Genomic DNA, 144,179 nt, shown 5'->3' with positions numbered 1-144,179 from the left:
TGTGAAAAGACTACCAGAAGTGTCTTACCTCAGGAAAAGATGAGAAAGCTATGCAACAGAGGTGTATAGATATGCTTGTCAACTCCCTAAAAACTGAATACATTGTAAAGGCCTCTAAAATGTGTCACAAAGGACCAGCATGCATAGTTGTCAAATTTTGCTCTCCTTCCTTGCATCTATTTAGGTACGCTGCCGGAAAAGTACAAATTTTACTACTCCCTTCCTTGAATAAATGTGCAAGATCTCTAAATTTAGCATTATAAATTATTTTCATATCAACAAAAATAATAACTGTGAAATCTTATATGTACTTGCCACTGCTTAAAAACATAAGAACAGCCCTACTGAGTCAGACCAAAGGTCCATCTAGCCCAGTATCCTGTCTTCCGACAGTGGCCAATGCCATGTGCCCCAGAGGGAATGAACAGAACAGGTAATGATCAAGTTATCAATCCTGTCACCCATTCCCAGCTTCTGTCAAACAGAGGCTAGGGACACCATCCATGCCCAACCTGGCTAATAGCTTCTCCCTGCATGGCTGTTTCCCCTAGTTTCTCCATGGGTTTTTACTTCCACCTCCTCCAGGGAATGAGGAGCCCCATGTGCACTTCTGCCAATGAACGGTAAAAAAGTTATATTCATCACTCTGGAACTGCCTGGCTGGTAATCATGGAGCATCAATATGGGAGTCAAGGGAAAGACTGGTGGAGTACTTTCCGTTTCCTTATCAAAAATGAGGAGCTCTGGTGATGTCTTTATGTGAAAACTGCACTTGGCTGCTGGAAATAAGACGGATCAAATTTTACTGCTGAAAATGAATGTGGGACCAGAGTCAATGTCACCCACTACAGTCTTACTCATAGACTCATAGACTATAAGGTCAGAAGGGACCATTATGATTATCTAGTCTGACCTCCTGCATGATGCAGGCCACAAAGCCGTCCCAACCCCTTTCCTTTGACTCTGCTGTTGAAGTCCCCAAATCCTGTGGTTTAGAGACTTTAAGTAGCAGAGAATCCTCCAGCTAGCGACCCCTGCCCCATGCTGCGGAGGAAGGTGAAAAACCTCCAGGGCCTCTGCCAATCTACCCTGGAGGAAAATTCCTTCCCGACCCCAAATATGGCGATCAGTAGAACCCCGAGCATGTAGGCAAGATTCTCCAGCCAGACCCTCATTGGCCATTGATACTATTTACCAGCGATGGCATGCTATTTATTTGACTAAAATCATGTTATCCCATTAAACCATTCCCTCCATAAACTTATCTAGCTTAATCTTAAAGCCAGACAGGTCCTTTGCCCCCACCGTTTCCCTTGGAAGGCTGTTCCAATATTTCACCCCTCTGACGGTTAGAAACCTTCGTCTAATTTCAAGCCTAAACTTCCCCACGGCCAGTTTATATCCATTCGTTCTCGTGTCCACATTAGTACTGAGCTGAAATAATTCTTCTCCCTCCCTGGTATTTATTCCTCTGATATATTTAAAGAGAGCAATCATATCCCCCCTCAGCCTTCTTTTGGTTAGGCTAAACAAACCGAGCTCCTCGAGTCTCCTTTCATACGACAGGTTTTCCATTCCTCTGATCATCCTAGTGGCCCTTCTCTGTACCTGTTCCAGTTTGAGTTCATCTTTTTTAAACATGGGAGACCAGAACTGCACACAGTACTCCAAATGAGGTCTCACCAGTGCCTTGTACAACGGAAGCAGCACCTCCTTATCCCTACTAGATATACCTTGCCTAATGCATCCCAAGACCGCATTGGCTTTTTTCACTGCCACGTCACATTGTCGACTCATAGTCATCCTGCGGACTACCAGGACTCCGAGGTCTTTCTCCTCCTCCGTTACTTCCAACCGATGCATCCCCAGCTTGTAACTAAAATTCTTGTTAGTCATCCCTAAATGCATCACCTTACACTTTTCACTATTAAATTTCATCTTATTTCTGTTACTCCAATTTACAAGGTCATTCAAGTCTCCCTGCAGAATATCCCGATCCTCCTCCGAATTGGCAATACCTCCCAACTTTGTGTCATCCGCAAACTTTATCAGCCCACTCCTACAATTGGTTCCGAGGTCAGTAATAAATAGATTAAATAAAATCAGACCCAAAACCGAACCTTGAGGAACTCCACTGGTGACCTCCCTCCAACCTGACAGTTCACCTTTCAGTACGACCCGCTGCAGTCTCACCATTAACCAATTCCTTATCCACCTCTGGATTTTCATATCGATCCCCATCTTTTCCAATTTTACCAATAATTGCTCGTGTGGTACCGTATCAAATGCTTTACTGAAATCGAGGTATATTAGGTCCACCGCATTTCCCTTATCTAATAAGTCTGTTACTTTCTCAAAGAAGGAGATCAGATTGGTTTGGCACGATCTGCCTTTGGTAAAACCATGTTGTAATTTGTTGCAATTGCCATTGACCTCAAGGTTCTTAACTACTTTCTCCTTCAAAATTTTCTCCAGGACCTTGCACACTACAGATGTTAAACTGACAGGCCTATAGTTACCCGGGTCACTTTTTTTCCCTTTCTTGAAAATAGGAACCACATTAGCTATTCTCCAGTCCAATGGTACCACCCCCGAGTTTAAAGATTCATTAAAAATTATCGTTAAAGGGCCTGCTATTTCTCGCGCCAGTTCCTTCAATATTCTTGGATGAAGATCATCTGGTCCGCCCGACTTAGTCCTGTTAAGGTGTTCAAGTTTGGTTTCTATCTCGGATACGGTAATCCCCCCTCCTGTATCCCCCTCTGTCACGCTGCCAATATTCCTAAGCCCTTCATTGGCCTCATTGAAGACCGATGCAAAATATTCGTTTAGATATTGTGCCATGCCGAGATTATCCTTAATCTCCACTCCAGCTATAGTCTTCAGCGGTCCCACTTCTTCTTTCTTTGTTTTCTTCCTATTTATATGGCTATAAAACCTCTTACTATTGGTTTTAATTCCCCTCGCAAGGTCCAACTCTACACGGCTTTTGGCCTTTCTCACTCCATCTCTACATGCTCTGACCTCAATAAGGTAAGTTTCCTTACTGATCCCTCCCCTCTTCCACTCTTTGTACACTTTCTGTTTTTTCTTAATTGCCCCTTTGAGACGGTCGCTCATCCAGCTCGGTCTAAATCTCTTGCTTACTAACTGTTTTCCCTTTCTCGGGATACAGGCCTCCGACAGCTCCTGCAACTTTAACTTAAAATAATCCCAGGCATCATCTGCCTTTAGATCCATAAATATGTTAGCCCAATCCACGTCCCTTACCAGTCCTCTTGATTTATTAAAATTAGCCTTTTTAAAATTGTAAACCCTAGTCTTCGATTTAATTCTGTTAATCCTTCCATTTAGTTTAAACCAAATTAGCTCATGATCACTTGAGCCAAGGTTGTCCCCTACAACCATTTCCTCAACGAGGTCCTCACTACTCACCAAAACCAAATCCAAAATGGCCTCCCCCCTCGTCGGTTCAGCTACTACTTGATGAAGGAATTGATCAGCAAGCACATCTAGGAACATCTGAGCTCTATTATTGCTACTAGCATTTGTTCCCCAATCTATATCTAGGAAGTTAAAGTCCCCCATAATTACACAGTTCCTATTAGTATTTACTTCCCTAAACACATTAAATAGTTCTTTGTCCATATCCTGGGTAGATCCCGGCGGATTATAGCACACCCCAAGCACTATCCCAGGGGAGGCTCTAGTAGTTCTTTTACCCAGTGTGATTATCGCCCAGACGGACTCCGTCTTATCCATTCCATCAGCTTACCTCATTATTGACATACAATGCCATCCCCCCCCCACCTTTACCTTTGTTCAGGTCGTTCCTAAACAGCACATACCCTTCCATACCTGTACTCCAGTCATGACTACCGTTCCACCACGCTTCAGTTATTCCTACGATATCCGGTTTCATTTCTCGGACCAGGAGCTCCAATTCCTCCATTTTGTTACCTAGGCTTCTCGCATTGGTGTATAAACATCTTAATGTATGCTGTTTAGCCTGTCTCTCATTAGTTATGCAATTTGTTATGGACCCCTTACTGTTCATCCCCCCTCTCCTTCTTATGTCCAATCCCATCCCCCTGGCTATATCTGTTCTTATCTCATCACTCTCCTTTTCAATTTTGGAATCTGGCGTGGAGATTAACTGTACATCTCCCAACCATCTTCCCCAACTTCCTAGTTTAAAGCTGTTTTGATGAGATGAGCCAGCCTCCCTCCCAGAAGTCTATTTCCTTCCCTACTCAGGTGAAGTCCATCCCGTGAGAACAGCTGTCTGTCCCCGAAAGCCTCCCAGTGGCCATACATCCCAAAGCCCTCCTTATAGCACCACTCCCTTAGCCAACTATTTATCCTCACAATCCTGTCAGCCCTTTGCTGCCCTTCTCTAGGAACAGGCAGAATCCCACTAAAGATGATCTGAGCCTCGATTTCCTTGAGCGTCTTCCCCAGCCTGGCATAATCTCCCTTGATTCTCTCTAACGAGAACCTAGCCGTGTCATTCGTTCCTACATGAAGGATTATCAAGGGGTTCTTACCTGCTCCTTTTAGTATCCTTTTCAACTGCAGGTACACATCCTGTATCTTAGCGCCCGGTAGACAGCACACCCTTCTGTTCTCTGGGTCCGCCCTGGTCACAGGCCTATCTAACCTCCTCAGTAAGGAGTCCCCAATCACCTAAACCTGCCTTCGCCTGGCGACAGTGCAATCTACTAATCTATCCTCTGTTCCGTCTAGTCGTAACCTGTGGTCCGTTCCTATTTTCCCTTATACTCCCCCTTGTGCCATCCTGTATCCTCCCGGGGCCCAGATTTGGTGCTGTCTCCATCAACTCCTCCCCTCTCTCTATTGGACTAGCTGCTCTTCTCTTCTTCCTCACCCTCCCACCTTCAGTTACCACCTGCTGCCCCCCCTCCTCGTTATCCAAACACCCAAACCTATTCCTGAGTTCTATTTCCCCTTCACTAGCCCTCCTTTTCCTTGGCCTGCTTCTCACGGTCACATGCTTCCACTGCCCTTGTTCTCCCCCTAAAATTCCCCCCTCACAGTCCTCAGCCCCTGCTTCCACCTGTACCCGTGAGCATTCCCCTTCAGCCCCTCCTTGCCTTTCCTCCATCAGCTGCTCGAACCCCCTTCTAAACTCCACCAGGGTATCTACCTGCATCTCCAACCCTCGAATCTTTTCTTCCAGTAACTGTATTAGGTGGCACTTCATACAAACATACCTCTGTTCAGGCTCACCCGCTAGAACCATATGCATACCGCAGCTTCCACATGCAATCATCTGCATTCTGTCCACTGCTGCTTGGCTCATGGCTGTTGCAGTCTCTGCCCATAGCACCTGGGGACACAGAGCACACAACACACCGCGCCCTCCTGCCTCCCCTTCCACCTCCCCCTGCAAACTCCCACTCAAACTCCCCTGTTAGCAGCCCTGTTTGCTGCCTCCTGTGCCACTGCAGAACATGAGGGGCACAAAATGTGATCTGCCTCTATTTGCTATAGACGCAAAAAGTTTGGACAAAGATAAAGAACCACAGGAAAAGCTACTTTCTTTTAATACTGTGTGTTGCCTTCTGCTTCACTGTAGACCTTGTATCGAGAACTTACTTCTTCCAGGCGTTTTCTGCCTGGTTACCTGTCACAAATATCAAGAAAGAGTATATCTCCTCCTGCTTGACTTTCCCAGAGTATAGGGCTGTTTGGATCTAGAGATTTAGTTTGGTCTATTACAGAGCTAAGGGCTTAACCACAAAATTGAAATCAAATTAAGTGTGAGTGTGTCTGTGTGTTTTCAAGATCTGGCCTGTAACTTATAGGAGCAAACGAAACAGATGAATGCATACAAGAAGCTAGGAATTCTCATACAGCAATTTTAAGGGAATTTGCATTAGATACAGTACTGTAAAATGTATACAGAAAGTGTGAATCATTCAGATTAAACCAAAGATAAAAGACGAATAAGAATGGACTTCAGCAACTGTGAAATTCTCTTAACCATTCTCATGCAGCACTTCCTTTCTCATAAACAATCAGCTGTCTGGAAAGATGGTGGCTTCTTGTTACTTTGATCATTTTAAATTATTTTCCAAATTAAGAAATTATTGGTGTTCTACACATGTTTGCAACTATATGAAGTGATTCTAACATTTTAAGAAAAAATTGCAGTTTCCCTTTAAGGTCCCAGTGGATCATTCGATCCCACTGGAATGCTGCATAAACACTTATAAATCTGGCCCTACATGGATCTCTACAAGGTGTTAAGGTGAGTCCTGAGTTATTCTTGGAAATGGATACAATTTGGTGGACTCCAAAATGTGCTCACAGAAGGTGATCCCCCCCAAAAAAGTATGTGTTCTAAAGAAATACACACAGCTGGAAAAAAGAACTGCCAATTAATGTTAATTTACAACAGGTTTCAAGAACTTGACTTAGATCATAAGATGAATGTGGGGGGTGGAGGGGTACACAGAAGGGAATCGTGTAGAAGTTCAGGAAAGGATACAATGTGCCGGGAAAAAATGTATAACTAACAACATCTGGAAACTGACTGAAAAGAGGAAACAACTAAAAGTGCAACTCCTAACAGAAAACAGAATCCACATTGCAACCAATTAGGAAAGATAAAAAATACCCCAAGAATGATCTTGTGGTGAAGTGACATGCTACAAGAGACAAATGTGGTATCTTCTAACTTGGAAAGCAGCATCTGTATTTCTCCATCCTAACCCGTGCAATATTTAGCCTACCCAGATGTACTAGCTGCAAAGAAAAGGTGTTAGGATTAATGCAGATGGGTTTTCAAAGATGGTATAAATGAACAAACGCCTTTGCCTCCTTCATGACTCTACTGTCCATGATTGTCTTAAGGCCATTGTAGTTCTTTTACAACCTGAATATGTAGGTGTCATTTCAGAATAACCTACCTCAGTCACTTATGTGCTACTAAAGGAGCATCTTTCGTTGTCTGTACATAATATATCATTGGATAAATACTGCGTCAGCATGACTGCTCATAAATCATTGCTATCATCACTGTTTCCGATCATATGGAGCCAATCATAGCTTTCCCTATCCATTTCAAAAGAATGCAGAATAAACCATTCAAAGCAACCCTAGCACACATGGGTTTAAATGTTACAACTGGTTTTGCTCAACTCCAGGAATATTACTTAATAATGAACTATTCTGCGTCTCAGGCGATATGCATGTATGCATCACGCAAAGCACATGCTGCCAATACGTACTGACTGTGCTACTGGATGCCTGGTTACCTGAGGATATAAGCGTATGGGGAAACCATTAAAAATGTTATGACTAATTTGGCAATTTTCCTCATAATAGACAATTCTTCATGTTACAGCTGAGTTTACCTCCATACTCTCAAAAACCTGTGCATTATACCATTTCTTATGAGATAAGAAACTCATAAATGCTTGGAACCAAAAATAAACATGATGGAAAGACCTCATGGTAAAGAAATCAGGCCCATATATTATTTAAATACTGAAAAATAACTTCAAATGATAAATGACACTGTCTTACTAGTCACCTGATTGCTTATAAAAAAGGAAATGATGCTACATGAGAACAGTTATTGAATTCCACAGTTGCTGAAGCTGTACTGTGCCCTGTGACCCTTATTGTGGTATCTTTGACTACAATTACATCTTATCAAGGAAAGAGCTGTTTGTCCCACCAATCTGCTGTGAAGAATGTGGCGCCCAGTCCAAATATATGCTTTTGAAGACAATGTCGCCCCCCCCCCCCGAGTTTAATTTTAAAAGATAAATGGTAAAAAGAGGCAACTAATTTTTTATCCCCTCAATGTGTTATATCCTTTTGCAGAAACACATTTTGCATAGGGTTTTTTTAGTTAAATGTAAAATATTAAAATGATCCCCTACCTTCATCTGGCCACGTCTTTTAGATTATAAACCCTTTAGAACAGGGATTGTCTCTTCTCTATGTTTGGACAGCCCCCAGCACAATGGGCCCCAGTCCCAATTGCTGTGTTTGGGTACTACCATAATATGAGTTTTAAAAAATGACCATACAGCACACTACTATTCCTCAGCAAATACTCAATATTAGTTACCACAGCTTAACTCTCATGTTGCTATTTTCTGAACTCTTGGCACTTCCCAATCGCTCTCAAGTTTAGCCCCTTTCGTTGGGGTGTAAGCCACTCCTTTTCAAAGTGGAAGCAGTGTGTGCAGCAGAAATTTGCAGCAGCCAATTCAGACCTGAGTTGAAAGCTGGTTCTGTGGAGATGGCACCTCTGTGCTAACCCTCCCTCCAACCCCAAATATCTGAGTGTACATGTACATACTGTACATGCCTCATGGCAGGGCACAATTTCAGCTGTAGTGCGTTAGCCAAACAGTGATCAGTGGAACACTTAAGGATGGTCTGTGGGAGAGCTCACTGGTCCTTCCTCCTTGTTCTTAGTGGCTACATTTAATTAAAAAACAGCTAACAAAATACATTGTTTTTCTCATAGTTGCAACAGGGATGTTGCATGGTGGACAGTGAGCTGATCCACAGTATTAGTTTGAGAATCCCTGTGTACAGATTTGCTTTATATCTTTTTAGCCTTTTATATTTGACTTGAATTTCCCAGGCCTTTTTTTTTTTAAATGTAACAACCTGAGCTCAAAAAAGCTGCTCCTAAAATTGCAGCAAATAAATGTTCAAAATCCAGTAGTCCCAGTTACTTGGCTTATAATGTAACAATGTGATGGGAACGGACTGGTTAAAAATTGTCTTGTTGGGCTGCTGTCTTAAAAAGATGTCACATGCCTGCCTCAGACTTTTCTTATCCTGTAGACAAAGTGACTGAAAATACTTCAGCTTAGCAGTTTGTATAGGAAAAACAGGTGTAATATAGTCAGACAAATTGTCAATTTGAGCCTTAGCCATCATATTCTGAGCACCTTCAATTTCTACTCATCAGTGGGAGTAGAGGGCACTCACGACTTTGGAGGATTGGTCTCTTAATGGGGAAATGTACACTTCAGGCCTGATTCTAGGAGAAATGTATCAATGAAATCTGCATTGATTTTGCTAGACATTGTACATGGCTCCTATTCAGTTTTATGTCTTGCAAAGTATTATGAAATTCACTTCTCATGACTGATCTTCAGTACAATGTGTTCTTTGTTTAATTCTTCCTGTCATATAATAAAACTAATAAAAATGAGGTTTCTATTCTGAAAATCATAAAGTTTGAAAGAATCACAACATTTTGTGGCTAATTTTAAAAAATAATTTAAAAAATACTTGCTGGCTAAATGTCACGCTGCTTGTGTTTGCAACCTACATTTTTAGGAGCAATTCGTTACAATTGCTTAACAGAAATGTGGTGTCTTTCTTTCTCTCATTCTCTCTGAATACACTTTTAAAAAATACTCTGAAATGTAATTTTCTAACAAAAAATACTTTTTTTTGTATTTTTCCAAATCATATTTGGAAATTCCTTTTCCTCTGTTTTAAGTTATTGAGTTGGGAGTTATTCCTCAGTCTTATTGCTTCTCTTCATCCTCCAAACCCATTCAAACAGCTGTTCCTGAAGCTTTGGTGTTATTTGCGGGGGCTTCCCTGTTGTTCATGAGTTGATGGGTCTTTTCTGGTCTTATTGAATATCTCTTTCCTAGGCTAAGGAAGAATGTTCAAGAATATCCATATCTGAATAAGAGCTCATGCAGATTCCACACATAGTTTAATTGGCAGAGAGACTAATACCTGAGCTGCAGTTCATTTTCCCCATTCATATGTTTTCTGTGCTACACAGTTTTTGAGACAATCTACAGTGCACAGGTTGTTTTTCATAAATAACAATATTTTGCTAGGACAGTCTCAATTATTTTCTATTTTTAAGCAGACCTCCTAACTCCTGGAGACAGATGGTTTGCAGAAGCATCCAGAAACAAGGGGGAATACACTGAAAGGCTGTCTGTCAGATAGAAGCCCACATTTTGGTAGACTTGGTCGCAAGCCTACTAAGTGGCACAATCTGTAATGCTACATGCAACACTGGCAGATTATATACGGAAAGTTTATTCATTAGGTCCACTAGGTGGCATATTTTAAAAGAAATATTGAAAATACATCCAAGATGATAAATGTTGCGGAAAAGTTATTTAAAAAAGTCAACATGTTACACATCAAATATTTTAACACGCAAGTATTTTGCTGTTTGGGTTAGTCCTGCTGTTTCCTCCTGTGTAATGCAGGTTACTTCTTCAGGCAAACACTGTATTAGGAATGTGTTGGTGTGTTTTAGGTTGTAGCATAATATCCAAACAGCACCAACTATTTTAATCAATCCTTTGAACTGAAACACCTGTTATTCCCAATCTTCTGTGGCATCACAGAACTTTAACCACTGAAGTTTTCCTTTCCTAACAATTGAAATTGCTTAAGTGGTGTTTGAAGCAAAAAATGTGTGTAATTCAGGATGAAATGACACATCACCATGCCTGGTTTTTATAATATATTATGCTTGCTTTAATTTCCACAGAATGAAAAATTATTCCTTTTCATATATCTACAGCACTGATAATTATTTGAAACAATTGTCCATGTGGGGTGTGTGTGTGTGTGTGTGTGGGGAACCTTTCACTCCTTTGACTAGTAGCAAATACAGCTGTGGTAAAGAAAGGTATATTGATTTTAATTACTTCCTTGAATTAGAAGCTTGAGGAGTACTGATTGCAAAGTTAAATTGTGTAGACCTTTTCAGAAATATGTGTTGCCCTTCTGCCTCATATCTCATCACTAAAATTGCATATTGGTTTCTTAAATGTTAATTGATTGATTTGACTGTATATTAAAAAGACAAAGATCCATGATATAAGAATGTAATCAAATGATTAAAATGAAAAAATGCCAAGCACCTTTTGGTGTAGTTGTGCCTATCTTTAAACATTGATCAGATAACTCAGGATTAAGTTACATTAAATAAATTAGTTGATGGGTGGTCTTAACAAAAATTAATATTTGAGATAAAATCAAAGTGTAAAGGCAAATAGAATGAAATTAATTAACCTCCCACACTGTTTAGAGAAGGATCCAATTTCAGCAGAAACTAATGTTTTGAAAACACGACAGCTTTTGGCTTTCTTAGCAGGCAAATAGTTTGTGGGCATAAGGTATGACAAACTTCCACACATGTTTAGAAAAACCTTTTGGTTCACCTGAGGTTTTATGTAAAGCTTGACATGAAGGGTAGCGAGGTGTGCAAGCATGAATGAGTAAATAACTCAAACTTTTTTTATTTAAACCCATGCAGCTGTGTTCTGAGAAACCTGCAAAAGGTGGTGGGGCAGGTTTCTACTGGTTGGTTAACTGATTCTTTCTAAAGTCACACAGGCCTCCTTAAAAGTCTGTCTGAGTGGTGGAATGAGAGCATCTGGGTGCATAAGAAGATGTAATTGAGTCTGGACTACAGGTTTGAGCATGACAATGGGAGGTAGGATTCTTGAGTTCTTGTTCTCAGCTCCATTGCTGACTTGCTGTGTGACACCCAGCAAGTTATTTAGGTCAGTATTTTCAAAGATAGGTGCCTTAGTTACATATTTACATAATTCGTTGCTGTCAAGGCTCCTTCTCCACTCTGAACTTTAGGGTACAGATGTGGGGGCCTGCATGAAAACTCCTAAGCTTAACTATTCGCTTAGATCTGATCCGCTGCCACCACTCCCAGTGGGCTAACTCCCTTCCCTGGGTAGCCTTGAGAGACTCTTCCACCAACTCCCTGGTGAACACTGATCCAAAACCCCTTGGATCTTAAAACAAGGAGGAATTAATCATTCAGGTTTTTAAAAAGAAGGCTTTTAATCAAAGAAAAAAATAAAAATCATCTCTAAAATCAGGATGGAAAATAACTTTACAGGGTAATCAAACTTAAAGAGCCCAGAGGAACCCCCTCTAGCTGTAGGTTCAAAGTTACAGTAAACAGAGGTAAACACCCTAGCAAAAGGTACATTTACAAGTTGAGAAAACAAAGATAAAACTAACACGCCTTGCCTGGCTGTACTTACAAGTTTGAAATATGAGAGACTTGTTCAGATAGATTTGGAGAGCATGGATTGATGTCTGGTCCCTCTTAGCCCCAAGAGCGAACTCCCCCCAAAACAAAGAGCACAATCAAAAGCCTCCCCCCCACCAAGATTTGAAAGTATTTTGTCCCCTTATTGGTCCTTTGGGTCAGGTGTCAGCCAGGTTACCTGAGCTTCTTAACCCTTTACAGGTAAAAGGATTTTGGAGTCTCTGGCCAGGAGGGATTTTATAGTATTGTACACAGGAGGGCTGTTACCCTTCCCTTTATAGTTATGACAGCTACATTTACATATTCAGTCACATAATTCATATTTAGTCACTTATTTAAGTGGGCTATTTTGGAAGCCATTGGTACTCAGCACCTCTGAAAATCTGGTCAAAATTTGGCCTCCCTCCCACTTTGTTTCTCCTCTGAATAATAGTGATAATATCTGAATAATAGTGATAATATTTACTTCATTTGTGTTAAGAGGATTAATTAATATTTCTAAAATGCTTTGAATTCTTCAGCTAGAAGGAGCTAAATAGATACAAATTATTATTATGAACTGGCATAATATTGATTTTTATAGGATGAAAACTAGCCCTTAACCATAGTCCTCTTCAGTAGATAGAGTGGTGGGTAAGAGAAGGAATGAGAGATACGAATGATTTAATTCAGTCTCAGGATGGACAATATGTCTGTTTGGAATATTATCTACCTTTGACATAGTATTAGACACTTAGAGGTTTTATGTAGGCAGGCTGCACTGTATTTTAAGTGACATCTCATTTGAAGGAAGCCACACTGGCTTGCTATTGATTTACTCGCATAATGAACCTGCATTTATAATTTGACTATTATAGATACTGTTTGAACAGGTCCCAGGGGGTCACTTCAAGTTACATACCACTCCTTTTTAATAAATGTGCATATTTTCTTCAAGAAGTGGAATGCACACATTGTAACTTACTTTTTGGGATGAGTTTCATCCCTTAATGCATTTCTATTGATGGACTAACCACCATCTGCCCAGCATTAAAGAAAACTATCTAGACATGAATACAGTTCTGTGGATGTCAGAATACCTGTTTTGTATAACAGATATGATTACTCAGGGATCATGAGTTTAATAAACAGTATGCAAAGAAGAGTCAAGGCTTTTCAGCTCATCACAAATATTTGGAAACCAGCTGTTGGTGAGGTACATACTCACCAACAGCAGGAGGTTTTTACTAGCACACAAAGTTACAATGCAAGCTCATACTGCAAAAGGACATGTCTAACACTTTAATTGGGGGAGAGCCACTTCATTACAACCTGGCTGAAACATAGCAAATAGCAGAAACTGCAGAATGAATCAGAACAAAAATATGCAATTGAATCACAATTTTTTCTGTCTAATGCATTTTCATTGTGCTTGTTGCCATGATCTCTAGGTTCCATTTCTAAAACTTGTGAGCAATGTTCGTCTGAAAGGGTCAGATTTGCCATATTGTCACAGATTTCACCATTTTCTAAATGGCTTTATTCTTGCTTGCTCATTTCTTATGGCAAAACAATGCTTGGCCAATCCTACCATTGCAGAAAGGACTGTATAAACAGATGAGTCTTATGTTGTGCTTTATGATGGGGTTTATAAACCCCATGTTGAAACAGGGGAAGGGCTGGAACCCTACTGGGGCCACCCCTCAGCACTGCCAAGTGTGCTCCTGGGGAAAGGACCAGTATAAAGAAAGCTCCAGCAGCCCAGATTGGGGGTGAGGGGTGGGGAGGGGGCAGAAGAGAAGCCACTTCCTGGAGGAACACTCCACTGCAACAGTAGAAAAATAAGCCCTTATTGAGGACGTCTGGCCATGAGACTTCCCTCTTCCACTTTAGACATTACCCAAGACGTAGGGAAAACTGTGCAGGGGTACCAGAGAGTTGCTTGCATCAACTCCAAGACTCTGGGATTTGAAGCCAAGGACTATAACCCAATGACACTCATCCCCCAAACTGAGACAGTGGGTGTGGTAAGAAGTAGCCTGGGGAAGGTGAGCAGGAGGTGGGCCAAATCCAGGCCATCCCACACTATCACACTCTCAGGGCCCTGAACCAGGACCCAGGGCAGTGGGAGGGCCCAGGTTCCCCTATGCCTCTCCCTGAGAGGGGCAGGACAAGGGTTACTGGCAAGGAAGCTAACTCAGCTGAATCCCATCCTGGGGGCCCAGGACACACTGAATTTGAAAGAGGGACTGGAGTTGTAGGACCTGGCCATTCGGTCTGTTGACTAAACAAACAACCCTGCTTACATGCTATAAACGTGGTAAGACTTTGGCTCCTTGGTACTTGAGCTGTGGGCTGAGAATGCTGGGCTTCTGGACAACTTCTGTGAGATTTATTCTGAACTCTATCAGCTGTATAATGGCCCTAGAATCCTTGGGCTTTCCAAATTTGCTGTTCCGGCATCATTAAAATTTTTAGATGAGAAAGGAAATTTCTGACCACTCCCAAGACAATCACCAGCACTTGAGGAATAAAGTCCACCTCTGACTACTACTTGTCATTATTATCAGATTTTTTTTTGTACTCTGAGCTACAGTTGTGCATTCTAACATTTACTTAAACTCCAGTTTAATCATATAGACACATTGAGCATCACTTTGTGTCATAGTGAGTCTATAGAATGTGGAAATCAATAAATTAATACTTAGTTATAGAAACTATAACTGTATATTTTTGTTAAGTATTTAAATTAGTGAACCTTTGACCCCAAAGATTTGGGGTTGATTTGGAACAACTTTTGCAATATTCTAACTTTAATTTGTGTCTAAATAAATAGAAATCAATATTTTTGTAAAATATTAACAAGTCTTGTAACAAATTATACCTGATTTCTAAATAAAATAATTGCAATACAATTTGACAATAGAAATTCAAAGTAAATGGAAATGCCATACTATTCTTTCCAGTGAATTGGAACATGGATGGATGAAGGAAAAAAATCTTACTCAATAAATATCAACTGCAAGGTTCTGGAGTCATCCTGCTAGAAAATCAGATTTAATATTAAAAGCCTATAAACAGCATATTAGTTCAAAAATAATCCAGAATAGGTAGGTCAGATATGGTCAACTGACAGATTAGGATATGGAAACAACAGGGGCTTGACCATAGTTAAAGATGCAAAACAGTTTCTCAATAACTCTCTGTTTTCAAAATCTTCCTGCTTTCTGAAATTTTCCATAGTTGGTGTCTCCCTGAAAAGGAATGTAGGTTTGTGTTTTTGGCTCTAAGGATTTGGTCTGTCCAGTTATGGTGATGGGGGTTATTCAAGTCTAGAATTGGAATCAAGCTTCTCCAGAGTGTGGTGTACAGGAATAGTGGTTTTCGGTCTACCCGTATCTGAACGTTGAGTTTAATGGCAAAATATTTACCTCTGCTTTGGTCCATTAAAATAAGTGAACAGTAATACATAGAACACTAATATATATAGAAGTGGATCCATTTCAATGATCTCATGAAGACAGATGATGCTGGTTAGCCAGCTAGCTGGTTTACAGTCGTACCCAGCAACAATGTTAACTTTGGCTAATGCTTTGGCTGCAGACATGATATGCCAAACTATGGTCAATAGCATTTCATTCAGAGGAACACATTTGTTATACAATCACTGTCTTCTCAAATATGTAGCTAGCTAGAAATATTACTGTCTCTGCCAAATTCCTGTTCTACAACAGAAAGCAGTGTAGAAAAAGGCTGTAATGGCCCTGCATAGTGCAAGCATTGTAAGACTACTGTACACCACTATTACAGTTCTAGCAAAAACAAGAGCTACTTACTTCATGCCAAGTCATCTTGACTGTAGTCCCAAGGCAGGAATATATCCAGTCTGTACATGGAAAAATGTAGTGTTAGTTTAGGAAGTTGCAACAGAACCTAGACTAGTGCTGGGTGAATACTTTGTAGTGAATAATTTATTTGATGATTTTCACCTCTGTTTGCAAATAGTCTGTGAACCTCTTAAGATAGCCTTATATGCAATTGTTGGAAATTATTCATTAAATACATACATACATTAAATGAATGACTTTGTCTGAAGATAGTTAGCAAACAGTTAATTGCAATGTTCGTTAGACAGTCAGCATTCAAACTTAGTTTTGACTGGATACACAGATCACATGGCATCTTTCTATTCTCCAATTGGATAAACATGATTAGAAGAATCTGGTTTCCAATGTAAATACTCATGTTATCAAATTCAAAATTCACTTTCCATTAATATTCTTCAATGTTTTCTTTAAAATTTCCTCTGTGAATCATTCCTGCCAGTAAACCCACTTTTGCTAGAATATTTGCAATAGTGAATATGAGGGTCAGGAACACAAGTGTAGTGGATTCAGTTAGAAATTTAAAGTTTTGTGTAAATTATTTTATAGCCCAGTGCTAATGTATTATTTATACAATTATTTTACAGCACTCAAATGTGAACAAAATACTTACCAGTATGAATGAGGAGGCATGGTCTATGTACCAAAGAGTTAACAATCTAATTTCCAACAGGACACAATGAAAAGGATGATGAAATGATAGGGAGAAGTAGTGGGCAATAGGACACAGATCACAGCAACTGCATGGATACAGCAAAGTCTAGGGCACAGCAGGGTAGAGCAAAATATAATTTTTTGCTTATAAATAAAATGAACGTCCTTGACCCATTAGTTGTAGTCATTGTGATTGAGACTTGCAAAGCCATCTAAGGGGTATGAATGCTCAATTTCCATTAGCTTTAATGGGGATTTAATCTTGCTTTAATTGAACATTCTTATCGCCTTTTGTCCTATGGCAGAAATAGAAGGGGATGAAGCCTTGTGGAGAAGCTCAGGAAGGATGTTCCATGGATGGGGGCATGTCTAGAATGTATAGACAGTTGTGAGAGAAGCAAATAAATGAGCTTGAAGAATAATTTTAAAAATTTTAAATATTTTTCAATCTTGAAGATCCCAGTTTGGTTCACAAAGCTGTTCTCTAGTCCAGCAGTTACTAAATTGTTGATGCTTTAACTAAAAATGGGGACTATATTTTATTTTGGAGTACAAAATAATGCCACGAGGGTTTTGAAATATTTCCTTGTTTGATTTCCATTAATTTTGCATTTTTCACCATGTTCATACAATTTTCATTAAAAAAAAACCCTGTCATGATCAAATCGTAACCTAATACTGATCAACGTATATGGAACATGTGAATTTCAGCTCGTGTTTTGTGCTCAGTGCCTGTGATGGTCTTCTCTACTTGTTTAAAATTCACTTCTTAATTTTTTTCATGCACAAAAATCTCACCCCAGCTCTAGTCAGGGCTCAGTATTCTAACCTGGAAGTGAAAATAGAGCATATGTTGAAAGGTTTGAGAAAAATTGGCATAGAAAAAGATTACCCTGTTTCTTTCTCCCCCCCCCGACCAAATGTTTTTGAAATGACGCTCCGGCTTGCAGTCCCCACCCAGGCAGCAGCTCTCCCAGATGAGGTAAGGGAAGTCACCCTCTAGCTGAGCCAGTAAGAGCTGTGTTAAGCTTTCCTTTGTTGGAAGTCTCTTAACTACATCACACCTGGCTATATTTCAAAGATTAATGAACAGCGTCTTGTCAGGTTTAATATATCGTACTGCTTTAGTTTACTTTGACGATGTAATCATACATTCCCCAAGCTGTGAACTACACCTTAAGGACCTGCATGGAGTTCTAAGGAGAAGTAAAGAAACAAGAATGACCATAAAATGTAAAAAGTGCCAGTTTTAAGAAAAACCCGTAAATTTTCTAGGACATTAGGTTTCAAAAGAAGGATTACCCATAGACTAAACAGAGTGAAGTCATAAAAATTTAAAGACACCACAAAACATAACAAAAATAAGATCCCTTTTAGGTATGACAGAATACTAAAGTAAAGGAAATTTAGACTAAATTATGCCACCCAAGCAGAGCCATTAATTAATCTAATGAGAAAATATGTTCCATTTCCATGGCCTAAGCATGTCAGGAAGCATCTGACATTTTTAAAAGAAAAAAAATAGCATGCACTACAGCAGTCCACAAATTTCCAGATTTTAGTTTGTCCATTCACACAGATACGTCTTGAATGCAAGCTAATCCAGGGAGACAAAGAAAACATGTTAAGTGTGCCAAATGAGTGATATAACATGAACAGATTTCTTGTTAGCCATCTTTATGCAATGGCATCTGATGCACAGTCTGCACACTCACCAATAGGTGAAAAAAACCTGTTACATCACAGTAGCAGTGTTACAGGTGTGAAGGTATTTTTCACTCAAGATCTGCTTCTGCAATTATTTACTCATGTGCTTAACTTGAAGTATGTAAGCAGTCCCCATTGAGCTCAATGAAACTACTTATGTGTTTAAAGTTAAGCATGTGTGTAAAAATTAGCAGGATTAAAAACTAGCCCCCGTTTTCAGTGCCATATAATGTTGTTCCCTTTTCAAAAACAAAGCACCCCCACCCCAAACTAAACCCCAAAGCCTACATATTGGGCTGAATGTTCTCATGCTTTTCTTTGCCCAGAAATCAACTCTTTTAGGGTAATTTGAATTAAAAAAAACACAATTATTTCAGTAAGAACTGAGGCCATTTTCTTTTATTTCTCATCAGTAGTATGTTGGCCAGTTGGTCCATTAAACAAGATCCCAAGAACCCCCAAGTTAAAGCTCTTTCATAGGGAATCATTTGTAATTCCTTTCTTTGGAAGGGTGCATGCTCATGGCTGACATCGGGACTGATATGAAGCATATAGACTTGTCCACCTTCTACAGACATGGTATTGCACTTGACAATATATTGGTGAATTTCCAAACCGAATTCAACTGTGGCCCAGAAAAAAAGTCACAAAATGACCTCAAAAGACAATCAAGCCCTGGTACATAGTGACTAATCCATGTCACCCTATATTTAACATTGCTCTGAGTCTTAATTATTTTATTTATTGTTCTATTAAAAATATCACTTGGAGGCCCTGGTCAGTAGTGGGTCACCGTACAAGTAGACATGATCACTGCTCTGAAGAGTTTATAAGGTTGCCAATTTTGGTTGGCCGTATTCCTGGAGGTTTCATTGCATGACATTAGCTTTAATTAAAGATTAATCTTTAATTCCTGGAGACTGAAGGACAATCCTGGAAGGCTGGCAACCTGAAGTGTTTACAATCTAATTTATAACAATGCACAGAAAATGAGTGTAAGAAACTGTAGATAGATGTTAAGGGAGGGTGAGAGTAATGATAATATAATTTAGCCAAAAGAGTATGTGAAAGATTTAATTAGTCACTGAGGCACATCAGAAAGTGTCAGGACCTGTTGTGCCCAGTCCAATACCATCTTAAAGGCAAGGGGCTTGATAATATTGACTAACATTTATGTTGAGTAGAAATTTGCATCACAATATTACAAAGTGCTCTGCAAATTACAGTTTTGTGTGTGTATATATATGTCTCTCTCTCTCTCTCTCTGTATATATTGTGACAAAGTTCTGTCCTTGACTCTGTTATTCAGATTTTTGCAAGGAAGTGTGTAATTCACCGCTGCAGGTGGAAGAAGCTTAAAAACACTAGCATCAGAAGGCTGTTGTTTTAAACTGAAGTCAATTTACTTTGGCAGTGATATGGACAAAACTTGCAGATACATTATTTACAGTAGCATTTTATGTGATCTAGGACAGAGAAATTACTCTGAAAAAGACCACTTGTCCAGTCTTAGATTTCTACTCTTGTCAAATTGTCCAGCAATAACTATTCCAAACAACAATCAAGCCACCTCAATATTTGTTTGCCATTAGCCATTGCAAAAACCAATAGTTAGGGTTCTGTTTCACCAATCTTCTCGTCTCCTGTTAATATGAATTGTATTTTTCTGATCTGAAGAATTTAGTAACATAAAGGTTGACACTGAAGATCTCTTGTTCACTCATTTCTTCTGCCAGATTAAATGTGCGCAAAGCAGTCACTGAATAGTTCTTGATAGATATTCCCAAGCATCATAGGTGGGGTGTTGTGAACAACAAAATTAGCAGTGCTTTCTCTTTCTGTTATCTGTTGAGAAAATGCATGAAAGTACTCATTTAACCATGGCTTTCAATGCATTGGTGATGTTGTCCGAGGCAAATATTTAAACTGTAGATATTGAAGGGGTGTTAATTCATTCAGCAGACAATGTACATGAAGTGCAGAATGTTAGCCCTATTGCACAGGCCTTCTGTTAAAGTCACATTGAGGGGGAGAAGCCCTCTGACCTGAAATATCATTCATAATGCTCCTGTCATACTATCAAGGAATGAGAGACTAACATTCCTGCCTCTAGTATGTGGGGGGGAGGGTCAGCGAAGTTTTTTGTACCATATTTATGCATATTTGAAATGAATCATGTCTCTTGGACACTTCTGGGCCCTTTGGAAAATCTGACCCTTATTTAGGTGCCAAAAAGGGAACTGAATGCATTTGAAAATCTGGCCCCAAGTCCCCCTTATTAGCATTAGCAAGATGTCTTCAGTTTAGCTGCCTAATTACAACTTATTTCGTGGGTCTAGGTTTATTTTTTTTATAGAAGCATTCTCAGCATGGCCCCACTGAAGTCAAGGGCAAAACTCCCATTGAATTCAGTGGAGTCAGGATTTTACCTGGGGTGTACAGGAGCTGAAATATTATAAAATGGGACTGTTCCTCTTCCAGATTGTAATTGTTTTGTCTTGCTTCCCATCACCAGCATGGGCTTGTTCCACCATCCCTTTTTAGAAATTGTCATTCTTTTCAGAATGAAGTGACTTTTAAGCTGCTCTTCAATCTTCTCTTACAGGTACAGTAGGCAGAAATTATAAACTCCTTATAAATTGTCTGCTTCTGCTCCTGGGGCCACATAAAAACAGGCATCCTAGATATGTCTTAGTACACTCAAAATAAAGGTTGAGTTTGTAGGCTTGTCATAAGGGGGGAAAAATCAAGCCTAACCCAATATGTTAATTTGCATCCCAGTAGGAACCTACAGGAACACCTATGTCTAGGGAGATATGCAAAACTCACCCAGTGTGAAGGGACTGCAGTTCTCTAGAAAAAGGGATAAAGGAAAATAACTTGGTGCTTTATATGCCACTGTCTTCTATCTCATCCTGTGTCTTTTTGGACTGTAGGCTCTTTAGGGGCAGGGACTGTCTCTTATAATGTGTGTGTACAGTGCCTAGCATAATGGGGACATGATTTCAGTTGGGGCTATGCTGATGATAATACAAATGATAAAACAAAGACCATTTATTCCACATAAACAAACCATTTTCAGTCCTGATCCTGTAGTTCTTTTTGGCAACATTCCCTTCAGAATTGAAGAGGAGTTCTGCCTGCGTAAGTAGTCTACGATTTGGCCTTTCAACAGCCACAAATATTTTAAAGATAGAAATTACAACACACATGATTACAAACAATGCTTTTAATACTTTGTGCAGAGACATTCCAAACATTTTACCCTATTCTTACAACAATAATCTCTGCAAACATTTAAACGATTCCACATTAAGTGCTACACATAGAGTATATCCATATAAGGATATACACAGTTTTAAATGTACACAGTTTGAAACCCACTGTCTATATATGAATGAGGTGATCCCATGCAAAATGGAAAAAAAAAAAAGTCAAACCCCAAAATACCTCAAATCTGCATATGACACATAGTAATAGATAAGACGTAAAAACTAATCTTATCAGGAATAATTTCAGCTGAGATCAGTAACAGCAAATAATTTTCTAGTCCTACCATTCATTTTATTAGGCATTTCAACCTGTATAATCTGTGATAAATTATAATTCTGGGCTAATAAAGGAACTGAAGGGCCAACAATACTGGGTTCTATGAACTAACATTACAGTGATTTGAATTTTTTTATCTCATAGTAAACACCATATAATTCAAAGTGTCCGCATGCCTAACTTCATAAACAAAAAGCCATACTGTAACAAAATATATAGAATAAATACAAAGAATGCATTTCTTTTAGCATGTTTTGTAGGCACTAATGTATCATACTGTTATGGTACATAAACAGTTACAGCAGCTGAGTATGACTCCTGTACATTGTAAAATTATTTTAATTTCTGACAGGGTAGTGGGTTTATTATTCAAGTCAATTCAATTTTATTAAATCCCCTATGACATATGTCTCTTGCAAATACAAAAGAATCCATACACAACCTAAACCAACATCAGTATCCATATAATACATTAAAATGTCAATCAGAACTGAATAAGGGCAAAAATTGCTACAGATTTGATTACTACTAAAAAAATCCAAAAAATGCTATCTTTTGAGATGGTAATAACATTATTTTTTTATATAAAAGAAGTAAAATCCAGTGTGTTCTCAAAAGCTGGAGAATTCTACAATCCAAAAGATAATGAGGTAGATCTTCCAATGCTTCAATTTTACATGAGCAAAAATGAAGATGTGAAAGAACTTTTCCATAACTATTTTAAAGACAGCAATTCCCATGGGTTGGAATATTAACTGAGTATTTGCCTTCCATAACAGATAATTTGATAACTCATACAAATATGTTTCAAAACATGTCCTGTCTTCAAAGAAGAAAACCAAAAGGCAAATTTAGAATCATGAATCATAGCCAGATCTTCTTGTTAGGTAATATCTGTCACTTCTCTGTTTGAGTAGTTGATTATGTCGGTTAAAAGATATTGACAATAAGTGAGAAATAGAAAAACCCAACCTAGTTATAATAAATTGGAGGGTCTTATACCATGAAAATAAGGAGTATCCTGGTGGTTCCTCCATCTCCTGAAGGCAAAAATGAGGCAATCTATAATCTGGAAAAGTACAGATCTTAGACCAGGGGTCAGCAACTTTTCAGAAGTGGTGTGCCAAGTCTTCATTTATTCCCTCTGATTTAAGATTTTGCGTGCCAGTAATACATTTTAATGTTTTTAGAAGTTTTCTGTAAGTCTATAATCTATAACTAAACTATTGTATGTAAAGTAAACAAGGTTTTTAAAATGTTTAAGAAGCTTTATTTAAAATTACATTAAAATGCAGAAACAACAAGGAGTCTGGTGGCACCTTAAAGACTAACAGATTTATTTGGGCATAAGCTTTCGTGAGTAAAAACCTCACTTCTTCGGATGCATAGAGACCTCCGGACCGGTGGCCAGGACCCAGGCAGTGTGAGAGCCGCTGAAAATCAGCTTGCAATATAAGCTCTACTACTTACAGTAAAAATAGCCATCTTGACATGTAAAAACAAGGTGAGGTAGAATTTAGGAGAATTAAGTGTCCTCAAAAATATATTGAATGATCTTTAAGGCTAAAATTTGGCCCCTAAATCAAACTTCAGCTCCATATGGTCCCTTTATTTTAAGTCTTTATGGTAAGAGACCAGTGGCCAGAATGATAAAACTTTATCCCTAAATAAGTAAAAACAGAGACTTGTTCTACAGGATGGCCTTCTATCATCCGCTCAATTTGCAGAGGGTAGTTTCCAAAAATCATGACCTTGGTCTCCTTATAATTGAGAACCAGGTCTTTAAAGTTATAATAGGAGGAAAAATGAGATGATAACCAGTGGAGGCCTCTTGTCGTTTGTGATAAAACAATCTACATATTGTAGAATTATTTTAATTTCCTACAGGGTAATGGGTTTATTAGATGTACTTCGATACTTTACACCTAGATCCCTGGCCCATTTTAGCCACTTTAGTATCATTTGTCTTCATTAATGTATCCAACTTAAAAACTATCTAATCTACTGTTTGTGCATCTATATGTACATTACTATTTCTCAATCCATGCATTCATAGGGGATATAGATAAACAGTAATGTACATGATGTTTCTTATAGGTGTGTGTATATATATATACATTTACATATATACACACACATAAGAAGCAATAGGTATCTGAACTGTGAAGTTAAAAGGTTGAAAATCACTAGACCGCCAGGGATATGTTTCTGTCACTTTTTTCAGTTTCAAATTTATATTATATTCATAGATGTGAAATAGCCATTTATAGTTAGATTTGTACATTTCCTTTTCTCTCTGCCTCCTTGTACTGGAGTGATCAAGGCCTTCAGTCGCAATTAAAAGCTGCAGCTGCACTAACAGTCTTGTGCTTTATAACAGACATTTTGCCCCAATTCAGATGTCTACACCTTTCATTAGCGCTTTACTGCTCCATAGGCATTCTGGACTTCTGACTTTCATTTTAAATCACTAAACACACACACAGGTTATTATTTCTCTGTAGTTGAAAGTTAAAGCACTTTGAAAGCTATATCTGCACCTGTCATAGTGATGTGACCCTAAAAACACTCTACTGAGTAAGGTTTTGCAAGGTTTGGTTCTTTCTTTTGAAACTATAGGAGGCAAATTCTGCCCTCAGGTGCAAGTATGTCTTTTGGTGCAGTGAAAGTGGCCTATATATCTATCTGAAGGCTGCATTTAGCTATAATCAGTGGTTGTGATACCTCTCCTCTGTGTTACAAATCTTTCTGCCATCACAACATTTCAGTTTTCTTATACTGTATGTCTATAGGTTTGCTCCTGCTCCCATTGACGTCAATAGCACAACTTGCATGATGTCAGAAAGTGCAAGATAAGGCCTTTAGCATTCTGTGCCTAACTGTAGTGAACTCTAGGGGCCTGATTCCACTCTGGGGTAAACTATTGAACTGAATGGACATACACTGAAGTAAAACCAGTGTGAGGGGAGAACCAGGGTACTTAAGGAGGCCTGATTCCTCTCCCACTTATACTGGTGTAAATGAGGAATAGCGCCACTGAAGTGAATAGTGAAGTCTCATACTGGTCTTACATCGATGTAAGATCAATAGGAGAGTGGAATAAGGTCTCGTTACCAAACTGTAATAAGTGTCAACATCATTGCTAAATGATCAATTTAAAATACCAGGAGCTAGTGGCAGATCAAAATCAGAATCATGTATCTAACTGCCTTATCCCAAAGCTTTGGGCATTCAGACATAATGGGACTCAGACTAAATGGAGGAGTGGTACAGATTCTGGAAGACAAAAACCACCCAGGAAGTTTTGCCAAACCAAAACCGTGTCCTACTTTTGTCCAGTTCTATCAGAAATGTACATAGGATGTAGGCATGCCATTAAACATGAAATCAAACCAGCCCTTCCCCCAAAAGAAACCAGCCCAACTCTGCTGGCCCTTTTAAAGGTTCTATCACACAGTTACCTGTGGTATATTTTTACATAAGAGTGAAACCAGGAGCTGATCACCCAGTTAGAATTTTTTTGTTTAAAAAACCAACAACCCCAAGCCCTTTGCCATAATTAATCTGGTTAGAAACCTGCAAATAAATGGCAGATTTAGTGCAGCACAACTTGAAGGAAGTGGCTGTAAAGGAAAGCAAAAGAGAGAGAGAGAGAGCTAAATGTGTTGGTCAAAAGAGAAAAAAAGTAGAGTCAGGAGAGGCTTATTAGGAGGGCAGGGATTGAGAAGATGAGTTAAAATGATGAGGACAAAGTATTCTTGGTAAGCCTGGAATTCCTTTTGGGGGTTCTACTGTCATTGGCAAACCACACAAGCCTCATTCATCTGGGCACATTTATTCCTAACTTAATCCCCCTGAAGTCAGAGATGAATTTGGCCTGTGGTGTTTAAGATGTCATCAGAAGCCCTTGATGGAATTATGGCCTAGCAATATACAGTTGCATGTACATAATTCTCTATGTAAAATTCATGTGTTATATATTGTAAAAGAAATGAAAGGTAGCTGTTAATTCCAAGGCTTATAAATATGTCAGTGGGTTTTCATAACTTCTTAATAAATTACAAGAATTTGTAATTGTAACCACTCAAGTGGTTTATGATGTCACCAGACCCACATGCTGCACTGTACTTATAATTAAGTACTGTACCTTGCACGTTTCTTTGGTTTTCTTTTTAACAGAATAGATACAGCCCATTAAAAATAAAACCACATTTGTTCTTTGCACTGACATCTTCATTGCTTCCTCTCTTCCATATTCTCTTTTAACTTCTTTTTTGTCCCAAGTTTTTCCTCTACTTAAGAACAAAAATTTATATATATCTAAATTAAAAAGAACAATTGCTGCAGCAGCTATTTTTAATCAGAGATGGTGCTGAAGTAAAATCAAATATACAAACTGGCGCAAAGCTGAAATTTGACCTGAATCCTAACTGTGTGGCTGCCCACCCTTCCACATCACTAATGGTAGTGTTGGTTAAAAAAATGGGAAAATTATATAATTCAAAATTTTGTATTTGTTTCCCCTTTGATCTATGCTTTACCATTAGCATCCATATCTATTTTTAATAGTGCTTCAGTGTTTGATCACAAAAACTAGACACAGAGCAGGCTAAACCTTGTAAATGAGATTTAAAAGTAACAAACCGATTTTACAGTGCTATTTAACACCACTGATAGAAGGCAGGGAAAAATGTAAGCTCATACTTCGTAAGTTGCAATTTAGTAATGCCATATCACCTACACAATGCCAAATTCTGATCTCAGATGGTTTATTAATTAGCTCTATTAGTTTGTGGTCAGTTTTGGTATATGTGACAAGTCTAGTGACAAGTGATTTTTGGCTGCCTCAATTTTTGAGTGCCAAAATCAGACACTTTAAAGTGTGGGTGCTCAGAACCTCCTGAAACTCATGCTTCGGTAAGGATTATCAAACTGGGCACTCAAAATCATTGGTCTCTTTAGAAATCATAGGCCATTATATTTGGTTTGCATTTAATTTTCCAAAGAAGAGAGAAGATGTAATAATAGCTATTGATGTCTGGAAACTGACTCCTACCATGTGACTGGGAGGTATATAATTTTATAATCCTGAACCAAGCTATGTAACGGGGGCCAAGAAATACCGACCATTCTCTTACCAGCACTCTGGTGTGTCACACCCTTATTAAGTTATATATAATACATCATCTAGTGGTATATTTAGTAAAATTAGTTAGCTAAAAGTATAGTGTGACACCTCAATATTGAACTTTACTATTAACTAGAGCTGATCCAAAAAAAGGTTAAGTACATTTCATGAAAAACTTGATTTTATGTGATTTAAACAATTTCATAACTTCATTTTTTGACAAAAATAATTTTGAACTAAATCTTTTGAAAAATGTCATTTAATTTTGTGGGAGGGTAGTTATATCAACATTTTTTGCTTTTAAATTTTCATCAAAAATGGCAAATTTCAAATAAACAAACATACTTTTACAAAACATTTTGATTTAGTTGAAACATATTTTAATTATTTTTAGCTCCCAGTTGAAAACTTTCAACCAGATCTTCTACTAACCTTTACTGAGAAGAGGGATAAAACCACTTCTTCTATTGTGATTGTATTTTGTAAGAAGGATCAGGGATATGCATTAACAAAATAAGAATTAGCAGGGGTTCTGCTGTATTGAAATGCATGTATTCTGGGTCTGTTCCTGCTCCCAGGATTGATTTGTTCTGACATTGATTTCAGTGGAAACCGAATCCAACACTTAACGTGAGGAGAGAGAGAGAGAGAGAATTCTAAATTACATTCAATTTTATGACCCCTTAATTTAAAATATGGGGAGTGATGCATCCAGTATTAAATAACATATGTTGTTGCACTAATTTGCTCTTCTGAAGATCTTAAATAAATGAAACAAATTAAAAATAAAACCATTTCCATTAGCCATTGAACTGATCTTCAAACAAATGCATTTGAAGTATCTCCTGTGCCTTTATTCACACATACACACGTATACAGATTTTGTGCAATGAAACAGGTGTCTTGTTCAACAAAATGGTCTTATTTTTACTTTCATATTTATCTGGAAACAAAAAAAGTATAGATACACACAGAGAGTATTAGCAGCGTTCCAAGTCACATTTTACGAAAGCAGATTAGATTTTATACAAATGAAACTGGTGTACATTTCAATGAATATTTTTACTCGGGCATGAATCGACTGTTCTTAACAACAAAGTTTAAAAAGCCAGTCCAAAATTTTAACACTTCAATGCATTTTTAAATTATGCATTTAGTCATAACAATTTAAAAAAATACTGGAACAAAAATAATTTTTAAAGTAGCACATGTACATTAGATCAGAAGATGGTTTCATATATTTTATTAGCTTAAAGGACACAGAATAACACTACCTAACCAGAACTCCAGGCATGCATGTACATAAATATATTAAATTAAAAGTAATTATACACTTAAACATCCTTTTGTCTAAAAAAAAAATTAAATCCACAGATTAACAATAAATCCAACTCTATGCATTTACCACTTCATCAAGACACAGCTGTTCAGTTTTTAAGATATTACACATATATTTGTTAGAATTTATATGCATTATACATATATTATATATTACATAAGTGTGTATACATACATGGTCTTCAATAATAATATAATACTTTGCACTTACATAGCACTTTCCATCTACAGAGCTCAAAGCGCTTTACAAAAGTTGGCATTATCACCAATTTGTAGATCGGAAACTGAGGCACAGAGAGATTAAATCACTTGCTTAAGATCACATAGAGAAGCAGTGGCAGGAAACCCAGTCTTCTGACTCTAATTCCTTTTCTCTAAACATTAGACCATTCTGCCTGCCTAAAGAAATTACACACAGTACATCGTGGTTTGTAACCACATACTTAGACATATAAACCTATGGATTATGGTCCTGATCCAAGAAAACACTTAAGTACCCGCATAACCTTAAGCACATGACTTCAGTGGGATTACTCATGTACTTAATATTACTCGAGCACTCCAGTGCATTGCTGGATAGGTGCTGCCTGTAGGTGTTAAGTAATGTAATAGGCTATAAAGATATTTAAACATAGTTTGAGTGAAGATATTTTCCCACGTTTAAAATGCATGTACCGTATTTGATAGTTATTGTCAAAAAATAACACTACAATATGTGGTCAGAGGAATGACATTATAGTAAGGTCCTCAAATGTCAAATTTTGCTAATTTCCCTTTTTTTGCAGTGGCTACTATTAAAATTGTTACAAATATGCTTTTTGCCTAATTCAAATAAAAACAGTATGATATTTCTGAAAATTTATAAAGAGAATACTGGGAAAATAATGTTAATACTAATAGCTGCAAATGAGGTTCTATTCCTGCATTATTATCCATGTGGGCATAGCAGGCTGACTGGGAGAATTATTGTCTCTGATATTAATGGTGATTACTGCAAATGCATCAGTTGAGTTTCCATCTGTTATGACTGTTTATCTTGGTATGAATGGGGTCTAGCTTGTACTATGCTGGGCGTGCATTATGTTTTGTGACTCCTTCTAGAAATGTCTGGACTAATTGGATTTGTATGTCATATTAACACATCACCTTCTGATGCAAACTACTTCCTACTCTTGTAGCAACACACATCCTCCAGATAAAAAAAAAATAAAAAAACCCCAAGAGGTAAGGCAAACACAGCTGCTACACTCATGTGCACGCACGCACTTTCTCTAACAGTTCAAGATGTCCTGGAGACCTTTGAAATTTTAAAATATTGTTATATCCGGTATTGTTTCAGTTTTATTTTTATTGCAAAACTAAACAAATGGGAAAATATCCTAGACAATGTCAAAGAAACTTAAATATTTAATGCACTGGGCCACATTTGTCACTCGGAATGGGATGGATGTTGGCTTGTAGAATTTAAAACAAAAATCTCATGCAATGTGATACCATCTTGTTGGTTTGAACACATTTCTAGTGATAATTTCCAATATATTTGTTTATAAAAGCCAGTAAATGTACTGTAGGAATTGTAGTACACATGTTCAGTAAAGAGTTTTCTATTAGCATACATGGTTTGAAATGATCACTAGAAATATATGTAGGTCATCCAGAACAATAAAATCTATCCATTGCTCCTTTCAAACCCAACCCTGCAGTCCTTCTGTAAAGAAAACTCCTACTAAAGTCTGTGAGAATTTTGTTTGAGTAAGGACAGCAAGTATGGTGCCTTTATATATACAGCCCATACTAGTAATTAGTAATACCTTGTAAGTGGGCTGGGGATGGATGAGTGATCAGTCTCTTTACTATTTAGTGAAATCTCACATCATATCTAAGCCATTGCATATTTGGTATATGTCACTATTTATGTATGTATATTGGGCCGTAAAGTGGTGACACTGTTCTTTCCCAAGGCAATGTATCAGTAATACCGCCTTGTAAGTCAGAACAGCTTTTGTAAATCCACATGGAATTATTTGCAGTACTCTGATTTCTTGGAAGATCTTACTATGAATATATAGCATGTCTAATTCTACCATTGGATATGTGCATACAACACCCATTGATGTCAATGGATGTGCATATCTACAGGCATAATTTTGTATATTGTGTGCATGTACGCAAACACCCAAGTCCTGATTCTGCAAACACTTATGCACATGCTTAATATTATTAGTCCAATGGGACTGCTCATGGTAGTAAAGTTAACTACTTGTGTGTTTGCAGGATTGGGGCTATCAATTGGATTTGAATGGTGTAGAATTCTTACGCCATATTTGAAAATGTGTCCAAGGTTCTAGTGAATTGTTAAGTTCAATAGATGAAATCCTGGTCCCTTTGAAATCAATAAAAGTTCTGCCATTGATTTCAGTGGATCCAGGATTTTACCTTAAATGTCCAGTTGGGGTCCACTTCAGTATCTTGTTATGGTTGGCTCATAAAATGGGACCATTGGCATTTTTTTAGTTACCTTCTTGCCTGCTCGCATGTATTTAAAAACCTAAGATAAGATCAAATGTGTGAAAGGAGAATAACTTACTGTGGGTCAAGTGCTACACATTTTTAAACAAATAAAAAATAATCTGGCAACAGAATAAAATCCTCACATAACTGATGGAAATACCTGTAACAAAACACAAAAAGGACTAGATATACTCTGTACATAAAAACAGGCCTGGATCTGCTGTCCTTGCTCTAGTAAAACTTCCATCAAGACTAATGGCTGCAGGAACAGGCTTGAAGGGATAATGTATGCAGTGATATCTGCAGTGAAGTCCTGCTGCTGAGTAAGTGGATATCTTCTAAGGACTTAATCCTAAAAATAACGTCAGTGGGAGTCTTTCAGTTGACTAGAGTGGACTTTAGATCAGGCCCTCAGAGAAACGCTATAGTAATTGAAGGCTAAGCATTCAAGTGGTCTCCACTCTTGTTTTCATACTTATATACTCTGAAAAGTAGAGTTAGTCAAAAAATTTTGAATGGAAAGTGTATTGAAATATTCCCCAGTTTTCTCCTGTAAATGATGAAAATTTTATCAAAACCCTATTGACTTTTTCAACATTTTTTTTCAAAACTTTTTATTGAAATGTTTATTAAAGTAGGTTTTTTTTAATCAAAAAGTAGGTTTTTGGTAAAATGGTTATGAAAACCTGGTTTTTGGTAAACGAAGAAAATTGGAAACCATTTTGCCAATGTTTAGGGTAAAAAATTGATTAAAAATACCCCAAATAGGTCAGTTTTGAAACCTACCAAATGGAAACAACTTTGAAATTTCAAAAATTTGTCATGATATTTTTCTCATTTTTGATCAGTTCTTTTAATGAGATTACATTTTGACTAATTCAATAGACTGTTAACTTGGTAGTTAACATTAATGATTATTTTAAATATCTAATACCTTCTTAAATACTTTCACAATCAGCGAAAATTTAGCTGAGCAATATTTCTTTTTAGGCATTATCAATTTTCTCCCTTAGGCTCCAATCCTGCAACAACTTATGCATATGACTAACTTAATACATTTGAATAGTCTTCAACTCAGTGGGACTGCTCACATGTGTAAATTTACTCCTGTGCTTAAGTGTTTGCAGGATTGGGGCCTCAGGCACACACGTGTGCAAGTTAGCTTCATCCTTGTTTGTAATCCAATGCTAGGGAAAGAGAGAATTGTGAGGATCCACATTCCTTCATTCTGGGGAATCCCCTTCTGTTTCTCATTTGAGGGTTCTGATGGCTAGACTAGAAACAATCCCCTTCAAAGCTAATGCCAGTGCTGTTTTTTGAACTACCCGGAAGTTTGACTGTATAATAAACAACTGCCTAGCTCAAGCAGGTTACCTCCTTGACACTACTGAGCTTCATGATCTAAGAGTGAGGGACACAAGACTGCTACTCCTGAACCACAGCACATAGTGAATGACCAATGCCAACCAAGCTACAGTATTAGAAGTGGAAAAAAACCCCAAACCAATCGACCAAAAAAATAACACAGGCAGAATAATCAAAACTATCACTTAAAATACCTGTATTTTGTTTAAATTCTGCATGTAATGTGCCATGGGAAGGCCACTTTAGTGAGGCATCTGTCTATAATATGGATTAAAAAATAGTGAGCAGAAACAGCATGGAAATACTGATCTTTGCTATGAGGAAAGAGCTATCACGCCAAAATTAACAGAAGTGAATGGGAGAAGCAAAAGATGAGGAAGTTATCATGGCTGCCAGTACAGAATAGTTCTCCCTGATACTGATATTTGGATAATTTGGATGCATGGAACACAGTAACCTCTGAGGACTTGTAGACACTGTGGGCCAACATCTGCTCTTTGATGGGCACATGTAGTTCCCTTAAAATCAATGGAAGATGTTTTGTGCCAATCTGAGGGATGATTTTGGGCTAATATTTGCAGTTGGACAAGTCAGAAAAATCAGCATAATGATTTTTTGACTAGAAAGTAGAACAATTTGGGGCTAGTTTTATGGCAAATTCTTAACAGAACAAGTCTTTGCATCTCATACTGTCATATGTGGAGTAGAGAAGATGGTTCAATGGATATGCAAATATTAGACCTTCCACCAGATCAGTGGTGCATGCTATTTTTTTCAGAGAGAGGAAAGAGAGTTAGCCAGTGGTAAAGTGGGAAAATGAGAAATATAAATGGGTTCAATCCAGCTGGAAGCTAGAATAGAGCTATGTTGATATAAATACATTTTTTCCTCTTTGAGGGGAAAGACACCTGAAGGAATGTTTGAAATGTATATTGTGTTGGAAACAAAGGCATGGATGTGTTTCATAATGACCTTATTAAAATAAAAGACAGGAGAGAGAAACTCAAGCACATGCGAAAAACCCTACCTGGTCTCCTTAGCTGTTTGCCCCATTTAGCCAGTTTCATTTGGAAGCTCTGTTTTTCATGCTGGAAAACTCTTACTGAATACATAAGAATAGCAAACTAGCAATAAGAGTGCTACAGAAATAATTTAATTTTTGCATGTCAGTTCTCTGCAGTCAAACTTCTTTAACATTTTAGACTGTCGGGTCCGGAAAAGGTGACCTTAGTTTACTCGCCCCTTTCAATAGTTAGTGTAATTTCTTTTGAAAAATATGCAGTTCAAACTTCTAATGAAAAATATGCAATTCAAACTTCTTTCAAATGGACAGTCCTCATGTTATGTTACACACCCTGAGGGGCTTAAAGGAGAGAAGCCTGCTTCCATGGGATGGAAAAGATGTTTAATAATGCAATGAAACACAAACTCCTCTCTATCTCCCCCTTTCCCCTCACCCCCGATATTTTAGATCGATTCTTAGTAATAAGTATTGCAATCTTTCTGGAATGTGTCAAATGGATTTTATTTTATAAATTGATATGGATGTTTAAATTTTTAGGATGGAATCCTGCCCCACTGATGTCAAACGGGTGTTTTGCCATTGATTTTGATGAGGCCAGGATTTTACCCTCAGTCTTTAATGGAGTGCTGATGTCTCTTTTCACCATTAACAGTAACTAGGGGCCCTCTGGATACTAGACATTTTGTTGTTATAAGCTAACATCCGTGACTCTGGACAACTTCTTACTAGAAGAATTTAGTCTTTTACCAAAATAGATAATGTCACTTAGGGCTCAGTTCTTTTCAAAGAACTTGAAAGTGACTAGTAAAAATGGTATGTCATTCCTCTTCAGTTAGGTACGGAAAATATTTAAGAGTCACTGCTGATATGAACAGGTTTTAGAGGGGTAGCCGTGTTAGTCTGTAAATTACAGCTTGGAATTACTTTTGTTAAAGGAAGTGAAAAAAGTGCTAGTTGTGTTGGATATTTAAATGTTACAAATAATACTGCAGTAACTTTATTCTTATTTTGCTGACTCTATGAATAGTATAATGCATAATAAAACTGCACAATTTGACAGATTTAGACAGCTGGCTCATTCACCAGAAGTTCACATTTTGTTAATGTCGCCCACGTTGAATAAGGGAAGATTAGTTGGTAAGGTCAATTTACAAAAATGGTTGTCAGGACATTTTTTTTAATTGTAAAACTTTTTGTGATGGAATTCAGTAAAAAGACTATAGGCAGAAAGCAGTGGAGACAAAGAGCTGCTATTAACCTACAGATGCAGGCTACTGCAGGGTTCATTGCAAGATTTGTCACACTGCTTAGCCAATGAAGTGTTAGTGTGACTAGAAGGGACCACCCTTTTCTGGGGTAAGAGGGCAATTTGGTCTCCATGCTCATTTAATCCTGAGACTTCTTTGAATAGACTGTCACTTGAATCTACATTGTGCAAAATTATGCATGCACTTTTTAATGCAGACTATTGTTCACTAAGCACTCAACCAAGATTTCTCAACCAATTTCCATTTGGCACGAGGTCAGCTGAAACCCAAGTAATCGTATATGGAAGGCAAGTGTAGCTTTCTGTTCACTTTAGCCAGTCTCTTAACACAGATCGGGACAAATATCAAGCATACTTTCCTTGCAAATTTCAGATGTATTAAAATAAGAGACTGAAAACATCCATTAATGGAAAATTATTTAAAAGTCACTGTCCTATACAGCTCATTTTCTTATTGGTGGGAAATCTTGCTGGACTATGTTAGACTGCATTGCTTAAACTACTATCCACTGTTGATATAGGAACAGCAGTTTATAGGACTATGATGGGAACACTGTGGTTGTTCTGTTCTCTCTTTGTAGGTAAGTTTTTCTGTAAGGCAGTGCAAAGGAAACCTTATATGTGACAGGTATGAACACACAGATCTGGCTACACATCACGGGATCAAGGGGCAGGGGTGGATTGGGGGTGGTCCCCCAGTCTGAAGGTGTCTATAGTTAAAATATTAACTAATGCTTTAAAAAACCTGAATACAGCATGTACACCAAATTTATTGATACATTTACAAAAATTCATTTTTTGTTAACTCTTCAAGGAACATTTACATTTAAAACCATATTTGGCAATAATTGTCATATAATGTTTTGTACAAGTGACACCTTATGTAGCCAAGATTTGCTAAAATGAGCTCTTGTCCAGTGAAGTTCCATTCAGTGTGAAATCTGTAACAGTCTAATCATGTATAATCTGGGCAGTCCTGTTACAGTGAAAAGCACTTTTTATAAACCTTTTTTATGATATGCTGGAATTCTACAAAGATAGATTGGTGGTGGTTTTTTCATCCGTCGTAAAGGAATACATGTTGACACAAGGATACATGTCTAGATTAGATCCACAACATATTTAATAGTGTTTGCTCTCTCATTCCCCGTCATTCCAATTAAGTTGGTGAAAAATGTAACTTTAGTATTTTACAGGACATGGTAAAGCTGTTTCATCTAGGTGATGTCTATATTATAAAAATAAAATAAAATAAAATAAATATGTAACATGAACCCAGTGCCCAATGTTAAATAAAATATATGATAAAAAGCAGACCTTCTAGGATGACTCGTTTTGAGATATGCTGATATAATTTAATTATTAAACACTTGAAACAATCTTGATATTAAGTTGCAATAACCAGATTTCTGCATCTATGCCAGATAAAGAAGTAAGTGCATAACATTCTGTAATAGAGATACATTGATGAAGGTGAAGGTTACAATCTTACAATGAATTGCCTATTTAGGAATGCATTAAGGAGTCTGGAAATATTATCTCATAGTGTAGTTTATTTCACCTTAAAAACTGTTATAACCAAATTTAATTAAATCCAGCAGTTTGTACAGTAATGTTTCAAAACTCCTCTCTTTATTGTTATAATCAGATAGTTACAGATGTAAAATTGCTGGGATGTCAAAGAATCCATTATGACATCATAAGAGTCCTTTGATGAAAATGTGGTTTAAGTGGAAACACTGTGTAAACTATTTCACATGAAGAAATATATTTCAAAAATTCCACTAGTTATGCAACCACACTTATGATGGGGTTTTGCGTGTGTTGTACATCTATACATCTATGCCGATGTATGGATATATATATACACATGGAAAAAAAATTATCTGCACATGTCTGGAAATTATAGTTAAATTAATAAAAGTAAATTGAATCACCGGTGTTTATAGCAGGATAACAGTCTTTTTAAAATGACAGGATTCAAAATAAATGCCCGTTGAAAATGTAGTATCCAAATAGTCCCAGAAACTATACAATGTAGCTGGTTAGATCCAGCAAATAGGATGTCATGTCTATAATCTGATCAAGAATACCTGCCCTTGTCACTCTTCGGATGTTTCTATCCACTTGTTCACACTGGGGGCCAAGATATCCTTTTTTACACAAGCACTTATTGGGTCTTACACAGACACCTCCATGTCGACAGGCTGGATCACATTTTGCTGTGGGGGGGAAAAAGTATTCTAATTCATGTTGAGAATCTTACTAAGAAATAGAAAAATCAAAGGCATGCACATGACATGAGAGCTACTTCGCGCCAGTGACTGTGATGATAAGAAAAAAAAAATAAAAGTATGGAGTATGAAGGAGTTAATGTCCCCAAAGACCAAACTGGTGCTAAAAAAAAGTTGCAGAATGGATACCCAGAACTATAAATACTGTTTTCATGCTTCTAAGAGGACCTCACAAGTAATGGATTGTGAATATAAATAGCTATTTGATTTATGGCAAAATTTTCAAAAGTGTTTAATTGACTTAGGCGCCTTGGTCTCTTTTTAAAAAGTGAGTTAGGCACTTGGAAATCTAGGGTTCAGGTTTATAAAGGTATTTAGGCATTTTTCTCCCTGGATTAGGTACCTAAATCTCATTTTCAAAAGTTACTTGGCACCTAAGTCCCATTGACTTTCAGTGAGACTTAGGCATCTATGTCAGTTAGACATTACAATGCTGAGCAAAGCAACACCTAAATACCTTTAAAAATCTGGCCCAAAGTCACTTTTAAAAATGGGACTTAAATTCCTAAGTCATTAGGTCCACATTTTAAAAGATATTTAGGTTTTGCAGTGCTCCTCATAGCAACACTTAACTGATTTAGGAGCTTAAATCTCTTTCTTAAAAGTGGGGATTTAGTCATTTAGCAGCTTAAATCCCATTGACAGTCAATCCCTAAATATCTTAAAAAATGTGGGCTTTAGGCACTTAGTGTCTCTTTAAAAGATCCCTGAAAATTTACCACTGCAATTCTTTATTACTCAGTTACTCAGAATTTCCAGAGAATTTTTAACTGTAAATATTATGTTGAGTTCTAACTAATTTTAGCCAAACCAACAATAAATAACTGTAATTGTGTAACTTTTTTAGTCCTTTGTTTGGGATGGGCAGTATTATGATGAAAATATTCAGACATTTTTTGTCATGATGATGCCACCCTGATGATATTTAATGATGTCTAAGACAAAATAGATGTATAAAAACTCAAGTCTCTTGGTTTTCATTAATAATTTCTATTTTTCACTATAAGCCCCTCTTAGAACCAGATTATTGACTCACAATTATTTACTTTTATTATTTAGAATACTTTAGTGGCACAAGGTCCCATCCAGGGATCTGAGCACCATTGCTAAGTGTAGTCTGACATGTAGTAAAGAGAGAATCCTTGCTCTTTCCTAAGTTGCAAGTACAGGACTATATCAGATCATCCTACAGCCAACCTGCCAGAAGGGTAGGGATGATTAAGCACTCCATTAGATTCACATCGGAGTGCTTCTTCCTGGAGCTCCCCTTGGGTAGGGAAAGTGGAAGGGGTACTGTCCAGAGTACAGACTTGCAGATTTTAGGGCTTCTGTGCAGAGGGTCTGCCCTTTTGTGCTGCTGTATGGGATTCTTTTCCCAGCTAGTGCTGTGCTGCCATCATCTGTCTTACTTGCTTTTTATTGTATACCCACATCCTTGTCTGAGCCATCATCAGCTCAGACATCAGCTCAGCTCTGGGATTAGGGTTTGTTCATTAACTTTTGCTTCCTTTGATGACACACCCAGAGCAAAGTACTGGGTCCCAGAAAAAAGTTGGAACATAGATTTAAAAAAAAAAAAGAAGGCTTGGCAACAATTTGATGGATCTGAGATATGTAAGTGTTTATAACCCAGAGAATTTTCCCAGTGGATTATAAACATTTTACAATTATCAGTTATATCTTGTGCTGAAATATTTATCAAATTCTCTTTAATCAAATTAACTAGAGTCACAGTATCTTATAGGGAAAAATAAAATAAAAATGCAAAGGCATTTTAAATAAAAGACTACATCAAACTGGCTGACTTTAAAATATGGAAAGGAATAATTGTAGGGACAGATCCTGCAGCCCCTTCTCAGCAGGTAACTCTTATTTTAGTCAGTGGTAATTCTATGTGGGGGGAGACTGCAGATTCAGGGATTTAGGATCAGATTTTTCAAGGTACTGTATTTAGTTGCCTAATTCCCTTTGATTTCAGTGAGAATAAGGCACCTAAATGTCTCTTGAAATCTGATTCTTGATTTATATTACTAGAATTTCCTTTGTATTTTACAACATGGTTGAAAGGTAAAATAGGAGTATATTGTAGTCTATAATGTTATTGCCGTTAATTAATGGAACTCTACATGCTCTACTTAAGGATCTCACATTGTAGCCTTAAATATTACATATTGTAGATCTTTCATCTAGTCTTCTACTTCACCCATCTCCATGGTATCAAAGCGCCTGTTTGTTCTGTGCTTCTAGAAGCTACAGTAAATTTGCTTGATCAAAGATTTTATCTCAGCAAGTCATTAAAGGCAATTTTTGGGGTAGGTAATTGCTATTTTCATTCATTGCCATGAACCTAAATACTAACCAGTTCTGCAGAATTCTCCTTCCCAGCCTTGATTACAGCAGCATTTTCCCGTTGGAGTGCAGTGCCCATTCCGACAATGTCTTGAGCATTCAGATGTCAATATCTGTGCAGACTGAGCTGTTCTTTTGCATTCTTCAGGGACTAAAGGTCTGTAGAAAAATATACGAGCCAATTACTTATTTAAAAATCAGGGCCAAGGGGATAGAATGCTTTCACACGTGAAATAAAAAAAAACTTGCTTTTTTCTCTATTTCCTCTAAAGAAAGCTGTTTAAAATGGCCCATATAGAAAAGCGTTCCGTTTTGTATAGAAAACATGTGAATACTGTAAGTGAAAACAAATCTTTTCACATAAAAGGATTATAAGAATACTGTCAGTTGAAATCTTTTAAAGACCTTATCATGAATCATATAATTCCTTTTCCTGCATTCAGACTGTCATTGTTGACAGTGAACGTGGAATGCAAACTGTACTTTTTTCTTAATAAAGGCATGCTCCTTTTCTCATTGGTAACTGTCACAGTTTCAGGATAAAGTTGCCTGTATTCCCCATCCATGGTCCTTCAAGGGTACCCACTTAGGGTTTGCGGATCCCAGTTATCACCTCTCTTGGGTGATGACTTCTCTCTCTCTCTCTCCTCCCCAGCCGTTTTAAGGCTGCACAGCTCCCTGCCTTTCACTGTGATATTCCCAGCAAGCCAGCCCCTGTGCTTTGCTTTCTTCCCGAGGGCTATGATCACTGTAATGCCAGCAGTTACCACACAGCTCTTTCTAAACAAGCACATTTATTCTTAAGGTAAAAACTTTACATAGAAAGCATATAAAACAATTCAAGTTCCTATGCACATGCTAAAAGCTTGCTAGAGGTCATCCATTAGTCTTACTGGGCCATAATAGGCCAAGTCTTTCCAACCCTTTCATAAGGGTTGGGGGCTCCTGGGACAGAAGGTCCTGTCCATCTGCTGGATCAGAAAGAAGGCCCTGAGTTAGTTGAAACACAGTCTTTTGATACCATAAGCCATTTCTTTGTCTATTGGTTTCTGGAAAAAGCAGTTTGAACTAGGATATGCAAGACTCCTACAGGGTTGGTACCTCGTGGGAGGTGTTTACAATCTGAGTGATTCACTCTAATCACCTCTCCCCTGTTCTGAGTTCCTAGAGGAGCTGTGGCAACTCTCTCTCTAGGAATTGCATACAGTCCCTGGCACGCAGTAATACATAAGCTATTAATACTCTTAACACAATATGGTCTCCAAAGATATTGCATCTGGTTGCAATATCTGTCACATATACCAATACAAGTTTTGCCAGATTGGGAGCAAGATTGGGTTCTAAGGGAATAGTCTTTTTCTCATAACCATCATTCAAAGAAGGATGACACATTTTATGTTCTTAGCAAAACACAGTACATTGCATCTTTGTATGCAGTGTTGATGGAGCCGTGTCAGTCCCAGGATATTAGGGTGAAAAGTTGGGTGAGGTAATATTTTCTATTGGACCAATCTCTCTTCTGTTCTCTCACCAACAAAAGTTGGTCCAATAAATATTACCTCACCCACCTTCTCTCTAATGCATCGTTTCATACAAACTGTCTTCTAAGGTATTATTCAGAATTAAATAATATGTATTGAAACCACATATGAAGGTAGCACAGAACACCAATGCTATGAGAGATGAACTGCCTCCTGATGGAGCTCCCTGGTGGAGCTCAAGAATTTGATTTTATCTTAAAAGGCCCTAAATAATTTTGTAACTGTTTAGCTAAGAGGCTGCCTCTCTCCCTGGGCCTGTACTGCCACTACTGAGATCAGCAGCAGTGCTTAAGTGAGCTAAACATCTTCTGTACTGGAATTCACTTTCCATGCTTAGTCTGTTGAAGCCTGGTATTCTTTCGCATGCACTGCAGAGTTCGTGTCTCAGACTCATTTGGAGAAATTGGAGTCCATAAGAGGAGGAGCTGGAGGCTGAATGATGATTTAACTAGGGTCCCATAATATGGCAGGATTAATGATTTTCATTTTTGTGGGACTGTCTTTGATTTGGAACAATTGTATTTATTTAATATATATTTTACAAAGTATTTTATTGAACACTTTAAGTTTTTAATTATGTGGTTTAAATTTTACGACCTTTCTAGATTTCTGAATAGATACTTGACAAATCAAGACAATTTACACTTTAATAATAATGGGTGAGGAGCAGAGAAAAAGGTATAGGAAAGGGACAAAAGGGATTTTTGGACAGAACTTGAAAGAGATTAAGGGATTTTAGAAGATTCTCACCAACAGTTAGAATAAAATAATAGTTGTGTGGAGGGAAAGAGAAAGCTGCTGCTAGGCAAGTGTATGGAGTTGGAAGGGCAGTAGAGAGAAATAAGGTAGGCTGGAGGGCTAAAAAAAATTAGAACAATTCTGAACTGGATGTTGAAATGAATCAAAAGGCAGTGAAGTTCAAGGAGATTCAAGTAGGGAGAGACACCTAGAGAAAACTCCATAATATGGTGGAAAGAGGGAAGCATGTGGGGGGGAGGGGGCAAGATTCATAGACTCATAGACTCATAGACTCTAAGGTCAGAAGGGACCATTATGATCATCTAGTCTGACCTCCCGCATGATGCGGGCCACAAAAGCTGACCCACCCACTCCTGGAAGAATTCTCTCCCTTAACTCAACTGTTGAAGTCCCCAAATCATGATTTAAAGACTTCAAATCACTGAGAATCCTCCAGCAAGCGACCCCTGCCACATGCTGTGAAGGAAGGCGAAAAACCTCCAGGGCCTCTGCCAATCCACCCTGGAGGAAAATTCCTTCCCGACCCCAAATATGGCGATCAGCTGAACCCTGAGCGTGCGGGCAAGATTCTCTAGCCAGACCCTCTGGAAGAAGTTCTCTGTCGTAACTTTTAATATCCCATCATTGACCATTGTTACTAATTACCAGCGATGGCACGTTATTGACCTATTGACTAAAATCACTTTATCCCATCAAACCATCCCCTCCATAAACTTATCAAGCTTAATCTTAAAGCCAGAGAGGTCTTTCGCCCCCACTGTTTCCCTCGGAAGGCTGTTCCAAAACTTCACCCCTCTGATGGTTAGAAACCTTCGTCTAATTTCAAGCCTAAACTTCCCGATGGCCAGTTTATATCCATTTGTTCTCGTGTCAACATTAGTACCGAGCTGAAATAGTTCCTCTCCCTCCCTGGTATTTATCCCTCTGATATATTTAAAGAGAGCAATCATATCCCCTCTCAGCCTTCTTTTGGTTAAGGTAAACAAACGGAGCTTCTCGAATCTCCTTTTATACGACAGATTTTCCATTCCTCGGATCATCCTAGTGGCCCTTCTCTGTATCCGTTCCAGTCTGATTTCATCCTTTTTAAACATGGGAGACCAGAACTGCACACAGTACTCCAAATGAGGTCTCACCAGTGCCTTGTATAACGGAACCAGCACCTCCTTATCCCTACTAGAAATACCTCGCCTAATGAATCCCAAGACCGCATTAGCTTTTTTCACAGCCACGTCACACTGCCGACTCATAGTCATCCTACGATCAACCAGGACTACGAGGTCCTTCTCCTCTTCCGTTACTTCCAACTGATGCATCCACAGCTTATAACTAAAATTCTTGTTAGTCATCCCTAAATGCATAATCTTACACTTATCACTATTAAATTTCATCCTATTACTATTACTCCAGTTTACAAGGTCATCCAAATCTCCCTGCAGGATATCCCGATCCTTCTCCGAATTTGCAATACCTCCCAACTTTGTGTCATCTGCAAACTTTATCAGCCCACTCCTACATTTGGTTCCGAGGTCAGTAATGAATAGATTAAATAAAATCAGACCCAAAACCGAACCTTGAGGAACTCCACAGGTAACCTCCCTCCAACCTGACATTTGAGTGAGGAACAGCTGGATCTTTAGGAGGTGAGGGAATTGGAGGGAATACAAAGTTAGTGGTGGTTTTGGTAAGGGATGAAGAAGATGGTGGAATCTGGTGAGGAATATCACATATACTACCAACTAAGGCAGAACATTTAAAAAGCAGGTTAGACAACAGCTGTCAGGGATGGTCTAGATAATACTTATTCCTGCCATGAGTGCAGGGGACTGGACTAGATGACCTCTCGAATTCCCTTCCAGTCCTATGATTCTATGATTTTTAAGGGAGCCTCTTATTAAAATTTTGGCATCACATAACTGTCATAGAAGCATAGTAGTTAAAGGCCCATTAGTTCATCATATACATTGCCATGCCAGTCCAAGATTGCACACTTTTAGCTCACTATTACATGTCTAAAGCAATGGGGTTTCTATCACTTGTCCTTTTTTAGATGTTTTAGCTGAGATCCTATAGTACCAGCCTTTACAGGGTGCAAAGGTATATTTTACACAAAAATACTGAATATTTAAAGTTAAAGTGATAACTAAAGGTTATTTTATTACTCAGTAGGAAATTATATATACACAACATATATACAATAATGGGATGTTAATGAATTTAATTAGGGCAGAGGTACCAAAGATATATAACTACAATAGCTGATGGTGTTTCAGCCTTTCTGTGTCTTTACTCTTTTCCTCTTCTTCCTGATTAACAGTATATCTTGTTGAAACCTTAAAATTCCACTGATCCTGCTTTTCTGTGTCTCGTCTGTTCAGGAACTTGGTGTTATTCAATGGAAGTCACCCAGCAGGACTATGTGGACTTTTCTTCTAGGTGCTCAGATACTCCAGGCTAGAATCTCTCTGCCTCCTGTTTCTGTTGGCTTTTCTTTTAGCTAAGTGCCTGGTTTCTGATTTTTACCTGCAGAGAGCACTCTGAATGGTGGTATTTTATGTCATATATTATGACTTGTGCAGCCATTTTGCAACATCTAGCAACATCACTGCCGCATTCTACAACTTCCATTTGACACTCCAGATTTTTTTTGCCTTGTGCATTCATAATGAAATCAAACTTTGCTGTAGTTTTGATACCAGTGTAAATGGAGCGTATACCTTGAGGGATGTCGAGTTCAATTGACAGAAAGAATTTACTGCTGAGCACCAATATTTCTTGCAGGATTCTGTATGTCATAGGTTTTATGTAATGTAATTTTTCTGCCAGCTTCTAGATAGAAGTATTTTAGATGCTCAGTGGCACTCAATATTTACAAAAGCACAGAATATGTTCTGCACTAAAGAAATTACTGTAATGCTTTCTGCAGTAGCCATGGCCACCATATGTTCTTTTAGAAAAATATATTTCTACATGACTTTAATTCAAACAGCATGCAATTCAGGGAATCCATTATTTATTTATCACTCTGGCAACTAATAAGTCTTATAAGAACATAATATTCATCACACAATACATTAAAAAGTCCTACGGGATATAGATTCAGTGGAATCTTTTCCAGAGACAAAGCAAACCAAGCTGCAGAATTTTCTATTAATTATGCAGTTCAAGTATGGTTATTTATTATTTACTATTTATTAAATATGGTTTTAATTTTAATTTGGGAGTAACTGTAACTATAGATCTGCTCACATGTCATATGGTCTCAAACATCCATTTCATTGATATGTTTTGTTTATAAAATTCCATGAACAATCACAGGCATCTTGTGAAACATGTACATCTAAGCCACCACCTGTATAACGAATAGCATAATTTCATAGGAAATGCAGGCGTGACTGTATGCATATAGACCCATATTATTGTCATATCCTTAATTTTTCAGTTGCCTCTGTGTTTTTAGTTTAAGTAATCAGCTTTAACATTGTATTAGTATCAATTTTTGCATTTTATTTCCTAATATTTTTCTTGAGAGAATCACTAAGAAACTTTCACTTGAATGTTTGATCTCTTATCATACATTCATGGTGTACCTTTGTGTTTATTTCAGCTATATTGTGACCCATGCTAAGAAACTTTCAGGTGCCTTAAAAGGAGTATGCACTCAATGGATTGGGACTAAATGAGTGTTTGATAGCTGAGTGAGGTGGATTTGTTAATCAAAATTTGGGCCATAAGGGGAGGAGATCCGAAAGTGGTGCCAGTGGTGGGGAAGGCATTTCCATACATGTCGCTCGCTGGAAACTTGGTGAGTGGGTCTGGTCATCAGGGAAGAATTTAGCAGCTGGGGGTTGGTGGGATTCTCACTGAAAGAGTTTTATTTCTGAGACAACCATAGGCTTGCTACTAAAATGGGTAAATTGATTATTGGAATGGGAGCCTGGATGGGACTGGTTGTATAGCAAAATTACTTAGATTAGTGAAGACTGTAAGGAACTCCCAAAGGATCTAAAAAGCTAGGTAAATGGGTAGCATGATGGCAAATGAAATTCAATGTTGGCAAATATAAGATAATGTACGGTGGAAGAAATAACTTGAGCTCCTCATACACATTCTTGGGTTTTAAATTAGGAAAAAGAACGTGGTAGTTTTTGGACAGCTCAATGAAAACTCTGCTGAATCAAAAACAAGTAATATGCTAGGATGCATAGGGAATGGGATGGAATACAGTACTGAAATGTTAGTGTTCTATAAATCAGTGCTATGTACTTATTCTGAATACTGACTTCTATCTAGTTGCCCTATCTAAAAAAATAAAATAAAAAGTAATAGTGTGGAGCCTGATGCTGAAAACTATTTCAAGGTCTGGAACAATATTCATGTGTGGAGAAAATGAAAAGATGAGGACTGTACGGACAGGGTAAATTGAGCACTCCCGTTGGCTGTTTCTCATAGTGTCAAAAGAAGGGGGATTCAAGGAAAAAAATTAAACTGGTAAAAGTAAATATTTTTTTGTACAATGTACAATTAGCCTAGTGGCAATCATTTCAACAGGGTTATCATTGAAGTCTGAGCTCAGTAGGATTTTAAACAAGGATTAGGTATTTATATGGACAATGGCAATCATAGTAATAAAATATAGTAGGATGCATTGAGTATCAGGTTGCAGTTTAATAAAGTCCCTTTTCTGAGTAGAGGTGCATTTTAAGGACTTAATATTAAACAAAAGCATAATCTGTGGTGGCAAGAAGAGAGGTGATAAAGGAAAATCTGCTAGTACACAGGCAGGGCCTAGGTAGAGAGACTTCCCATAGCCTCTTTATAATGTGCTTAATTTCAGATAGACACAGTGGGCCAAATTTTCCAAAGGTGTCTCAAAATTGTGTGCCTGAATGTCTGGCTTCCATGTATGAATGAATCATGTAAAAATGAAGATGTGCTGAGTTATCTGAAAAATATTTTGAAGTAAAGATTGACCTTACAAACGATAGAAACTGAACCCAGAACTTTTATTTGTGAAAATATTCATGAATTTATTTTTTTTTATTTAATCAAACAGCTTGATCTATGTTAGCACTGGTAGGTAAGTTCTGTCTTCTTAGTATTCTACTAATGTGGTGGAAATCATGTATTTTATATCAGCTTAAGCCTGTTTGATCACTTACGCAATTTCACATATTTCTCTCTGCTGTTGACACTTGTGAATAAAACTCTGATTTTTTATTCTAATATTAATTATCAATAAGCTGTACTTGTAACGCTTCATCAATATTGATTACATCACTAGTTACTTGGGCTGGAGTGGAAGGGAAGATGGCAAAATTCGGGTTGGCAAAGAGCCCAGTGACCAGATTGATTAAAAAAGCAGGTGAAACAAAACCCTCTGATGATTGTTGAATTGTATATGAAAAATCTTACTAATACTCCTTATGTATATTATGGTAGAGCCCAAAAGCATTCCTCAAGATCAGAGCACTGCTAAATGTGTACATAAAGCGAGAGTTCCTGCCCCACAGAACTTACAATTTATGATTCTCAGATCTTTAAGGGCAGAATGTTTTCAGGCACAGAACAATTGTTTTGAACTGGATCCCACAAAGGTAAAATTACTCCTGAATCTGACTGACTGATCATGCCAACACTTAAGCATGTTGTAATTTTGCTCGCATGGATAGTTCTTCTGTGTCTCCTGACATAGAACATGGAGGATGGGGCAGATGTGGAGAATAGATGGGGCTCCATAAAGTTATTGACCTACTGTCCCTTCTTGGACTCAGGACCAGATTAAGGTCAGTGACTTCATGTATGTATCACCTACATCTCCACAATCTCCAAGTTGCAGGACATGGCAGCTTTAGCCATAGAGTTGCTCACTAGCCACATGATGTTCTGTGGGAAAGAGTCTTTCACTCCTCCCATTAATCCCTATAAAACACTCAAGTGCACAGCTCAGTAACCTGATTGTGTGTAGGATTTGGCCCCTAGGAAGTCAACCAAAAAAGCTGCTGCTAATTATTATGTAACTAGAATTGTTCAAACTCTATATCTTAAAGAGCTATTCATATAAACAGTACAATATTAGATATCTTGCTTGTTAAAGTATACATTCATGAATCTGTGTAATCATTGTAGATATATGGAGCATAGAATAAAAGCTGCATTTGGTCTCGGGGTTCTCATTGTGTTATAAAGGTCTGACATACTCAGCAAATTGAGACATCGGGATAGTAAAATAATTTACATATGCATTACTGTACTAGGAATAGAAGAGTAACCTCTGTTATTATTTAATGCAAGTTAAGGAATACAAATATAAGCCATGTTTTAATAAATTAAAATTCACATTAAAATCTTTCATTTCATGGCATCTTTAATAAATCTCTTGATAGTTCCACCACATGCAGAATGTGAGTGACTTAATTGCAATGTGTGTTGCTATTCTATTCAGGCACACATGGAGCAATACAATTTAGGAGGCAAAATTCAGCTTTCATGTAATTCCACTGAAGTGAATGCAGTGCCATCAAAACTGAATTTGGCACAATATTTTTAAAATGCTTGGTGAGTAAAACAAACAAAAGATTCATCTCTGTTTGTTGTAGGAATAGGGCAAATCCTGACTCTGATGTCAAAGGGTTTCACTGCTATGTGGATAGGAGAATATTTCACTTCCCCAAAATATTAGATTTAGTTATTAAAATGATGGACAAACACACATTAATGCAAAAAGTATCCTAACTTTGCTTTTTTTTCTAGGGCAAATTACAAGTGAAAATAAGTTTGTTTCATTATAATTTACTACTTGTCACAGAATAAATATTGCATCTCTTCAGGTACAGTTTCTAAAATAAAAATATACCTTAAGTACTGGGAGACATGCCAGAAGCTCGTTACTTGTCTCTAGATTTACTACATGGGAATAATGTGGAAAAAAACCTCACTGTTCTTAGATTTAAACTCAGCAACCTATAAAATTTATTCTTATATGGTATACTTGTTCATGACCTCTAGTCTTAAGAAATTCTGTCATGTTTGAAAACTAGTCCCTAGTGGAGCCTGTATCAATGTTAATAGCTAAGAGGTCAATGCAACTGCTAAACAGTTTGTATTACTGTCAGGGTGGTCATGAAAACAACACCTGCTGCATGAGCACTTGGCAGCTGGGTCAACAGGCACTGTGGGAATTTATCAATTTAGGGGGCCACTTGCATAACACTTTGACTGATGAATTGGCAAAGACTGGCTTACTGGACTAAAGCTGCTCTATTATGTATGACTTTCTTTGGGATGGCAGAGGAATTGGCTTCCTGCAGGCTTCAGAAAATAGTCAAAAGATAAACTGAACTGTTTTTTCCTTATAAAGTGATAAAAAGTGAAAGCTCCTTAATACCCAATGTTAGAAACAGTAAGAAAATGAAAACAAAACCGTTACAGTCAGTGGATTGTGCTGTGATTAAAAAAAAACCCTCAGTTTTTCCATAGTAGTTACAAAGGACTTTTTGTGGTGTACTTCTGTAAAGTGAAACTCTCTAGGCTGGTATTTACTAAGAGCTTTAATTTCTCTTTAGCGTCTCTTATGGGAATAGTAACTGCATGTGGCTAGGTAAATGAGATAAGAATTTTGCATTCTAAGACTAAACTAAATATAATTAGACATTAATTCTGACTTTCCATTCTCTTAAATGACTTAGAGGGATAGTAACTTTTTGGATAGAAGGAGATTGTATGGCCCACCTGGTTGGGTTCACCAATAAAATGGCTCATTTTGTTGACAGCTTTAATAAGTGCTTTCAGAGTATATGTCTGAACTATCAAACATGGACTTTTTGTTTGGACAATGGGTCTAATACTGTATTTCTCTTCTCATCTCTCATTAACCAAAATCTTCATGAATGCTACATTTAAATATTATTTTTACATTTTTCTGAAAATGGCAAATGCCTGACATATGTGACAGTTGTATTAAAAGATATAACACTAAAGTTCTTTGGAACAGCTAAGGAAAAGCTCTTAGCTTCAAATCACCCGAATGACATAAAGCGCCCCAGACACAAGCCTTTGTTTGCAATAAATTCATTTGTAAATATTCTTTTGATATCATAAATCCCAGAAGAGTGTCAGAAAAGAATGCTAAACTGAATGGAACATGTTTGTAGGGTTAAGCAAGTTTGGAGCTCAGTCCAACTCAAAACAACTCCTGCTTGGCCCAAAAATGCTTTGCAGACATGTTGTAGTCCAGGACTGTGAAGCCTAATCATAATGTATGGGGAAGTGTTCTTCCTTGAAAGTCCATGAAGCACCTGATTAGGTATTAGATATTGCCCTCTTTTTCAAAAATAAACAGGGACTAAGGAATTGCTATACTAGATCAGAACAGTTGTCTGTCTAGTTGAATCATGTATCAGACTGTGGCGAATACTGGATGATTCAGAGGAAGGAATGGATTTCCTTAAATGGATTTCCATACCTATGTCTGGCGAGTTTCTTTCTAACCCAAGGCAATGTTTGATTTAGGTCCTGAAGCATAAGAACTTAAGGTTTTGTCGGCACTAGCACTTTTGTCGGCAAAACTTTTGTCAGTCAGGGATGTGAAAAAAATAGTCCCCTGACCAATATAAGTTTCACCAGCAAAAGTACCGGTGTGGACAGCACTATATTGGCGGGAGACTTTGACTGATGAATTGGCAAAGACTGGCTTTCTACGCAGGAGACCTTATAGCAGCTCAGCTGCAGGGGTACAGCTCTGCCGCTGTAAGGTCCATAGTGTAGACATAGTCTAAGAGTTGTTTTCTCTCTCCCTCTCTTTGTGGGGGGAGGAGGGATGGGCAGGCAGTATCCTTAACTAGCGTAGTGATGATGATGATACCTACAAAAAAATTGACAATGATTGGGGTGAGATCACTGCCATTCTTGCTGACCAATATTGCCTCATAGTTTGTCTCCTTCTGTTGTTGTCACTTGTCTTCTACTTAGATTATAAACTCTTTGGGGCGGAGTGTTTTTTGTTCTGTGTTTGTACAGCGCCTAGCACAACGGGGTCCTGGTCCATGACTATGATAATAAAAATAATGTTATCTCTATACATGTTTGTTTGCTCTTTTGAATCCTGCTCTGTGCCTCAACAATATCTTTGGAAGTGGGTTCTATAGGTTAATTATGCATTGTGTAAAATAAACAAAAGTCCTTTTATCAGTTGTAAATGTATTGCCTTTCAGTTTATTTTAATTGACTGTCTCTTGGTTATTGTAATATGAGGGCAAAGGGCAGTGCCCAAATGACCTACCACAAACCATTCTTTATTTTATATTTCTCAATATTTCACCTTTTATTAATCTTGTATCCACATCAAATAGTGGGTTTTTTACATCCTCTCTTTATATGTGGAAGTCTTTCCATATGTCTGACCATTTTCATTGCCCTTCTATCATAGCCACTCATCACAATGGTTTCAGAGCACTTTCCACAATTTAACGTATTTTTAATTGTTAATTATTATTTTATTATTAGTAGTAGTAGTATTGTGGTAGTGCCTATGAGTCTCTGTGATGGATTAGGACCACATAGTACTAGATGTTGTACAAGCACAGAACATGTTTAAAGATGTTTTAATTCAACTGTCCATAATGATGTCTGCTTCTTCCCTTGAGTTAGTTAATTTGAAACCATCAACATGTGAACATAGTTCAAATGATTCCTTCCAATGTGTTTTATCTAGCACTTGTCATTTGCCATTGTGCTGACCAAGCACTACTTTCTTAGGTCCCTCCGGAATTTCTCCTTATTTTCTCTGTTGTTGATTAACCTAAATAACTTTGTCCTCCAGAAATGTTGCCACTTCGCTGTTGACCCCTTTTCCCAGATAATAAATAAACAATGCAGCTTTACTATGGATCTTTGGGACATCCCACCACTGACTTCTGTTCATACTGAAAATGTATGCATTTATTCCTACGCCTTATTTTTTATCTTTTCATCAAGTCATAATCCATGACAACACTTAACTTCTCATATCATGGCAACATATTTTCCTTAATACCCTCTAATTCTAATAGGTTAGCGAGGCATAGTTTTCTTTTCTAGGAAATTCTGTCTTTAATTACTGTTTTAACTAATATACCTGATGCTGAAGTTTTACTTTTCTGTAAATGCTAGGATCATTCTCCTCTTCCTGTAAGCATGAAGAAAGCACAACATTAGCTATGATACCTTCCGGTTGCTGATATTAGTGACAAGTAAATCTTTGGATTCAATTATCTCTTGACAAGTGCCATTTTAATAAGATTTTTTTAAAATTGCCTGTCTCCTTCCTTTTTGTATGGGTGCAGATATGCCTGACTCTGATATGGTATACATCCATACTGATAAGTAATATTGACTTACTGTCATTTCAAAGCAGAATAGATCACAGTGGACTAGGAACTTTTAGGATACTGTAGTACAAGTCACACAGACAGTTAATGTGCAGCATGCTAGCACTGTAGATTTACACCCAGCGTATCATATGCTAACCGTTCATCTAAACAAGCCTAATTATGATTGTGTGCCTATTTTTATATATCTTCTTTATCTAAAATCCTAATATCTTATTGGATGCCCCAGCCTCAACCCATCCTTCTTCTAGCAGAGCTGGAATTACTGACCTTTTCTTTCCTATTAGATACCTAGTGTATCTTCTGATATTGACATCTTCACCAGAAGATTCTGCCCAACTGGTGTGCAGCTCAGCATCTGTCAGTTTTCTTCTGATTAGAAGTTTAATTTTACCCGTCTTTATTTTCTTTGCCAGCAGTCTGGTTCCATTTTAATGATCTCTTCCATATTAGTCTCTCCCTTCCCTAGTGCCTACAATGTGACCATCTCCTCTGTACACATAATCTCATTTGTACAATGAGCTGCTGTAGTTCCCCCTGTCTAGCACATGGAACCAGAGGCATGCGAGAGAAAGATACCATAGAGACCTGGACTTAAGCCTTCCTAATAATCCAACTTTGACTTCTGGAACTAATCTTGTATACCTCCTTGTGTCATTTATACCAGTATATGCCACTGCCACAGGCTCCTCCTCGTCCTTCTAGAAGTTTGTCTAGATGTGTCAGGAAATCTGCACAACACTATGTGCCTAGCAGGCAACTCTCCAAATGGTTCTCATTGTCTCCGCATACCCAGCTAACAATATTTGACAATAGAATCCTCGATACTCATTGCATGTCTCTTTGCTGTGTTCCCCAGTCTGTGAGGGGTACCTACTCAGTCTTTTCTATCAGAAATAGAGAGTTGACTGTCTATTGCACTTGCAGCCTTTTCCCTTGTGACACTAATTTTGTAAGCTGAAGGATTGTGGCTTCAGGTTCTTTCTGCCTGAAGTGGCCTCTGCCCAGCAAGTTTGCTATGTTGCCATCCCAGCACAAGCTTACGTCTTCTGCACAGACACACAATCACCAAACCTCACTCAGGACTCACTAACTTCAACCAGAATAGACCACTTCAAATAGATCAGATAGAATAACTACACTCTCAGGTCCTGTTACAGTAAGTTGAATTATATGATACCTTAATTCTGAATGAACCATCTCTGATTTCACTCAGCCTGACTGCCATGTAAGACAATCATACTCTAGAAAGTGAGGTCAGAAGACTTCATAGGATATGTTGCTGGATTTTCTCCACACATCCTAATGCGAGGGTGATTTCTTCTGCTGTTGACTAAACAATCAATTGTGGAAGAATTTTAAAGAGACCACATGGCTTGAGGTTTTGAAAAGGGGCTTTGCAATGGTTGATACTGTAAATTTGTTTGTGAGGTCACAGTGGTGGGGAAAAAATTTATTTGCCAGATGGGGTGGTTATATAATGACTTCCAATTATGGTGAGCAGATTTAAAACCTCAAATCTCCTCCATATTCAAACTCTAAGCCTCTACCACTTGGGCTAAAAGAGTAACTTCATTAGTTGGTAGCAGTAGCAGGTAATTTTGTGGATCTGCTGCTAGGAATGGGGAACAGAACATATTCCCCCTGGCAGAGGAAGCTTATTCTGCATGTCTGAGTTACTCCTTTGTAGCCAACACCCAGCATTTGGCTATGTTTGTCCATGTGGAATGTTCTCACTGAGCTGATAAACAAAGCTGCTATTTGCTCCATGTTCACATGTCTCCTGATACCCACTTCTACTAAGGTGCTGACAAGAAACAGCTGATAGATAATTGCAAGATTGAGGGTAACTAGGATAGTTTGTATATCTAACATCTCTTTTACAGCACTGTATTGTGAAACGTATTATTGAGAGGCAACCATCTTGACAACTTTTTTTGTACGGTATGGTCATTTGCCTTACACTTCATCTTTGTTTTCTTTTTTAGACTTAAAACTCTTCCGACATGGATTACATTTTTGTGTGTGTGTGTCTGTAAAGCAGCTAGCACAGAGTGGGCACTATCAGAAACAAATGATAAATGATATTTGTATGGAGATCAGGGCCGGCTCCAGGGTTTTGGCCACCACAAGCAGCCAAAAAAAAAAAAAAGCGATCTGTGGCGGCAATTCGGCGGGAGGTCCTACACTCCGAGCCGGAGTGAGGGACCGTCTGCCGAATTACTGCCGAATAGCTGGACTTGCCACCCCTCTCCCGAGTGGCCACCCCAAGCACCTGCTTGACAAGCTGGTACCTGGAGCCGGCCCTGATGGAGATGAAAATGTATATCCTGAATGATGCATTAGACATTAAATTTTTCAAAGGCTTTGACTTTCTTAAATGCATACCTGATCACCAGTATGCTAGCAATGAATGAAAAACTAATGCTTAAAATGTAATGATGCTGCCATGCCAAGATGCTGGACTGAGTCCAGTTCACCTAAAAAAAATCCTACAATGATAATAGTTAAAAACAAACAACAAACCCTCCTTTGTCCAAAAACTATGTACTTTGCCACAATCCACGTAATTTCAAATGTATGCCAATGTACAAGGACAATGTTTATAGCGCTCAGGTTACTTTCTCCAGTAACCAAACACAAATCTTCCCCCCTGCCCACATATGAATTACCTAACCAGGAGCACTGCAATGGGAGGTCTGGCCTTTCAGGTATGTCATTTTGAGACCACCCTACTAGACAAGGCAACAAGAACACAAAGCCAAGGTCAATCAAGGCAGCCCCTTGTAACCGGATACTAATAATGGATTTAAGGTGAAAAATTCACTTAAACCCATACACCAACAGACTAAACAATCAAAATGAGGCTAGCAAGATTTGTGTTGGGAAAAAAATGTTTTAATTCTAGAAAGCATACATAAAACACACATAATAACCTTGACTGACAGACTGTACTCGCATTTGCTTCCTAAATAATTGCAGTATATCTGGGTGGGATAATAATCACAGACCCTTAGAATTGTACTGTCACTAGTTCTAAATGCAATTAATTTATTACTACATTCACATCATTATCATGTGCTGTACCAGCAACAACATTCAGAATTTCAACTCTTGTTAGAAGACAAATTGTTCACAGGAGCAGTAAAAAGATGATGAATATGTGGACTATCCTCATGTGAACAGGAAAATATGCTGAAGTAGATCTAAGCAGCAGGCAGATCTGAATGATTCTAATAGTTCTCTGAAGGATGGTTGGGTGAAAGTAATTAGTACAACTGGTTCAATGGTTGTTGCCCTGTTTTCTTTTGTGTTACCATTGGGTTCAATCTTGTGGCCTGTGTGCATGTTTTTGCAGGATGGAGGTGTAAGAGGCTTAAGATGACACAGGCCTAGTCTGATGAAGCTGCTGGTGCCAGGGGAAGAAAAGGCCACCTCTCTAACTAAGGTGAGTTCCCTTTAACTGCATTTCTCCTGTTACCCTTGATGATGAGGACGTTGGTGTATGGAAGGGAGGGGTTTTGTGCCAAGTTTTCAGATCCCCTATCATTCTCTTCCAAGTAGCTGCATTGTAGAGAACTTGAAATTGGGGTAAAGGGATTTGCTTCTTCATATGTTGACTGGCGTATAGGGTAGTATAGAAAGAACTTGGGCAATGTTTTTGTTCATTTGAGTCTGACAATTCTCATTTTTGATGTACAACTTTTGGTGCTAATTACACCTCGGAAAACCTTTTTGGGTGATTTTAATTTCATCCCTGTTTTTATCACAAGTCAGAATAATTTTATTGAGTCTATGGATTTTGTTTTATAAATCATTTGGGTAGGATTTGGGGGCCTGTTAGAAATAGTTGCTGGTTTTTAGGTCTTCAGACACAATTTGGAGTATTCATTTGGTGGTGGGGAAACAGAAGGTTCTTGTATGGCCTTTGCTTTTCTGGTCACAGATAAATTCTGGGGTGCACTGTTTATTGTACAAACTTACCTGGAGAAGAGGTGGATGACAGCAAGTTAATCCATGCATATTACTGCCTGGAGGCAGAGATATCTCTAGAAACCATTGGGCAGATCCTCAGCTGGCAAATCAATGAGGATCTGCCCTCATATGTGTCCTTCCTCTGTGTGGGATCTCTCATACAGGAGAAAAAAGGGAATGCTTTGGGGAGAAATGTGTATGTTCCTCATATAGTCATTGTCAGCCAGTTCCATATGTGAACTACTACACCATTTTGCACAGCACACCTGCTGGCCTTGGGCATCAGTCACTAAGACAGGAAGAATTTGTTGTCCTGCCACTAGTGAGTACTGTATAGTCTCAGCTGTAGGGCACTGATGATTCAGAATCCCAGCAGAATCTTCTATGTGGATTGGTTCAAAAGGTTCTACTGTAAATATGGGAGTCTAGGCTGACACAAATTTACCCAAATACTCTGAAAATATGAGCATCAAGGCTACAGTAGGGTAAGATCCAGAGATTGAGGAAGATGAGATATAGGCTGCCCATGGGAGTTTAAAAAATCATGTTATAGCATTTAAATGATACTTCATAGTGGTTACTTTTGGTGAGTGTTTGTGTACCAGCTGGTGGCTCCTACATCTGCTGCTAGAAGCCTCTTGAGACTTTCCCTCAGTTTTTGTTCAAGCATTACATGACCAGAGCTACGCGGAAAAGTGAAGCATAAATAATTTGTTCTGTTTCACAGAGTATTTATTTTATATTTTGCCCCAGTTGTTTTTATTAAACTGCTTAAGAACAGATTGATCTGAGTCTGTGATGTGAATAAAGCAATGCTTACCGTTTGGGGTCAACAATCTTGTAGAGTTTCCCATTGTGAGACTGTGACATGCTTTTGCTGCTTGATAAAATGTACACCTCACCTGTTAAAGAAATAGATCTAGTAAATTAGTGTTCTTTAATAATACGCTGTACCTCTGACTTATCATCTAGCTCTATTTGCAAGATGATGAAAACCTCATGAAATAAATATCTTGCATCATTGGAAAATACAATGTAATTGTACTGTTTGAAAACATGTATGAAACAATTCTTACCAATTAAAACTAGAAATGTGAAACAAACTTTGTCATGCAAATTTAAAACCACATTTTTCACTTTTAACATTTTATAGAGCTAGTTGAAGATTTCTGAATTTCAAAATTTAGACATAACTTCAAAATTGGGGGGTGGGGGGGGGAGAGGAGGGGGAATTTCATCTGCCCACTCAATAACTTTACTATTGAAATATGGAGTTATATACATGTACATTATTTTTTGTGATGTGAATATGTGCAATGTATGACAGGCTCTTTGTTACAAAGATGATTAACTGCCTGTGGGCTGTTCTGACAAATATCCATTATGATTTAAAAACTATATATACTAGAAAGTATCTACCACCAAGTTTTTCCTTTCTAAAGGTGGTGGTGTATGCATTTGTTGTTCATAAAAGCGAAGGAATAGCATCAGCTAGAGCTAGATGCTGTGCAAACATCCTATTGAATTGCAGTCCCATTGCCACGCAAATCCTTAGTATCTATTAAGAAGACATTCCTGCCAATTGTGTCAATGGAGTTAATGATCTTTTGATGTCATGAGTGTGAAATCATCAAACTCATTTTTTCTTTACACCAAATTCAGGATTTGAAGTCAGATTTCTAAAGGTGAAAGGCTAGTGTCCTATCCTACTATGGCACTGAACTTCCATAGTTCATTATTTAAATGAGTGTTGAGAGGCAAAGATAAGTCAATTACTAATTTAAGAAAATCTCTCATTGGTCTTTATGCAAAATCCAGTTAGCATGAATGAGAATTTTAAGTGCTGAAACAGGAGGAATAAATGGCATTTAGATATTTTCATCCAATTCTTGACCTCCTTTTGATGTGTGTCTTATGCTCATGGAACTTAAACTACATTTGTGCCTTTCACTTAAGTTCATACCCTCTGCGTTTGTGCAGAGATTGAAAATAGGGACCTTCACCCATTCTGCTACCTCATGATCACTCTCCCTGTTGCTTCTTACATAGATGCTAAAGAGTAGGAGGGGGGATACTATAGCAATCTTGGTCAAAGAATTGAAAAGAAAAGAAAAGCTATGCTGTAGAGACTGATACAATTAAACACCTACTATAATACTATATGGTGCAGCATGTAATTTTGGTAAGATTTATTTTGTAACTTAATAAGAGGTTTTTCTATTATACCTAATTCATCTTCACCAAATCCCAAAACGTGTCCCGAAAAGAAGCCTCTACATGAGCCACTGTTGCCAAGACATAGAGGTTTCTCTTGCCACTGTTTGGTCACAGGACTCTGTTGCAGCGTTAAAAAATTTCTGTAATCAAATACATACAATGCAAACTGTTATATAGCATTTGAAAAGAGAACTTAAAATGTCCAGATAATAAAAAGGAGTTGCAGTAAGTAGTTCCATGGACATTTCTATAAAATTAATCACAATATAGTTTCCCAGCAGGCATTGTACAAATATAAAAAAAGCATAACATTCATCCTTCTGCCATCCTTACTCAGGTTGCTTAGTATCTATGTGTGGCAGAATTGAGCCCAAAGTATTGTAAATATATATATCCTGAAAATACTTTGTATTATATTTCTCTTGCACATTGGTACTAAGCATTTCTCTTGCTTGGTGAGACAGGACTGCACCCATTCATCCAGAAAGCATTATTTTTTCTCTATCATTGATGTTTCCATGAGACCAAGATTCAAAGCTGCACTGTTAATCAGTTAGACCCCGATCTTGTAAATACTTACACACATGCTTAAATGCTTGATCCATTGAAGTCAATGGGACTACTCGTGTACTTAAAAGTTAAGCATGGGCATAGGTGTTTGGAGGATCAGGGTGGATTAGGGGGTCCCTGAGGAGCATTTGGGATCAATATCTCCATTTCAACCTCCTTTAGAGATCAAGTATGTCACCTCTGCTGCTATTCATTAGAATGCCATGACTCAGAAAGTAGTGGTCCCTATCTTGTTTCCAAACCTGTGGATTTCTCTATGGCATTGCCACACTGCAAGGTTGGCAGAACTACTTTAATATGCAAACATGCAAAATATTATTGTTGCTTTATATGTACCATAAGTGAATATATTTTAAGACTGTGATTTTAAGAAACCTACCCGTTGCGGTCTCCAAACACATAACTTCCATAAAGCCTCTGAGATTGGCAACCTCGGTATACAAATCCACTGACCAATGGTCCACTACTGAATGGTTTGAATTCTAGAAGTGAAGGCTCGCTCTCTAAAAAGGAACTACCATAGCATTAGATCAAATACAATTTCATATATTAAGAACAATTATGCAAATACTATATGAAGAAAAGTTATTGCCATTTAAATTGCACCAATGTTGAGATGTACAGGATGTATAAGACAGGAAATTGAGTATAAGGGAAACCAGAAAACACCATCATAAACATAGAGGGACATAGCCTAACCTAAGGCTGAGAGAAGAATAGAGCCAAAGGGGTCATATCCTAACTATCCTATTGAAGTTGATGGGAGTCTTGCTATTGACTTTTATGTGACTGGAATTTCACCCAGAGAATGGATCTGTTATGCTTCAGCATTATAAATAATAAAGAGGGTGGTTTAGGGATGTAGGAGTACAAGTCCCATTGACTTTCAGCGGGACTTGTGCTTTTGAAAATCTTGCCCAAAGCTACCTTCTTTTAAGGTCAGTTTCTTAATGCAATAAGCCTGTACTGTTCAGTATCATGCATCAGTATTGCTGGCTGCAGTTTCTTATTTAGGCTGAGGCCATTATACTGCTGCTAGGGTTGACAACAGTTACATGCATTTTTTGGCTTACAGAACTGCACTGTTAAATCATATCAGATAATCTTCTCAACGATTTTAATGTGTAAATAATCCTATGTATGCAATTAAACTATATTTAAAGACTACATAAGTTAAAACCAAGCTCAGATTTTGTTACGATTATGTAATTTTAAATCAAAGTCACAGCCAATAGATATTTTTATTTTACATGAATATTGTTGCAGTTGGACTGCCACTTGTAAGTCTTTGTTGACTGAATTTCCCAGGTTAGATTATGAGCATAAGGGATGAAATTATACAAGGGAGAAAGCAAAATTATGATTTTTTTCTTTTATTTAAGCAACTGACCACTGCACAAGCTCTGGCAAGTTCTTCTGGATGGACACAATTCCATACCACAATATTGTTTAGTTTGATCTACGGTAGAGATGCAGTCAAAATTCCATTGGAGCAGTGGTTTACCAAATCCATTTTAAACCACATTTTTCTTTGGCTTGGCATTCATAAAATGACAACACCAAATATGTGAAATAACTAAAACTGAAGTGACTGTATTACATATGTGGACTACTGCATGAGCCAGCTCAGCTGTACTACTTTCAAAGTACAGTACATGAAATTAGGTCAGTCCTTGATACCATACAAGTGTCACTGCTTTGAACTTTACCACACTTTACCACAATGAATTTAGAAGCTGTTAAATGTTCAACATAGGCAGAAGATAGCTCTGGGCTGTGGTCATCTGGCTTTTGTCTGTACCTGCAAGTGTCCTCAGCAAGCATCAGACTTTAACATTAAATATAATTCAAAGACTTATTTAGCAATAATAGCACCAAGTCAATAAATTATGTACAATTCTTTAAAATCTAAGTTTCCTGATGTACTGTGCGCCATGTTATGACTTGTGAAGTAATATTATATCGTACATTTCCAAACTGAACATTTTAACTGAAATTTAAACAGTGTTCAGTAGTTTCCCTATTTGATTGTTGGAACAGGGTCCCACTCACTGCTAGGGCACCTCCTCCTGGCTGCTTTGGAGATTAGCTCTTTCCAGGTCCTACGCCCCCTTCTGCAACTTGTTTGCTTGCTCTGCCACCTCTCTCTGTGTGTGACTCAGGGTGCTCTAGCTTCATGGCTTCCTGCCAGGTCACTAGAGTCCTCCCCTTCCCAGATATCAAAGTCCCTCCATACACACTATCTCCGGCAGTCTTCCCATCCATATCTTCCCATCTTATGACCATCCATCTTCCCATCTGTGCCAGTTCCCAGTGGCTATTAGGGAACTCTGGCTTGCCCTCTAGCTCAGGGATCCTCTACTCAGCCAAGGGCTGCACCATCTTAAACTTTGCTGCCCTTTCCCTGAGTCTTTTCCTACACCCTCTCAATCTAGTTTTCTTTCCTTCCCTCTCTAATGTTCAAAGAGTGGCTACACGTTCCCTCACTGCAGCCCCTTTTTGCTGCCAGATTCCTGGTTTTATACTAGCCCCACCTGTTCCTGCTCCATATTGATTCAGGGGATTTCTTAGGCCACCTAATTCCCCTCAGCTGTGGCCTATCTGGTTAATTGGCCTCTCCTCAGTCCCATTATCGTCTCCTAGTCACCCCATCATAGTTGTGCTCTGTTGTTTTGCCTCTCATTTAGACTCCATTACAAGAGGCACATTGCCTAAGACTTAAATTCTGTGTCTTAAGAGGTTACATGTGAATGAGTAAGCATACATTTTCATCACTTCCTGATCTTTCAGAAAATTTTCTTTATAAGCAGTCACATATGGTGACAAACATGTATAACAACAGACCTCAGTCATTTACATTTTTTTCTTTTCTTTCCTTTATTTGCTTGTACTTTGTCTTTCATTGGTTTCCTATTAAGTTTACAATATTCCTTTTTATCTGTTTTTTTCTATTTTCCTATGGCAATACACGCTAATATGGCAATACTACCATATTCATTATTCTACAGACTTTTTGAAGGCTGTTTGTCATAATAGTTTTGGATAAAACTTACCATAGTCTTTCCCCTTTACTATTTGCAAGATTCTTGCTGAAGATCTATTCTTTCCATTTGAGTCTGAGCAAAGTATTGTTAAATTAATATTTAGATCTGTTGGGTGACGATCCACGGCACACCTGTGCATCAAAAAGCATGTTAGAAAAGTCATAAAAGACATGATCTCACAAGGCGAAAGCTGGTTGTACTTCTTATGGACTCTTATTTCTCTACTAATAGAATAAAAAGTCAAATTTTGGAGGACTATTCTCTTTGTGGTCTGTATATTTTTGTGGAGTATATTATTCACTGTGCCCTGATCACAAAATAAGTTTGTGTGCATAAGAAAGCGTTCATACTTTTGTGACAAAAAAACAAAAACAAAACTACAGCTACAACCCCCCCCATGCCTCATGACATATTCTGTAGAATGGATAGACTTTTTTCCTATTTGTCACCAAGAATTGGGAACTGCTGAATAATGTTTGAAATTATTGGTACTCTAACTGGCTTTATTCTGTAAGGCTCACCAACTTGATTCTTGTTGCATAGCAGTGTTGGACCATAGAAAGGAAGCAAAAAACAACTCCTTTTTTAACCAAATTGAATTTCTTCTGTTTTTCAAAGCATGGCCTTAAATGTTACTGGGCAAGGCATCTGGTGAAGACATGCTATGCCAACAGGAGAGCACTTTCCTGTTGGCATAATTACTGCACCTTGGCAAGAAGTGGAAGCTATGTAGGCGGGAGAACGTCTCCTGCCAACGTAGCGCTGGAGTAGGATGTTTCCCCACTAAGTGACATAAGTTATATCGACTTAGGCTGTAGTGTAGACCTGCCCATTAATATTACCGCCCCTAATTTATGAACTACAAAATATGTGACTCCCTCTGCTCTTTGTTATTGTTGAGATTGCATCAGATATTTCCGTTTGTTTTCTACTTGCCTTTTTTTCTGTTAAGAAAAGGTTTCACTTTTTTAACCTGTCAGCCATTGCTCTGTATTACTCTACACTTAATTTTAAGTTGCAGTGGTTAATTGAGTTCTCTTTTCTTTCCTAAAGCTAACAGATGTATCTCCCATTATTTTAAAAATACTTCTGTTTCTGCCACTTCAAAAGATGATTTATTACTTGAACATTTTGTGCCTTTTTTTCTACCAGATATATTTTTTGAACTATGAAAAATCTGTACAAACCTCTGAGGGTTTTAAGCAGCTTGCTGATGGCTTTATTAGCTGACTTCTGCTGACTCTAGAATTATTGCTATCAAACTGTGTGAAATATTTCTTAATATACCACACTTTAACTCACTCCTTTGTACAAAGGTGTATCAAAAGATTCTTAATATAATACCGAGCATGTATCTAGTGATTTATATCTTCAGATCATTATAAAAACATTAATGTTTACACCCTCTCTTCCCCTCCAAAATTACTATCCCCCTTTTCAGATAGGGAATCTGAGGCATAGCTAATTGGTTTGCCCAAGGCCACAGAATAAGTACCTGGCAGAGCTGGGAATATAATATAAAAGTTCCTGCATTTCATCTTCATATTTAGCCAACTAGACTTTGCTGCCTCTGATTGAGGCATTTTAAACAAATGTTCAGATCAAGATAAAATACTACAGAAAATTTTCAATATCCTGAAAACAGGCATATGGACAAGAATGCATTCCTTCTTTTTCCTTTCTAAAAGTGAATTTAGTGCTCTGAGAAGGGCTTTATTGACAACAATACACTTTCTTTGCTCAGGACGGGTACAGCCTGGGCAGCAGCAGTGCAAACTTCCTTGAACTGTCTTATGAATGTACCTCCATCTTAGTCAGGAAGCAACTATCTCTAAGGGCAAGAAGATATTGTAGTTCAGCTTCTATAACCATGTATTCCTTGGGGTCTCTCAGGGTGTGAAATAATCTCAAATGTTGCTGATATTTTTTCTTATTTAGCCATGCATCTACTAGGCATTGGAGAGACACCACCATTTAAGATGTGCTCTTAAAGATACACTAGCTGGCAACAACTTGTAGTAAAAACAGCCTTGATTTGAAATAGTTCTCTAAAGTTGAAGATCTCCTGTATACCATTACCATATTTCCAATTTCATAATCGAGAAATGATTGGCCTGCTTACAAAGAAACAGTGCATTTTACTGCTCAGTAGGAACAAGGCCGGATTAACTCTCTTGTGGGCCCAGGGCTATTAGATTTTGTGGGGCCCCTGTATACAAGTCTTTTTCCTAATTTAAAACAAAATGATCACAATTATGGATTGAGGCTATTAATGCTATGCTAAACTTGGCTTTTAATTAACATAAAGCCATTCTGTGGTTACATTTCAGTAGAACATGTAGAATATAGTTAAGTTAATTCAAAATAGCCTACTTCTTACCTTAGAACAGCTATTATATTAGTTTCTTTCTGTGAGGGAGTTTGGGTGCAGGAGGGGGCTCCAGGCTGGGGCAGTGTGTTGGGGTGCAGGAAAGGGTGAGGGGGTGCCAGCTCTGGGAGGGAGTTTGGGCGCAGGAGGGGATTCTGACCTGGGGCAGAGGGTTGGGGTGCAGGAGGGGATGTGAAGTGTAGGCTCCAGCTGGGAAGTGCTTACCACAGGTGGCTCTCAGCCGGCAGCACAGCAGGCTGCCTGCATGCTGTGTTCCCACGACGTTCCGGGAGCGACTGTGGCCGGCTGCTGGCACATCTCTGCACGCCCCTGGTGGGGGGGGGGGAGGAGGAGAGCGTGCATTGCCCGCGCCCGTAATTGCCACCCCGCAGCTCCCATTGCCCGGGAACCAGCCAATGGGAGCTGCGGGGACGGTGCTGGGTGCTGTGCACGGCGACACACTCTCCTCCTCCCCACAGGGACACGGAGAGACGTGCCAGCAGCTGGCTGCTTCTGGGAGCGGCCTGGGAACACGGCATGCAGGCAGTCTGCCTGAGCCCTGCTGCGCCACTGGAGATCGTGATCGACTGGCAGAGGCTCCAGGATCGACCTGTTGATTGCGATCGATGGTTGGTGACCACTGAATTGTATAAAATTATGGATTTATTTTTGTGGGCCCCCCCCTTAGCCCGAGGCCCTGGGCTGCAGCCCCTAAAGCCCCTGTGTTAATCCATCCCTGAGTAGGAAACCTACTTACAAAACTATGGTCCCAACCTGGCCTGATGGATGTATTGCAAAGGCCCAGTCTCAAAGGGGTGCTATTCAAGATTCTGTGACATATTCCTTCCAATTCCTTTTTTGGGTGCTAAATCTTAACTCTATGGGTGGATTTCTGTCCTCTGATGTCTGTCACTCCTGTTGGTTTCAATAGAAGCATGTATAAAATATCTGAAAGCAGAATTTGTCCTGGAATTAGCAAGCCTAAGAAGCACCTGGATCGCAACAGTATCTGCTCCTCAACAATGACAAATATAATTTACTTACCTGCCTGGATTGTGGAGTCCATGTGCAAAAATTTCAGGGGGTTGATTGGTGCTGTTAAAGTGTGGGTTGCTCCGTGGTATGGAATAAGGAACATTGCACAAATCAGTATCTACGTCCAGACGTAATACAGAACCTGTAAAATCACTGAGAAAGTTGGAGGATAACATAATTGATATTAAAAAGTATTTCAGCTGATATATTTCATCTATATAGTACCACAATGAAGCAATAAAGGGAACCACTTATTTCATTGAGCCATATGTAGATTACTTTTAAGGAACATAGGAATCATAGGGAGTGCCATCCCTGAACTGATCAATGGGTCATCTACTTCATTATCCTGTCTCTGGCAGGATTATGTTTATAAGGAGGTACTTAGTGCTCCTTTATGAAACAACCTGCCAATAGGGTAAGTTTCTTCAAATCCTGACAACTGGTTTATGCCCTGAAACATGAGGGTTTACATCCCTTTTATGTTTTAACCTATCTAAGGTAACTGTGGCTGTACTCATTATATAGCTATATAATATGTGTGTTTGCATATTTAATATGGTTTTGAATCCTGTTCTTGGATTCAAGAATGATATCTAGTGGCAGTGAACGCCAAAGGTGGTTTATGGCTTATGTAAAAATAAAAGTCCTTTCATACTTTGAATGGAGCTTTGATAGGAAATGTTGATGTTAGTAGTGAACAAGAATTCTTTTGTCACAAGGAATAGAACAAGGCAAAAACATTTTCTCATAACGTTCATGATTGGTGGAAAAAGGATAACTCAACTTTATATTATACTATCAAAACTTCTTTGCAAAAACATGCATCGACTAAATATTTAAATTAATTGCTTTCTGTCCTTTCCCATATCCAATCCTCAATCTGTTTTAGTCTCCCATTATTGTATATACATTTAAAATAAAATGTTGGAATTATTCTTCAGTTTTGCCACTGATAATATGCTTGTTGCAAAAGCTACAGAATATCTGCTTGTCTATCAGCGGTGATGAGGCCTCTGAGTGTAGCACCTCCTGTCAGTTAATGAGGGAAGATCTCTCCATCTGGACTCATACATTACTTATTCTAAATGACAAGCCAGTGTTATTCCAACTGGAGTTTAGCACAATGAGCCAAGTAGATGGACAAAGCTGTAGGGGCAGCATCCGAAATAGGATTGCTTCATTTGCTGTCTGGATGTTTTTCTGGTTGGTGCAGGGCCATGATTTACCTCAGTATGTGTCTGTAACCTTTCTTATAGTACATTTGCTTCTTTAAATTGGCCTGTTTGGAAAAAAATTATTTAGGAGAGGGAGCCTTTGTCATGTTTAAATTAGGGCTGTCAATTGCAGTTAAGACATGTGATTAACTTAAAACAGATTAATGTTATTTTTTTTAATGAGTGTTAATAGCACACCTCTGGAGATGGGAGTTGGTGGGAGCTGGGCGGGGAGTGAGGCACAGGCTGTGGAAGTGAGCAGGAGGTGACCAGGGACAAGAGACTTCGTAATGAGGGCTGGCCTTAGGGATGGGTGAGGGGGGCCATTCCATGTTCAGGGCGAGCCACCCTGCTCCACTGCTGCTCCTCCCCCCCACTCCATGGAGCCATCCCTGGCCAAGCTGCTCTGGACCAGGAGCCTGCCTCCTGTTGGCTGTGCAGTCAGGGGTGCTGGGGGAGAGGTAGGGGGCTGATGTCGGGGTGTCCCCCTCCCTCCACCCATGTACCAAGTTGCTGCAGGGCTGGGGTTAGGGAATGGGGGAGCCTGCCTCGTGCTGCTGCTAGCTCAGGAGTGAGACCTGCTGACTGAAAAAGTGTTCAGGCTCTTGAATGCTCTGCTTAAAGAGAGTGCACTCCCCCAACACACACACACTTCCCCCCCAACACACAGAGTCTCTTTTGTTTATCTTTTTACAGTGCAAATGTTTATAATAAAAATAATATAAAGTTGTAATTGTGTTGTAATTGAAATCAGCATATTTGAAAATGTAGAAAACATCCAAAATATTTTAATAAATGGTATTCTATTAGTGTTTAACAATGCGGTTAAAACTGCAATTAATTTAATCTCGTGGTTAATTGCGATTAATTTTTTTAATCGTTTGACAGCCCTAGTTTAAATCTAATCACAACTGCTGGTGACAGCTAATTAAATGCTTTGATAACACACAAGTATGAAAATATTTATTTCAGCTGCAAGAATGTACTGAGAATATTTGCTTAACTCATGCTCTAAAGTCAATGATGCTTAGTAGCATGAGTAAGGTGAGCAGGGTTTGTCCCTCTGTGTTTGTGGTGACTGGTCACAACACTGGGGGACTCAAATGTCTGACCCTAATTATTGTCAAAAGGCAAAGACAAATAATTAAGAAAAAGAAACCTATCTATTGGCAGGTTTTGTACCTTAAACCATCCATCTCCTCCATATCATCTAGAGTGATCATTCCATCACCAAGGAAAATGTATAAGAAGCCATCTGGGCCAAACAGAAGCTGTCCTCCTAGATGTTTTCGGTGTAGCTCTGCTACTTCTAGAAACACTCTTGCTGTTCTCATATCAACCTGGTGTGGATTTTTCCTGTGGTATAAAGATATAAAAATAGATTCATAGACTCAAAGGTCAGAAGGGACCATCATGATCATCTAGTCTGACCTCCTGCACATTGTAGGCGACAGAACCTCACCCACCTACTCCTGTAACAGACCCCTAACCTCTTGCTGAGTTACTGAAGTCCTCAAATCATGGTTTAAAGACTTCAAGTTACAGAGAATTCACTATTTACATTAGTTTAAACCTGCAATTGACCCATGCCCCATGCTGCAGAGGAAGGCGAACCTCCCTGCCCCCAACTCCCAGAGTCTCTGCCAATCTGACCCAGGGGAATATTCCTTTCTGACCCCCAATATGAAGATCAGTTAGATCCTGAGCATGTGGGCAAGATTCTATCCCATCAGCCAGATGCCTGGGATAGAATTCTCTGTGGTAACTCAGATCCCTCCCAATCTAGTGTCCCATCAAGCCATTGGAGATACTTGCTGCTAGCAGCCACTGATTGGCTACATGCCATTCTTGATTTCCTATTTTTAACAATAAACTTAAATTGAGTCAAATGACAGAAGAGCTATTGTAACTCTATAGTAAAACATCAAACAATTTCATAGAAATCGCTATGTCACAAAAGATATTACACAGGATAATTTGGGAATGACTAATACAAATGATAATTGAAACTGTATTAAAAAAACAGAATGAGGCAATATACTCACTGCTGTTTCAAAACTATTGCTTGAAATTAACCCAGTGGTACTTCCTGAAAGAACCTAAATATATCCATTGTAATGTTACAATTCATTTTAAAAATAAGGAATACCAAAGAAAGAAGAGTGATGAACAGCATAAGGTTTTTGATTTTTTGACTTTTAATGGTACCTGGATACTGTGTATTCTACGACCCTAAGGATGTGGTCATGAGGTCCAATGGCCCACCGTTCTTGGTTGGTGGTATAAGACACATACAGCTTTCCATTTTTCTTATAATTGGGATGGAATGCAAGGCTTAACAGTCCTCTTTCATCTCCTCCCTGCAGTCAAATGAAAAACACAAAGAATTGTGAAGTTAATTATGTTCTTTATTGTGTTTCAGATGGAGCCCCCAAAAAGTCTTTCTTGTGGATAATCTTTGCCCAAACTGTTTTCTTTCTTCCCTGATTACTACACAAAAAGGATTATAAAACATTTCACTTTCAGCTACTCTATAAGAGTTAGTACAAGACCATTGTCTTGTGTAGTTATCTATGCACAAGACTCTTTTTCCACTTTTGTGGAGTGATTTGTGTATGTAATCTTTGGGAAGCCATGAAGACAAGTTTAAGTGCTGTGAAGAATTCTTTGCTGAGTTACTAGTATGCTTGTAGTTCACAGAAGACAAATAAAAAGGTCTGTAATCAGCAGTCACTTCTAATCCAAGTATCCAAAACCTAAAACACAGTGTTGGCTGCCAACTCCCACTGTCTTGGCAATATGTTTAGAAAACAGTTAAATTGCTTGTGTAATATGTAAACCTTTGTTTTACCCTGGAGGCAGCTACATTAGTTGTCACAACTATGGTGGTCTGGTCATCATAGCTAGCATACTGTAGGTAATAAGCAGCCTCGGTCTCTCTACACAGAAACCATAGTTTTACATGTGGCCATTCAATGGAAAGGTTTTTGTTATTCTTAAAAATAAAAATAGAAAATCCCCAAACAACTTTTCTTGTTGTTATGATTACCACCAAGATTAGTACAGTTCTATGTTATGCATCAAATCTATATAATATACTGTGACAATGCAAATACCAGTGTACTTAAATAGAAGGCAATTTAAGCTTCTGGCTTCTAAAAATATATGTAATTTACTACGGCTTAAATTTCATTTTGCTGTATTTAAATAAAAAGAGAGCATATAGATTTGTTTTACCCTTTTAGGTAATATACCGTCATCTGGAGAAGAGCACACAAATAAACAGAATATTCTAATCAATGGTTCAAATTCAATTCATATGTGACTGTTTACATCATGGCTATTTGGTAGCTTAGGTCAGGATTCCTCAGACTCAGGGAGCTGGTAATAAGAAATGTTTTGTGATCTTTTTCCTCCCAAGACTTTAAACCCCATTCAAATGCAGGCAACCACACCTGTGATAACTGAATATAGAATTCTAAATTAAAAGGAGAGTGAAATCTTTTAAATACACTTGCAATTCAGTGACAGAGTCCTGTGGCACTTTATAAACTAACAGATGTATTGGAGCATAAGCTTTCGTGGGTGAATACTCACTTCATCAGACTCGGTTTCAGATCTGACAAAGTGAGTATTCACCCACGAAAGCTTAGGCTCCGATACGTCTGTTAGTCTATAAGGTGCCACAGGACTCTTTGTTGCTTTTTACAGATCCAGACTAACACGGCTACCCCTCTGATACTTGCAGTTCAGTGTTATGGATGAGCCTGTCTTGGCTGTTGGGATATGTTCAACAGGAGGCCTCATTCAGAAAATGCACAGTTTAAATTTATTTTCACTTGAGAGATGATTCCAATACTTTGTTTTTTTCACAATCACTGAAGAGAAACCTAGCTTAGAGAAACAAGGATGAAAATAGGATGAGACCTTTCATAGTTTGTACAACTAAAGCTGGATCCTTCTTTTTCAGAGGCAGCCAAAATCAGCTGAGTTTTTGGCTAGGGAAAGTCAGCTATGAGATGTTGTCAGAGGAGAAGTCTGCCACTTTGTCTTGCAGTGGCCTAGTCAGTACTACTGAGTTATCTGCCTCTTTTTCTCTTTTGTGGTTCATCAAAAACATAGTCCTGCAGCTGGGTCTGAATTTATTTTAGATGCTGATTTGAGTTCCTGAGAGTTTTTACCAGGTTACCTTGATAAAGTCTGAAACAGGAAGCTAATCTGAGTTTCTTTTTTTACAAACTAGAAGGCATATATTTCCAAGTTTTCTGATGCATGATTCTATCCTGTTGTACATAGACAGACACTCCCATTCTTCCTTTGGAGAGAAGAATCAGCTCATTTAGATGCTCAAAGATGGCAACTCAAATTGAAGCCTACCACCCAAGGTGAATTATTGAAGACATCAGCAAGGGGAGATTGTTGATCATTCTTCTCCTAATTTGAAGATTCTGCTTAGCAATTTATTTTATGAGAGCTATCTCCCCTCAGTGTGAAAGAGGAGTTGCTGGTGAAAGATATCACAGGGCTGGTCTACACTGGGAGGGGGATCGATCCAAGATACGCAACTTCAGCTACGCAAATAGCGAAGCTGAAGTCGAAGTATCTTGGATCGAATTACTTGGGGTCCACACGGCGCGGGATCGACGGCTGCGGCTCCCCCATCGACTGCGCTACCGCCGCTCGCTCTGGTGGAGTTCTGGAGTCGACGGTGAGCGCGTTCGGGGATCGATATATCGCGTCTTAACGAGACGCGATATATCGATCCCAGATAAATTGATTGCTACCCGCTGATACGGCGGGTAGTGAAGATGTACCCACAGAATAGGACAAACAAAAAATTGAATGGAGAGCTATTAATTAAGTTCACTACTTCAACAGCTTCATGAAGGATCTGGCACAGATTTCCAGGCATTTTCTTAGCAGCAAGAAATTTGTGGTTTATGAAACACTGAAGCTATGTGGTGTTTTGCATCCATGTGATCAGACTGCTATTCATACTTGTCATTGCTTTGGCACTGTTCTCACAGATGGCAATACATGGCTTTCACTGAATGTGGAAAACTTTTATTATCTCAGATAAGCAGTCTCCTGTTTATCCTGTCCCAACTTTACAAATGAATAAGTCGCCTTCAACAGAACCTCAAGAAACGTCTCTCAAATGCCAGAACCTCTGCAGCACCAGAGACATCAGTTGATTCATCAAGTTGAATTGTTAAGTATTTGCTTTTCCTGGCCTTGGAAAGCAATTGCTCTCAGATGTTCAGCACTGCCACTAATACAGTATGAAACAGCATTATTTGATGAAACTACTGTTTCAGATTTGGTAGCTCTCTAGGTCCTGTATCTTTTGAAACCATACCTACTGTGCAGGTAAGGATACAATTTTCTGCAATGGTATGCACTTTACATTGTTGAACAGGTCGGTAGCGATACCAGATAAAATCTCTATAGGGAGTTCATGTTGACACTGCGAATCAGAATAATCCAGTCTTTCTGATTTTTTTCAAAGCTTCAAGTTTTCTCTCTCTCTCTCTCTCTCTCTCTCTCTCAAAAAAAAATCTGTTTTCTTTTTCATTAATGGATTTTTGGTTTCCAAATTCCACAGCAACCCCTCAGGCTTCATACTCTTGGCAACTGACAACCTGAGAACATACTGCATACTTGTCAAGCCAATTGACACAATGAGAAATGTGTGATGGATAGTTTATTTCCACATTTTACTTTTTCTTTCTTAGTCATCATTGAAATAACTTGCCACCATCCTTTTCATGAAACAGTCTATCTTTCTGAATCACCCCTAGGCTGCAACTGATCTCCAGCGAAGTCTGGAGGACACATACACGTTTATCTGAAGCTCAGCAGTATTTTCAGGCATTAGCCATTGACACCTTTTGTTAGAAGTCTTAGCAGGGAGTCCATGAAATAGGAAACTACTATCTGAACCCTTTGAAGGTGTATCCAAAATAAGGTGAAATGTATTGGCAGAACATAACAAGAAAGCTGGCATTGCCACTTTCTGTGCAGTTCTGGAGACTGATCGACAACTCCTTTTGCTGGCAATTGGTCACTTTTCACCAGCACTACATTTGTTTTAAAAATTGTTGTTTTTTTTTTCTGTCAATTTGAAATATTGGGCTGGCTCCTTAGCTTCAGCCAAGGAGTGCGTAATGACCCTTGTGGGGAGTAGGTTGGATGTAGCGATGCTATAAAGGGGAAAACATGAAAAAAAATCACGTGTAGTTAAAAAATCAGTAACATTTAAACTGGGACCAGACATTAAAATACCTTCATGATAAAGGCATGGTTATTGTATGATGTCACTACATGTCAAAGTATCTGGGTTCCTTATCTTAATATGTTTGGATTTCTTTTAAGTATAACCTTAACTCAAAATTTCATGGATTTGTAATGCTTGATTTTAGATAAATTACAACATCCCTTTAATGTGTTTTATCCCTAATTTACTGATCAATATTGTCAACTAACTCCACCTTAATGTAAATTTGTCTGGAACTTAATAGTTCTCCAATATTTTGAATCATTGGGCCAGATTCTTAATTCATGTTAAACTTGAGTAACTCCACTGTCTTCAGCTGTGTTGCTTCAGCATTACTGAGAGGATTAAAAGAGCAGTAAGAAAGTATTTTTGTCTCAAGTCAATGGCTACAACCTTGAGAACACACACAAGGACCAGAGTTTTTGAGAAAGAATGTTTATCTAATTAACATAGGTAAAATCAATGAGATTTTAAGGGTGACCACTGTAACTCTTAACCCAACATGTTACCTAATCCACTTCCTGACGCATGCAAAATTGGACTCTATTATATATTTTCAAGTGCTTTGTCTAGTGTAATTATAAACAATTCCAGTAATAAAGCTACAAATACTTACTTTGAAAAACTATTTCATAGTCCAGTTGATCTTCCGGGGGTGAAATAGTATCATGTGTTCATTTTTAATAAACTTGTGGTCTGGACTATCCCAATTTAAGTTCGCAATTAACAGCATCTTTTCACTTAAAGAAAAGGGTATGTGTGTGCGTTAAAAATATTTTTTTAAATATTTTGACTCATAGTATTAAATCATTTCTGTGGTAATTTTTTAGAATGTTTGTTGGAATATATTACGGTATGGGCTATTCTGTATAATCTCATCAGGTAGTAGCCTTTCATTTAATCTGTTTCCCATGTAATAAATTTCATTGCAAATCTGCATGACCATATGTTTAATTTTGTGGGTTTTTTGTAAAGTAACTTAAGTATGTTTTTGATAATGTGAAAGCTCTTATTAAAAAATGGCCTTTAATTTCTGCAACAATTCCCATTAGCTATCGGAGTTGTACCACTAAGTAAGGATGAGTGAAGGATTACAGTTAAAACAAGAAAAACCCAGAGCTTCACTCATACCTTCTGCGGCTTGGGAAAATTCACCTAGGAACCCCCAATTTCCCTTGGAAATACCAACAGAGCCTCTTCCTGCTTGAATCGCCTTACCTTATTGGTTCATACTATCGGCTTCAAAATCAGCATTAGACTCTCTGCCTGGTCACAACTAAATCAACATTTCATGCAAATTTTATAGACATGTGGCCCCAGCATGTGAAGGAATTTTAATATTGCAGCAGTGGGACCCAGCAACAAGATTGTTGCATGGGCGCACACTGCCTTCCAAAGCCTTTCTTCCTTCATCATAAAGAGGAAATGAGGAGCCTTCCTGTCAAAGGTCAGGAAAGAGCGGGCAAAAGAAGGGACAGAAAAAGCCAGGAATTGGTAGGGGAAGGGGATTGGGAGATACTACACAGAGGATCAACAATCCAAAATAAAAAACTCTACCCTTTTGTCTAATCATCTGCATTCAAGGGGCCTCTGTAAGTTAAAACATTTACCATAAGGAAAAACAATTACACCTATGGCATGGTTGTGTGTAGTATGTAGATTAGACCTACCAAACTGCTATTTCCATTCTCCTGTTGCACTGCAAACACCTCCAGACACTTGGGTCTGTTTCTGCCTCTATCATTACTGTAAATTCCATTTGCCAAGCCACTGTTGTTTTGGGGTTTTTTATTAAAAAAACTGTGTGTGTCCAATACATGTATTCATTTTTAGAGCCGTGTAAATCCAAATTAGCCAATTCTTGGATTTTGAATTCCTTTAGGCTCTGAATGAGACTTTGCTTGGTCTCACCAAATGTGATCTGTAAGGCTGCAACACTGAGTTGTTTTCATTCACTTACAAAAGTGTCTGTCTCAGAAAAAACACTTCAGAGAAAGATGCTCAAGTCTTGAATTACACCTCTACCCCATATAATGCTGTCCTCGGGAGCTAAAAAATCTTACCGCGTTATAGGTGAAACCGCATTATATCGAACTTGCTTTGATCCATTGGAGTGCGCAGCCCCACCCCCCTCCCCCCGGAGCATTGCCTTACCGCGTTATATCAGAATTCAACTAACCTCGATGCCAACTCTGCCCACATATCTACACCAGCAACACCATCACAGGACCTAACCAGATCAGCTACAACATCACTGGCTCATTCACCTGCACGTCCACCAATGTTATATATGCCATCATATGCCAGCAATGCCCCTCTGCTATGTACATTGGCCAAACTGGACAGTCACTACGCAAGAGGATAAATGGACACAAGTCAGATATCAGGAATGGCAATATACAAAAACCTGTAGGAGAACACTTCAACCTCCCTGGCCACACAATAGCAGATGTAAAGGTAGCCATCTTACAGCAAAAAACTTCAGGACCAGACTCCAAAGAGAAACTGCTGAGCTCCAGTTCATTTGCAAATTTGACACCATCAGATCAGGATTAAACAAAGACTGTGAATGGCTATCCAACTACAGAAACAGTTTCTCCTCCCTTGGTGTTCACACCTCAACTGCTAGCAGAGCACCTCACCCTCCCTGATTGAACTAACCTCATTATCTCCACACTGATTTATACCTGCCTCTGGAGATTTCCATTACTTGCATCTGAAGAAGTGAGGTTCTTACCCACGAAAGCTTATGCTCCCAGTACTTCTGTTAGTCTCAAAGGTGCCACAGGATCCTCTGTTGCTTTTTACAGATTCAGACTAACACGGCTACCCCTCTGATATCAGAATTCATGTTATATCGGGTTGCATTATATCGGGGTAGAGGTGTATTAATATGGCAGGGAATATTTCTTAACCAGCTGCCTGTTTCTTCTCACCTTCTGTGATCCAGATTATGACCCGTCTAAATATGGTGGGGGGAGAGGATGCAGGGGAGCCCTCCACTCTTCTCAGAAGACCTGTACAGCTGCAAACCAGGAAAGAGTGTCCATGTTGGTAGAGCAGCCTGAGATGGTAGGTATCTGGAAGGAGCAAATGTTGTTGCCCTTCCGCATAGGGACAGCTGCTAGCTACACCTGATCAGCAGCAAGGGGCACCTCTCTCAATGCTCTGCCCAGAACCCAAGAGGCATTGTGCTTTAGACAGGCTTGGTGCTTCCGAGCAGTGACACTCAGGCTGCGTGCATCAGCTAGAAAGAGGCGTAGCTTGGAGCCTTCAACATTTAGCTGTCACCAAGATGTTGTTATGCTTTTTCCTTGTTTATAATACAATGTATTTTGTAGGTGTCTGAAGATTTGGTTTGTTATGTTTTGCTTTATAGTTTACTGTTGTTCCAAATAAACCCTTTTACACTTTAGTGAAGAATATTTTCATCTTTAGGGCATACTGGTATCTCTTCAGTTTCATTTAGCAACATCTTCCAACTTCAGTTATTTTTTGACCTCAGATACACATGCAAAAATCCTACTGAAGCCAGTGCGAGTTATTTATGCATTTATATAGGCAGTATTTGGCCCAGAGACATTAATGACCCAAATGAACCTGCCAGAAAGTGGAATTATTAGCGCTGGTGTTGGCTAAAATCCAATGTAGATAATTACAGAATGCTTCTCAAAGGTTTCCCCGGTAGTCACTCAGATACCATTGTGATGAGTGTAGTATGAATATCTGGAGAGAGGAATTCATTGGAATGCTGTAGCTTTTACTTCCTGCTATAAAGTGGGTGTATTGCTATGTGTTATTAAACAGCTACTGGGGTCCACAGCGCATCTGGTGGTTGATGTGATTCCTATCTGTAATTCTATAATTTGTAGAAAGCGTAGAATCATAGGACTGGAAGGGACCTCAAGAGGTCTAGTCCAATCCCCTGCACTCATGGCAGGACTAAGTATTATCTAAGCAGGAGCACCGCCAGCTTTTCTGCCGCCCTAGGCAGCGGAAGGTCCCATTCCAAAATGCCGCCCCCCAGAGGGGCGGCGGAAGGTCCCACCGCTGAAATACCGCCACGGTCGCAGCCCCCCAAATTGTAGCACTGGTCGCCTAATGGGTTGCGCCAGCCCTGTATCTAAGTATTATTTAGACCATTCCCACAGGTTTTTGTCTAATCTGCTCTTTAAAATGTCCAACGATGGAGATTCCACAACCTCCCTAGGCAACTTATTCCAGTGCTTAACCACCCTGACAGTTAGGAAGTTTTTCCTAATGTCCAACCTAAACCTCCTTGCTGCAATTTAAGCCCACTGCTTCTTGTCCTATCCTCAGAAGTTAAAAAGAACCATTCTTCTCCCTCCTAGTTGTAACAACCTTTTATGTACTTGAAAACTGTTATCGTGTCCCCTCTCAGTCTTCTCTTTTCCAGACTAAACAAACCCAATTTTTTCAATCTTCCCTCATAGGTTATGTTTTCTAGAGCTTTAATCATTTTTGTTGCTCTTCTCTGGACTTTCTCCAATTTGTCCACATCTTTCCTGTAATGTGGCGTCCAGAACTGGACACAATACTCCAGTTGAGGCTTAATCAGTGCAGAGTAGAGCAGAAGAATTACTTCTTGTGTCTTGCTTACAATACTCCTGCTAATACATCCCAGAATGATGTTCACTTTTTTTGCAACAGTGTTACACTGTTGACTCATATTTAGCTTATGGTCCACTGTGACCCCTATATCCCTTTCCGCAGTACTCCTTCTTAGGCAGTCATTTCCCAATTTGTATGTGTGCAACTGATTGTTCCTTCCTAAATGGAATACTTTGCATTTGTCCTTATTGAATTTCATCCTATTTACTTCAAACCATTTCTCCAGTTTGTCCAGATAATTTTTAATTTTAATCCTGTCCTCCAAAGCATGTGCAACCCCTCCCAGCTTGATATTATCCACAAACTTTGTAAGTGTACTCTCTATGCCATTATCTAAATCATTGATGAAGATATTGAACAGAACTGGACCCAGAACTGATCCCTGTGGGACCCCACTCATTACGTCCTTCCAACATGATTGTGAACCCCTGATAACTACTCTCTGGGAGCTGTTTTCCAACCAGTTTTTCACTCACCTTATAGTAGCTCCATCTAGGTTGCATTTCCCTAGTTTGTTTATGAGAAGGTCATGCGAGACAGAATCAAAAGCTTTACTAAAGTCAAGATATACCATGTCTACCGTGGATCCTCTGAGATATTTCCCTGCCTTTAGTCTTGTATCTCAGAGTAATACGTTATTTTCTGCTCTCTGACCACATGCAAAACTCTCACTGTCCCTCCAGTGCTGGCCATACCTTTTTTTCTGCTGTCATACCCACACATAAGTATGGAATTGTGGTTCAGGCACCATTTTACAGGTTTCTTATCTAAAATTCATGCAAACAAAAATCAGTGCCTCACTCAGAATCTCATTGGTGACATTTTATTTCTCAATTGTATGAGTCAATATTCTCATTACAGTAATTATTTAGGGGCTAGTTCTGCATGTCATTTGCAAACTGCAAATGAGCCCTTAAAGCCAGAAATTAGGCATATTGAAATGCAATCGATGATAAGATGTTATGTGAGAACAACTGTACAGGAAGTTTGAGGGAGGCTTTTTCTGGAATTGTAGAGGAGTATAAGTATTTATAGGAATATATTTTATTTAGCAGGAGCATACTATATATTTTATACATCATAATTTTGCCAATAAAGAAGGAATTTTTTGTGAGCTTAGAGTGAGCCAGAATGTAGACAAGGGTTTTTAGGATTTTCAGATAACGTTAGTAGGTTAAAAATGACCCCACTAGTTCCCATTTTTCTTCTAATTTTAATTAAAGCAAGAACAAAAACTTTCATATGCCCTTGATTGCTTTATAACTTATTCTTTCTTTTCCTTACCTTCACTCCTTTGAGGAAACCAGTCACTAAATGGAGGACCTCTCACTTCTAGTCCTAGTCCTCTGTATTTTTAAAAAAATTCCTCTAGTCCAGATTTTGCTGTTCTGCTGGGCAAGTCTTTAACTTAATCCAAATGGCAATCCTGGTCCCCTGACAATACAATTCTTTCTTCCAGTCCTCCTAAAGAAAGTATATGAAATTTACAAATCCAGAAACCAAAATAACACAAACCCACAGATTGCCTCCTTCACACTCCCGGAGTAAGACATGGGTCCTGCTTTAGCAAAGCTCCCACTTATTGGTTGGAAGCAGTTAAAAATTTTAAACTTGCCAAAAGCCAGCCAATAATTGAGAGGTTCTGGGCAGAGAGATATCTGACTGGGAGTGTGATTATAGGAGGTGGCGGTGAGCCCATGTTAGGTCTGTGTCTGGACTGGGAAACTTCATGTACTGTTCTACTTTAGGAGAATTGGAATAACAGAAAACAGTGGGAATCAGAACTGGAAGAGGGAGGTTCAAAATAAAGGCCAGATAATTACTGTATTTACTAAAGTTGGCTTAAGAAGATGCGAATTACACATTTTCCTGCACCAGAGTGGCCCCTTGAACCTTAGGCAGTACTCATCCTATGGGAAAAGCAGATGGTGATTCCACCTCTGTCCTCCCTGGGATTTTGTTGCGGGGAATGACAGCTTTAAAAGTCATCAGTGACTCGGAGTGCTTCACCACTAGAAACCATTGAGGGAAGGCAATGAATAAGTATGCTCCCTAATGTCCTGCCCCATCCCACTCCTAGCCACGCTTTTTGGCAATTCTGATGTCCTATATCTCAACTCCCCAGTACTTTACCATCACAAACTGTCTGCTCCTGGTGGTCTTTCTGTAGCCAGAGATTGAGATCCATTCGGCTGTGGAACTGGTCTCCCGAGGAAGGAGGTAGAAGCCCAATGTATTGGGACTTGTAAAACTTGACTGCAGTAAGCACTAAAAAATTTAGGGACAGCCCTACATTGGCAGGGAAAATGGGTCAAATGATCTAATAGGACTTTTCCATCTCTATGTGGTGAATGCATGTCTTGCTTCTCTGTTTATTGCAATGAATATCCCTATAAAATTATTGTGAAGGGTCCAAGAGAGAAAGCTGGCATGGTCTGAGAATCTGGCTCATTATATTAATATTCATTAATGCATGGACACTTTAATGAAAGGCCCATAATGACTTTTCAATCATAACAAACTTTGATTTTACATTTTCAAAAAGTTACCCCTTTCAAACAAAAAAAGGAAACATTTTAATACTATTTCTAGATTCTTTTTCCCCTATAGGGACACAAACAGTACAGTTTTAACCCATTTAGCAATTTAAATTATTCTACCAATGACCCAAGTTGACTGCAGTCCTCATAGAACACAGCCTTGGTCTTCTTAGGCTTTAGCCATTAGCCATATATCCAAGACACATCTCTACCTGTCATTAATGCTATTTTTGAAAAGCATTTCATTTTTTCAAAAAACATTGTTTCCAACAGGAGAAAGATGTCAACGAGTTCTGTAAACGTTGTCATCAATCAGTATAAAATTTTGATTTTAAACAGTATGATATTTCAACGGATCATCACAGCTTCTATCACAGCTACAAAAATAAACGTACACCATTTAAAAAAAAATCTTACTACAGTGCAAAGATCTCCCTGAGCTGTTAAAAACAACAAATTGTCATGTATGTAAACACAGGCCCATAAGACTTTGAAATCAGCTGTATTTTAAAGTCTTTCTCTACTGGGAGAGGAGAAAAGAGAAGTGTGTATGCAGCAACACATGGCAAGTTTGACAGTGCTTATGTAAAATGGACCAAACTACAACAAACTTTGGACTCCAGTAATTGAAAACAAATTCATGCTGTTTTACCATGACCACTCTATATGGAAATTTAGGAGTATAATTCACCACAGAATAACGGCAATTATCATCTGTGAGTAAATTAAAAACAGAATGTTGATTTGTGCAAATGCTAGGTACTGAATAATAATCACTTTTAAGTGAAATGTAGGTGGGGAAGGTGACCGCATAGTTTTCTGGATATTGCACTGCCCTGCCTTATAAGCTCTTCTGCATCTCCTCTTTGGTTACTAGTTGTGAACTGTTGTCTTTTAAAAACAGTTACTTGGCCTTTCCAGCTGCAAGGGAGTGTGGGTTCATGAAATTCATTTAAATGTTCTTTGTGAGGAGCTTATTATGGACAAAACACACATCCAAAAACTAAGGAGAAGGCACAAAGATTTCCATTTGGACAGGTTCTCCTGTCTTGTCTTTAGGCTAGATATTATGAATGAGGCAGGAGTGCAATGAATGAAGAAGGATCTTTGCCAGAGCCACCTCCCTTTAAATGCATTCCATACAAAATGCACACTTTAATAATACACATTTTACAAGAAGTGCAGTGAATAGGGTAGAGAGACTCCTCATTCAACATACACCATTTGTGAATTTTTCAGTGCACAGATGAACTAGGCCATCATGCATGTGCTGCGTGGCCTGATTTAAGCTGCAGACATTATAGGCTTAGCACTGTCATTGTTAAAAATGTGCTGTTTATAGAAAAGCATAATTTCAATGGGTCTTCATTCAGTCAAGCCAATACTAATCTCTGCTAGGACAGAGGCATTCCTCCTCAATTGGGGCTATTTCCATGCCAGATTTCTGCTTTTTACACACACACATTTTGGCATTAAAGCTGTTCAAAAAAAGGTTGTAAATCTTTAATTATAATTAATAAAATTTGGTTGTTTTGTTATATTTTACTTTCTCAGAAGCAGCTTAAACTTTTTTTTTTTAAAGTTGAAAGGTAAAAGCTACTGATGCCTGAAAATGAGGGCTGGAATGGAAAAGAATATGAAACCTTAACTGTAGTTGTTCCGAGTATTCAAGTTATGATCCTGCCTATTCGTGAAGATGAGGGACCCAGACTTAAAGTCTAAGCCCTGCTGCTAACAGACATAGAAATATGGAAAAACTTTACCTTTTCACCAGCTGAGGAAAGTGTGTGCATATTCTAGAAATAAATTGAATGCTAGTTTATTCCTTAACATCCGAAGAACTTTTGGACTGCAGAAAATTGGAGGCATGGAGAAGCATATTTCTGCCTATATTTAGTATCAGATATTCAGCATAGTTTTGATAAGGATGTGACATATATCTCCAAAGCAGATTTCAATTACATATGTTAGTGGTTTTTCAAATACTTGGCATAATCAGAATTTTGACTCCAAAGAGTTCTACAGTATATGTATTCCTCACCATTTTGTCATACCAAATAATGGGGCAGATTTTACTGAGAACTGGACAAATGAGGTTAAAAAAACCTGTTTATTCATACAAATTATTTTATTTTTGTGATTGTGCCTCTTTAGTGATGGCTTTACAAAAATATTAAGTAATCTTATTTGCACAAATGCTTGCAGAAAGCAAACAAAGTTCTGTGCTTGGTGATGAATTTTGAACTTGTACATGGGACAGTTTGCACTGGAAGTTGTATATTTATGAGAGATGCTGTGGAACATCGGGCCATGGTACTCCAAACCTGAACTCTGGCACAAACGCAATTAAACGAGCTAGAAAAGGCTGACTGTACTTTTTGCCCCTAGAACTGTGCATGTACATGAGTTATTTTCTGTGAATATGATGAGACAAAATTAAATTTAAAATCTTCCAACCAATAAATCTTCGGGTATCCCAGTATTTCTAAGAACGATGCCTTGTGCAAGATCTGTGTGGTCCAGAAAGGAAAATGTTTACATGCTAAATCTCCTTAAGTTGTTATTTCCCTTTGAGATTCTAAAGTCCAGTGTGTTCTTCAATCTCATTTTGTGATTGTTGGTCATCCAACAAGAGAACAGAAAGAATATCACATATTTATGCAATTAATGAGCAGCTCAGATTTCAAATACTGCAAATTATTTGTATCCAGCCAATAGATTAAAAATGCACACAATTTGTCCAGTAAAATCAAATGAAGAATAAATCAAAAGAAATTTTGGTTTACTCATGAATATTTTGTGAGCAGAAGAGGAGGCAAAATTCATCAGGTATATTATTTGCTATGAACTATTCACACAGCTCTATTTTACTTATTCTCTCAGTTAAAATAGTGTGAAGAGTGTTGTTAATTTGGAGACCGACATGAGTATTTTTATGAAATATACCAAATGGAAAAAGTAGGATGGTGAAGAATTTACAGTTCGCTCTTCATCACTCAAAATATGTTATACTAGCAGAATGATGGAAATCCACAGCAGTGCTGACAATTGCAGACATGCAGGAAACATCCATCCAGAAAACTAATTCCATTTGGGTTTGGCTTAAAATATGTGAATGAAAAGTATGTTTCTTTCTGAGAATGCAAAGATAGTTTTGCACATTGTGGTGAAGGAATGTATATAGCATGTATCGTTATAAAACAAAAAAGTGTGAGGCATGGGTATGGAATAATTAGAGGAATATTTGAGTGTCTCAGTGAGCTGTTGCAGATGTATAGCACTGGACTGTGCGTTTGTCTTGAGACAATCATCAGTGAATGACCAGGGCAATGCCTCAACTAGAGCTTGTCAGGAATTCTTCAGACATGTTTTTTCATTGAAAACTGCAGTTCATCAAAACTGAAACTTTCCGTGGGAAAGTGTCGATTTCAACGAATTTCCCAGTTCAAAAATGTGTTGAGAAAAACTTTTGAAATTGTCCTGTTTTGACATTTTTGGAATGCAAATTTCTGTTTTTCAATTTGAGACAACTTTTTGTTTTGGAATATAATATAGTAGAAAAGGAAAAATAAAAAGGTGAAATCTAAAGGAAGTGTTTCAGTTAACCCAATTTTGTCAAACCTATGTGTAAGAACGATTGATTGGGGTCAGGCACATCTTGGTGATACATTGGTCAGATCAAAGTTTTCTGTGTCTATTCTTTGCCTGGGATGACTTTCAGTTTTTAACACAAAGCTACAGTTACTCATCTGAGATCCCACTGCTTTTCCACCTACACTCTCATTGACTTGGAAAACCTCAGGAGAGATGGTTCTCCAGTTACTAATGAGAACAATGAATGCCCTAGCATGGAGAAGGAAAGGTTCTAAGCTCTCTGATTAGTGAGTATTCAGCCTTTTCTCAAGAGAACTTTCTTTGAAACTACGGACCTTGCTGGTTATAGACCAGTTGCTAAACATTTCTTTTTGGGGAAGGTTATGGAGAAAGGGGATAGGTTGGGCACTCAAATTATGTTTCAAAACTGCCCAGATCTGAGACTAGTCCCAATCTAGTTTCAAGCCTGCTCATGATACAGATGGCCAGGTTGATCAATGTTCATCTGATTGATACATATTGTCTATTGTTCTAGGTTGGCTATTTTAGATCTGTGAGCAGTTTTTGTCACTCCTGACAATGGTGTACACTTATCATGGCTAAACGCTATTGCATATGTTTCCTTAATTGTTCTCCAGTGCAAGTCATACCTGGAAGACAGGATCCAAGAAGTCAAAATGGCCAATTCAAGTCCATACCTAGGTTCTTGTCTTGCATTATGTTACACAGGGTTCCACCCTTTCTTTCCCCATGTTGTTTAACATGTACAAATGTGAGGTCCTTGAATAGGATCACTGAAAACCACGGGGTAAAACATCACTCGTGCTAATGATATGAAGTTGTACATCTTTTGACTGATGGATTCTATTCAAGCTGTCATCAGCTTGGAAGCCTGCCTGAAGGGGAATGCAGCTTGGATGTGTGAGAACTAGCTTGAGCTGAACTAGCTTGAGCTGAACCCAGTCCAGCTAGAAATTTTGGCAGATGGGCATGGGTGAATTCTGTGCCTGGCAGCATCTACTCTGTGAAAACAGCCAAAGTTGTCCTTGACTGCACTTATGATGGAGAAGCAGGTGTTGGAGATGGTTAGAATGTTGTTTCTACCAAGTTCATCTCTGACTGAATGCACTCCCTGCTCTTTGGCAGTAAATGCCACCCAACCCCTCATCATCACACAGCTTGACTATATTTATTTCCTCTGCTTTAAGCTATCAACAAAAGAGTTCACTCATTTGCAGCTAATGCAAATTGTGAAAGGACATTTGCTTGTCAGGAGAGAATTTTTAAACATAGAGCATTGAATTTTCAATAGTAGGCACATGCAACTTGGCTTGTAAGTTCATGCACACATAACTTATCCATCCCACCACCCCCAAGCAATTAGGTGAGCACAAATGTAAGCATACAACTGTACACCCCTAACTTTGAAAATCTAGTCCACTTTAATTCTGTGTACTGACTGCCAATAGAGGAGCAAGTAAATTACAGATCTGCTTCACTGACATGTAAAGCCTTAAATGGATGGTGTCCCAGCTACTTAAGGAACCAGGTCACAGTTTATTGTCCTTCCCTCCGCACCAGCTCCTCAAATTACCTCTTGATGGTAGTACCAGCTAGCCTCTCTCATTGAGAAACCATGTATTTGCAGGGGCAGACCCCAAGAATATGTAATAGATTATCACTGTTATGTCTTGGGCATTTATTTCCGGTGTTAGGGAAAACAAAGTAATGAAAACAATGGCTTTTGTAGGTGCTGCAGTTCTTAAGGAATTGTCTGAATTATGGTTGTCCTATTTATCTTAGTATTCTATGTTTCTGAATGGTGTTTAATTTTTATTCCATTACATGCTGCAGATTTTTATTTTGCATCCTAGGCATTTTTGTGGAGATTGATAAAATAATTGTTTATTCATGGTCTCCAGAGTAGTTACATCCTACCTGCACCTTTTAACTTAAAGCAATATTTTTCTGTCAACGCAGATGTTTTTCTTTTTACAAAACAAACTCCTTTGAGGGTCAAATTTCCTAAATGACCAATTCCTGAGTACAGGAATATTGTTTGCTATGTTGCAGGGCCGCCTGGGGGGGGGGAAGTGGGGCAATTTGCCCCAGGGCCCGGGCCCCGCAGGGGCCCCCATGAGAGTTTTTCGGGGCCCCTGGAGCAGGGTCCTTCACTCGCTCCAGGGGCCCCGGAGCTTCTTCCGCTCTGGGTCTTCGGCAGCAATTCGGCGGTGGGGGGTCCCTCCGCTCTGGGACCTGCTGCCAAAGTGCCCCGAAGACCCATGGCTGAGGGTCCTTCCGCCCCCGGGACCCACCGCCGAAGACCCCAGGCCCCCGGAATCCTCTGGGCGGCCCTGCCATGTTGTGTGTTGATCCCAAGATATTAGAGAAGAAGAACTCTGTCAGCTTGACAGCTTGTCTCTTTTGCCAACAGAAGTTGGTCCTACAAAAGATATTACCTCATCCATTTTGTCTCTCTGATACACAGATCTTGTTGTTTAAGAACCCAGTTTAGCAAAGCACTTAAGCATATTCTCAAGCTCCATTGATTTCAGTGGTTCTAAAACAAGACACCATACTGCAGCTGATTTGGTTCTATTTTTAGTTGATATATACCTCTCTTTTGATGTCAGTAAAAATGATGTGATACAGAGCTGACGATGGTTTTTACCAATCAAAAAGGCATTGTACTGAAGAAAATTCATGACTAGAGTAAAGAGTACATAATTGTTTTAATTAACCTGACCCCTCCTTTCTATAAAGATTTCTTCATAGAAAGATTTCTCCATAGCTAATATGGTGGTCATGTAGTTAAATGCATTATCTTCACTTCATTAGAATGAAACATAACACTGATATCCCTGACATTGCTAGCAAGGTTTCACTGCTATCTGACATTATATATTTCCTATTATAAATCTAAATAAGAACTTACATTGACCTGCATTAGAGCAAACATTAAACAATTTAGTCAGATTACTACTTTGAAAGGGAACTTAAAAAAAAAAATCTTTCAGACCACCAAGAAACAACCATAAATTTAAGGAAATATGAGGTTTCCACCATGTGACTTCCCCTGCAGAGTTATGCAACAGATTGTTGTGACTTAAAGGTCATACATAAAAAGCACATTTTTGAAGAGATTTATAGAGTTTCTATTTATACAACTTATATGTCAACAATTTAAAGGTATAGTTTACTAAAATAACAAATTCAAATCTAATCCCTGTGAACCCTTGATAAAATAGAGTGCAATGTTAACAATTATTTACATAAAACAAATTGCTAATCAGCTTATCTACATTAATTGATGTGACATATGTTACAATGATTAGTTGTTTACTATCTATTATGGATGTGTGTTCACTTTTACACTGAAAATCATCTTTCTTCATTTCCAAAAGGGGTTTAATATGGTAGCATGATCTAAGTTACTCTGTTCCAATACACACAATGTTGCAACCGTGTTTAGAAAAGTGATAAAAATCAACCTCAGAAATAACTTATTTGTGCTTGTTTTGACTCAGTCTAGTATTATGCAAATAAAGCACCATCAATAAATAAGATTTCTTGGTCACTGTAAATTTCAGACTGTAAATTAATAAGTCATTTGTCAGCATGGGAGAAAATGTCATATTTTAAGTGGTAAGATATGTTTCTGACCACTTAAAATATGACATTTTTGTTAGAGGCCACAAATTTACATGATCTGGCATATGCTTGTAAGAAACTGGCTGTGTGTGTGTGTGGGGGGGGGGTGAAGATGGAAGGACTAAGATCTTAAATATGGTAAAAGATGAAAACCTTAAATGAGAATATTTCCTAGTTTTATTGCAAGTTTTCAGTTGGTTTGATTGTGTTGCTTTGTCTTGTTTTATTAGTCCTGCTATTGGAAAGACGTGTAGATTTTTTTCAAAAAACCAACAAATTCCAGGTAGGATGAATTAAAATAATCTGGGGCCATAGGCACAACCCATGTGGAGCCCAATGGCCCTACCTCAATGCTGTGCCTTTGTCCCTCCATGAGGTGGTTAAGATGAATGGGGCAGTTCACATCTCCTGGAGTGCCTGTTTCAGGCTGGTCACATGTTCAAGCTTGTCTTTGCCTCCATGGGGGCTAGGAACATAATTTTTTAAAATAAAATGACAGTAGAAATTCTGATCTCAACCTCTGACCCAGGAGCTGGGCCCTGAGCACAGGTGTCTGTGGTGTCTATGCTTTAATCCATCCCCTGACTTGAGCGATTTTTACATATTAAAATAATGCATTATGGTGAGATAACACTATTACAGTATTATTTAACAGCCCCAACTTGTATAAGGGTCCAGAGGTATTAGATGTTCAGTTCTTATCAAACTGAATCTTCTTGGGGAAACAGAGGCTCCACTTCAGCAAAGAATGTAAGCATGTTCTTCGCTATAAGCACTTTAGTGGTTCCATTAACTTCAGTGCTTTGCTGAAGTGGGCATTAACATTTAGAGAAACAGACGTGAACGCTAATGAGATAAAGGCAACAACAGAAATACCACAGAGATTTGAACAGTAATGCTATTATGGCCAAATCCTGGCCCCAGTATATAGCCTGAATAAGCAAAGTGTGTGCTGGGGCAGGTTAATGGAGTTGGGGCCTCTATCAAAACTGTGCCCCTTACCACTGGGTCTGCATTGACATGGATAGCCAGTCCAGAGCCCCAATCCACACCCATGGCATGCAGGTGGTCAGCGCCCTGGGTGGACTCCCTATATCTTGCCTGTTGAAAAACAGAGCGGTACTGATTCGGCAGTATTCAGGTATTTTCATGGCTGCGGATGCTGTGGAGAAGGAGGGGAGGAATTTGCCCTCTCCTCCCCTAGTTGAAGAAACACAATCTCCAGTGCAAAGCCTAGTAACTTAAGCGACCACTTAGCAAGCATAATTTATTTCTATAGTAGGAAATCACTATAAAAAAATTTGGCTACAACTGGTCCAAGAGAGTTTATGGGTTCACAAGCCAATCCAAGTAGCAATTAGTTGAGAGAAGATGTGATCATTTCCTATCTTTTATGTGCATTAAATAATATAATTTTATTTTGTGTGCCAAAAAATAGTAAAACTTAAGTTTATGTCAAATTACTGGAATAAAAGTTGATAGTATCCATGGTGTTTTTTAATATCAATGATTTTACCAATAAGAAATAAAATCACTAAGAGTATTGGAAAAGGATAACAGGTACAGAATTTTAAAAGCTGTTTTTCTTTATAACTGTTAGTCTAGAGTTTCAGAGAGAAAACACTAATAAAAGTCAGTCATCATTATGATGTCATTCTCATAATTTCCCTTGAAATAAAGAGCAAGTACAAATAATATTTGTAATGTGTGACATCACCTATGTAGCTTTCCATTGCTCAGACTTTGGGTTAGTGATGTTTCCTGTTTGTTATAAAGAACACCTTCTGGGTGGAATGGATTCCATTAATAAAATCTCTCTGAAGTTAAGCCATCTTTGTAAATTGTTTAAAAAAAAATCAGGCCAGTAATGACAGAAGGACCACAGTAGCAATTTAGTAATAACTTTGTCAACTGGTACAAACCAAGGGATTGGTCCTATTTTGATGGAAGTCCATGGGTGCACAAGGAAATCAGGGTCACACCACAGACTATTTGAATGATTCTCATTTACTAGGAAATACATTCTCATCTCTTTTCTTTATTCAGAAAACATAACTCTCCATGCATTATCTATCAACTTATAACAGCATGGACTGCAATAGCATAACATAACCAACCAAATGTTAACAGAAATGGTCATAGGCTTGTCCTTATTTCTCCTGCTTCAAAATTTTAAAGGGATTTTAACCAAAATTTTCATAAAATGACCAGTGGTGTATCAATTTTTGGGTGCTTAGCATGAGACAGCTTAAAGGGGCCTGAGTGATCAGCTCAAAAAGTCAGGTCCCTTTTTGGTATCTCAAGTTGACAGCCCCAAATCAGTAGTCACTTTTGAAAATCTTGGCCTTAGATTTACATGAATTAGGTGAGAGATTTTTAGGGGATACTTTTCCCCTACAAAATGTCCAGCCATTGCCTTTGGTCTTTTCGCATATTTATTTTAAAGTTTTCTACATTTTGAAAAATTGTATTGTGTTTTATCACTACTCCCTATCCCTACGTAGCATTCCTGTCTTCACAGTGTAGCGATGGCAATATATCATTGGAAGGCCTGACCCTGCACTGCCGATGTCTATTGGAGCTTTGACATTGACTTCAAGGGTTGCAGCATTAAGTCCATAGCCTCTGCCAATGGCACAGAGCTGGTTCTTTATGCTCTTGCACTTTAAATACTCTGATATGCATTAATTATACATCCAGCCACTTGCAAATTGGACCTAATTTTGATCAGCACAGTGAAAATCAACTGAAATAATTGTCATTGCTCCTATTTTATATCAGTTAACTTAGTTTAGAATCAGGCCGATTATCTTTTCCTCTTACATATGCAATGTACAGATGAACTGGACCAGTCTTATCAAAAGGCTACATCTGATAATGGATTTAAGGAATGAATGGCACTATTACTTACTTTTCAAAGTAGTTGAAGCAGTAGTTCATGTCATTATTACTGCATTTTTATATTTTTGCTAGACTTGGGCATTTCATAAATGTTGAATAATGTGATTATCTACACATGGTATTATTTGGATTTATATAGAAATTTGTCAAATGCTGCATTTGCTAAAATTCAAAATAGAAAAAGTGCCTATCTTGAGTCAATATGTTACAATATTTTGGCAGTTATTCTTTGGTTAAATCCATGCTTCCTCCTAAAAAGAGGCTGAACGCTGTAATTTACCACCACAGGCAAAGCATGAGCCCATATGTATTTGAGTTTTCAAATCCCTTTATAGAGAGACAGAATGTTGGGTCTATACTAAATTACAGTCAAATAGAACAATTCCTGAAAGCAAAATGACTAATGTACACAGAATTCATTCTTTAGAAACGCCTGGTACATAAAAATTAAAACTGCATTACCACGCAACAAAAATTATACTACCAAAGCAGAAAGAGCAACAGTACAATAACTACTTTAAAAAAAAAAAAAAGTAGTAGGCCATATACATACACAATTCATCGTAGCCTGGGGAGTACAAATGAAACTGTCTAAAAATATTTAAAAAGTAGTAAAATCACTTCCTCTACAAATTCATAAACTCACAAATGTTCCCTTGCAATTGTTCTTGGAACTGATAGAGGAGAAATCATAAGCACACACAAAATGTATTAAGTATAATGGGAAAACTCCCCATTGCCATATGAAAATTAAAGCAAAACAAATACCCTCTAGAAAACCAGTATGTTCTCTCTTTTCTCTCATGTGATCTGATCCTGCTGTCTTTCTGCATGCATAAGAAGATGTGTGTGGAAAAAAGTAGGATTGGACATAAGAAGACATACCAAAGCACATCAGGGATTCAGCCATTTGTTAAACATTATTAATTTTCTATTATTTCTGGGTGCTACAGTTTTCACCTGTGTGTGTGTGTGTGTGTGTGTGTGATATCTATATATGCAGTGTTTCCAACTCTCATTATTTTATTACAAGTTTCTCAATATTTAGAATTTTTCCTATAGTCCCAGAATCAAAAATTTTAGTATAATGTCAGCTTTCAATTTGTAAAAAAGTAATTTTCTTGCCTTCAGGGTTGCAGAGGAAAGCTTGAAAATGTGAAATAAGTGTATCTCAAAGGCTCAGAAGACAAAGAAAAAAAGAACTCAATATGTATTATTTTTTTAAAAATCTCATGATATTTGAATGCATAGGGTTGGCAATACTGTATATGACTTATTTAAAACTAACATCCCCACCTAAAAATATATCAAATATGAAAGCACTGAATTCCTTCAATATATAATTAATACCTGATTCTAAGTATCCTCCTTCTGTTGTGACAGCAGAGTTCTAAGAACCAAACCATTAAAAGTAATTGTAAGGGTTTTATTCCTTGGTGGAGGGGGATGTCCTACAGGTTCACTTGTCAAGGTTCACTGCTGCTCTCAGATCTTTCTGCATGAAGTCAATTTACAACTATTAAAACCTTGGCAGCATCTCCTATTTTGAAGTGATTTGCAGGTATACAAACTGAAAATATTATTTAAATATCAATGTTCAAAAGAAGTTAGCAAATCCCTAGGTGTATTGGAGCCAGCCTTATCTGAAGCAGTGACCCAACACTTTAAGTAGAATGGAGCAAAGTAAATAGTCTCCTCTCAGCTTCACAAGTCCCACCTATCTCTAGTCGAAGGTTTGAGTGGAAGCACTTGATTTCCAAAGAGATGGGAGAAGACTCTGGTGGGATGGTCAGGAGAAAAGGGACTCGAACTTTGAATAGCAAACTGCAAATTTCTTTCATTCTCCTTTCCTCCATCTCAGTCCAACCAAATCTTTCTCCCTCTCACCCCAAGTATATAGTTCCCTTATCTGACCAACAAAGCCCTCATCTCAAGTTGTTTCCACCTCTTTTTACAATCTCATACAGGCCTACCCAACCTCAGATCTCCTGATTCTCCCAGTAACAGGTTCATATCTTGGGTAATTTCATCACAGGTTCTTAGGTTTGTCAGTCTGTCTGCTGGGACCTACTACAGCTGCTAAATATTTGACTGTCTTGGGGGCCGTGATGATCAAAAGTGCCTCAGAATGCCCAGAATGCATTATATGTCTGTAACAGAGGAAGCTTGAGAGTGCACTAATTCAACTGGAGCAGCTCCCCCACACCATATTATACGCTAACTCTGTTATCACAGACAAAGTTTTCTTTTCACCCCCGCTGGTGACCAGTTTGTCCTGAAGCATGAGAACTGATAATACTTAGTGCTTTTCATCTGAGATCTCAAAGGATTTTACAAAGGTGCGTAAATATCAGTATCTGCAGCTTTGTTTTTACAGAGATGAAAACTAAGAAACAGAGTTTTAAGTCAAAGATTGTTCAGACTGTCACTTTGGCAGAGCTGGGACCAAGACCCTATTCTCTTGACTCCTATTCAAGTGCCTTATTTACTGTGCTGCTGCTGTTCCTTCTTCAGTTGACATCTTCAATACATACAGAGGTTGTTGACCATCACTTTTCACCTTTCTCAACAAGGAGAGCTGTGTAGCTCTTGTAATTTTTTCCTCACCAATTTTATTATTGATTCTATTATTTAGATACATTTTAACCCTTCCTTATATTGTACTGAACTGACTTTATAATACCCTGCAGCATTGAGTACCATAGGGCAATTATGTTGTTTAAAATGGCATTTCCTTTCTTTTGTTTTAAATGTTCTGCTTTTTAATTTAATCATTGGCCATCTTGTTTGTGAATTATAGGAAAGAGGAAAAAGGACCACCTGTTTGCCCTTCTCTTATACCATTTATTACTTCCTATAGCCCTAGTATATCTTCTTACTCCTCTTTTCTCAAATTAAATAGTCTTTTTTAACATGTCACAGTAATGGATGCCCTCTCCAGTTCTATGCAGTTTAGTTGAAGCCATGTCAGTTCCAGGTTATTAGAGACACAAGGTGAGTGAGGTGATAACTTTTATTACACCAGCTTCTGTTGGTAAGGGAGATGAGCTTTTGAGCCACACAGAGCTCTTATTCAGATCTGGGAAAGATACTCCAAGCATCACATCTAAATGCAAAATGGAACAGATTGTTTGGGCTACAGCATTTCTCACATTGTCTCAATTTTGCTGTGTGTAAAAATCAACTTTAGGATGTACCTTTCCCGATCATTGTTATGCAAAGAAAACAGTTAAGTTCTCTGCAATCTCTTAATTTTTTTAGTTTTTATCCCCTATTTGTTTAATGAACGTACAGACTCTGCAAAGGCCGCTGCTTCTGATAACCTTACTTAAGGAAATTCTTATTTCATTAGCATTTCTTCACATCTTTGGTTACTAGTTCTTCAAATTTCCCCTTAGTCCTCATAGAACCATTTCCTGCCATAGATGTTTATAGAAAACTCCCATTTACTTTGTATGTGGAACAATGGCAAGCTATTGCCCTTACTCTCTGCTTTGCATTTATATTCTGCTCTAATAGTGTTACTTGAGCTGGATTTCCATTTGAAATCAATTTGATTGATGGATATATTTTTTTTTGCCTGATTATGCTCTACTATCTTGCTATATTCCTCACCTTTCTGATTCCTATTTGTTCTAGGATATGCATACTTTTTGACTCTTTAAGCAGCCTCTATGCTGATTCTATGGATTTTAATTTTCTTCCATTCCTCTTCAGGCTATTTCTAACTTCCTCAATTAAAAATCCTCCTTCTTTTTGTAATTTACTGCAATATTAATATCTCATAGTATTATCCTTATGGGAGGATGATGAGCTTACTTATATTATGGTCCCTTTCATTTAGTGGCTCAACCACACTTATTTCTTGAATCAACTCATATATTTAACTCAGGACCCATGTCAAGAACAATGTCCCCCTTTCTGTGCTCTAGAACAAGCTATTGTAAGAAGTAATTGTCTGTGGTATCAAAAAGTTGTTTTTCTAAACACTGACCCAATGTGATGCTCAGTTAATTTAAAAAGATGTAAAATCCATATGAAATACCTGTTTACACTTCCTTGAGTTGGTAGAGAATATATGGCTTGATTTTTAAAGTAATGCATATGCAGTTTTGCAAGAGCAAATATTGTATGTACAAAAATCAAGTTGTGTATGCAAAGGGTCAGTTAAACATCTTCCTGGGTACTTGTGTTCAAATTTGATTTCTGCATGCAACCTGGGAATATGAATGTCCCATAACAATTGAAAATCAGGCTCATACATTTCTCAATTGTTTTGAGACCCATAAAATATCAAAGCTCTTTGAGATGAGATAAAGAAATAACAGTAGCCTTAATTTAGAATCTCCTTGAATGTGCTGGTCCCTTTAGTGGTATTTTAAACTTACATTTGTGTTTAGTAAACATAGCTGGAAGATTGTAAATTGATGTTTGCATGACCAGCAGGAAATAGAAGTAGACACTCCCTACAATTGAGATCAGTCTAAAATGTACAGTAATAGGCATGTCAAATACTAAGTATTGGTAGACAGGAACCTGAGGAAAACATACTTTCACTAGTATAATAATGAACTTCACTAGTATAATAAACTGTGTAGCAATTTTAAAAATCAGAATGGCATACACTGTATCTTTGAGGTGGATATCTTGCTTTCCTCAACTCATAAACATGTCACTTGTAAGAATGTACACAATTTCGCTGACCCTTCTGCTTTTGTCTTGTTTTTGTTTTTGTCTTTTCTCATTTTGAAAATCTAGCTCACCATAAAAGAATTCTCAGTGAAACAAGATTGCAGGGAAATACTATATCTATATATTTCTTACATCAAGACAGTATAAGGCAGCTACAATTATTGCATCCTATAACTTCAACAGTAATTGTCTATATTAGATTGAACTTCTTTAGTACTTTAAATCCAATAATTATTCTTTAGTACAATTTTCAGTTACATTTATTAAAGTCAAGTATTGATACTTGAGCAGAGTTGTACTCTTTTGTCCATGTTACCAAAGTAGACTAAAAATAATTTCTAAAAATAGACAGTGCTAATGACACACAAATCAATTAATTTGTGTATTTGCAATTTGCCAGAAGTATTTTACTCAAATAAAACATTAAATGTATTTGACTCTTTTCTTTCCTCTGCTACTATAAGAACCAAGAAAGTAGGAATTTGTTTAACTGTGTGCCTCCATTTATTCTGACCATGATCTTGGAAACACATTAATTTGACTTAATCCAATCCAAAGATCTTTTCAAAAAGGCAGTGCAATTAGAACAGCAGCGTTTGTAGAAGTTCTAAGTGAAAATGATAAGGTTTCCAAAAATAGATACTGGAACAGAGTAGCATGGTGTATACCTCCAATAAACTAAACAGGAATCCTAATTCCAAATGTTTGTAATCTAGCATAGAATCATGTAGTTGAGAATAGCATTTAAGCATGGGAGGGACCTAACTTTTTTCAAATGGAAGTGTAAGCATTGCGCAGCACAGGCTGGGAAGCATCTGTTTTTCAGGCAAAAGTGGTATTATAGCACAGGTCGCACTAGAAGAAGAAGCAGTAGCAGCAGCAGCAGCAGCACAGTAAATAAAGTTCTAAATTAGGAGTCAGGAGAAGGAGGTCTTGGTCCCAGCTCTGCCAAAGTGACACTCTGAACGACCTTTGACTTAAAACTCTGGTCTGTGAGGTTTTTTCTGCATGGCAGGGTATTGTTAAGTGCAAAATGTTAATTCTCTAGTCAAACTAATGTACTTTTAGAACCCACTTTGAAATCTGGTGCTGCATTTCCATAGCTGTTTAATGGCAGAAAACCGTCCTTTATGCTGTATACAATACTGCATATCAGATGTTTTCCTTCAGTTTTCTGTGAACATATATATACACTCTAGTGTTTTGGACAAATTGTAAAACCTGAGAAAATTAAATAAATCAAAGGCAGCATTGAGGTTTCCAGTCCATCACTAGTAAATGTTCAGTGTATGGCAATGGATACAGTATGGGTAATACATACAAATAGAAACAGTCTCATATGTAAAGTTATTCCTTTCCTTATAACAGTGCAGGCAGGTCTCTTAAAAAGTGAGTATTTGTTTTATGAAAAAGGAAAGGATCCTTCAGGTTTCATTACAGATCATTCTAAACACTCCATGAACTACTAATAATTCTCACTTTGCCACAACTGATGGCAGTGCTGTCTTTTGTAGGGGACCTTGTTGGATTTTTTGTTTAGAGGCATTCATATAGAGTGATTCAGGATACACAGAGTTTAGGATGTTACAACTAATGAAGTTGGTGTTCAACTAGTTACCTGGCTGTGGTGTTCCATTAAAATGCTTGTTGCTGAGTATTCAGATTGAAAATACCTGTAAAATTTGGCATAGTATATACTCAGATATCTAATGGAAGGACTATCTAAATTACCTTGAACCCTGAAATTTCATCTAAGTCTTTTATATGCTATATGTGCAAAATAATTAGAATGTATTGTTTCTAAAGGAAAATTGTTCCATACCATCAGTTTATTATTGTTCTTTAAGTAAGTCAAATATTTACAAGAATAAAAGCAAAACTTCTTGAAGTTGTACATTACACAGTATTACCCTGCAATATTGTACTATAGCAAAGTCGGCAGCTCTGGAAGTTTCCGGGACTGAATTTAATTTTGTTATATTTAATTTTAATTATTTAAAAAAAAAAAGTATTCAAGATAGCCACACAAAATAAAGTACCAAAAGGTCTTAGGGCTTTATCCAGCTGAAAATATCTGTGGCCTTCTCAGTCCCAGAAACCTTGGAAAGCCCTGGATGCTGGCTGTGCAACAGGCTGATTTTTTTTCAAGGAAAAGGAAAGGCTAGTGGGTGGAGGGAGAGCCACAGAGACTGCTTTCTACTAGACAGGACCTTAATACTGCAATTACATATCGATTTTTCTGCTTGTTTCAAACTTTTGACATGGCCTTTGGGGATATTTGTCTACAGAACACGATTTTACATTGTTTCAATTATCAGCTTCTTAATTATCCATGAGTAATTTTGTTGACAATCTTTTATGATTTTGTATAATCTCCTGGGTGGCTTCTTAAGCTCCATTTCAGGTTTATGACTTGTTTACACACACACTTTAGTAGAGATCTTCAGTTTACAGAAAAGAGTCTGCTGATCTCTCCCTCTCCCAACTGAGAAATCACTGAAACAACACTAACTGCTTCAATAATCGCATATCGCAGGTCCAATTATGGGGGAGAAATGGCTTCAGTGGAAGCTGCCAACTTTTTTTTTTTTTTGCATTGCCTTTACTATAATCCTAAATGTAATTTCTTTTGCCAGACCTTTAAAGTGTTCAAGGTTTAGTCTATGCATTAGCATACCTAAACATTGCCTGACACCGGACGAAGAGTGTCAGTTTTGTACAGCCACATCTTCAACAATGCTCCTAGGATGCATACAATATTATATAATTCATATTCCATCTGCACATCCAAACTTTAAAAGAACGATAAGCATTTTCTATAAAGAAAAGTTCAAAATGATTATCATACAGACATTTAACTTGCTTCTTTAATTCACACCCTTAAAAATTGTGGAGGGAGGGAAAAGAGTAGAAGATGGGCATTTTAGTAAATCAAATACAGCCCATCAACCCAAAAGAATATTAATATTGCTACTACAAATTAGTTTGTCTTGGCTAAGCCAAGTCTCTTTTACACAGCAGTCTATACTGTGAATGCCACAAAATTTATTAACATTTACACTCTGTGTGGAAGAATAAGGTTGGCTAATATGGAAACCATATTGATGTTCAGTGCTGTAGTATCTAATGCTCTTTCCTGGTGATGCTTCACAGCACAAGGGGCCTGATCCAAGGCCTGTTAAAGTCAATGAAAAGACTACCACTGATTTCAGTGGATTTTGGATGAGGCAGTAGTAGAACAGTTACCATTGCTATTTTTTATCTTAAAAGAACTTTCAGTTCTATAGTAGGTCTGTTGGGACCCTAAAATGCACAAAACATCCCCTACAGGAGTTACATTTCCCTGAGTGTAGTGTGTTGTGTATATAGTATTGGCCCGGAAAAGGAAACATATGTCTGTTTGTACTTAGTTACTATGATGACTGGTGTGTTATAAGTACCTAGATAAGTAGATTCAGTGACCTAATCTTCAGAGATTAGATGAGGTCTCTGCACTGTGACAACAGACCACCCTGATACTAAACTAAAAAGTATCTACAGTAGTTCTTGGGTACTGTATGTTTGTGTTCAGTATGGTAAATTCATATGATCTGAAAAAAAGTCTCCCGGGGATTTTTTTTCTGACATTATCTTTTAAAAGTTCTTTTTAAAGTCCTGTAAATCCTGCTGGCCACCCCAGAATATAAATATGAGACCTAAGAGTTATCAAAAAGTCTAAAGATGGTAGGGGCAAGCAAGTGGCAGTTTCCTTATATCAAATTATATAAAATAAAGTTTTTAAAAAGCAAAATGACCTGGCACTTGACTGCCACTCACCTGGGCCCATGTGGTTGGATCTATTGCTTTGTTGGAATTTCTTATATCTGTGATAACCCGAATAATGCATCTGGATTGTCACAATGATCAAGAAATTGGCTGGTGTGATTTCAAGGCCAGCATTTTTAGAATGGCAAAAACAGAACAGTCCCCTCCCCAACCCTTACTTAAGGCATTCAGTTCAGAACTAATAATTGTTTAGCTAGTATTTAAAAAAATCTTTGAAATTCAACTTCAGAAACTGTAATTCAGTGCCAGTGAATATAGATCAAGGTTTTGAAAAATATCTACTGTAAATTAAAAACAAATGTGTAAAAGTATGTTTCAGTGCTCTGTCCCACAGATCATATATTCCATTCCTCAAATTAAATCTAAGTGAATATTGGTTTATTGATTTATGGAATTATTTCTTTAAAAACTATGGAAATATGAGAATCCAGGCAGACACTTACAGTTGGTGAACAAAAATAAATGTCAGCTACTCAGTACTTTCATCATTTTCTTGGAGTTATTTTTATTTTAATTTTCTTCATGAATTAGCTGTTTATTTTAACAAAAATTAAGATTATACATACACCATGAAATTAGAGCTAGATCACCCTCTCAAATTTTAACTGCAAAGGGGATAAAATCCATGGAAAACTTGATGAGACGACCAATAATCTGTCAGAGGAAGGGAGTTTTGTGAAGTGGGGCTCCATTGGTGGTTGTGGAAGAGGGGAGTTGGAGCTAGAGGAAAGCTGCTCTTTTGGGATCATGGGGGAATAGCAGAGGGAATTAATGTTGATGTGGTCAGCATTAATTCTCAAGATTTACAGGGCTCTGCACCTTTAAATACTTTTAGAGAACTGAGATATGACCCGTTTTGTGAGTAGGGTTGCAAAAAGCATATGGCACCTAAGGGTCATGCTGCCATGGTGGATATGAAGAGGTGTTTGGGGAAATATTTTGGAAATTGGGGCACTCTGTGTGAGTGTGCTGGTCATTCATGGATACCCTGAGATCTTCAAGACCTTCACATGGATTTTGGGATGTCTGGGATCAGAGGAAGGGGAGGAGCACGTATCTTCCACCCTCAGTGGGCTGTCAAATCCCGACCCACTAGAGGAAATCATATGTTCAAAATTCTGTTGCCTCAAGGCCACAGAGTTTTCTACCTCACTTTGTCTCCTTGCTGCCCTTTTGTGCAGGATAACATGATCTGCCTGTTAGGCTTCAGAAAAAAGCAATAGTTTCCTTTTAATTAGAAAATTGCCATGTTATTCACTGGTTTTGATCACTTCTAAATAACACATTTGGTTTTAACAAATGACATGGGAGAGGAAGATGGCCTTTTACATTTTTAAAATTGCTAAATGTTCAAAAAGGATTTGTACACATAACAAAATTAAAACAGGGATTATCTAGCACTGTGTGTGGGATACAGCTATAATCTATACAGTGCATGGAAAAGGAGCTGGCACACTCGGTTGTACTACACACATCTCAGTAATAACAGGGTATAAGGCATACAATTTCAAGGAACACCCACAATGAAAATTATTCTTTCCAAACAGAGAATTGTTTTGGAATAAGTTAGGTTAATTGGCACCATGGGATTCCTCTCAAGGAAACACAGAACATTAAAATCTATACATGTGCATGTAAAATGATAAAGTATTATCTTCTTTCCCCTCTCAGTTCCTCAAGTCTAGAAGACATTGCCCAAAATCAACAGAAACTACAGTATAATGTTTTGTTGACTGAAATTTCTTTAGCATAAACAGACAATTCCTCATCTGCTTGGCTTACAACCTGAAAGTCATTGCAGTGCCCCACAACTGCTAGCTTAAGTTATAATTATCTACTTCAATCTCATAAAAAAATGCTCTAGAACATTTAGGCATATGCTACCCATATTTATAAGGATAATGATTTTACGTGCAAACAACATTGCTTTATGATGGTAAGATGCAAGCCTCCTTAAAAGAACTATTGTGTATCCTTATTTAGGATCAGAATTGTGATCTGTAAAAGGTCAATGGGAGAAGCAGGTACATTTAATTTTCCATACAAGGTGTTCTATTAAGACTGATTACACATTTCAGTCCTCTGAATCCAGTTAAATTTTCTTAAACCCTCAGAAAAATGTTATTACCCTCTCTAATCTCACCACCTTATAAAAATCCCATCTACTTTTTAATGCACAATGCTTAGGTCCATAGTGGTTACTGAGCAGCACGTGTAAACTTTACAGCTAGAAATAAGGCTGCTAGAAGCTGGAACTGAACAACAGGGAATGAATCACACGATAAATTGCCCTGTTCTGTTTACTCTCTCTGAAGCATCTCGCACCAGCCACTGTCTGAAGACAGGATACTGGGCTAGATGGACCACTGGTCTAACCCAGCATGGCCATTCTTATGTTCTTATGTCCTGTGTCTAATTAAGGAGGGAGCATATTTTATTTGTGTTCAAGGTTTTCATAAAACAGTGACATTCTTTTTGTTTTATATTTAAAATTGTCCTTATTTTTGGAATGGGCTACTTGTGCCTCCTAGGCACCACTTCCTTCCTAAATTTCTGTCCAAATTCTGGCAAGGCATTCAAAAGTGCAGGCTGTCTTTACATTGCGATTCCCAGTGTGCAGGTCAAAGAGGGGGCGTGGCCATAGAAATGTGTATCGTGCTCAAAGTCTGCCTGCCTGCTCCCATCCTGACCTCCTGAATTACTGACAATCCCATGTGATTCGAAGAAATAACTTTGTTTCAGCCCCGTGATGGAGTTTGTCAGCCTGCAGCTGCCACGGAGTGTTTCTATTACTTCCATCCCAGTAGTCTGTTAGTGGATTGATGAGACACAACAATAGTGCTTTGGGTGGTTTTTGTGTAGGCACAAAGTAGGACCTGGAAAGGGAGTCAGGTGTAGTATTAGAACCCAATCTGTCCCCTACCACAGCCAAGACACTCCTATATCCAATTGATGCATTTCAGAGAACCAAAACAGTAATCCATCATGTATCACTGTCATATGCTAGTAGTCAATTTTATTCCCCTCGAGGCTATGCACAGTTCTTAGAGGTTTTAACATGGTTCCTGTGGTGAGAATGTAGAAGCAAGGTGGCAGCTAAAACATAGACTCCAGGTGGTATGAATTGTGGAATGAAACAAAACAAAACACCTATATTGCTGGCTCTGAAGCAGAAATCCTGCACAACTGGCATATGTGGATAGCACTGCATGTTTGTATTTCACAGGATAGCATTATTATTTTAGGGGACTACATGAATCCCCCTGCATGTGGACAACAGCCTGGTCTCTCAGGAGGAGAGAGTTCCACTTCTCCCAGGAAAAGCCCACAGAGTGATGGTGCTGAGTTGTAGACCCATGAAGTTGGAAGGGGGAGGAGGCTCAGGTGGATCTTCCAGTCCCCACTCCCTTTCCAAATCCTGCAGAGGAACACAGCCCTCTTGCTGTGGAAAACTTCCACCCCTAGGGAAGGGAGATTCTAGGTATAGTGGTTGTAGCCACCGGAATCATGGCTTTTGCAGGAACCAGTAAAGTCAGGTGGCAAAGTGGCAGCAAGCTCATTTGTGCCGATTCCCTTGCCTCCTACAGCTCTTGGCTGTAAACCATGGGTTAATACACAAAACCCACATTTTTCCTGGGGGAAAATGAAGTGGGGGGGGGCAACCTCCTTTCCTCAATGCAAGAATTCACAGGAAATTCCTTGCTTTGAAACTTGGAATTTCCTCTCTTCTACATGAGTTATTCCTATAAAAGAGAGGGTGAGGGGTTTAGTGATAATTTGTATGTGAAAATCAGTGTGAATTCTGTCCAGGTGTCATCTGCCTCTGTCAGTAGCAGAATGCCCATTGATATCACCGGGAAGCATGTGCATTGGTTGAGGTCAGAAAATGGCCCATATGCCTGATTCAAAAACAAGCACACATATTTATACCACTGTTCAATGGTGTATATGAAGAGCTTTGGGCAAACGTATATCTGAGCACAGAAGTCATAGAATAACAAATAATCTGATTTTACTCATAAACAGACTGATTATAAAATACTTTATCGTGTTATCTTATTTTTTTCAATAGTACCCATTCTCCTAGTGGCTACGAGGCTCCTTAGATTCTTTATAAGTAGTCATAGTATTCTATCTTTTGATTTAAGAGCTATAGATAATACAACATCTTATGCAAAAATACTTTGGATGTCTCAGAGCAATCAAGGAGATGATGCAGTAAACTTGTGGATGAAATTGATTTTATTAAAAAATTGTATTTGTTCTCAAGTTTTAATTAAACTTGGTCAAACGCTTTGTCAGTTATTTGATTATAGTGTAGGCCTATAATATAATGGAAGTGGCAGCAATTGCTCTAATTAAGGTTGAATAACAGGTTCCATTTCATACCTCATTTTAAATTGTCTGTAACATCTTAAAATTTTCCCGAGTTGGGTTTCTGCCCCAGGGTGAGTTTTTCCAGAGTTTGAGCAAAACTCTTCAGCTACTTTGAGCACAAAGGTAATGGGGGGAGAGAGGGGAGGGAACCCACCACCAATACCCAGTATTCTTATAATAAATAACTGTAATGTTTTTTTGAATAGCCCTATTGCCAATTCAGCTGAGAGATGAAAGCTAAAGTTTGGAATGGAAATAGCCCTCATATTGTCAGATGCAAAAGGGGTTAAAAAAGGAGTTGTGCGTACTTTGTAGAGTGCATTCAGGGCTCAAAATATGCCGCCTCGGGCAACGATTTAGCAAAGCATTCAAGCACATGCTTAAGTCCTAGCACTTTCTTAAAGTTCAGAATTTACTTAAGTGCTTTGCTGAATCAGGACCATAACCTTCAATTCTCAAGATGATTTATTCATCAGGCATAGTCAAAATAATTGAAGTACATTTGCATCTTCAATTCAGTGTAACAACTGCAAATACATACCTTGTATGTAAAGTTTTAGAGATATCTTGCACAATATTATATTTTATTATTTGAGTAATCATGTAGTTATACTCTATCCTCTTGGTGTCTTTAAAAGTTTCACATGCTAACCCTGCAGTCGTGTTGAAAGTTGTTTGTGGAGGCAAGGAGTTCATTTCATGAGTGTCCAGCCACCCTGAGCAGCTCTGGAATATTTGGGGCATTTGACTTCCAGCCTTATAGACAGCCTAATTAATACCTGCTAGTCCCCTTTGATGTACTTGTACTGAACAAAAAGAACAGGAGTACTTGTGGCACTTTAGAGACTAACATTTATTTGAGCATAAGCTTTCGTGGGCTACAGCCCACTTCATCAGGTGCATAGAATGGAACATATAGTAAGAAGATATATATATACATACAGAGAACATGAAAAGGTGGACGTTCTGATACCAACTCTAAGAGGCTAATTAATTAAGATGAGCTATTATCAGCAGGAGGGGGAAAAAAACTTTTGTAGTGATAATCAAGATGGCCCATTCCAGACAGTTGACAAGAAGGTGTGAGGATACTTAACATGGGGAAATAGATTCAATTTGTGTAATGACTCAGCCACTCCCAGTCTCTATTCAAACCCAAGTTAATGTATCTAGTTTGCAAATTAATTCTAGTTCAGCAGTTTCTCGTTGGAGTCTGTTTTTGAAGCTTTTCTGGTGCCACAAGTACTCCTGTTCTTTTTGCGGCTATAGACTAACTCGGCTGCTACTCTGAAACCTTGCATTGAACAGTTAAGCTGTTAGGGTATATCTAGACTTTAAGTGTTCATAAGAAGTGATTCAATAATTTAAATGGAGCATGTGTACTTAAAACAATTAAAGTGACATTTACATTTGTATTCACTGTAACAACTTCAGAAAAGTATTGACCATTAAAATAATTACAAGGAACTTTATAAGAATATCACACTTCAAAAACTCTGAAATCATAAGTATGTAAAGATAGTATCAAATTACTGGGTAATTTGATGGTTTAAAGAAATGAAGACACATATGTGGTTTAAAATTTATGGAAACTTTCTATTAAAATTTAAGCCATTGTGACAAGGAAAAAAGATTCATAGCCGGGGGATGGAGCAGAAGGTGTCTGAGATCATGGCGTCTAGCTCATATATTCTTAACAGCCTATCATCAGCATCATTTCACTGACATATGTTTTCTCTTTTGGGGTTTTCTTTTTTTTCTTAGAGGCCTCAAAGGCTTTGCCCTATTATTCTGGTGTTTTCATTAGTTTTACTAATAAAAGATTATTATGTGTTTTGTTTTATTTTAAAGTTGATCTCCATACAATATAACTTGGTGTGATAACGCCGCAAAGGCAGTTTTAAGGATACCCATTTCACTCAGATTTCTACTTCAGACACTTTGGGTGAAATTGAATTGCTTGGCTTATAATGCAGTCCTGTTGCTGATTCTATAACTCAATAGTCAATATATATATATATATATTAAAGCCTCTAGTACCAAATGCTACAATAAAATAAAAACGATTTAGCAACAATTAATGGCTGAGGCCCACCCTTGCCCTGCCTCGCACCTTTGCTGAGGCCACACCCCCACTCACTCCAGTCCCCCTTCCCTCTGTCACTCGCTCTCCCCCACCCTCACTCACTTTCACTGGGCTGGGGCAGGGGTTTGGGATGTGGGAGGGGGTGCGGGCTCTGGTGTCAGGGTGGAGATGAGCGGTTCGGGGTGCAGGAGGGGGGCTCTGGGCTGGGGCCAAGAGGTTTGGAGTGCAGGAGTGTGTTCAGGGCTGGGGCAGGAGGTTGAGATGTTGGAGGGGGTGCAGGCTGTGGCTGGGGGTGTGGGCTTTGGGGTGCGGCCAGGGATGAGGGGCTTGGGGTGGAGGAGGGGGCTCAGGGCTGGAGTATGGGGTTGGCGTGCGGGAGGGTGTGCGGTGTGCAGGCTACAGGAGGGAGTTTGGGTGTGTGTCGGGAGGGGGGGTTCCGACCTGGGGCAGGAGGTTGGGGTGTGGGGTCTGGGAGGGAGTTAAGGTGTGTGAGGGGGTTCTGACCTGGGGCAGGGGGTTTGAGGTGCGGGCTCTGGCCGGGTAGCGCTTACCTCAAGTGGCTCCCAGACAGCAGTGTAGCAGGGCTAAGGCAGGTTCCCTGCCTGCTCTGGCTTCGCATTGCTCCCGGAAGTGGCTGGTATGTCTGGCCCCTAGGTGGAGGTGCAGTCAGGCGGCTCTGCATGGTGTGCACAGCCCGCACACACAGGCAATGCCCCCGCAGCTCCCATTGGCCGCCATTTCCAGCCAGTTGGGACAGCACATGGAGCTTCCCTGATCGCCCTGTGTCTAAGGGACGGACATGGTGACCACTTCCGGGGAGCTGCGCAGAGCCAGAGCAGGCAGGGAGCCTGCCTTAGCCCCCTGATGGTGCCGACCAGACTTTTAATGTCCCGGTCAGTGGTGCTGACCGGAGACACCAGGGTCTCTTTTCAACGGGGTATTCCGATTGAAAACCGGACACCTGGCAACCCTACTTGAGCTCCCTGTTGGTGCAGTGGCAAAAAAATGGCTAATGAGATCCTTGGATGCAGTGAGTAGGGGAGTAGGGAGGTGATTTTACTTCTGTATATGGCACTGGTGAGACTGATACTGGAATACTGTGCACAGTTCTGGTGTCCATTTTAGAAAGGATGTTGAAAAATTGGAGAGGGCTCAAAGAAGAGCCATGAAAATAATTTGAGTGCTGGAGAAAATGCCTTACAGTGAGAGACTTAAAGAGTTCAATCTGTCTAGCTTATCAAAAAAAAAAAAAAGATTGATTATAGTGTAAAAATATCTTCATGAGGAGATGAAGCTGTATAAGAATCTTCATGGGGAGGAACTAACGGGTTCTTTTAATCTTATGGAGAAAGAAACAATGGCTGGAATCTGAAGCCAGAGAAATTCAAATTAGAAATAAGGCACCAATTTTTAACAGTGAGGGTGATTAACCACTGGAACAAATTGAAATGATGGATTGATTTGTCACCTCTTGATATCTTAATATCTAGACTGGATGCCTTTCTGAAAGATATGCATTAGTCAAATACAAGTTATTAGGCTCAAAACAGAGCTAACTGGGTGAAAATCAGTGGCCTGTGATATGCAAGATGTCAGACTAGATGATCAGTAGTTAAAAAATCTTAAAACAAACTATACCGTGAAAATCAATCCAAGACAAAAATCAGAAAACATGTTTTCTTGGTAAATTTGGTCCTTGTTATAGAACTTGGAAGGAACACGTGTAGAATACTGCTTTGTAACTCAAAAACAATTTTATTAGGCCAAAAATGGGGCTGAAAATCAGGGGAACAAGATATCAGAGTCTATGTGATAGGCTACTCTTGCCACCAAGTCCCTTGGTTGCCCCTTGACACAAGCACTACCCACTGGAGGCTCCCCATAATAGATATCGTGGTTGGGTAGAGCTGGGAGAGCCAAGGAGTTCCCGCTCTGTGGCCAGAATGAAATGTGCCTGAAAAATACTGAAGGGTAGCCAGCTTCTGCAGTAAGCCCCATCCAGGGCTTCCAAAGACAAGAAGAGGGGATGGCCAATTTAGGAAATACTATGGTAACAGGACATATCTGCCAGCCATGCTGCCAGTGAAGATTAGTGGTTGAGAGATGTGCAGAGACAAGTTGGGCACATGCTTCTGGCCAGGGTCCCCAGGGTCTGGACTTTCTTTCCCCATGAATGCTGGGTCTCTGTGTATTTGAGAAGTCTTCCTTAACGTTCAGGCCACCACCATCCTCACTTGAGAAGACAGGTTTAGGCAGTATGTCTTTAGGCTGTGATGAAATATTTCCTCAGCCTTAATGTGCTTATGCTAACATAATGTGTACATTATGTACATATGAGTGTATATAATATCCCTCTTTTCTTTTGATTAAAACCCTGAGAATTAACTCCCCTCACTCAACAAACTTGACTGTATTGTGCCATCAATTTTTAAGCAGAAATGCCCATTGACTGCAGTGAAGCTTAAAAATTAAAAATCTTCAGGGGAACAACTGTGAAAAAATACATGAGATCATCCCATTTGTGTGTTGAGGCTAGCTGCTTCACAGAAGGGGAAATGGGCACTGTCAGCAAACTTCACTATGTGCAGGGCTGGCTCCAGGCACCAGCCCACCAAGCATGTGCTTGGAGCGGCACCTGGAGGGGGGTGGCACGGCGCTCCGGCCGAGAGCGGGGCCGCGACTGGGCTCGCCGCCCTCCCCGTGGCGCTCTGTCCGGCCAGGGAGAGCAAAGCCCCGGCCGGCTCATCGCCCTCCCCCTGGCCGGCTTGCCGCCCTCCCCCCGGTGCCCCGGAGGGGGGGGAGGGGAGGCGGCGCCTGGCTTTTTTGCCTGGGGCGGCAAAAAAGCCAGAGCCGGCCCTGACTATGTGGATCACCAAGCAGATCAGAAGAGCAAAAACACCTCTGCACTCTGTACCACTGGCAGTGTGGCTCATTCCCTGACAATATAGTAATTGGCTTCACCATAGCTGTGCATTGTTTCTCTGTTCATGGATCTGACCACCAATGCCATAGTCAGGGACTTAATACTAGTCAGACCACCACTAATGTTCATGGCTATTTGCTTTTTGTACAAGGGGACCATACCACCTATGGGGGCTTCCTCCTCTTCATCCCAGTGACAGATATGGCAATTTCCTGCAATATCTTTGAGAGATATTATTGAATTAAGTTCAACTAGCTTTGCAATCCATTGTCCACTGTGCTATTACTTGGTATATAGACAGGCCGTCAGTCTTTCAGATATAAATACAAATTAAACAGAATTTTTTTAAACTGCTGTTTTCAGGGAGGTTAAACCTTGGTTGTAAAAATAAAATGTAACACACACAGCCTAACCCAGTACATTTTCATCAAAAAGTGAAAATATTGTTTCTTAGTTACACCAAACCCAAAATGGGCGGCGGGGGGGGGGTATGAAGGGAGGGAGGGAGTAAATTGTCAACAGTTCTTATTCATTTCAGAGGGAAATCTTCCCTCTTATTAATTTCAGAGGGAAATCATCAAATCTACATGCACAGGTAACTGGATGAAAGTGTTCTACCGGAGGTCAGGTTAGATTATCTAATGGTTGTTTCTTCTTTAAAATCTATGAATCTACGAAAATGATGGGAAAACTGAGAAAATAGCTTTTTTGGTATTTTGAGAAAAAAAATGGCCAAAATGTCACCTTTAGAAAAACAAACAAACAAAAAAATTTGTTAGCCTCTAAGGTGCCACAAGTGCTCCTGTTCTTTTTGCGAATACAGACTAACAGGGCTGCTACTCTGAAATCTGCCATTTAGAAAAACACTGCACCTAAACATTTTGGGCGTGATTCTGATCTCTCATTACTAAAACTCCATTGACTTCACAGTAGTTACTCTTGAATTTACACCACTGTAAGGAGAGAATCAGGCTCATTGTAACAAAAATGTACACAGACAGTTTCCATTAGTGTTACATTAGTGAGAATTAAACATGTTTAACCTCCTTTTGTATTGTAAAGAGAAGAGATCTCTTATTCAGACAGCCCACACACAGCTACAACAAACCTGAGCCATTCATGGTCAATTATGTCAGTAATCTGCATACTAATGTCCTGAAGCACTAATTAGCAAAATATGCAGACTGTAAAGATTCTGGAGAAATAGCTCTGCATTTAAAAAAAACTGAAACAGGGATTATGTTAACATGAACTAGATACCTTTTTGATTGTGCCAGCAGGGTCTACACAGGGCAGTTAAAGTGCAACATGTTAGAGCCTTTTACAAATTGCTCCTCTCCAGAGCGTTTTGCCAGAATCAGATATTATTATCCCCGGTATTATTTTTCTATGTGAACGGTGTCTGTAGTTGCCACAGGAATGTTATGTGACTGTGAATGGGAAGGAAGGTGATTAGTGTGATTGGGAATGAGAAGGGAGGTGGCCCACAGGATGTTCTATTATAATGATATACACTGTAAAAATGTTTGAGAACTCCTGTTTTAAAATAATCATTAGGGAATATTTGGTTTTATTTGTTCACTTTTACTTTTTCAAGTTATTGGGTGTTTTATATAACTATTAGCGCAGTTAAGCTGCGTGTACTCATTTTCAGCATTCTCCTGCCTTCCTCTCCCCACCTATCAGCTAGTGTCCTGCTTCCAGCTACTTCTCCTTCCTTCTTCCTCTGCAGAATGCAAAAAGGCCTCCATCCATTCAAGCTCCCCACCCACTAGAAAGCACTAGAACACCCATCATTCCCTCTAACTGGACTGTCTTTGGCTTCTTGCTTGTCTTTCCTTTGCTCCCAGTCTTCCAGCTAAATTAGCACTACTATCATCTAGGAATTAACTGAAATTATTTAATGGTATGATTTGCACTGGCTAAATAGTGGGCTAAAGTACTTATTTGGACAAATTCTGCTTTCCATTGACATTAATTGAATTGTACTAGTATTAACCAAGAGGAGAATTTGTTCCATTGTGTGCAATATGTAGGCACAAAGAGCTAAGTCTGGGTTTGTGCTTTAGAATTGGCTATTCATTGCTTACCTTTTTAAAAACTTTTAATTTAGCTTATTAAAGATATGTGTCTCGACATTAGACAATAACTAACTGCTGCAGTATTTCTAGGACATATGCAAACACATGCTGGCCCATAATGTTTTGCTATAATTCCCAGTAACAACTTTTGCCTTAATGTGATATATGCCATCATGTGCCAGCAATGCCCCTCTGCCATGTACATTGGCCAAACTGGACAGTCTCTATGTAAAAGAATAAATGGACACAAATCAGACATCAGGTATGGTAACATACAAAAGCCAGTGGGAGAACACTTCAATCTCTCTGGATATTCTATAACAGACTTAAAAGCAGCCATACTACAACAAAAAAAGACTTAAACGAGAAACTGCAGAACTAAAATTCATTTGCAAATTTAACACCATTAATTTGGGCTTGAATAGGGATTGGGAGTGGCTGGCTCACTACAAAAGCAACTTTCCCTCTCTTGGTATTGACACCTCCTCATCAATTATTGGGAGTGGACCACATCCAAACTGATTGAATTGGCCCTGTCAGCACTGGTTCTCCACTTGTAAGGTAACTCCCTTTGCTTCATGTGTCAGTATAATAATGCCTGCATCTGTAATTTTCACACCATGCATCTGAAGAAGTGGGTTTTTTTACCCACAAAAGCTTATGCCCAAATAAATTTGTTAGTCTTTAAGGTGCCACTGGACTCCTCATTGTTTTTTTGCTTGGGAGGGTTCCTGTGTGAACCAAGTGAAGTATGTGTGTGTATAAAGTATATATGAGAAAAGAGATGTATAGGAGTGCTTGTGTGAGTATTCACAACACATGGTTTGGTGATATCCATGTGATAAACTGCAGAACCATGTCATAAATTGTAATTATCATGTACATTTGACTGCCTCACATGTATTTACTTCACCACTCATCAATAATGCAGCCATCCCAAACTCAGACTTATAAACACTTTGCCAAGATTTGAAATATCAGGAGTCTAAAGTTAGTCTCTCTAAATCTGTATTTATATGCCTAAATAAGTGGGCTAATTTTCAAAGTGCTGAACACTTAGCAACTTCCATTAATTTTAGTGGGAGCTGCTGGGTGCTCAGCACTTCTTGAAAACCAAGCCACTTATTCGGGTGCCTCAATATAGACCCAGGGGAGATTACCCCAATTTTGAAAATTGTGGTGCTTTGTCTAGTACAGGGGTGGCCAACCTGTGGCTCCAGAGCCACATGCAGCTCTTCAGAAGTTAATATGCGGCTCCTTGTGTAGGCACCGATTCCGGGGCTGGAGCTACAGGTACCAACTTTCCAATGAGCCAGGGGGTGCTCACTGCTCAACCCCTGGCTCTGCCACAGGCCCTGCCCTCATTCCACCCCTTCCTGCCCCCTCCCCCTCCCCTGCTGTGCCCTCATTCCTCTCCCCTCTCCCCCAGAGCTTCCTGCATGCCGCGAAACAGCTGATCAGGAGGTGTGAGGAGGTGCTGATTGGTGGGGTGCTGATGGGTGGGAGAGGGTGGCGGGAGCTGCTGTGGGGCTGCTGATGTATGACTGTGGCTCTTTGGCAATGTACATTGGTAAATTCTGGCTCCTTCTCAGGCTCAGGTGAGCCACCCCTGGTCTAGAATATCTTTGTTAATAGTAACTAGGCCTTTATATTATGCCCATCACCATGATGTAAAGACACTCAGAACACCAGAACATGATCCTTTTATATTTGTTGTGTATTTTGTCTTTTGTCTTAGAGCTCAATAGCTGAAGGCGATTCACATAGGCACTAAGGCAAGAGTTCAATAAATCATAAAATCATAGAAATTAGTTCTTTGTTTGAAAGAAACTACTGTATTTTGCATTTATTCCTGTGTTTCAAAACAAACCCAAAATTATCCAAACACCCTCTCAGAAAGGTCTATCTGAAAACAGCCTGTTGGCGTTGTATCTGATGCACAAAAGGCCTATTTATCATGTAATAAATACTTTAGATCAACATAGCTCATTTTTATTTTTATATTTTCATTTCACTGAAGCAAGTCCATGAGTTATTTCAGCTAAGGAGGCTTTTTATGAAGTTAGATTGCAGTTATTTGATGCAAAGCCTGGTTACAAAGCTTAATTCCAATTTTACATATCGCATAGTAGGATTTCAGCTGAGTTATCAGCATAAACATTTACATGATAAGTAAATACTGGAATAAAATATAGATGGGTTCTGACTAAAATATCACCTGGTAGCCTTTGGATTCTCTTAAGTTTACTTATCCCATCATGTTATTGTCGTATCTAGAAGTACTGCCTTGAAAACCATCATCTCCAGGAATAATAATGTCACATCATTGCCCAATCATCAGGGCCCCATTCCAGCTCCCATTAAAGTCAATAGTAGTCTTTGTGCACAGTGCTTTCTTAAGAGCTTCATCATTAGAAAAATTCGCTAATCTGTAGGCATGCGTTTAGAGGTGCAATAACATTTTTTAGGGTACAGGTTGTGTGCTGCACATTTTTAGATTATACCACAGACAATGGGCAGTTTTTGTAGTTCTCAGGGATTGAAGGAAGGGGGAGGGAAAGCACAGCTCCCCCTATGCTAAAAAACACAGGACAGCTCCCCCTCCTTCTTGGATGGTGTGGTGAGAGCTCCCCCTTCTGTATGCTTCTATAATAACCACTGGTAATACCAAAAGATTCAAGTGGGAATAATTCCTTAAATGGCTCAAGGCTGCTCTCACGGAAGTCAATGCCAAAGTTTGGCAAACTTCAGTAGTAGCATAATCAGGCCTAAATGATGTAAATGTGCAGATAACTTTGTGATCCTGGTGCTGTACATCCTCCGCTACATTCAAGGGGAGGAAACAATAAAAGCACAGAGAAAATTATGAATACAGTTCTTATAATCATGTCTTTTCCCTTTACTTTACCAAAGAAAGCAGACTCTTTCATTATACTCCCTTTCCTTATCAGTTGGAACTCTACTATATTTCATATTTGCTCCTTATCTTCTGTTTAGAATATTTTTTCTTTACATTAAAATATTTTCCTGAAAAAAATTGCTGATGCTCTCCATGGTTTTGATTTTAAATTAATAGCACATACAGGGAGGGTAATAAATAATTAGATTAAAATATAAGTAGATGTTGAGAGAGAAATAAAAAAGAATTCCAACCTTTATTCCACTTTGAACAAGCTTGTGTATGTCCAAAAACGGTTCCTTAATTATGTCTCCTTCAGGAGTGAAAATCTTCACATATCCTTCCTTCTCAAGGATAAAGAGACGATGTGATCCATCCCCACAGTGCACTGCACCAACAGGCTGCCTCAAACCACTCACAATCTCCTGAATACAGAAGCAGTTGTGCTTGTGCTTTCTAAAGAAATGAAAGAAAAACAGTGAGACTTTATTATTATTATTATTATTTATTTTGCAATAGATACAGTTCACAGAACTTTCACTTAACATTGCCCCTGAGAACTACAATACAAGTTTCCTAAAGTGGTATTACAAGGATAATTCTAAAGGCCATATTCTGTCCTCAGGTGCACTGTGGCCACTCCTATTGAAGTAAATGAGAGTAACCTGTGTACATCCAAGAGCAAAATTTGGCTTTATATAGCTGGGAGTTAAAGTAAAGTAGCCTGAGATCTGAGAGCGAGGCGAGGGACAGCAAAATTCACAGAAAGGAAAGTAAAATTTTTATAGGCAAATTCTCTCCTAAAGTAAGCATTGCAAATCCCAATGACTTCAGAATTTGATAAAATTTGCCTTAATTTGGAGCAGTCTACTTAAATAACATAATCCAATTCATGCAATTGTGGAAATAATAATAATAATAATAATAGTGGAAAATGTACAAGAGAAAAAAATGCCATATGCATAAAAACAGATTTGCTAATAAATTATTGTAGAGAGAACTTCTATACTGCTGTAAACTATTAGTAATAAATTTCAGATCAAAATGACACACATGAAATACATATGAATCACAGAGAAGCCTGGCTCATAATACTCTGTTAGTTACCTACATATCAAAAGTATCTAAGCTAATGTGATTGAAAAAAAAGGCACTTAAACAGCAGCAGAAGAAAATAACATCTGGAGGACACAGCTGCTGAGCATAAGCACAGACTGAGCTGATTCACTGTGAAAACCACAAAGATTTGTCAGTTTTTTTAGATTAAACAGCATTTATCTTTATGAACCTGCTGATCTCTTCCACTTTGTCATATTCTTCCATCTGGTCCAAATAGTTAGAAGCTGGGCCTCGCACTTGTTTTCTTGGAAAATCTGGAAAGCACAAGCCACCATCTTTTCTTGCATAGTAAAAGCAAAACTCATCAGCTGTAGTTTGGAGAAACCCTTAAAAATGTAAAAGAGCATAAAAGTGTTTAGTGTATTGCCAAGGCTGCAGGTTTTGTGCCTTCAACCTAATGTTCAAATGGGTTATATTCTGAGTGGAAAAATAAGCACTTTAAACAAAGTTCTGTCTTTAAACACAGATAGATGGAGTAATACCTTTTGTGGCTTACTCTTCTCTATTTCTATCACCCATTATTTGCAATGTGATTAAACAGGAAAAAACCAACTATGTTAAAATAATACTAAGGGTCAGTCATAAAAACGTGAGAGAAAATTCAGTTAAGGTGGCCATGCACCTGTTGAAGTCAGCAGACCCCACTAATGAAGGACAATGTGTTGTAAAGCTCAAGCTATTGCAGCCTTAACTTTTTCTTGCTGTTTTGGTTTATAGCTGACCCTTAGCATTATTATTTTAACAACGTTATATTACAGAGTATTGGTTTTCATTTTGTTTTTATGTTGCTAACTGCCATTCAAATAAATGATGGTACTTTCCATTGATTTATGAAAGGGTGTAAAAACTTCATATCAATATCTTAAAAACTTCATGAAGCATTGGCACCAAAAGACAGGCAGAATAAATGGTGCGTGAGTAGTTGTCTCAAAAAGAGAGGACTAAGGATAAAACAGAACTTCATTTATATTCAGGTATCTTTACAGCTCTGTGGTTAGTACTCTGCATTAGCACAGGAGAACCTGAGGTTCAATATCACAGACTAGTTCTTCACTTTCCAGCACCTAAGAAGAGGGAGTGCCTCATCCTGCTCTGTAGCTATACCTGTAGCCTATCTAAAGCAGGTGTGTATGGATTCTGTAAACTGTTTTTAGCTGAAAGGAGTTCTTTAGGTTTGGGGTTATTTAAAGAAGGAGTCTGAAAACCAGAAGGAAAAAAAAAAAAAGAAATAGAGATCTATGAGAAAGAACAGTGCTGCTGTTGACTTTTTAATACATTCTAATAACAGCAAGACTATTACTTTCTACCCATAGACCTATTTCTAGTAAGTTTCACCCATTTTTAATCCTCTTTATCAAACTCATATGTAAATCAGAAGGCAGAATTTGGCCCATTATATCTAGTGTGTGGGGTTTCGAATAAAATCAGCAAAGTAGTCTGGTTTAGAACATCTTTAAGTTCCCTTTGCACTGCCAGAACAATGCAAAAGGAGACCTTGCATGGGTCAGGATTTGGGCCATGGTATATATAGAATTAATAATGATGCAGTACATAGTATAAAAGTTTTATTGCCACTCAGTTGGGATCATCAGCATAACTCTTATATAGCTTCACCATTTGTAAGTAATGCAGTTATCCCAAACTTATGTCAATAAAACTTTTGGACTTCAACTCACAATCATGTATTCTTCTCATATGAATCCTCCTTTAATAAATAAATATCCCGGTCATTCCAAATAATGGGCCAAATTCTGCCTTTGGGTAATAGAAAATAAAATTTGGAACACGTGATTGTGTGTTGTGGTATGAAGGTTTCATTGGCATGAATTTGGAGATTCAGCAAATAGCAGCTGCTAGTGGCTGTTTCTAATTTATATGAACTAGCACAAGAAATGCATGAGAAAATAAGATACATAATTTTCATATGGAATAAGTGAAGATTAATTGTGACATAAACATGGAACAGTATTCCAAGGCTCTGTAGATGTCAAGCTAGACCCCAAACCAATCCAGAATCTTGATGTTGAATTATTTGACTTCAGAGGGCACTACCGAGCTCTTAGTAGTTTCTTTCTCTACATACAACAGACAATCAAGCTAAGTGCAATGGACATTTGGAGCTGTAGAATTACTACATGCTCAATATGCCATTTTTATTAAGGACACATTTCTTTGTTCTGAAATTTTGTCTTCAATACGAATAAATGGGAGTATGTGTGGATCACACTCTTTAGCCAGTATATGTTCATTTCTAATAACAGTCAGATGCAAACTCATTTAACCAATGCCATATGGAATGTTCTTTACTTATACATAAAGTGATTGACTTTATGCCTGTAGCTATTTGTATCACGAAGTATTTTAGCATGTAATCAAGTATGAAATGTACTGAACTTGTTTTTGCCATTCAACAAGCCCATTCCTTTTTCATATTCTATAACTCTGTTTTTAAAAACTGAGGGTTGAACTGAACTCTGAAACTCTACAGTGTTAATGGATGAACTTGCTAAGTTGTCAAAAAGAGATGGTGCCTCTATAAGGACAACTCCAATTGTGCATAATGGGTGGTATTTTGAAAAGTGCTCAGAGTTGGTCTAACTACTTCCATGGAAATTAATGGAGTTAGGCCAACTCTGAGCACTTTTCAAAATCCCACCCTGTATATGTTCCATCCAATTAAGGTCAATTTATCTTTGGATGTCTGTGCAATTCCCATTGACTTCAACAGGAGTCTGGCATATGCATAAAAAGGCAGAACTTGGCCCTTAAGTATTATTCTGCCATGTAATAAGAAAGCATTTACTTAAAAAAATTTGCTGCCATATATTACAAATACTAGATCAGATATTCAAACTGTCTCAATAAAGAAATATTTACATTATGTAAGGGGTCAAATCCTACAGTTTTTACTCTATTCTTAGTAAAATACAGCTGCTACTGACTTCTCTGTGGGTTATGCCTAAGGGCTGTAAAGCGTGGCCCTCTTAATTTCTGTATCTCTTGCTATGTTTTTAAAGAACCTTACAGGCGATGGCCAATTTTCTCTGCTCATTTTAAGTCTCTCTTGTTTTGCTAGGATCCTGGGGGCATTATATTTCTTTATATTTGAAAAATGAATGGTAAAAAGAGAGAGGAATTTGAGCTCAAGTTCCCAGTTGTATATTCCTGAAGTTGAGGCTTGTTCAGATCAAGAAATCTAGCTCTAAACCCATCATGTGGATTTGGGAATCAATCTGGATCCAAAACTTGCTAGGGAAGGTTGGAGCCAGAGCCAGCAGCAGGGTTTTGGCCACCCCAAGTGCTAAACAAAAACAAACAAAAAAAAAGCCGCGATCACAATCACGATCTGCAGCGGCAATTCGGCGGGAGGTCCTTCGCTCCGAGCAGGAGTGAGGGACCATCCGCCGAATTGCCGCCGAACAGCTGGACGTGCCGCCCCTCTCCAAAGTGGCCGCCCCAAGAACCTGCTTGGTAAGCTGGTGCCTGGAGCAGGCCCTAGTTGGAGCTTCCAGGCTCAGAAGCTATTTCCCTCCTCCCCACAATCTCACCCTTTCACCCCTATCTCACTATGTTTTCTATCACCCTTGACTCCTTCTACCCTCTCTCCCATTGCAAGGTCACCCAGCCAACCCTTAGCCTTGGCTTCACTCACTAACAACTTCCTCTGCTCCTGAACTCATCCAGCTGAGCATTCTGGATGGCAGTCCCAAAACCATGCTGACTTCTACCACTACAAATTCATTCTTTCCTCCTACAGCTCTTCCATCTCACTAGTCAAGAAGCACCACTTCTGCATTCTTATTTAATTCTGCCATTGCAAAGTTGCAACCACAGCCGCCTCTCTTACAACTTTGCCTCCCTTTTAAACCTTCCATTACTCCCACCTCTCTAAGGTCAGTATGTCACTGATTTTTTTAATCAACAAGATCTGATGGGACCTCCCTTCTTCTCTCTCTAACTCCTCCTCCAAATCATTCTCTTTACTTCCCCCATCACCAAAACTGAGATTTCTTGTTTGCTGTCCTCCGCTAACTGCTCCAACTGCCCCAGCAACCCCTTCCCTTCTTCCCATCCTGATCTCTCTACTCCCCACTCTCCTTTTCTTAACGTTTTCCCTCAATCCCACATTCTCCAATGGATCATTCCCTTCACGCTAAAAGTATGCTCTAATTTCCTCATCATAAAAAAATATATATCACCCTTGATCCCACTTACTTCTCCAACTACATTCTCTCTTCTCCCATTCATTTCCAAGCTCACTGAACATACTCTCTACAACTGCTGTCTGGAATTCCTCTTCTTCAGCTCCCTTCTAGACTCTTAATCTGGTTTCTCCCTCCACTGAAACAGCTTTCACCAAAATTCCTAATATCATCTTCCTGACGAAATCTTCTACTGTATCTCCAACTATTATCAACTTAACTTGCTGCTTTTCAACCCATTGACCATGCTCCTCTTCTTGAAATCTTATTCTTCCTCACCTTTTATAACCTCCATCACTTTCTGGTTACTCCTACATCTCAAATTGTTCCTTTGGCATCTTGTTCAGTGGATGCCTCTTCTCTCTTTCTGTAACTTTAAAGAGGAGTCTTCAGTGGACTGATTGAGTCAGGTTCTGATCTGGCTCCAGCCTTTACCCACAATCGTGGGGAGCCTGCTGTAAATTAAAGCAGCCGCTGGGCTGCTCTAACTTATCCTAGGCCTGTACCATGCCTGGAGTAGGTCAAGTCCAGAATTCACACCACTCACCTCTTTCTTGGGCTGTGCACAGCATGAACGTCTAGCCCACTGAATTAAATGGAGCTACATTGATTTATGCCACCTGGGTATCTGACCTAATTACTTTATTTCTGCTAACTTCATTGAGATAGAGAATATATATATTTTTAATGACTAAGGAAAGTATTGTTCTGTTTCCTTGTGGTTTCTTTGTTCCATGATGATGGATTTTGAAAAGTTTTGGGGGGTATAAGTGAGCAGATTTCTAGCTTCACATCTGAAATTGTTGACAAAAATGTCACCTCACTCCCCTCAACTCTTAGCTATGTTCCTGAGGTGACTCCAGCCACATGCTTCCCCTGATGAAACCTTTGGAGACTACCAAGTGAGGTGGTCACACAACTTAATCCCAGTGGATTTTTCAGGTGCGTGGTAATGGGCCTGCATACACCCAGCAGCAATGTGGAACTGTTGCAGCCTCTACTAGAGACAGCCACTCTGTAAGCCCTTGACATTTTTCAGCAAACACCAAATAACTATGAAAGTACTCCTGGAATTACAGTGCAGGGAGCAGTTATTCTCCCAACATTTCTGCCATTTGGTTTGAATGCCATTTGGTTAAAATCCACATCTAGATTCTGACTTTGGTAACATCTGGAGCTGGATCTGCACACAATCACCTCAACCAATTTCTGTTAAAAACAAGAATAATGGGCACAATGGGACAGGTAAACTGTTGAATCCCAACTAATGTCAGTTGCTTCCATGATATGGAAAAGAATGGAAAAGAATCCTCTCCCCAGGCCATGGAGCAATTGTGGAGCCACTCTGTGAATGAATCAGTCCCATAAGGCTAAGTACCTACTAATAGTTTTGACTTGCAGATGGAGAGAGAACTGTGGATGGATTTCTGGTGCTAGTCAATAACAGAGCTGGTTCAGTTGTCCTAATGCATCTTCTCTTCTGTGGGAGGGGAGAATAGGAGGATAGTGTAGCAATAGAATATCTGTCCCTAGCCCTAGTCTGCCACTGCTTTTCCCCTTACATTTGACTACCCCAAAATCCTTCCCCTGGCTTGGATGTCAGAACCTTCTGTGGCTGTGGAGACAGGGATAGGTTTTTCCTCGGTGCATGTGGCTTCCATTGGCATTAATGGAAGTTCTGCTATTGGCTGAAGGGAAAATAAACCCTTCCTTTATTTATTTAGATATAAGAAAAATAGATAATAGGTCCACCCATCCCTAAGAGCACCTTACAAAACTTAAAAATCATAATTAAATAAATTACATTAACAGACTTAAATTCAGTGCCCCAACATTCACTCAGACTGAGCTTCTATGTAAAGTTCAGATGCTAAAATGAGATTAGACATCTAAGATAAAATAGGGAGCTTCTATACCATTCTTTACATGCTCATGTAGTACATATCCCCACAATTTTTCAAAGTATTATTTGTATACAGCTTACTATATATATATTTTGACCTTGTGCAAAAACAGGGGGGATGGACCCGATCCTTCATTCCTTGTGTATTCAAAACTCTTGCTGAAGTAATTGGGTATTTTGAATGCATAAAAATGCAAACTCAAGCTCATAATTAGTGGGAAAAATGTACTACTTTCATAGGTATTTCTTAACGAATCAGTCCCATAAGGCTAAGTACCCTATTTTTGACTTGCAGATGGAGAGAGAACTGTGGATGGATTTCTCATGCTAGTCAGTAATAGAGCTAGTCTGAAAATGAAACTACAATTTAACAAAAAGAAATAGTTTTTTTCCAAAGTTGAAATTTCATTTCAACCAAAAATTGCTCACCAGCTCTAGTCAATAAAAATATTTATCATTCCTATATCACTTTATGGAATAAAAGCACTTTTGCCATCACCAACTATTCCTTGTAATTCCCCTGTGATGTAGTTGGGTATTATTCCCACTGCACAGATGGAGAAACTGAGGGAGAGAAATTAATTGATGTGCTAAGTGCCAAACAGTGAGTCACTGGCAGAGCCATGATTAGAACGCAGGCCTGTTTACCTCCCAGCCCTGTGCACATTCCTCCAAGCCACATTGCCTCACAGGAACCTGTTCTTTGCAGTTCATGTCAAGCAATCTAAATAATGAAGCATAGGTTGTGGGTTCTTTTTGTTTGTTTTTTCAATACTAGTCAAGTTTGTAAAACTTTCAAATGGGAAACACAGATCTCACACATGGATTATAAAACCCAAATGAACTATGAATTTGCTTTTAAATGTACATATATATTTTGAAGGACACTAGAATTCTATAGGTCACTTTCCCCAAAAGTGTGACCTGAATCTCAATACCTTCATGAAATATTAATACATGTGCCAATGACCACTCTGCCAAACAAATCAATTAACCCTGTCCGACATAAGTATGCAACGACTTTTTGTTAGTGCAGCCCACTCTCAGAACAAGTATTTAGAATGATTATTAGCATCTGATTGATGTAGGAAAAATCCTATTCTAGCTAGCTTGTAAGCTCTTTCCTGCAAAGCACAGTGCTCTGTCCAGTGCTAAAGTTATGCTTTCATCTGGTTATCTTTCAAGGCAACCTGGGTGGTCACAAAAAGCACTTGACATCTTGATGCACTTCAGCAGTTTTACATATACACAAACTTTGTAGAAAAATAAATTTGTCATTCGTCACCACATATGTTGATCTGGGGAGTGAGGATCCTGAGGCTGTAGCTCCTGTGCTGCTCAGCCCATTCCCTCTCTACCCCCTCCTCCCTCCTTAACTTTTTTTCCCTACAGAGCATTTTTCTCAGAAACTTAGACTCTAATGAAAAGATGATGTAAATGTTCAGCAGAATACACTCATCATTTGGGTTAGTTACAAACTTGTATTTAAAAAATACTCTTTGTGGTGGCTTCCAGGATGGGCCAAACGTTTACAGTATCTACTCTGTTATCTCTGCTCGGCAGGCAGTCTTGGCAACTATGATCTATTCTGCTTTGCTCTGGGGAATGTGATAAAGAGCAAGAAACAGCTGGTTTAAGAAAGCCTTAGAAACATCTCTGTAGTTTATAAAGACAATAATAATATTTTCATATTTGAATGGGTTTAGATACATGTTAAACCACACCAAAGGGAAAAAGCAACTCTATTCAAAATGTTTTTGCAAGTCAATAAGAGAACACTACAGAAAAGTCCCGCACCCCTGGGAGTTCAAAGAAAACAAAGTACATACTGTACATAAGCAATAAAAGCATTGCCCACTTAAAGCCATACCTATTACACAGCTCTGATGTTTTATGTTACAGTTTTACAGAACTGTTCATGTTATAAATGATTATTCGCAAATTTGTCATGATCTTACCTAACTCAGAACTACATTATTTTATTTTAAATTTCACTGCTCAAAAAAATCACACTAGTTCAACTTTTTTCTGTGTTGCCAACAGTGTTTTGATAAGGAGAGAAGAACAGTTGAAGAAAGGGCAATCATAATTATATAAATGTTTTAGTCCTGTAATTACTGATGATGTTGTTTAACATAATCTTTTAAGACAATATTTTAACTTTTTTAAAATGCAACTACCTTGTGTAAAGATGACATTTATGTGATGGCTACAGGCACCACGAGCCAAATTCCGCTTTCGGTTATGCCAAGGTAAACCCAGTGACTATGGCAGGGCCCTTCAGGGTCAGGTAAGGGTGGGATTTGGTCCCATGTTGTTAACAGCATCATGGAACTGATTCAAAGGGCACTGAAGTCAGTGGAAAGACTCCCACTGATTTCAGTGGGCTCTGAATTCTGGTGCATATGTTTAAAAACAATAATGTATGTAATTACCAAACCAGAAAAGGACACCTTAAATATTCAACATCTTTATACTACCTACTATACTACAGCTTCTCTTTTCTTTCACTTTAAAAGCAATGTATCAGTTAGAAGAGCTTTATTGTGGTTGGCTAATTGTTTTTACTCTTTGGGTGAACAAAGTGAAATTTCAATACAGAGAATAACTTATTCTGGAGATTTGAAAAGTTATAACATATATCACTGTTTTTTCTAGAAATTCAAGAGGAGGCTGGGAAGAAAAAACCCAAATATTCACTCAAATAGGAAAGATCTACCTTCATGGTCCTGATTCTACAGTCCTTAATGTCTTCGGGGTTTTCCCGATGGCGGACTGCAGGATCTGATCCAAGATTTCTTAAGCAATAGAGAGCATTTAAATTTAGACATCTTTTTTCAGTCCATTATTTTGCTATAGTTTTTACCTGGTATTTGACCTCTGCAAGTATAATAGAATTCTTTACAATAGTCTTTGCACAGGAAGGGAAGAGCTAGTTCTCTTTCAGATGCTTCCCCTTTCTCAGGTGAATGGAATAGATTCTGAGCATGTGGTGAGCAGTGTGCACATTTGATTTCTTCCAGTAGCTTCACACATTCTGTGTTGTTGGTAACAGAAAATATCTGCAAGCCACAAACCAGAGACAAATAAACACATGACCTATTTCCCTGTCTTATACAAAAAGATTCTTTGAAATAATGTAAGTAAATCATGCTAATGTAACCAGTACAGTTATGAATCAGTAAAATGTGCCATATTTTAAGTCACCATGCTAAGTAAAAAATTAATACTATGAAAGCGAATCACATGCAATAAATCATCAGATTTTAGAGTACTAACAAGTGCTTCTCTTTCCAAATGCAAATTAATTTACTCCCACTACTCAAGCCTTCAATCTCTTAATTGTGTGAGTAATTCTTGATCAGGGGGAATACTCACATAAATAAGAATTACTGGCATAAGCGAGGGTTGCAGGAACAGGCCCTATGCCCACTTCTTTTATAGGGATGCTGAAAAATACAACTTCCAAGTCTAAATTACATGCATAAGAGGCTCAGATTAAAAGTTACCTAAAGATTTAAAACTAAATTTCTAAAGTCAGAACACATTAGAAAAACAATCTCCAGGTATTTATAAAATATGCAGGCTTTGGTTTGTACTGTGAGCCTACTATTGAACCTCCTATGGTGGAATTCTCAAGGGGTTCCTCTGAGTTTTCTGCTTTTCAATGCAATTATATTCATGCATATGCCAATGTAAACTGTTGGTACAAAAAGCCTTAGATTTTCAGTAATTTCTGTTTATATGAAATAGAAAATATGAAATTTTCCTTAACATACAGTTTGTCCTATCATTCAATTTTAACTTTGTCCTTAATACTTACTTAAGCACTACACCAGGTTTGATAATTTGTATAAGTAAACACAAGAGCTTGGGGAATGCAATGTCAGCATACCATGAAAAATAAATGTTAAGGGAAAACAGCACATTCTTCACTATTAGTCTGTAATATTATGCACTTCATAACTTATTGTAAACCACATGGTACTAAGGGGTTTGCTTTTTGATCTCTCAACCCAAAATTACATTACGGCTCAATCCAGCATTCACTGAAGCTATTGTGAGCTGGATCAGGCCTTATCAGAACATAAAGCACAGTATCTCATTATTACTGATTTAGCATAATTATAAACAATTATAATATATATATATTTTAAAAAAGTGATTGCTACAAACATTTTATACAACCTTTCTTCTACCATGCAAGTTCTCAGATCTCAGAGTGGATTTGATATTACTATTTTTCACACTGTGAAGGACTCTGTGATGTTTCATTCTACTATAACAATATTGATTAGTTCCTTTCAGAAAACATGCAGTAATTTTGCTAAATTACCCTAGGTAAATCAAATAATTTAACTTGCATGGAGATTTTTGGCCCACAATTTGACTCATAATTGCTGTTCCACAGCTCATCAATCATCTAGAATGCCTAAGGCCAGTAATATAATTTTGAACTCATCACTTTATTTCTGGATGAGAATCATATAACTTTGCTTCCAAATATCTGAGAATGCTTTTTTTATTGTTTTAAATCTGACAAAATATTAGCAATAATATGGCATTTTAAAGATCACATACAAAATATTAATTGCAGCAATCCTAATTCTGAATAAACCTACTTTTTTTTTTAATTAAGGAAGCATTTCTCAAACTTTTGAAAGCCAGACCCTCTTCAGAAAAATGAAATTAATCATGCCCTATTCAGCCCTTCCATGTGCTGCCAAAGGATCCATCCCCCAAAACAAGCAGTCGCTCAAAGTAGTCCCATTGGCTTCAATTGGACCCACTAATGTCAGTAAGTAGAACAGTACTTGGCCTGCCTTCTCTGGTAGAGTCCTCATTAATTTCAGAGTTTTTCTGGTTTGAGTTTGCAGGATCAGACCCTAAATAGTCTATTCTGTACAGTTCTTATATTGCCATCATCATCATAGTATCCGAATGCCTTCTAGCAGTGCATTAAGCGACATGACTAACATCTGTCACATGTAGTTAGCTCTCTCTCTTGTCCTTTCCACAATAAGAGAATTGTTGTGCAGTGTAGTGTTTTGTTTTGGTATGGGGTTGTTTTGTTTTTTAAGTGTACACACTGACACACGTTTGTATGAGAGAAGGCAAAGCTGAAGCGCACCTTGCATTTGGAGTAGAAGGTGGTGAGATAAATGTTGGCCCTTAGTTCCTCCTGTTCATTTCAGTCTCAGACTAATCCCAAGAAAGCTCAGTTTCCTGCACAGATGATCTTTGCCTTTATAGTAGAAAGTTTCATTATGCCTGAGGAGCAGAGTTGTCAGCCATGGTCTTCATCCAGGAATTTTAGCTGATCCTTTTAGATATTCAGGGCCCAGGTCATTGAGGGCCTTGAAGATAACAACCAAGATCTTGAACTTGATTTTCTTCTATAGGAAACCAGTGGAGGATAGGTCTTACGTGCGCACGGTAGCCCATGAGTACACATTCTGTACCAGTTGGAATTTCCTTCAGGCTGATGGCTTCATGCCTAGGTATACTGCATTGCTGTAGTCCATATGTGAAGTGACAAAGGCCTATATAACAAAGACCAGGCCGTTGTTCACCATGATGGAACAGAGTCTCCTAGCCAACCACAGAGGTTAGACAACTTGTGGATGCTGATATGTGAGAGTTTAGCATCAGTGAGGAATCCAGGAGCACTCTTAATCTATGGATTGAATTGCCCAATTTTGAGTGTGTATTTACCACTAAGGAAACTACACCATGTTTGCAGACTGTTCAAAGTGCTTTCCTCTGTCCACTAGAATCACCTGTCTTCATCTCCTTCAAGTACTGGGATACATTGGTGATAGTGGTATGTGGCGAAGCATAGGTCAATAATCAAAGAGGTAAATATTGAGTTTGTTTACTGCATTAACCCCTCAACTGATGCAGGCATATTGCTATAGTTCTATTGGAAGGTAACAGTGCACATGATGAGAAAAAAAAAAAAAGTCAAAAGCTAATTTATTTTTCCTTGTGAAAAATGCATTTAATTGCCCAGTTATATTAAAGTAAAAAATGCTTGACTCCATTTTAATAGCTAAAGCTAAAATAAAAGGATCCTAATCCTCCTGACCAGCTGCCATCCACAAGGGGTTTGATTTTAGTCCTTGAGGAATTTAATCCCACTCTCAATTTTTGGAATGTGTCTTGGTGATATAATAACTAATCAAAAGATTAGGTAATGGGACTCAATAAATTATCTGAAAATCAAGTACAATATTTTTATGTTAAGTTTCATGCTATTTGAGCATAGTAGGATGGTAAAACTTTGCTCTGTGTGAGGTCTGCAGTAGAAATACCTATTTGAAGGTAGATAGAACCATCATTCTAGCTTTGGTTTCAATAAATCAATAGCCTTACTGAAGTCAATTAAATAGATTTAGCCCAAGGCTGAAACACTGTTTAGAACACAGTATTTTTGGTGAACATATAATAATGACCTTTACCTTTAAAACTGACAATATCTTTGGTCTCTTAAAGAAATGCAAAGTAATTTCCTGTATCAATTTTAAAAGTTATATGTGAAACCATCAAATTTGCAGTGGTTTGCTGGGGAAAACATGTAAAACTTCCAAACATTATTGTAGCATGCGTTGTAATGATTATGCCTGCTGCTGACTAATTTACAACATCTGTAATATCATCCTTTAATCTCTACCCACAGGAAAGTAAGACTGGTAGAAGAAAGGTAAGAGAAATACTGGAATACAGGAAAGTACAGCTTTCATGACTGGTTTATCAACAACAAAAATAGTGAAAAGAGGGAGAAACAAAAAGACACAAGAGACCGAAATTCTATAAATGTAATATAGCAATCTGTTTTGCATACCCTGTGTTTATTTTATTTGACAAAAAACAGTGTGGGTTTGATGTTAACAGCAAAAATATGTGGCAATGAATTAAGATGTTTAATTAAACTGTATTTGGTATACAAGCAATTATTTCTAAAAATCATATGCCTAAAAGGTTGTTCAGCTGTTGGGTTGAACATATGTTTCTTCTGTACTATAGTGCTGGATTATGTCATTAAAGAGTTCAGTTTCAATTTTAGGCTAATATGTAAATAGATCATTGTACCAAGGCAGCTGTTAAAGGGACCCCAAGATGAGTTATTTGTTTAGTTGGATGTGTTCAACAATAGCCTTTGTTCGTGAAAGAGCCAGAGCAAACAAATGATTGTAAAAGGGCACACTTGAAAACAATTACTTTTCACCCATTCCTTGACAGCCTTGGCTGTGAAACCATCCAAGGTAGAGAGGACTTCTGTGCCTATCTGGCTATATGCAAACCTTCAAAAACTCTGGTGTCACAACATTTGATTCTGGCTTTAGTGAACCTAGTGATAAAATCGGGATATTCTAGAAAGCTAGAAGACAAAGAGTTAAATGCCAACATTATGCAAAAATATTACTAGAGACAGTCTAATTTTGTCTGATTATTAAACCAGTGCCCTTTATTGCTGCTTTGCTGTGCTTAAGGGACTGGAAGTATTGTCATCATAAAGACAGATCAATAATTTGATCATAAAATTGTCCCAGGGCTGACACACAGCATCTTAACCAAGAAGCTAATCTGAAATTGAAAATGCCTGCTGAGCAAGCTCAAATTGCTCTAGAGAAAGCTAATGTTCAGATTCCTATTAATGTCATGGACACTCAATCCTGTGGATTAATATGTCTCTATATCAGATTAAAGACCTGTTCGATGTCCAGCTTTTGGAGCCCTTGTGTAATATAGTGTCAAAAACCCAATTTTTATAAAGTTCCCTCCAAGTGTTTTGCATGATACTGTAATGTCTCTTGTGGAATGGTCACTACTTCTATCACATATAAATTACATGTATTTTGGAAAACTGTCTAAATAGATATTTACATGATAAAACAGATTTAAGATAGCTGTAACCATTGACATTTAATGGATAAATAATGTGGCTTTAAAACCTTTTAGAATAATATCCACTAAAAAGTATAAATCTATATTTATAAAGTAAGTGTTAATGCTTAGAAATAGATGTTATGGTATATTGTTTTGAAACTTCATGCACTTCAAGGATTTATTACTATCTACAAAACAAAGAAATTAAACAAAAGATATATTCAAATAACACGAAGGGACAAAACCCTACAATAGCTAGGAAATTCAAAATTGTCTTAACTCCATCTTTAATTCAGCACATTAAACCAACTATTGCAAGGGTCGCCGAACAGTGGGTGATCTCACGTAACATATGTGCTGCAATACCTATATATTACAAACGGGGTGAGTTAAGGACATATTTTCCAGTCCTTAGTCTGACTTTTGTGCACTTCAATTAGGCTTTTAAGGTTATCTGAATGTAGTTATTTTGTAGTTTAATTGAATTACCACACAGGAGCTTAATGACACTGTCTCTGGACAGCATGAAGAAATATATCTGCCCTGAATCTCAAACTACTGCTGCATATGGTAAGAATAAAGAGAGAGCTGCAGCTGAAAACCTGCAGTAAGACTGTTCTCACTCATCTGGGAATAGAGGGGGTAGGACAAATGCTCCCTCAAAAGGCATGAACATTTGGACAGAGCTGTGGACTGAAGGAGAATGATGTTCTCCAGTTTCACCCATTAGTGAACCAACTAACAAACACAATGGTGTTGTTGTTATTCTTTTGCCATAAGCAACAGGACTCTGTGTGTGGGCAGCAGTTTAGTGGGGAGGAGGATAAGTCGACCCCTTTTTGTCCTATTGATTTTTTCCTATTTGCATGACTTGAGCAAATTAAATGATGCAATATGGCTTTTTGTTACAAAACAAAGTGAGAGATACCACCCAGACACATATGTTGATTCGTAGAAGCTGTTTACATGAGAATGGAGTGAAATCTACCGTGAACTGAGCATAAAAATTCGATTCAGGCTGGGTATTTTTTTATTATGCTTGGGCCAGCAAGACTGAAACACAAGTTTTCCAAGAGTCTCTCAGACCTTGACAACTACAGTGTTGTAACTGAAGAATTCTTAATTAAACCTAAACTGGGGAGGGGGAAAGTGAAGGGGTTGGAGGGGAGGAGAAGACACCTGATTGTTTATTTCACGTGCAGTGATTCTTAATGACATTATTCAGGAATTTCCCTCTCTGTGTACACACTTAATATCGTTGCCCTGCTTATCCAATAAGATCCTGCAGAATTATATATGGACAACTTAGAGAAATCGCAAACACATTAATAAATAGAAATTAAGCTACTAAAGGAAGCATAAATTAAATATTTTAAAATTCCAATGAGATGCTTCTTTTCAAGCAACTCAATTTTAAATTACGCATATGCATTGTCACACAGTGTGAAAAGGCAAATATCTCATGCCATTCTGTGTGAGAATCAATAACAGTCGAGTCCCTTTCAGCTGATACAGGTAATCATGTGTAACACAAGAGCCTTGACTAGAGATCACTAAGCTCTGATGCACCAGCACCGTCTACTATCCAAATCCTTTACTGACCAAACACGTGGAGAAAATTGAACACGCTTTTTAACCCCCAGAAAAATAAACCGGAAACCACCGTCAACTTAATTCACAGTTTCACTGCTGCCAATGCACAAACTTAATCCAAAAAAGCCATTCAAGTCTTCCTTCTTCTCAAGCCATCCCCTCAGCACAGGGTCCTTGTACCTGAAGTCCATGTTTCGTGAGAAAAGGGCACTGCCAATAAACATGCAGCAGTGCACCCAGCTGCTGATTTGAGCAAGATGGGACGATCTGAATGAGTGAGATTTGTAAGATCTCACGGAAACTCGCAAATTTGTAAAAATCCTTCGTTGTAAGAGGGAGAGAACTTTCTTTTAAAAATACCTTCCCAATTGACTAAGCCTCCCTTCGGATGAACAGCTCTGGAGCGAGGTCTATGTAACTCTCAAGGAAATAAACCAGAATCGCTTTAACGCTTCCATTTTATGAGACCACTCCACCCTCCCAAACAGTAATGGTCAAACCCATGTTGCTAGATCAAACCAGACACCACCCAGCAGGTTAGCAGTGAGTTTGCATCCATGCAAAAAGCCTCATGTGGTGCCTACCTTAGTCTCAATGTGCAGCAGCCCCTGACTGTCAGTCCTGGAGCAGCAGGACAGGCGAGGGTACAAGCCACGACACATCATCTCCCCTCCGCTGGCAGGCTCCAGGAACATCATCCTCCTGTCTCGCTTTTTCAGTCGCCTCGGTGGGTTACCATTCAGGCACTTTCTCCTCCTTGCTCCACTCTCCCCAAACTTAGCATCCCCCTCAAAGAAGCACAGAACCACGGCCACCAGCAGCAGTTTAAACGGGAGCATCTTCAGCATCATGCCTTGGACCGTGTGAGTGAAAAAAAACAAACCGAACCTCTCCCCCTCCCCGACTGATTTTCTTTTTGCACTTCAAAGTAGGGAATCAGCACCCCCAAAACGGGGAGAGGGCTGGAGAGTGATGGTGATAAAAAACAAATCTAAAGGGCAAAGAACTCCCCCCTGCCCCCCAAAAAACCGGCTTAGTGGGGGGATGCTCAGGAGTTGTGGGGCTAAAATTGTGCAAGTGACACAGATTTAGTAACTGGTGCTGTTGCGCCCTGGTGGTGAGAGCTGGGCCAAGGGGTCCCCCCCTGCTGCAGTGTGAGGCGGCGGCGGCGGCGGCGGCAGCAGTTCACTTGTTGTCCCATAGAAAGGATGTTCTCTAGGTAGGACAGTAGCAGCCGCCTGGCTGGGGTGATGTCTCCTCCGCGGCCGGCGGTGGCTGCAGCTCACTACGGCTCTCATGTTTCGCTCCCTCTTTTCTTCTTTTTAAGCAGCGCGCGGGGAGGTGCTGCCACCGCGCGCCCCTTCACGTCACCGAGAGGCACTGGGGAAAGCGCGCGCGCGCGCAGGGGGGGGAACGGGACAGGGACGGGGTAGGCGTGCGCGAGAGGGGAGGGCTCAGGCTGGCTGCGGGCTGCCGCGGCAGCAGTTGCGGTGGGGCAGAGCGCTCTGGGCTAAAACCGGAGCCTGCTGATTTTTGACCCCAGCCCCCCACATTGCCACGGGGGAGACAGAGCAAGTCTGGCTGCTCCTGCTTCACCAGCCGCCCAGGCAAACGCCCAGCCGGACCCCAACACATCCTAGTGCAACAGCACGGGGCCAACTGGCATCCCACATCTAACCGCTGCTGGGTCCTGTCCCTGGGGGCTCCACACTCTCCAACTCCCTATGCGTGCACAGAGCCACCAGGAGCCAGGTAGCCCTAAGTTTTTCCTCCCCCCCGGAGAACTCGTGTAGCGGTCAGTGCAGGGGAGACACAAGACTAGGATTTTGTTCCCAGATGTGCCACTGACTCACTGTGTGACCTTGGACACATCACTGTGCTGCTCCGTGCCTCAGTTTCCCATCTGTCAAATTGAAGTGACATAATACCAGGGGTTTCCTGAGGCAGAGTGTGCTCCTAATGAACTTGAGAGGAAGTGAACACTTGGAGCTGCAGGGGGGAGGAGGGGTGATTCCCAGCTGGAGGGGAAATCTTCCCATGGAGTCAGAGAGCTAAAAATGGTAGCTGCAGCACTGCAAGTGGAGGGACTAGCTACTCTGAGTATGTGTCTAGGAGGGTTGCTACCCCCATCCAGCAGTGGGTCAATGCTGTGGGTGGCTAGCCTGGTCCCACTGCTACATTCTATTTTTAGCAGGCTAGCTCCCTGAAAGCTAGCTCCAGCTGGGAATTGCACCCCCCACCCCCAGTGGAAATATACTCTCTGTTCATTAGGAGCAAATAGTTGCAGTTGGGCACGATTCTCATTCTTGGGCTGTGCACAGGGAAGCTGTGCTAGGATCAATAGAATGAAAAGGTATCCTTTCTACACATTTCAGCCTCAGAGTACAGCACAGGATGTGCTCCAAATCCCTTCTGCAAAGGGCGTGCACGTGTGTATTTGCTCAGTTACACACCACAGTCTATGCTGAAACAGAGAGTTCCTGTGGTGAAAAAATATTGAACCAAATCCTTAAACAGTATCAACTGAACTCACTAGGCCCGAGTAATGAGGGCAAGATCGGGTCCATAGATTACCGGATTGAGAAATGTAAAAAAATAGTGCCTCTTTCTTTAGTCTTCTTTCTTTCAGGCAAGTACTTCCTAAATACTTTTGGCCAGTATAAACTACAACTGACTCCCCATCGAGTTGTGAACACTCTCACCTGCCACAGAGTTTGAGCTTCACATATAACAGTTACAGGTCCTGTTTCATTAACACAGAGTGAAGTTAAATAACAGTTAAGTTGAACAAGAGGAACTTTATTAAACTCCGTGAACTGCTCTGTTCATGTGGTTGAGTTGCTTCCAGGTTACTGCACCTGTTCTCCAGTTTCCCAAGTGTCTTGTTCATAACAGTCTCAGCATGGAATATGGACTCCAGTTCCACTGATCATGATTAGGGCCCTGTGGAAATCACTATTTTTAAAATAAAATTAATTACAGTGTAAATGGAAAAGTATTGAATTTTACAAAATATGCACAGAATGAATTTAACTAGCAAACTTAGTCAATTTTAATAATGGAATGAATTTCATCGACAAACTTAGTCAGAGTGTCTGCAGAATACTGATTAAGTTTGCAGCTGACATTCATTCCACCTTTGTAACTGACTAAGCTTGCTGGTAATTCATTCCATCCTTGACATTGTCTAAGTTTGTGCACAGCAGTCTGGTCTTCCACACAGGCATGTGCACAGCACTGTAAGGTAATATTTTAAAAATTGCAGTTTGGGGGCATTTTTGTGATTTCCATGCCCTCCATGAAATCGTGATTTACACAGGACCCTAATGGTGAGACACTGTTCTATTTTACAAACATTTTAATATAAATATTAAAAACAAATAACTGACACCCAGGCCTGCACCCCATGTGACTTCAGAAGAGGTTGCTAGCACATACCTAGTTGGAGTCTTCCTTTATCACAGACTCAGCTGGCTCCATTGTCTATGACGTAGTTGAGCTCCTCAACAGGAAATCAGACCGCCTGTCTCTCTCTTCCTGTCACCTGTCTCTGAGTCTATCAAACTATTTGTCTGTGGAGTTGGCCTCCAGATTGTTCTCTGTCTCTCCGTTCTGTGATGAACTCTATATCTCTGTAGGCTTTCTCTGGGTGTTGTATCTGCTGGCTCATAAGTGTCTCCTGTTCCTTCAGATTACTTGTCCCTCTTGCATAATCATCTTGTATGATCTTGGTGTCACTGCACTACTCACAACCACTTTAGTCCATTCCTTCTAGTGTCTCTCAAATGGATGGAGACTCACAGGAGTGCCTGTCTCCAGGCCCAGTAGGTCTTTGGCTGACCTGTTGTACTCTAGCGCCACTTCCTCTGATTGTTGGCCATTTCCTCTCGGAGGAGTTCCCATCCCTCTGGCTGCAAAACGTCTCACCTCATTGGTAGCAGGATTTTGGTCCTCTTTCCATCACTGCCTGTGCTGGATTGTTTTGGCACCCATGTGCTGTGGTATTCCCGTGTGCCAAAAATGCTAAGAAGGGGTATGAACCAAAAGAAACAGCCTTGCGTAACAGTCTTTTAGCTGTTTTCACAGCTGATTCTTCCTGGTTGGTTTCCGACAGCAGTACATTTCTTTTCCACTGTTGCACTAAAATGCACTCCTTACTCATTCAGTTAGAATTAAACATTTGGTAAGAGCAGGAAATCACCACACTGGGTATTGTATAAATAGCTCAGACTTTACGCCATCTTTCCCTGGATCTCCACTTTTTAACAATGGAGGACAAACTTTCATTTCCCCCAAATGGAGTATACAACTAGATTGTCCTTTATACCAGTGTCTTTCAAATCTACTTTATTATTTCATATTCATACTCCAATGGAACCCAGAAGCTCAAATCAGGTTTAGGCCCCCATTGTGCTGGTCATTATACAAATAAATACAAGAACATGTTGCCCCACAGATCTTAAAGTCCAGGATTATAAATATATTAAACTAATTATTAAGCTTATTAAAATACTATAATCAGGTTTCCACTTCAAAAAATGTCTCAATTCCAAAGCATAAGTATATTTAAGAGATGCAGCACAGGCTGTCACTTGTAATCTTTAAAGACCTAAGAGATCTGAGAATCCATTACTTCAGATGCCTTACCTCCTTATTACAATGTGGCAGTATAAATTCATTGATTAATAATTATTGTTGCTGCTAGAAACTCAGTTGAGTAAAGTTATCAATCCTGCAAATATCCTGCTGCAGCCAGCATTGAATTTCTTTGTGTGTACTAAAGCTGCACTTTCCCAGCATGAAACATCCATGGAGGTGGCAGTCGAATCCTCATTGGAGTGCAGTGAGCTTCCCTATGTCAGCTAGGATGAATCTATCCAAGTGCCTTGATAACCTGACCTACCTCTGAAACAGGGCTTGTCTACATGGTGGGTAATGCACACTAACATTGAACCTTAATCGGTTCAATAGATTCCGGTGACTTTAATGTTTGAAAGAATACTATATTAAAGCAGACTAGGGAACCTTTAGTGCAAACTATCAGGGTCTACACAATCTAATTAATGCACAACACATTAGTGTGTTTTAGAACTAACACATCTCTAGAGCACATTACTCCATTATGTAGGGAAAGCTACAGTGGCCATCACCATTTTGATATATTTCCATCTTAGCCGTGCCAGCACTACACCAAATGAAATCCTTGTGTCAACCAACACCGTCAAAGTCTCGCAAGTACCGCCTCTAAAAAGGTCCTACTTCCATTAGCAACATAAAATCCTAGCAGGATTTGTAACATATGTGAGACATTTGAAGCATGTGGGAGTGAGTAGCCAGGGCATTTTTTAGCAGTCATCTAGGTAAAGTATTTCAATAGTCACCTACCTTGAATGTGCACTGATCTATTAGCCCTTCAGCTCTTTTCTATTGTGTGAATAATACATATTCCGAAATATTTATAAATATGCATAGAGTTGAAGAGTTACATTAATCTGACAAATCATTATTATTAATAATGATAATATCTAGCTCTTATCTAGCACTTTACAAAGGAGGTCAATACCATTATCCCCATTTTATAGATGGGGAAACTGAGGCATAAGGAGGGACATGACTTCTCCAAATAAATCAGTGGCAGAGCCAGAAATTAAACCAAGGTCTCCTGAGTCTCTTCTCCCTCCCACTCCTCCCCGCAATTCCACTTGGCCACACTGCCTCTTGATTTTCATGTTAGAACAGGGTTATTTTGTGAACTTTCATATTGGTGAAAAATTAATGTTATCCCATATAATAAAACAAATTGCAATGCTTCTCAACTTGTGAATTTCAACATGCTTTACAAACAATAAGCCTCACACACCACATGAGGTAGAGAAGTATTATCCTCATTTTATAGCTGGGGAAAACTGAGGCACAATTTGCCCAGAATCACACAGGAAGTATGGTGGAGCTGAGAATAAAAGATAGGTTTAATAATAATAATTAGTAATATAATTAATAATATTTAGCACTTATATGGTGCTTTACCTGTTCACAACATCTCAGGCCTGGTCTACACTACGAGTTTAGATCGAATTTAGCAGCGTTAAATCGAATTAAGCCTGGACACGTTCACACGGCTAAGTCCCTTTTTTCGACTTAAAGGGCCCTATAAATCGGTTTCTTTACTCCACCTCCGACGAGGGGATTAGCGATAAAATCGGCCTTAGCAGGTCGGAATTGGGGTAGTGTGAACAGAATTCGATGTTATTGGCCTCCGGGAGCTATCCCACAGTGCTTTTTTGTGATCGCTCTGGACAGCACTGCACTGACCAGGTAGACAGGAAAACCCCGCGAATGTTTGAATTTCATTTCCTGTTTGTCCAGCGTGGAGAGCACAGGTGACCACGCAGAGCTCATCAGCACAGGTAACCATGATGGAGTCTCAGGATCGCAAAAGAGCTCCAGCATGGACAGAACGGGAGGTATGGAATCTGCTCGCCATATGGGGAGATGAATCAGTGCTAGCTGAACTCCGTAGCAGTAAACAAAATGGCAAAATATTAGAAAAGGTCTCAAAGGCCATGAAGGACAGAGGCCATAACAGGGATGCATAGCAGTGCCGTGTGAAAATTAAGGAGCTAAGGCAAGCCTACCACAAAGCCAGAGAGGCAAACGGAAGGTCCAGGGCAGAGCCGCAAACATGCCGCTTCTACGCGGAGCTGCATGCCATGCTAGGGGATGCAGCCACCACTACCCCAACCATTGACTCCTTCAATGGAGAAACACACAGGGAAGAGGGTTCAGGGTATGAGGAAGATGAGGATGAAGATAATGTAGATAGCTCACAGCAGCAAGGAAGCGGAGAAACCGGTTTCCCCAACAGCCAGGATATGTTTATCACCCTGGACCTGGAACCAGTAACCCCCGAACTCACCCAAGGCGTGCTCCCAGATCCTGAGGGCACACAGCGGACCTCTGGTGAGTGTACCTTTGTAAATATTACACATGGTTTAAAAGCAAGCGTGTTTAATGATTAATGATTAATTTGCCCTGGCAATCGCGGCCAGTACAGCTACTGGAAAAGTCTGTTAACGTGTATGGGGATGGAGCGGAAATCCTCCAGGGACATCTCCAGAAAGCTCTCCTTTATGTACTCCTAAAGCCTTTGCAAAAGCTTTCTGGGGAGGGCTGCCTTATCCCATCCGCCATGGTAGGACACTTTACCACGCCAGGCCAGTAGCACGTAGTCTGGAATCATTGCATAAAAAAGCATGGCAGCGTATGGTCCCGGTGTTTGCTGGCATGCAGACAACATCCATTCCTTATTGCTCTTTGTTATCCTCAGGAGAGTGATATCATTCACGGTCACCTGGTTGAAATGGGGCGATTTTATTAAGGGGACTTTCAGAGGTGCCCGTTCCTGCTCTGCTGAACAGAAATATTCCCTGCTGTTAGCCACGCGGTGGGGGGGAGGGTGAATTGGGTGTGGGGGGGAAGGGTGGTTAGTTGGGTTTGTGCTGCATGTTAACCCGGAAACCGCAGCCTCTCCTTTTACATTGCAAACCCATTTTAAATGGCCAACCCAACGGGTGCTTGGTATGGGAAATGAGGGCGCTACTGTTTGAAACCATTCCCACATGTTAAGAAGGTTAAAAAAGCCAAAAGACTGTGGCTTACCATGGCTGCCTGCAAGCCGAAATCTGTTGCCTGGCACTACGTGAGTGATCTCTCACACCAAACCGGCAGGCCCTCAATATAAGAGGAAAAATGCGACCTTGTAACGAAAGCACATGTGCTGTGTAATGTGAACAGCAAAATTTAACGTGAAAGAGTGTACCCATTGTTCTCTAAAATGTGTCTTTTTTAACCATCTCTCCCTTCTCCTCCACCAGCTGCAAATGTTTCTCCTTCACAGAGGCTAGTGAAGATTAGAAGGAGAAAACGGCGGACTTGGGATGATATGTTCTCGGAGTTCCAGATGTCCTCCCATGCTGACAGAGCACAGCAGATGCATGGAGGCAGTCAATGTCAGACTACAGAAAAGCACAATATGAACGAGAAGAGGGGTGGCGGGCTGAATCGCGGGATGAACAGAGCAAGTGGCGGGCTGAAGATGATAGGTGGCGTCAGCTTGCAGACAGAAGGCAAGAGTCAATGCTCTGGCTGCTGGAGCATCAAACTGATATGCTCCAGTGTATGGTTGAGCTGCAGGAAAGGCAGCAGGAGAAGAGACTGTCGCTACAGCCCCTGTGTAACCAACAGCCCTCCTCCCCAAGTTCCATAGCCTCCTCATCCAGATGCCCAAGAACACGGTGGGGGGGCCTCCGGCCACCCAGTCACTCCACCCCAGATGATTGCCCGAGCACCAGAAGGCTGGCCTTCAATAAGAGTTAAAGATTTAAACTGCAGTGTGTCCTTGTCCTTCCCTCCTCCCCCACCCATCCCAGGCTACCTTGGCAATTATCCCCCTAGTTGTGTGATGAATTAATAAAGAATGCATGAATGTGAAGTAACAATGACTTTAGTGCCTCTGCAAGCAGTGCTCGAGGAGGGGAGGGGAGGATGGGGTGGTTGGTTTACAGGGAAGTAGAGTGAACCGGGTGGGGAGGGGGGCGGAGGGTTCATCAAGGAGAAACAAACAGAAGTTTCACACCGTAGCCTGGCCAGTCACAAAACTCGTTTTCAAAGCTTCTCTGATGCGCACTGCACCCTGCTGTGCTCTTCTAACCGCTCTGGTGTCTGGCTGTGCGTAATCAGCGGCCAGACAATTTTCCTCAACCTCCCACCCCGCCATAAATGTCTCCCCCTTACTCTCATAGATATTGTGGAGCGCACAGCAAGCAGCAATAACAATGGGGATATTCTTTTCGCTGAGGTCTGAGCGAATCAGTAAGCTGCGCCAGCGCGCTTTTAAACGTCCAAATGCACATTCCACCACCATTCAGCACTTGCTCAGCCTGTAGTTGAACAGGTCCTGACTACTGTCCAGGCTGCCTGTGTACGGCTTCATGAGCCATGGCATTAAGGGGTAGGCTGGGTCCCCAAGGATCACGATAGGCATTTCAACATCCCCAACGGTTATTTTCTGGTCTGGGAAGAAAGTCCTTTCCTCCAGCTTTCGAAACAGACCAGAGTGCCTGAAGATGCGAGCATCATGTACCTTTCCCGGCCATCCCATGTTGATGTTGGTGAAACGTCCCTTGTGATCCACCAGGGCTTGCAGCAACATTGAAAAGTACCCCTTGCGGTTTATGTACTCGGTGGCTTGGTGCTCTGGTGACAAGATAGGGATATGGGTTCCGTCTATCGCCCCACCACAGTTTGGGAATCCCATTGCAACAAAGCCATCCACTATGGCCTGCACGTTTCTCAGAGTCACTACCCTTGATATCACCAGGTCTTTGATTGCCCTGACAACTTGGATCACAGCTATCGCCACTCGCTTCTCAACTGTGAGGGCTGCTCTTATCCTGGTATTCTGGTGCTTCAGGGCAGGGGAAAGCAAGTCACAAAGTTCCATGAAAGTGCCCTTACGCATGCGAAAGTTTCGCAGCCACTGGGAATCGTCCCACACCTGCAACACAATGCGGTCCCACCAGTCTGTGCTTGTTTCCCGGGCCCAGAATCGGTGTTCCACGGCATGAACCTGCCCCAGTAACATCATGATTTGCACATTGCTGGGGTCTGTGCCTTGTGAGAGGTCTATGTCCATGTCAATTTCCTCATCACTCTCGTCGCCGCGCTGCAATCGCCTCCTCGGCTGGTCCTGGTTTTGCTTTGGCATGTCCTGGCTCTGCATATACTCCAGGACAATGTGCGTGGTGTTCATAGTGCTCATAATTGCCACGGTGAGCAATGAGCGGGCTCCATGATCCCAGTGCTATGGCGTCTGGTCTGAAAAAAGGCACGAAACTAGTATCTGATGGACTGAGGGAGGGAGGGAGGGCAAGTGACGACATGGCATACAGGTACAGGGAATTAAAATCAACAAAGGTGGCTGTGCATCAGGGAGAAACGCAAACAACTGTCACACAGAATGCCTCCCCCAAAGATTGAACTCAAAACCCTGGGTTTAGCAGGCCGTTGATTTCACGGAGGGTGGGGGGGAGCAAATGAATACAGAACAAATCTATTTTTTACATCTTAAGCTGGCAGACGATGGTGCAGCATGACTGATAGCCCTCGGCATCTTCTGGGTGCTTGGCAGAAAATACTGGGCGCTTGGCAGAAAATAGCATACTACGACTGATAGCCATCATCGTCATTGGAAAGGCAGTACGACGACGACGGATACCAGTCGTAATATACCATCTTCTACCAAAAGGCAAGGGGCTGCTTCTGTGTAGCAATGCAGCCCAACGTCTGCCAGCCCCACGTCTGCCAGCACCCAGATCGCCGATGAAGGCTACCAGTCATACTGCACCGTCTACTGCCAAAAGGCAATTAGCTGCTGCTGTGTAGCAATGCAGTACCATGTCTGCTGACACCCAGATGACATATGGTGACGGTGAGCTGAGTTGAGCTGAGCGGGCTCCATGCTTGGTGTGGTACGTTGTCTGCACAGGTAACCCACGTAAAAAGGCGAATCGATTGTCTGCCGTTGCTCTGACGGAGGGGGAGGGGCCTGACGACATGTACCCAGAACCCCCCGCGACACTGTTTTGCATAATTCAGGGATTGGGATCTCAACCCAGAATTCCAATGGGCAGCGGAGACTGCGGGAACTGTGGGATAGCTACCCATACTGCAACGCTCCGGAAGTCGACGCTAGCCTTGGTACTGTGGACGGTCCGCTGACTTAATGCACTTAGAGCATTTTATGTGGGGACACACACAATCGTCTGTATACAACCGATTTCTATAAAACCGGCTTCTATAAATTCGACCTAATTTCATAGTGTAGACATACCCTCAGTGAGTTAGGCAAATAGGCATTATACCCATTTAAACAATGAGGACACTGACCATATCAAAATGGTGATGGCCACTGTAGCTTTCTCTACATGATGGGGTAATGTGCTTTAGAGATGTATTAGTTCTAAAACACACTAATGTGTTGTGCATTAATTAGATTGTGTAGATCCTGATGGTTTGCACTAAAGGTTCCCTAGTGTGCTTCCCTAGTGTGCTTCTGCTCTCAGAAAATTTAAATATAAATGTTTTCTCAATTAAGGATTAATTTACATTATAAAAGATTTCTATTTTTGAGTTAACTGGAAAGTACTGATTCCTCTAAAACACTTAATTTTTCAAAGTTGCATGATGAATGAACCAATGGAGCTCCTTTCTACTGTAAAAGAAAAAGAAAGAAAGAAACAGTAAGCACTCATCAGCTGTGAGTTTCTGCTCACATGGAGAACTACATTTAGTGATAATGAACATATTTACATGCTAAATCTGGGATTTTCAGCTTTCTATTTAAGTCTGATAAAAGGGAGCTCAAAATATACACCTTGGAAACCAGCTTGAGAGAATTACAATTTAAAGTAACAGCGGGTCCTGTGGCACCTTTAAGACTAACAGAAGTATAAAAGCATAAGCTTTCGTCCCACGAAAGCTTATGCTCCTATACTTCTGTTAGTCTTAAAGGTGCCACAGGACTCTTTGTTGCTTTTTACAGATTCAGGACCCTCTGTTGCTTTTTACAGATCCAGACTAACACGGCTACCTCTCTGATACAATTTAAAGTGTAAGAAATGATAGAAACATAGAACCACTTGCCCGTCAAATCGTATCTTTGGCAGTGTCCAATAGAGGATTGCATTGAGTTAAACCTCTGCTCCCTCTCCCCCTGTTACATATCAGACAGATAAGTCAGCTGGCTAAACACAATTCTCAATCTCTTAAAAAAAGTTTATTAAAACTTTTAAAGAAAGATGTCCCTATTTTAAAATACTGGAAACTTTAGAATTGCTACCTATCTACTCAGCTGTGTCAAAATAATCTAACTCTGGAGACTTCCATACTACTTCATTGATTTCTTGGTGCCTAAAGCACTCTTGGGGAACATGCTGCTGTCACTTAGAACAGTGTTTCTCCAACAAGTGTCTATACAGATTGCCAGCTTCTGGGGCATATAAATGCCCTTGATTTTGAAGTGAAAACCCTCTGGAAAGCTGTACTTGCTGGAGCGGAACACATGCTCCCCTTGGAACAGAACAAGCAGTGTGAGTTTATATAATAATCTTCAGTTCCGTTGCCTTCAGTTCCTTCCAACTGCCACAGGCAAGACAGTTGGAACTCCCTTTACTCCTCCCTTCATCAAGCATATTCATATTAACTTATTGTAAATAATCACATAATTGCATTTTCCAATTAGCTTTTTGTTTTATTAGCAGCAGGGTAGTTAGTTGAGCCTGCATTGTTGTTAAATTCAGAGGGTTATTCTGTCCCAGTAGTTGATTGTGTCAGTCAGACTTACTGTTCTGTTCCAGTATGAAGGACTTAAGAAAACTGAAGTGAGTCTGCAGATTCAAGCTCTTGATAGTGATGTTAGCTTCTATAATCCCCTCCTAGAACTACAGGATTGGTTTGGGGCTCTCAAACTCAAAGATGCATATTTCCACATATCTGGCAGAGGAGTATGCAGGAAGTATCTAAGATTTTGTATCAGAAAGGACCACTATTAGAACAAAGTGCACTGTTTTGGTCTACTAATGGCTCCATAAATCTTCATCAAGTGCCTGGTAGAAGTGGAAGCCGATTTGCAACAGAGGATTCATAGCCATATTTGACTGACTGACTGATAAAAACCACCAATCAGCCCAAGGAGTACGTACATGTTGCTCTGCAAACAATATACCGTACTCTTATTAAAATATGTTTCAGTTAGTGGGTCTGATAAATCAACATGTATAGCAACCCCAAAGCCATCTTTTATGAGAGCCACCATTGACTCCACGATAGGTACAGCATATCCATGATAGGACAGATTTCTGGAGATAGTCTATCCCATTTAATGAATACCCAGAATGAAGTCCCATACCGAGAATACAGTCTATTTCTTGTGTTTGTATAGCATCTAGCACAGTGAGGTTCCAATTTTTGTTGGGGCCTCTAAACACTGCTGCAATACAAATAACAAAGAATAGTATTTTTCTTTAGGTTGCTAGGATTCATGGCCTCTTGCGCATTTAAATCACTTTGTTTGCCAGACTCAGGACAAAGCCCCTGCAGCGGGGTTAAGGACAGTCTACTTACCTCAGTTAGACAACATCTAGTCTGCAGTGACCATTCCTTGGGAAATTAGGGATTCCCTCACATATGGAAAGAACTTTATAGGGCAGAACAGCTCATCCTTAAGAACATTTGATAGTAATTGTAATATATGCCTCAAGGAATAGGATGGGGTGCTTAAATCAATCACCTGATTATATAAAGAATTTGAAAGCTTGCAGAAGCCAGGCTGTGTATAAAATTCTGTAGTTAAAGGCAGTTCACCTGGTTTTCAAATCCTTTCTTCCGCACACTGGCTCGAAAATAATCCATGTTCTGACAGATGGCACTACTGAAATGCATTACATCAAACAACAGGGAAAAGCTCATTGCAGTCTGTTACGTCAAGAAGCAGTTCAATTCTGGAAGTGCTAAATACATTATCAGATCTTTCCTGTTGCTGTACATTTTCCAGGAAAGGTCCTTGCAGATGATGTGCAGTGGAATCAGTGTCCAACATGAATAGTAAGTGATAGACTTAGAAGTTGGAACATTTTTCCACGGATATATTGCTCACTTAATTACAACAAAAGTGAACATGAACTGTCATCACTTCTGCTCCAGATGAGGAAGAGTTGTTGGTACCCTAAGTGATATTTTTCTGCTGGACTAAAGCAAGGTGTTATTCACTGCATTTATCTCTGACTTTTGAAAATAATTAAGAAGATAAAACAGGACAACAGGTTTGTGGATATCGCCTGATTGCGCATGTCATTTCTCGTACCTTGTCCTTCTAGTCAAGGCAGTAGAGCCTCCAGTTTGAGTCCTGGCTCTTTTAGAATTCCTGTCATAGCTGACTGCATGAATCAGGAAACCTTAAGAGATTTGGACCATGAGTGAACTAAGAAGGTGCAGCATATTCTTTTGCAAAGTCACAGGCTATCTACAAGGGAAACTTATGCAATAAACTGGAAGATGTTTTTTATTAGGACTGTCCAGAAACAGATGGTTAGGCATCTGCTACTGTTTCTCCTATCCTGGGCTATGTATTATTATTATTTTATTATTTTATTTTATCTTTAAAGTGTGGCTTGGTCTTAAGTTCACTCACAGTCCATCTGACGTCCATATCAGCTTATGTCTCCATATAAGTATCTTCTTTATTCATACATCTTATAGTGAAGTGATTTCTGAAAGGAATGATTCACACCTTTCATCCTGTGTGTAAACCTACCAACAACTACTAGATCTAGTTGTTACCAAAATGATGGAATCTTTGTCTAAACTTTAGGCGAATATTCACTGTCCCATCTGTCCTTGAAAACTGCATTCTTGGCAGCAATAACACCAGCTGGGAGAATCAGTGAGCTCCAGACCTAATGTTTGATCTGCCTTATACTGTGTTCCATAAGGAAAAAGGTTGCTTCCACAAACTAAATTCCTAACCAAACTGTTGTCTGCATTTCATTTTAATTATAGCGGGTGCTTCCACTTCTCCCTTACCCTCAACACACACACTCGCTCTCACACGTGCATGCACACACACAAAACAGGTTTAGGCTGGGATAAGGGAGTTAGGGACAGTGTCTGGACCATAGCTAGTGGAGGCCTTAGGTCTCATGTCACAAAGATTTTGGCTGTGTCTTCCCTGCAG

General features: G+C 39.1%; 1 protein-coding gene across 3 annotated transcripts; it reads right to left on the bottom strand.

Annotated features, from left to right (window-relative positions):
• Positions 1-34,904: 34,904 nt before the first annotated feature.
• On the bottom strand, positions 34,905-130,692 carry HHIP (hedgehog interacting protein). 3 transcript variants are annotated; one of them, XM_034772735.1, is made up of 14 exons: positions 129,973-130,692; positions 122,772-122,967; positions 113,970-114,126; positions 112,936-113,137; positions 68,412-68,563; positions 67,386-67,559; positions 64,996-65,139; positions 61,593-61,714; positions 58,919-59,042; positions 57,979-58,109; positions 56,573-56,654; positions 39,121-39,269; positions 36,561-36,689; positions 34,905-35,695 (listed from the first exon to the last, which is right to left on the bottom strand). In XM_034772735.1, exons 1-14 carry the CDS (start codon positions 130,237-130,239, stop codon positions 35,685-35,687), a joined length of 2,040 nt encoding a protein of 679 aa, XP_034628626.1. In that variant the 5' UTR covers positions 130,240-130,692; the 3' UTR covers positions 34,905-35,684. The 3 variants fall into 3 exon arrangements, with proteins under 3 accessions (XP_034628626.1, XP_034628627.1, XP_034628625.1); XM_034772736.1 differs by having other exon boundaries at positions 36,565-36,689; XM_034772734.1 differs by lacking the exon at positions 34,905-35,695 and having other exon boundaries at positions 35,706-36,689.
• Positions 130,693-144,179: the final 13,487 nt, after the last annotated feature.

Source organism: Trachemys scripta, chromosome 5 (genome assembly GCF_013100865.1).
Source record: "Trachemys scripta elegans isolate TJP31775 chromosome 5, CAS_Tse_1.0, whole genome shotgun sequence".
Taxonomy (NCBI): domain Eukaryota; kingdom Metazoa; phylum Chordata; order Testudines; family Emydidae; genus Trachemys; species Trachemys scripta.
Note: the sequence above shows the minus strand (reverse complement) of the source record. Positions and strands in the feature narration are given on the sequence as shown.

Excerpts from the sequence above, each read along its gene's own strand:
- HHIP (XM_034772734.1), bottom strand. The coding sequence starts at position 130,239 with ATGATGCTGAAGATGCTCCCGTTTAAACTGCTGCTGGTGGCCGTGGTT. Across the intron at positions 61,715-64,995 it reads GGACTCCACAATCCAGGCAG|GTGTGCCGTGGATCGTCACC; the intron begins GTAAGTAAATTA and ends TTTGATGCACAG. Across the intron at positions 59,043-61,592 it reads AGTAAAGGGGAAAGACTATG|AGAGCGAGCCTTCACTTCTA; the intron begins GTAAGTTTTATC and ends GTTCCTTTTTAG.